The 121,896-nt window shown below is 37.5% G+C and overlaps 2 protein-coding genes and 1 pseudogene across 4 annotated transcripts; 2 read left to right on the forward strand and 1 right to left on the reverse strand.

Annotated features, from left to right (window-relative positions):
• Positions 1 to 3,870: 3,870 nt before the first annotated feature.
• LOC140520498 (peroxisomal trans-2-enoyl-CoA reductase pseudogene) lies at positions 3,871 to 4,991 on the reverse strand (annotated as a pseudogene).
• A 19,374-nt stretch (positions 4,992 to 24,365) lies between these two features.
• Positions 24,366 to 34,883, forward strand: LOC140520500 (short-chain dehydrogenase/reductase family 9C member 7-like). Its single transcript, XM_072634450.1, has 4 exons — positions 24,366 to 24,948; positions 25,968 to 26,120; positions 28,450 to 28,580; positions 34,312 to 34,883. The coding sequence occupies exons 1-4, from the start codon at positions 24,543 to 24,545 to the stop codon at positions 34,633 to 34,635; spliced, it is 1,014 nt and encodes a 337-aa protein (XP_072490551.1). The 5' UTR covers positions 24,366 to 24,542; the 3' UTR covers positions 34,636 to 34,883.
• Positions 34,884 to 52,594: 17,711 nt separating this feature from the next.
• On the forward strand, positions 52,595 to 119,819 carry ANKEF1 (ankyrin repeat and EF-hand domain containing 1). Of its 3 annotated transcripts, none has more exons than XM_072634451.1 (11): positions 52,595 to 52,864; positions 76,793 to 77,113; positions 78,332 to 78,707; positions 80,311 to 80,510; positions 81,751 to 81,900; positions 82,611 to 82,734; positions 97,704 to 98,526; positions 101,503 to 101,729; positions 102,988 to 103,154; positions 105,464 to 105,601; positions 119,491 to 119,819. In XM_072634451.1, exons 3-11 carry the CDS (start codon positions 78,362 to 78,364, stop codon positions 119,647 to 119,649), a joined length of 2,334 nt encoding a protein of 777 aa, XP_072490552.1. In that variant the 5' UTR covers positions 52,595 to 52,864; positions 76,793 to 77,113; positions 78,332 to 78,361; the 3' UTR covers positions 119,650 to 119,819. The 3 variants fall into 3 exon arrangements, with proteins under 3 accessions (XP_072490552.1, XP_072490553.1, XP_072490554.1); XM_072634452.1 differs by having other exon boundaries at positions 78,338 to 78,707; XM_072634453.1 differs by lacking the exon at positions 76,793 to 77,113.
• Positions 119,820 to 121,896: the final 2,077 nt, after the last annotated feature.

Here is a 121,896-nt window from a genome sequence, read left to right on the forward strand (position 1 = left end):
AATTAAGAAGGGGTGGGAATTGTAGAAGGTGGAATTTTATTTGGGACTTGAGGGAAATCAGAGAGGTTCAGTAATCAAAGAGGAGAAAGAAGAGCATTCCAGGCAGTAGGGACAGTCTGAGGAGATGCCCAGAACCAAAGGATGGAGTGTCTTGTTCATGGAACAGCCAGGAAGTCAGTGTCACTAGATCAAAATTATGTGTTGAGGAATAAGGTATAAAAAGACTGGAAAGGCAGAAGGGAGTAAAGTTATAAAGGTTTTGAATTCTGAACAGATCATTTTGTATTTGATCTCATAGGTAATAGGAAGCCACTGGAGTTTCCTGGGAGTAGGAGTTGGAAGAGGGGTGGAAAGAGGAGTATGACATGATCAGACTGCACTTTAGAAAAAATCACTTGAGAGGCTGAATAGAGAATGGATGGAGTGGAGAAAGACTTGAAGCAGGTAGACCCACCAACAAGCTATTGCAATAATTAAGGCATGCCTTGGTGGTGATGAAGACCCATACAAGAGTGGTAACAATGTCAGAGAAAGGTAGGGAGTGTTTTGGAGAAATGCTACAAGAGTGAAATTGGTAAACTTGGCAACAGCTTGGATATCAGGGGTGAGAGATAGTGAATAAATCCAGTATGACTCCTAGGTTGCAATCCTGAAAGTCCAGGAGGATGGTGCTGCTCTCTACAGTAATAGGGGAAGTAGCAGTGGGGTGAGAAGGTTCAGGGAGAAAGACAATGAATTGTATTTGGACATAGTGAATTTAAGATGTCTAGTGGATATTCAATTTGAAATGTCTGAAAGGCACTTGAAGATGTGAGATTGGAGGTCAGGAGAGAGACTGAGGCAGGAAAAGTAGATTTGAGGATTAACAGCATAGAGATGGTAATTAAATCTATGGGATCTGATGGTATCACCAAGTGAGGTAGGATAGAGGAAGAAGAAAAGATGGCCCAGATAGAACCATAAGATACACCTATGGTTAGAGCATATGATCGGGAGGAGAATACAGTAAAGGAGACAGAGAAGGAGCATTCCTATAGGTAGAAAGAAAACCAGGAGAGAGTGTTATCCCAAAAACCTATAGCGAAGAAAGCATCATGGAGGAGAGACGAATCAACAGTGCCAGAAGCTTCAGAGATATCAAGGAGAATGAGGATTGAGAAAAGGCCACTGAATTTGTCAACTAAGAGATGACTGGTAACTTTGGAGAGAGCAGATTCTGTAAAAATAAGATAAGGTCAAATTCCAAAGTTTAACAGAAACTGGAGGCACTTATTGCAGATGCCTTTTTGAGAAGTTTAACTACAAAAGGTAGAAGAGATATAAAATGATAAGGATGAAATAAGGGGTTTTTAAAAAAATTTTAAAAGTAACATTTATTGATACAAAGAAAGCAGACACTGCTGTCCCAAAAAAACTGAGTTGTGTAAATGTGCTTGTAACATCCAGTCCCATAATATTCAGACTTGATCTCTCATTTGGGGGCTATACAACAAATCTAAGAAGGAAAAGAAGACATTAATCATTTTTAACTTATTTTTTGCTTTACCCAACTACTAAAAGGGGTAATGCACTGCAAACAAATATATATTTTTTTTATCTTTCCCTATATTCCTCATTTTAATATGTAAGAAGGATCAAGGCAGGAAAGGTGATCACTTGAGGTTTACATTTTTTCTAATCTTCATCAACATTTTAAAAACAGTAAAAAGACATATAGGTCAAGGCATTTTTTTTAATTGGCCTATCATTCTGCACATAAGGACAATATAAAGCAGTATTAAAAATATAGTAAGATAAAGAAAAATCTTAACAGAATAATAGGATTATTTACATACATCACTAAACCAGGGAAGCACCAAGATCTGGGTTCACATGTTGGGGAGTTCCTTGGTTTCAGCCCACAGACTCCAAGTTGGGAAAAATCCCAGGTGGGAATCCAAAGAATATAGCAATTTTTCCAGATTATATCTAGTTTCAAACAAAAAAAAAATTGACATGGAGTAATATAACAATTGATGGTTTGGTGCTAGAGGCTACCCATGTGACTTAGCACCTGGTTGGCTCAGCACCAGGGCTCTCTGTGACTCAGCACAGGATATATTGCTACTGTGGACTGCACCAGAGTTCAAAGGAAGAAGACATCTATGCTTGATAAGGCAAAATGTCTGTTCCAAAGGGAACAGGATTGAGTATACATAGTCCTAGAAGGGTGGCCAACTCTTCCAGGAAGAGGAATCGATCAAGTAAAAGCTGATCTTTCAGTTTTGGGAATTCGGCCCCTGTTCCAAGGAGAAAGGACAACATATGTAGTCATGTAGGCCTATAAGTGTACAGAGACGATCTTTATATTTCATTAACCCTTCATTCAGCCCCAAGATCTGACATATTAATTACATAGGCTGAAGGGCAACTTGTATTTGAATAGAAAATCATATCAATGTGTTGATTTACAAATTTCTGGTTCTTTGTTAATATCTCTTTTACTTCCTTAGAAGAAATAAGTAAAGGTATATAAAGTAGAAGGTAAAGGTAAAGAAGTAGGTGCCCAAGAAAGCCCAACATCATCCACTGGCTCAGGGGAAAGATCACCCTGAAAGTGGAGAAAATCAATTCTTTTCAAGCAGCATGAAGTACAGAGAAATTAGAAACAAGGGATAAGGTTATATCACAGAGATTGGATGAGTGATCCAATAGACAGGGCTCCAACTATCTAGTGATCATAGTACATACTTTACCATTGCTAGTAATAATACAATCAGATAAAAAAATGAGTATTATTTTAGTGATCAGCATAATTCCCATATATGTAAGGCATAGCAAAATAACAATTCAGAAGGGATAACATAAAATGAACACATCATACAAGATGAGAAGGTTTGATCATTCATTATGGTTCCCACACAATAAGTATCTTCACATTTGAAGTTCTCAAATTCTAATGAAATCCACTTGGTCTTTTGTATGTATAGGGAAAACATGTTACGTCACCATTTTTCATTTTGTGAACTCAATTGTCTTTACACATTTTCTCTCTACATCAAGCTATATATGCTTTGTAATGAACAAGGAATTATCTTTTCCACCACTTTGAAGTCTGATGGCTAAGGTCTCAAGATCTACACTATTTACTATACCCAAACCTGTTCCTGCTCCACTAAGTAGAGTAACATACCATACTCTCTTTAGCCAGTAGCATGGTAGGGATTTAGGGAATGTGATATTAAGACATAGCACATGATAGTATAGATATTTTAGATGACAAAACACATAACAATTGAAAAATGATAAAACAATAAACAATACATGATCCTAGGGCTGGGGTTTGAGCACAAACACCCCATCAGCCCCCACCCCCTCAAACAAATGGGATCCAAATTCTTTTGGGGTAAAGGATGAAGGTCACAGCTTCTGAAACTGCTTCCTGCTCAGATTGGCCATAGACTTGATCCTGCTCAAGAGGTCCCATTCTAAGGGTTGGTTCTTTAGTCAGAATCCAGAACTTGGTCAATGCCAGGTCACAAGGGTGATGCGTCATGGTCTTGGACAGAGGGTGACAGCCAGCCTGGGCAATCATCTTTAAGCAGAGGGCACTACCCCAGAGGAGACAAATCTGGCAAGGTGGGTAAGCAAACAAGAGCTAGAAAAGAATAGGAGGACAATGGCCAAGAAGCAGGGTAAGTGAGGGCTGGTGTCCTTCAGACAGGGCCATCTCAAATTTAACTGAGCTATTAATTATTGAATCAAATTACATATTTTTCTTTCTTCTTAAAATACTTCCTCACACGCTCTCAGCATACTTAAGCCATCTGAAACTTGCACAAAGGTACCCAGGACAACGATCTAGGGACAGTAGGGGCTTGGATGACCCCCATTTGTCCCCAAACCTCATCTATCAAGGCATATTTTTAAAGTCATTGAAGTCACACTTTGTGCCAAGATACAATTTATCAATTTTTAAAAGCAGTAAGTAATTTTCCATAAAAATTATATATCCCATGAAAATGCTAAAATTCGTTTTTTCGTTGAAAGTAGAAAAGACTTCATTGTTTTACTTTCCTCAGTTTAAAGTTTGGATTTCTCCTCTAAGGCAGCTTTCATTCTTTTGACAGAAAGGTCCCATAGTCCATCAGGCCAGTTGTCATGGTCTGGTATGTCCGCCGCCATTCTGGAATACAAAGTTAAACCACCATCTACAACCACTGTGTGTCCCATAATATATGAAGCTGCAGGAGATAACAAGAAACATGCGACGGAAGAGATCTCCTCAGGAACACCATATCTCCTGGCTGGGCAATATTGATGGATATAGTTTATATGAGTCTCTCCAGCCTTTTCATAGTAGCTAAAGGCAGTTGGGGGATAAATGATTCCCGGACTGATACAATTGATTCTTATTCCATATTGGGCCCATTCCACTGCCAAAGTTTGCTCATATTTTCAACCCCAGCTCTTGCTGCTCTGCTGTGTGCAGTCTTAGGAAATCCTTGACTTAATATGACAATGATGTTTACAATAGACCCTCCATGTTCCTTCATCCAGGACTTGAAAACTGCTTTGCAAAGATAGAAAGTACCAGTCAGCTTGGTTTCAACCACAGCATTCCAGCCCTTTGAAGTGATGAGTTCAGCAGGAGATAAAAATTGACCTCCTCCATTGTTCACCAGGAAATTGATCTTACTATGCATAGCTAATGTACTTAACCAAATTGTTAACCTCTTCTTCTTTTCTAATATTGCATTGGTTGGGGGTAACAATGACTGAGTTGGAGGTCTGGCGGGAAGTATTCAACTCTTCTGCCGTAGATTTTAATACATGAAATTGACAGGAGGCAATAACTACATTACATTCTAGGTACAGCAGCTCGGCGGCTATAGCCTTGCCAATGCCTGTGCCACCACTGGTAACGATAGCCACTTGGTTCCGCAATAGCCCTGCAGCCAGGCAACTCTTGATCTTAGCCACTGTCTCCATCATCTGATTTGTCTTTGGCCCATAGAGAGAAAGATCCCAGGCCTGCAGGAAGACAGGCAGACAGACAGGCACACCAGTCTGACTGAAGTAAGGGTTTTTTCAGGAGTGGGGAGACATAGGAATTTTTGTATGCAGCAGGAAATGAGACAGTAGAGAGGGAAAGATTGAAAGTAAGTGAAAGAATGGGGACAAGAGAGGGGGAAATCTGTTGGAAAAAGATAGGATGGAATGGGATCACTTGATTAAGTGGAAGGGTTAGCCTAGATGAGGAGTGAAGCCACTTCATCATGTGAGACAGGGGTGAAGGAGAAGAAAGTGGCAGAATGCATCTGAGAGACAGGAGATGAGGAAGGGGGCAGACAAGGAAGGTCATGATGAATGGCCTCCATTTTTCCTGCATCTTAATTGAGAAAGTGAGGGGAGAAGGAGCCATGGAAGGTTTGGAGAGGGATGAAAAGGTTTGGAAGAAATGCTTTGGAGAACGAGATAGTGACTTTATAACAATTTTATGAGTTGTGCTACTGTCATTCCAGTTTTATACCTTGTCCAAGGTCATACAATGAGTATCTGAGGCCATATTTTAACTTAGGTCTTCCTGACTCCTGGTTCAATGCTTTATTTACTTCACTACCACTTAGGTTGATGAATTCAATTCATTTTTTATTCTTTCTTCTCTGTTATGTTCCATTGATGTGTTTTTCTATTTTAAAGCTGTATAAAATACATTTGATAATTACTGCCTTATAAATCTGAGGTCTGGAGATATTCTTCCCCTTTCATTTCTACATTCTTCATTATTTCGCTTGATATTTTTTCTTTCTCCACATCAGTTTTGCTATTATTTTCTCTGACTTCATAAACTGTTTTTTTGATCATTTGATTGATCTACCATAGGTCCTAAATTAATTTTGATAGTATTGTCATTTTTATTACAATGGCATGGTACAGATATGAGTACTAAATATCCTTCCAAATATTTGTGGTTTTTAATATAAGGAATATTTTGTTTAGTAGATAAGTTCAGAGTCTTTTGAACTAATTTATTTCTCTTCTAATTTTGAAGATTCCATTTTTTTTTTTTTGCTTATTTGAGGTTTATGTGTTGGTTTTCTATTTTTTAGTTGCATATTTAGTTTATTAATCCACTCTTTTTCTGCTTTTGTTAATGTATATTTTTAGGGACATATTTTTTTTCTTTTGAGGATCAGTTTAGACACATCTAGATCAGGGGTGGGGAACCTGTAGTATCAAGGCCACATGTGACCCTCTAAAGTCCTCAAGTTTTGCCCTTTGACTGAATCCAAAATTCACAGAATAAGTCCCCTTAATAAAAGGATTTATTCTGTAAAACTTGGACTCTGTCAAGAACCTTAAGGCCACAAGTTCCCCCCTCCCCTCCCCTTGACCTAGATGCTTTGGAGGCAGCTAGGTGGTACAATAGATAGTGTGTTAGAGTTGAAATCAGAAAAATTTTTAAGTTCAAGATACTGAGATACCAGCTGACTGACCCTGGGCAAGTCACTTATTTTTTCTTAACCTCAGTTTCCTCATCTGTAAAATGAGGATGATGATAATAGCCTCTATACAAAGAGTTAATATGAAGATCAAATGAGATAACATTTATACAGAATTTTGCAAATTTTAAAGCACCATGTAAATACTAGTTATTACTATTGTAGTAATTTGGACATGTTGTTTCCTTTTAATTTATTGTCTTTGATATCATGATTTTTTTATGTCGGAGATTAGCAAATTGTGGCCAGCAGATCAAATCTGGCCTGTAGATGCTTTTGTATGGCCACCAAGTTTAGAATTGCTTTTACATTTTAAAATAAAGTTTCATTATATTTAAAAAATGTAAAATCATTGCAACAGCAGGAAAGCAGGGGGCAGGATTTGACCCTCAGGGATTTGAGGTCATTTATTCTTTGGGTCATTCATTATTTTAGGATTTCATTATTAAAACTCCATTTAGATTTATGTCCTTTCCTTGGACTCCCATATATTCTTATAGTTCCCATACAGAAAACGTTACAAGTACTTCAGCACTAAATTCTGTAGCAATTTTCTCAGTTCTATGCTTCCATTTTAAAAATCTTTCTCTTATATTTGCCTAACTCTAAGAGTAACACATTAAGGTCTCCTACTATTGCTATGTTACTACCTACGTCATTTTGAAATTTGTTAACTTTTATGAATTTAGACGTTATTTTGTGCATAGATACTTAGCATTCATATTGCCTTATCGCTTGTGGTACCTTTAAACAAAAAGTAATTTCTTTGTTTATTGATATTGTAAATTTTTGTTTTTCCTTTATCTGATGTCAGGATTACTACTCTTGATTTCTTGATTCACGTGACACACAGTAAATATTGTTCAAGTCCCTCATTTTGATTTTGTGCTTTTTTTCTTTTTAGATATATTCCTTTTTTTCAATTTCCTACTCTTTTACTTTTCTTAGTGTCATTTTCTTTTTTAAAAAATTTTAAATGATTTATTTAGTTTTAGTTTAGAACATTCAGTTCCACAAGTCTCTGACTTTTAAATTTTCTCTCTCTCCCTTTCCTCCCTCCTCCCCAAGATGGCATGCAATCTGACATGAGCTCTACATATACGTTCACATTAAACATATTATCATATTACTCATCTTATAAAGAAGAATTATAGCCAATTGAATGAATCACAAGAAAGAAGGAACAAAACAGAACAAAACAAAAAAGAGAGAGAGCAAATAGTGTGCTTTGATCTGCATTTAGACTCCTAAATTCTTTTTCTGGATGTGCATAGCATTTTCCATCGTGAACCTTTTGGAGTTGTCTTAGAACCTTCCATTGCTGAGAAAAGCCAAGTCTATTTAGATAAGTTTCTTGTAAATAACAGATTTGGGGATTATTTTTATATCCATTCTGCCACTCTCATTCTACTGGATTTAATCCACTCATAATTAAAGAAATAGGAGGTAAGTTTATTATTTCCCCATTTGTTTCTTCAGTATGTTAAAAAAAAAAAAGGTATTCCTTTTGTCTTTTAAGTCAACATTCTGTCCCTATAATTAGTTTTGCATGAGCCACTGAAGTACAACTTCATTCCCATAGTAAATTTTTCCTCCCATGCTCATCACTTCTTTTTGTCAACTTTCCCCTAGTTTGACTGTTTTATTTAAATTTATTTTTTTCTTTCTAGTATATATTTGGTTATCTTTTTTCTTCCATCATTTGTCTCTTCTTTTTACTCTCCCAGTAATCTGGTTAGTTCAAGACATTTTCTTCAACTTCTTATGCTTACTAGGTTTTGTTTGGTTTTTTGGTTTCTGTATCTTCTTTTTAAATGTTTATTTATTTTTAGATTTCAACATTCATTTCCACAAAATTTTGATATCCAATTGTTCTCCTCATCTCTCCCTTCCCCCCACCCCCTAATACCTTGCATTCTGCTTGCCCCTTCCCTCAATATGCCCTTCCTTCTATCACACCCCTCCCTTCCCTTATCCCCATCTTCTCTCTTTTCTTGTAGGGCAAGATAGATTTCTATACCCCATTACATGTATTTCTTATTTCCCAGTTATATGCAAAAACAATTCTCAACATTCATTCTTAATGCTTTGAACTCCAACTTCTCTCTCTTCCTCCCTCCCTACTCATCCCCACTGAGAAGGCAAGAATGCACTATAGGCTATATATGTGTAGTTTTCCAAAAGACTTCCATAATAATCATGTTGTATATGAGTAACTATATTTCCCTCCATCCTATCTTGCCCCCCACTTACTCTACTCTCTCTTTTGACCTTGTCCCTCCCTAAAAGTGTTTACTTCTAATTACTTCCTTCTGCCATATGCCCTCCCTTCTATTATCCCCCTCACCCCACTTGTCCCCTTCTCCCCTGCTTTCCTGTAGTGTAAGATAGATTTTCATACCAAATTGAGTGAGCATGTTATTCCCTCCTTAAGCCAAATGTGAAGAGAGCAAGCTTCACTTTTCCTCTCTCACCTCCTCCCTTTTCTCCTCCACTGAAAAAACTTTTTCTTAATGAGTGATAATTTGCCCCATTCCATTTCTTCCTTTCTTCTCCCAATATATTCTTCTTTAATCCCTTAATTTTTTAAATTTTTTTTAGGTATCATCCCTTCTTATTCAACTCACCCTGTGCTTGCTCTCTGTCTCTCTACACATACACACACACACAGACACGTGTGTGTGTGTCTGTGTGTGTGTATAATCCCTCCAACTACCCAAATACTGAGAAAAGTCTCAAGAGTTACAAATATTATCTTTCCATGTAGGAATGTAAACAGTTCAACTTTAGAAAGTCCTTTATGATTTCTCTTTCCTGTTTACCTTTTAATCCTTCTCTTGATTCTTGTGTTTGAAAGTCAAATTTTCTATTCAGTTCTTATCTTTTCATCAAGAATGCTTGAAAGTCCTCTATATCAGTCCTTTATATCATTGAATGACCACTTTTGAATACCTTTGAAGTATTATACTCAGTTTTGCTCAATAGGTGATTCTTGGTTTTAATCCTAGTTTCTTTGACTTCTGGAATATCATATTCCCAGCCCTTTGATCCCTTAATGTAAAAGCTTCCAGATCCTGTGTTATTCTGATTGTATTTCCATAATACTCGAATTGTTTCTTTCTAGCTGCTTGCAATATTTTCTCTTTGACCTGGGAACTCTGAAATTTGGCTACAATATTCCTAGGAATTTTCCTTTTAGGATCTCTTTCAGGAGGGGATTGATGGATTAATGTAAATTGTAAAGGCTGAATTCTAATGTGAATTTCTTAAACATGACAATTGACCAAAGTTCCAATTTTGATTTTGTAAGAGTGATAAGAGTATAAGCTTAAGAATGGTAATCTAAAATTGTATTAAGGTCAGTTTTGTAGGAGAATGGACATCTGAAGATAAGAGGAAGAAAGTGTTAAGATGGTATCCTGAAGATGAAGGAGCATCCAGACCAGAAAACCACATCAGATGATGTTCCTTCCCAGACTGCTATATGAGATGGAGCTTCTAAAAGGACAATTAGTTGATTTGCCTTTTTTTCTGAGTTTCCATATCTGTACTTATGAACAGGGACTGCCCCCTGCTGTGGCCAGCGCAGTCCAGTAGGTCCGGGGTGGTTATGGGCTCACAGAGCGAGGATGAAAAGACAGGCAGGACACAGCAGTCTGAACAAGCTGAGTTTATTCTGGACATACTGAGCCAATAAATTAGGGGACTGGGGTGCTTAAATAGTAAAATACCATAGGGATAGCAATTGAGGTATGAAACAGAACAGATTGTGATAAGTACAAAGGGAGGCCTCAAGGCCTCTTTATTGGGATGTTATCCTGTGTAGCAAGGCCCCTGATTCCTGGAACTTCAACACCCGAATTCAAGGACGTGCACCCGAGAACAATATATCACTTAACTTCTCAAGTCAGCTATTCTCCGTTGGAGGAGGGGAACTCTTGATAAGGGGCTCTTTCAAACCCCTCAAGGTTCTCTACAGTCCCTTTGTTATTTGTCAATGCCTCACTCAACTTTGTTCCCTTTCCATATTCATATAAAGGAGAGATAGTTGAAGGAAAGAATTCATAGGGGAAAGAAAGTGAGGAGATATTGACTGGATTTATGTGTGGAAACAGAAATTTTAATAAAGAGAAAAAGGGTAGAATTTGTGGGAAACAAGGAAGTTCTGTTACCACAGTTTTGAGTGATCAGAGTTGCAACCTAGGATGGGCAGGTAAAGATCAGAAACTTCTGCACAGGTCTCATGAGTTGTTTGAGGGAAAGCCTAACAGAGAGGATAACATAAAGTCACATGGCCAGGGATGGTGAGGCATGAGATCCAAAGTTTAGAATACTATAAGCAGCTTCTATTATTCTGAACATGTTGTAGTCTTCCAAGAGCCATACTGGAAACTACCTGTTCCTTCAAATAGAAGGTCTTCTCTCCTCTGAATTCCATTTTAATAAATTTTTCTTGATACCTTAAAAAAGATTTAACAAAAGTTTGGAGCTAGAAGAAATTTTAAAAATAAACTAATTTTATAGATGAGGAAAAATAATATTCAGAGAGGTTTAAGTTGTGTCATTCAGCTAGTCAGAAGCAGGTCCAATAATAGAACTCAGAATCCAGTTAATTTCTATCCCTATTTAATTCATGGCTTTTTAATAAAGACTGGGAAGAGGGATGATGTATGGTTGTTGGACATAAGGTCAGAGAGCTAGTCATAAAACTATTTAAAATAAATTTAGACCTTATCTTATCTTACCTCTATGAAAAAAATTCAATGTGATAATATTGCATTAAGCTAAACTGAAAAAATCCAAGTCACTTCAACTATTTGACCTAATTGCTTGGCATAAAATAAAATCATACATTCACTTGCTTCACTTAGCTTTTACTGCCCCTTTCTGTATGCCTCTCTGTGGAAAGGGATAAAGATCTACAAAACTCATGCAAAGGAGGAATAAACTGTCAACATACCTACTCTAGAAATCTCCCTAATGTGAAGTAAAATAAGAATGATAAGTAAAGAACAAAGTAGTTGTTACAAACCAGCCTAACAGTCTCACAATAAAATATTAGAACTTAACTCCTAATCTGCATTCTTTCTTTCCTCTTTTATCATCTCCCTCTCTTCCTCCCCTCAATGGAATTATCTGTTAATTTTTTTTTCTAACTTAACAGAGTCACTCAAGTTCCCTGAATGGAGCTGCCCATCATTTTCATTTAATTTGGTTAAAGAGGTGACACCTGCCTCCCTTGCTATCATTTATCTTACATTATTTTCCTAGTCATGAAACCAAATATTTCCACATTGGTATAGCCAAAATTCTAGGGCAGTTGTCTCTACCTGAATTCTCCTTGGATGCTACATAGCATTCAACTGGGAGTCATGACACCTGGATTCTAAGGACCAGCTGCCATATACTAACTAGCTTTGTGATACTTCTCACTTCTCTGGATCTCAGTTTTTTCCTCTATAAAATGAAAGGGTTGGATCTGATGACTTGCCGAGCCCCTTCTAGCTCAGAAGTTACACAGAAAGGGACAGCGAATTTTAGAGCTGAAGGTCTGTAGCACCAGTGCAATATTCTCAGTACCTACAGCAGCTATGAATATGTCAGTACAGTTCTGAATTGCAAGATATAACAGACTCTCCACATGGAAGATAGAACCAAATCATTTATTCAAACACTGGAAAGCCAAATCCCAACACTAAAAAACCAAATCCATCATAGCAACACAGAAATCCATCATAGTAACCAGGAAGTCTATATGCATTATCAGGCCTTCCCACAAACAGGTTCCCTTATGCAAAATGCCCTTCTCTCACTCACAGCCAGCTGTCTGCTTCCTCTGTCCTTCCTGGCTCTGACTAGGCTGACCAACTTCCTCTCAGCTCTGCTCCTTCCTGTTCAACCCATTCAGTAAGCTCCTCCCACCACAGGCTTAATGTGACTCAAACTCATGTGACTTAGGCTTCCATGTGACTTAAGCAGGTCTATTAATGGATGGGAAAGATTTTCCCATTCCATTAAAAATACATTACTTCCATTAAAAATACATTAATAATACAAGGTCCAATACTACTACTTAGAAAAATGTCTGGGGGTACAGAAAAGTTAAGTGACTTGTCTAAAGTGACACAGCTGATATTTTAGAGGCAGACTTTGAACTCAAATGTACTAGCTTTCTCATCGTATGCCTTGCTGTTTTAAAGATATAATTCATACCCAAATAAATAAGAAAGCATAGTTCTAATCCTATATTTTGTCTATTTTCTGATTTTTCCTCTAATAGAGTAGTAAGAAACAAATTTGGGGTCACATATCAGGGAAACCCTCGTAATAGTAATGTTTTTTCCATAAATTGAATGAGATGCCTAAAGAAGTCTTCAAGTAGAGGCTATATGACTAGTTGTTAGATATGTTATTGTGAGGATGCCTCTGAGTATCAGTTAAACTTGATGTAGCTGATGTCCTTTCCAATTCCCAAATTTTACGATTTTCTGTGATTTTATTAAGAGACCTATGAATGAGAAATCTGTAGCTGGTCATTTAAAACATGATTTTCTCTTTTGTGGTTCAAAAATAATGTAATGGTTATCTACTATGAATTAATGGCCTAGAAAATTTCTCCTTTCTTTGAAAAACATTAAGCAAGGGGGCGGAGCCAAGATGGAAGAGTAGAAAGACACATGTACTCTAGTGCTTCCCTCACCGCCCACAAAATACCTGTAAAAAATGACTTTCAACAAATTCTAGAGCAGCAGAAGTCACAGAACAGAGCAAAAGAGGTTTCCAGCCAAAGGTAACCTGGAAGGCCAACAGGAGAGGTCTATCTCATGGGACGCTGAGCAGAGCACAGCCCAGTCCTGGCCACGTGGCACTGGGAGGAACAGGACCTGAACAGAACTCTGGGGCAGAGTTCCCAGCAGGGAGGGTCCCAGATACCTCAACCCACAAGCAACAAAGAAAGCTCCAAAGGTCAGTGTGGGAGGCTTTTCCCAGCAAGGCTAGAGGGGAACAGGGTTCTTGATGGCAGCAACAGCAGCAGCAGACTGCAGGCAGCTACAGTGGCTGGGAAGCAACCTGGGTCCATTGTCCAGGCAGTTCTGCTTAAAGCCTCTGGTGGTAGGGAACAGCTGATCTAAATCTCAGCCCTCAGTGACGGCACTGCCCCCACCAACAGCCCTGGGGGAAATTGAGCAGCTAAGTCCAGTCTCATCCTTGAACACAATTCTGGGGAGAGAAGGAGCAATAGGACCATATTCTTGACAAAGGATTCAGAAGTCAAGTAACTGGCTGGGAAAATGCCCAAAAAAGGGGGAAAAAAAAAGACCATAGAAGGTTACTTTCTTGGTGAACAGGTGTCTCCTCCCATCCTTTCATATGAGGAAGAATAAGGCACACTGTCAGAGGAAGTCAAGGCCCCTGCCTCCAGGGCCTCCAAAGTGAACTTAAACTGGGCTCAAGCAATAGAAGAGCTTGAAAAGTGAGTTAGTAGCTTGCTAAAGGAGAACCAAAAAAAAATAATGAGGAAAATAACACCTTTAAAAAGAGGCTAACTCAATTGGAAAAAGAGGTCCAAAAAGTCAGTGAGGAGAAGGAGGCTTTAAAAAGCAGAATTAGCCAAGTGGAGGAGAAGGTTCAAAAGCTCACTGAACAAAATAGTTCTTTAAAAGAGAGAATTCAGTTCAAGGTAGCTAATGACTATGATGTAAACCAAGCAGTCAAAAAACAAAACCAAAAGTTTGAAAAAATAGAAGATAATGTGAAATATCTCATTGGAAAAACAACTGACCTGGAAAATAGATCCAGGAGAGACAATTTAAAAATTATGGTACTACCTGAAAGCCATGATCAAAAAAAAGCCTAGACATTATCTTCCATGAAATTATCAAGGAAAACTGTCCTGATATTCTAGAACCAGAGGGCAAAATAAATATTAAAAGAATCCACAGATCATCTCCTCAAAGAGACCCAAAGACAGAAACTCCTAGGAATATTGTGGCCAAATTTCAGAGTTCTTAGATCAAGGAGAAAATACTGCAAACAGCTAGAAAGAAACAATTCAAGTATTGTAGAAATACCATCAGGATAACACAGGATCTGGCAGCTCCTACATTAAGGGATCAAAGGGCTTGAAATAGGATATTCCAGAAGTCAAAGGAAATGGGATTAAAACCAAGAATCACCCACCCAGCAAAACTGAGTATAATACTTCAAGGGAATAAATGGTGATTCAATGATATAGAGGACTTTCAAGCATTCATGATGAAAAGACCAGAACTGAAGAAAAAATTTGATTTTCAAACACAAGAATCAAGAGAAGCATGAAAAGGTAAACAGGCAAGAGAAATCATAAAAGACTTTCTAAAGCTGAACTGTTTACATTCCTACATGGAAAGAAAATTTTTGTAAGTCTTGAGATTTTTTTCAGTATTTGGGTAGGTGGAGGGATTGTACATACACACACACACACACACACACACACATATGGACAGAGAATACAGGTTGTGTTGAATCAGAAGAGATGATATCCACAAAAATAAAATAAAATAAAAATTAAGGAGTGAGGGAGGAAAATACTGGGAGAAGAAAGGGAGAAATGGAATGGGCCTGGCTATAACTCATAAAAGAGATAAGAAAAATCTTGTTCAGTGGAGGAGAAAAGCGAGGAGGACAGAGGAGAAAAGTGAAGCTTGCTCTCTTCACATATGACTTAAGGAGGGAACATAGTCACTAAATTTTGTATGAAAATCTATCTTATACTACAGAAAAGTAGGGGAGGGGGCGACAAGTGGGGTGAGGGGAATGATATAAGGGAGGGCAAATGGGAGAAGGGAGTAACTAGAAATAAACACTTTTGGGGAGGGACAAGGTCAAATGAGGGAATTAAAAAAACAAGGGGCATAGAGTAGGATAGAGGGCAATATAGTTAGTATTACACAACATGATTATTGTGGAAGTCTTTTGCAAAACAACACGTATTTATTCTGTATTGAATTGCTTGCCTTCTCAGTGGGGATGGGTAGAGAGGGAGGGAGGAAGGGAGAAAAGTTGGAATTCAAAGTATTAGAAACGAATGTTGAGAATTATTATTGCATGTAGCTGGGAAAAAAGAAACACAGGTAATGGGGTATAGACATTTATCTTGCCCTATAAGAAAAGAGAGAAGATGGGGATAAGGGAACAATGATAGGAAGGAGGGTACATTGAAGGAAGAGGCAATCAGAATGCAAGGTATTAAGGGGTGGGGGAAAGGGAGAGATGGGGAGAAAAACTGGACATGTTACAAAGTGATGTAAAAGCAATTAGTATTAAAACAATTGACTGAATTAATTATTGAGACTAAATCAGAGACATCTTTTGTGTGGGGAAAAGAATTTAAGTCTAAGTTTTCCAGAGGCAGGTAACCTTGGGTACAATTTGGCATTGATGGAAAAGTTAAGGTTTTAATGGTAAATTTGATTTTATGATTGCTATTTAATCAGGAACTAGAACATGTATAGAAAGGCATGTAAGCCATTTAAGACTTGCCTCAAAAGATGTTCCCTAGCCAAAGTGAAATTATAGTCATATCTGAAACCTGGTTATTGGAACTTGCTATTTTAAGAAGACTCTGTTCTTCTGAGTCCAACTCCAGATATGGATAGCAAGAAAGGTGGTCTGAGCCTCCGATCCATGATGCCAGTAAGCCTGTGAGATGCTGGTATGAACTGCAAAAGGTGATCTCATGGGAAGGGTGAGAGAGCGACTGTTCAGCCTGGGCTGAGGTAGCATTCTCCTGACTCAATTTCCCCACAGACTTTAAGCCTAACTGAATGCAAGGTGACAATCTACTCCTGCCTGGAATTGATATGAAGTTGGGGAGATATTGTTTCTCTGCAATATCCCTACTCTTCGTGGCAATTTCCTATAGTCAAAAGATTTGTAATTTAATACCAGATCCATTAAATTACAGATTATTGGTAGGAGAACATCCGAGGTTAAGTCTAAAATTAAGCTAGTAGGCTGAGGACTTTAGACCAACAGCAATAAGTGAGGGTCCTTTAATTCTTAGTAATAGTATGGAGACAATGAGGTCAAGGGCTTGTGAAGTTAGCATACATAGTTATTATTTGTGTCTCAGTTGGCTAATGCTAAAAAAAAATTCGTTTGTGGTCTATATTGTAAATGCTTTAAAAGAAGCATCACGTGACCAAAAGCTGGAATTGTTTTATGTGATATGAACTGTGCTAAAAATGAAAAAGAAAAACATTAAGCAAACTCATGGAGATGCCATGATTTCAGAAGACAAAAAGACACTAGTGAACTGTGGTCAGAGCTTCAAGGTCTTTCCCATGGGAAAAACACAGCTTAAGGGGATGGTTGACTTGAAGCACTGTCCAACAGTCCCTTCCATGCCCAAACTGTTAAGGAAGAAGACCATACTGGAAGAGTGACAATAGTGATGGAATTCTAGGAATGGCAGCCTCTATTGAGCAAGAGAAGAAGAATAAACCATTTCAAGACATTCACAAGGCAGTGAGGGATGGTAAAGGGAAAGAGGAAAAATCCCTAGAGCAAGAGGCAGGTTCTAGTTGTCTTCAGGCTAGATCTCACCCAGGACCAAATTTCTGGACTATTATAGAAAGGAAGCATGCGCTGCTATGTCTGTTCTTCCAAAGCCCTAGTCAGCCTCTCCACCTCCCTCCACCCCCCTTTTTTTGGCTCTCACGAAGTTGCATTCATAAAATTTGCAATTTTTAAAATTTTGTTTATTTGCTATTAACTATTTGTGAAAGGAAAACCAAGAAAGGCAATTGGATTGTTTTTTCAGATGGCATACAGTATTTATGATCCTTCTATAGAATAGTGCCCAGGAGGCCACTGCCACACCAACCTTAGACTCACTTGAAGGAGACTTCTGTGAGGATTCTGGCTCCTGAGAGAGTGCTAAACTACTAAAAGAAGGAATTAATTCTCCCAGTCTCTGCTCTCTGGCCCCACAGGGGATCCCAAGAGAAAAATCTCTTAAATGAAACTCAGGGTTGACTTACATCTATGCTCTCTCCTAAAAGAATTTACAGAGTCCTAGAAAAATTGCTATTTGTACAAAGTAGTAGATACCAAGTATAGGACAGCTGGTTATTTGCTCTACTACAAAAGAAATTCTTAGAATAAAGATTCACAAGCATGCAGTGGTGAATATTTAAACATGAAACTCTAACTCATTACTCCTAATATGCTTTTCTGGGAGATTAATAATTAAAACAAGAAACACGTTATGGGTGCTTCACTTTCAACTAGGAGCTATGTTGTTTGTACAACTTATCAAACTTCATATCATATGAACATCTGTTAGTTTTTGGTGAAAATTCCTAGAAGTGATGGTCTCCTCTGATAAGGATATAGTTATGGGAAGACCCTCCCATTGAGCAATCATCATATAGGCCTCCCAGTGACATCAAGGAAGATACAAACTTTTTCTTTTGCCAAGCTGCCCTGATTATATAAGTCATTTCTAAATACAGAAATTACAATGCCCAGGATGGAGTAGTGGACAGAGTGCTTAGGCTTGGATTTAAAAAGACCTGTCTTTAAGACTCATCTCTGGGGGTGGAGCCAAGATGGTGGAGTGATAGCAGGAACTCACCTGAGTTCTTCCACAAAGTCCTTCAGATACAAAAAAAAACCCCAAAACCACAATCTAGTACAGAAAAAGAAGAGACAGTCAATGCATCCTTTTCAGATCATGATGCAGTAAAAATTATATGTAATAAAGGGTCATGGAAAGATAGACCAAAAATTAATTGGAAACTAAATAATCTAATCCTAAAGAATGAGTGGGTCGAACAACAAATCATAGAGACAATCAATAATTTCATTCAAAAGAATGACAATAATGAGACAACCTACCAAAATTTATGGGATTCAGCAAAAGCAGTTCTCAGGGGAGATTTTATGTTTCTCAATGCTTACATGAGTAAAATAGAGAAAGAAGAGATCAATGAATTGGGCATGCAACAGAAAAAGGTAGAAAAAGAACAAATTGAAAATCCACAATGGAATACCAAATTAGCACTACTGAAAACCAAAGGAGAGATTAATAAAATTGAAATTAAGAAAACAATTGAACTAATAAACAAAACTAAGAGCTGGTTTTATGAAAAAAAAGATGACAAAATTGATAAACCTTTGGTCAATCTGATTCTAAAAGAAGAAAACAAAATTACCAATATCAAAAAAGAAAAGGGTGAACTCACCTCCAATGAAGAGGAAATTAAATCAATAATTAGAAATTACTTTGCTCAACTATATGCCCATGAATTTGACAATCTAAGTGAAATGGATGAATATTTTAAAATATGTAATTTGCCCAGATTAACAGAAGAGGAAGTAGAATGCTTAAATAACCGCATCTTAGAAAAGGAAATTGAACAAGCTTTCTATGAACTCCCGAGGGAAAAATCTTCAGAGCCAGTTGGATTCACAAGTGAATTCTATCACACATTTGAAGAACAGTTAATTCCAATACTATATAGACTATTTGGTAAAATTGGTGAAGAAAGAGTTCTACCAAATTCTTTTTATGATTCAAATATGGTGCTCATACCTAAAACAGGAAGAGCCAAAACAGAAAAAGAAAATTATAGATAAATTTTCCTAATGAATATAGATGCAAAAAGTTTTAAATAAGACATTAGCAAAAAGATTACAGCAATTTGTCAAGAGAATAATACACTTTGATCAGGTAGGATTTATACCAGGAATGCAGGGCTGGTTCAATATTAAGAAAACTATTAGCATAATTGATCATATCAACAAGAAAACTAACAGAAACCATATGATTATCTTAATAGATGTAGAAAAAGCTTTTGACAAAATACAGCACCCATTCCTATTGAAAACATTGAAGAGCATTTAAATTTGAAAGAAAAGGGAAAAATAGCTTTGGCTAAATACAAATGGCCCTTTAATGGAGAGATATAGACAGAATGGACAGAGCACACAGTTATCAGACAATGGCTTTATAACAAATTACAAAACCATCATAATGATAAGAATGTATTGTGAAAGCTGGGGTCAATGGTTTGCATTTATGGGGCAGTGGATAGAGCATGGGGCCTGGAATCAGTGAGACCTGAGCTCAGATCTGACCCCAGACACTTACTAGCTGTGTGACCCTGAGTAAATCATTTAACCCTTTTTGTTTGCCTCAGTTTCCTTATCTGTAAAATGAGCTGGAGAAGGAGATGGCAAACCACTCCAGTACCTTTACCAAGAAAATCCCAAATGGGATCACAGAGAGTTGGACACAACTGTATAATAATATGATGAAATCATTCATGTTATGTGCTCATATGAATAAACTTTAAGAGGGAACATGGCATAAGGCCTTAGGTTCCCAAAGTCCTGAGTTCAAGTGTAGCTTCTGTTGCTCACTAGATTTGTGACTCTAGGCAAGTAAGAGTCCCAGGCCACTCTCTAAGATTATATGTTGGAAAGTAGGTGTTGATGTCTTCCAGAAGATGGAATTCCCCCAAAATAGCTCCCTATGCCAGTGAGAATCTAGTTTTGTTTTTTTTTAAAGGCATTTTTATCATTAATCCTTAGGTTTTTCATAACAGAATTCTGAGGAGTGAACATACCTGTGGCTGTGGAATGTCCTAGAACCAGTTACTTCCCCTAAGGTAAAATGAGGATCGGTAGTACAAGATAGCTAGATGTGCACCTATGCTCCTCTATTTCCTCCTAGTCCGGGCAATTAGATGGGAATTCTAGATTAGAATTTAGTTCATCTGAACTAAGTAGCCTTGGACCCATAATAAGTATCTGTTGTCATTCAATCAATCAGTCTTTTCCGACTTTATGTGACCTTTGTCTATGGGGTTTTTATGGTAAATATACTGGAGCAGTTTGTCATTTCCTTCTTCCTTGTATCCCCATTTTACATAAGAATGTAAGCAAATTAAGCAAACAGGGGTTGAATGACTTGCCTGGGGCCACGTAGGTAGTAAGTGTCTGAGGCCAGATTTAAACTCAGATCTTTCTGATACCAGAACTGGTTCTCTAGGCTCTGCACCACCTAGCTTCCTACTGGATTAAATATAGAAAATGGTAAATATGCAGTGCAGAGGAACAGTTCCTAAGGAAAAAATAAATAAATTGACAGTGTTGCATATGAGGATTATTTTAGGACATGCATCTCTGCCTGAAAATGTCTCCAAACGAGGTTATCAGGCTACAAATTTTAGGATGGTATAATAGGAAATGCATTGGGCTTTAAGCAAAAAGGCTTAGGTTTTAGTCCCAGCTCTGACACTTACTCTGACAATTTAACTCTTTTTGTTCCCAATTCGTTCATCTGTAAAATGGGGAGGGGGAACCTTGAACAAGTGAACTTCAGACCTGTGACTTCACTTCTTGATAACCTCATTTTCCTCCTCTGGAAAATGAAAAGATTGGACTAGATTAGGGGTGGAGAATTTTGACCTGGAGGCCATCTGTGGGCCTCTAGGTCCTCAAGTGTGGTCCTTTAACTGAATTCAAACTTCACAGACTTGTTCTGTAAAATTTGGACTCAGTCAAAAGGCCACATCTTAGGACTAGAAGGTCTCATGTTAACCTTTAGGCTTCAGGTTCCACACCCCTGGACTAGATAACATCTAAAGTCTCTTTCCCTTCTAAATCCTATGAAGATACTATTACTCTGCGCTCACAAGGACTCCTAACCTTAAAATGCTATCGTTCATCATTGAAACTGGAAGTGGGGGGAAACTTTTAATCACAGCACACATAAGCATATGTGTGTGTGTGAGTGTGTGTGTGTGTGCATGTGTGTGTGTGAACTGGTATTAGGGGTGACCTAAAGTTTTATTGCAAAGAAAGGAAACTGGTAGATAAACTTTTAGACAAGTGTTAAAACCTTATAGGTCTCTGCTAGCACAAAATTACTAGTTGTGAGACCCTGGGCAAGTTATGTAACTTCTGTTTGCCTCAGTTTCCTCAGCTGTAGCCCTCTCCTCTCAGGGTTGCTGTGAGGCTCAAATCAGATAATATTTGTAAATTTGTCCGCATATGATGTTTTTCTTTACTTCCTCCCTTCCCTAGTACTGCAGTTAGCAGTTCATATTCTATTTCTGACACTTATTAACTTTGTGAGCAAGGGAAAGTCAGTCAGCTTTCCTGAGACTCAGGCATTTCTAAGAGTAAACTACTAGGTTCGTTGTAACTCAGGTTTTAAGCCTTAGCATCTGCACAAGCCTGTCCTGTTTAGTGAGAGAATGACTTGATGCTTCATGCCTATGACAGCTATTGAGAGGTGACACATTTTTCTTTCTTATTGCTTTTAGAAAGGATACATGTGGTACTACAGTCAACTGAGAGAGAGTGAGACAGAGACAAAGAGACAGAGCAACAGACAGAGACACAGACAGAGAGAGACAGACAGACACAAAGAGAGAGATTTTGGAAGGCAGATATATATATCTATATAGATCTCTCTCTCTCTATATATATATACATATACATATATATGCACATATATAAAGGCATATATATGTATACATACATATATAAAAATATATAGATATATGGGTAAGTTGACTCCTCAACACATCCCTGTTTTCAAAGCTATCAATAATCATATTAAAAGTGGTCTAAATCACTATTGATTAGAGAAATGCACATTAAAACAACTCTGAGGTACCACCTGACACCTACCAGATTGACTAACATGACCAAAAAAGCAAAATGATAAATGCTGGAGAGGAAAAACAGAGTCACTAAAGCAGCATTGGTGGAGTTGTGAACTCCTCCAACCCTGGAGACAATCTGGAACTAAGCCCGAAGGACTATAAAACTATCATATATCCTTTGACCCAGCAATACTACTAGCAGACCTGTATTCCCAGGAGATCAAAGAAAAAGGAAAGGAATTGATGTGTACAAAAATGTTTCTAGCAGTTCTTTCTGTGGTGACAAAGAATTGGAAATCAACGGGATGTCCATCCATTGGAGAACGGTTGAAGAAGTTGTGATTTATGATTATGATGAAATATTATCATGCTATAAGAAATAATGAGGGGGATAGTTTCCAAAAAACTTGGGACGTTTTATATGAACTGAGGCAAAGTGAAGTGAGCAGAACCAGGTAACAGTGATCTGTAATGATGATCACTGTGAAAGACAATTCCAAAAGACTAAAGATGAAAAATGCTACCCACATCCAGAGAGAGAAGGAGCATTCTAGGAGCAGATGGAAGCATACTTTTTTCACTTATTTTATTTTTCTTGCTTTTTTTGCAACATGACTAATAAGGAAATAATTTTTATATAACTTCACATGTATAATTGATATCTTATTACTTAACTCTCTCAATGGGTGGAGGATGGGCTAGAAGGAGGGAGAGAATTTTGGAACTCAAAAATTTAAAAATGAGTGCTGAAATAAAAAATATATATATATGTATATACCTCAGCAGTATATACATATTTCTCTTCATCTATCTCTTTTTCTGGATGCATGTCCCTGATTTCCAGCTTTCCTCCCTAGAAACTTCAGGGAATTTTCCCGAGTAAGAATGAGATATCTCTCTCTTGGGCAAATTGAAATATCTTACTTCCAGTGAGAGAGCTCATTCACTCTATGTATGGTCTAGTATATTGTCTAGTATTACTTCTCTTATTTCTGTTGCCTGTCTACTTGGAGAAATGAATTTACTTGCTATTAACTATTTATTAATTATATTTATAATTTATTTTTTATTACTAGCATTAGGTGGGAAGTCTTCAGAAGTAAGTTTGGGGATAGAAGCCAGGAAAGTGTCTTGAAAAGAAAAAATCATTTCCTTAGACTAGAAATATTGAAGCAAAACAGAAAAATACAATTCTCAACAGGTACCCCCTCTCTGAATAGAGCACAGAAACCAGTCCTTTCTAAGGAGTCAATCTCTTGGAGAGGGGTGGACAAGATTCCTGAGATATTTATCAAAGCTTCACTGTGAACTGCATTTAGTCAGCCCATGTGGACATTCATATTATTGCCAGAGGCAACAAATATACACACCTAACATACAGGTGATTTATCTTAGAGAAGGTATTCCTACACTAAAGAAATTATAGTTTGTTAGCATATATGTTTTACAAGTCTATTTACATTAAGAGTAATAAGGCTGTAGAAAGACAATCTGTGAGATATAATTCTCTTGAACCTAATATGAAGAAAGAACGAAACAAGTTGATTTTTTTTAAACTACCCCAGGAAGAAGCAGAGAATCTAGCATGTTTTAATACACTTGAAAAATGTCTTGATAATTAATCCGTGTGTATGTGTGTGAATATCCATTAATAGGTTAAAGAAAGATCTTATAAAACCATTCACCATTTATTTCATCTGTCACTTTTTAATGTCGTAAATATTTGTCAAAATTCCATGGTTTTTTACAAGTGGAGCTTGACTTTAAGTGTCAGTAAATGGACTGAGTTTACCTTTTTGTGAGAAGGAAGTATTATTTAGTATTATAGATTTAAATCTGGAAGAGGTCTTAGATATTACCTAGTCCAAACCCCTCATTTCTGAAAAAAGGAAAGTTGAAGTGATTTGTCCTAAGTCAGATAGGTTACAGAGTCAAAATTTGAACCTATTTCCTCTAACATCAAAACCAACATTCTTCCACACTACCTCCATTCATTTTTTAGAGTTCTCTTGCTTTTTCATTCTGTGAGCATTATTGCTGTTTTTATCCATCTCATCTCTCCCGATTCCATTTATTCTTCTCCCTTGTTTGTGCCAAGTTATGAACAATACCAGGAGAAGGTCTAGAGAAATGTGGTCAAATTATTTACTACTTGTGACTGCAGCAAGTCAGCTGATTGCACTTCGATTTATCTCCACTGTCTATTTATTTGCAACATAGCTGTTCCACTCCACAACCCAGAGCAACCACTCCAGTGTAAGGAGGGTTTAGGGAAAGAGATTTCCCGTGGCTTACTCTGGCCTTCTAGCTGGCATTGAGCATTAGTAATAAATTGTGTAAGGAAAGTGTATTTCTCTTTGTTGTAATACATCTTAAGGAGAGAAGTCAGGCTATGTTTGGAATCCCCAATTTCTTCCTCTTTGCTGTCCCTCTAGCATTAGGGCTAAAGTATGGCTGGGTTTACCTGTTCTTGGCAGCTCTCCTGGGATTACTACTGCTAGTCTGGAAAAAAACTGCATTCTTTGTCGCATCTCATCAGAAAAGACTTGATCTGACTGGCAAAGCAGTGCTCATCACTGGCTGTGATACTGGCTTTGGGCATTCACTGGCCTTGAGATTATTTCACCTTGGCTTCACCGTGTTTGCTACTTGCCTCTTTCCAGATGGGGAAGGAGCACAACGTCTGAGGCAGGAAGCAGGAACTAGCTGCCGTCTGCATGTTTTCAAACTCGATGTCACTCAGGATCAAGATGTGGCCAATGCCAAGGACTTCCTCCTGAAGAATCTGCCTGAAAAGGGTAAAGTATTTTCCTTCCTTTAGAACAGACCCCCAGCTATTCCACATCCCCAGGACACCCTGAAACTGATACCTAACCTCACAAAGTGAGTACTAGTTTTCTCACAGATGAGAAAACTGAAGCACAGAGCAATTAAGTGACAATTAAATGTTCGCTGATTGATTGAATTATTAGTTTTTGTCTAATAACATCCCCTTACTTTCAGCATTTTCACTGGTTCTCCCCTGTGCATAGAATGTTTTGCTTCCTTCAGGTTGCAGCAAAAAGCCTACCTTCTACAGGAAGCTTTTCCCAATTCCTCTTACTTCTGGTGCCTGCCATCTGCAGATTCTTTTCTATTCAGTATCATGGGGGTGGAGACAACATGACTGGTTATTTTAAAGAAAGCAGGCTAGCATATCCATGTGGGGCTAGTGATCACTTTTCTCTAACATGAATGTTAGTTATTTTATGAGATCTATCAGAGTCTTGCAGGTCTTGTTAGCAGACCTGAGTTAGCAGACTCCCTGATGCCTAAAAGGCAGCTAGGTGACTCAGCAGATCGAGTACTCAGCCTTGGGTTCAGGAAGACCTGTGTTCAAATCCGATCTCAGATACTAACAAGCTGTGTGACCCTGGGCAAATCACTTAACTCTGCTTGCTTACATTTCCTCCTTTGTAAATAAACTGGAGAAGGAAAAGGCCAACCACTCCATCATCTTTGCCAAGAGAAAAAGTGATGTTCCTGAACTTAACTCAGAGACTGAGAAATTGGCTTGAACAATTATACAAAATGGGGTCATAATATAGAATAAGGTTAATTAAAGAATAAATTCAATTATCAAATGATATAGAATAATTTTAATTTTCTCAAATCATGTGACCTCTCCTTCAAAAACAAGTAAAAACAAGGTGGAAAAGCATAACTTTTCACAAGAGGATCATAATATGGCTAATAGTGTTGTTTTGATAGACAGTGGTTCACTTCTTTAATCATTCCTGTAATAACTGATATTCTAAAACTTATTATTTGCTTCTAGGTCTCTGGGGTCTAGTAAACAATGCAGGCCTAGCATTGTGTGGAAAAATGGAATGGATACCTTTTGATGAATTAAAAAATGTTATAGATGTTAATGTCTTGGGGAGTGTCAGGACAACTTTAAAACTTCTTCCTCTTATAAAGAAGACTCAAGGTGAGTCTAACATTTTCACTATTGTCAAATAATGGATCCAAGTCAGGGCTTCGGATGATCTAGAGGTCAATTTCAAATACTTACATTCCATACTGTGGGAAAAGCAAATTGTCAATAATTTAAGCCTCCAAGATTCCATGTTTGACCTTACTCTTTCAGACCAAGAAATATAAATGATAACTCAACAGTTATTTTATCATTAAAACAAAATACTTCTTTTCACATCTTAGCCTGGATAAACTTCTGTTCGTAAAAATGTGTGACAAATGGTGTCAATGAATGTTAAGGATTAACTAGTCAATCTGGCTTCTTATCTCCTGATCACATGAATAAATGAATATTAGACTCACAAAATGTATCAGAGAGAGGGAACTTGCAGCCTGGAGGTCACGTGTGTAGCCCTTTGACTGGATCCAAACTTCACAGAAGTTTGGGGGGTTTTTGTTGTTGGTTTTTTTTGTTGTTGTTGTTGTTCTGTGAAGTTTGGATTCAGTTAAAAGGCCACCCTTGAGGATGTAGAGGGCCACATGGGGACACAAGGCAGCAGGTTCCCCACCACTGCATTATATATTCAGCAAGCATGCATAAGGAACTCTGGTTTGTACTGTATTCTAATAAAAACTGCAAAGATTATGCAATGGTTTTGTGGGAAAAGCAAGAACATTCTTAAGTTGTGTGAAGGAAAACTTTTTTTTCTAATTTGTTACTGCAGTAAACCCTTTGACACAACTATTTAGAGAATTAGATATATATCTTCTTACTTCAGGAAATAGGAAGATGAACATCTTATTTTCAGAGAATAACATTGTTCCTGGCTGTTGCTGTTTTGTTTTGTTTTGTGTCTAACTCAAAATAATCTAAATAAACAGCTGGATTCCTTACTTATCAGGAAGAAATGTGGGTCCCTACTTCTAATTAGTTCATCTCTAATACCTTGTAGTATCTACAGGGCACATGGGTGGTATAGTGGGAAAAGTGCCAAGCTTGGAGTCAAGAAACTCATCCTCCTGAGTTCAAATCTGACCCCAGACACTTCCTAGCTATGTGATCATGGGTAAGTCATTTAACCCTGACTGCCTCAGTTTCCTCATCTGTAAAATTATCTGGAGAAGGAAATGGCAAATCACTTGAGTATCTTTGCCAAGAACACCCCAAATAGGGTCACAAAGAGTTAGACAAGACTGAAATGACTGTACAAGAAGAAGTATCTATTCCCTCTGCTCCTTTACAGATGGTCTCTTTTATTTAAATCCATAATTAGACTATTTCCTATTATGTAGACTTGTAGACTTTAGACTTTATAACATTGCAGACTGCTTCAAATCCCCTTGGAAGTCAAAAGGCAAACAATAAATAAATTATATAACAGATTATGTGAAACTATCTAAATGTAATATGAAACCCAAATACAACTTATTACCATCAGCCAAGCCATGAGCAATTTGTCACCCCTGACCTTTCTAATCAAATCATTTGTGTTAATAGAACAATTAAAATATATTTTTTTCTTTATTCTGATGCTATCTCCAAATCCAATGAGCACTTTAATTAATGTGATTGGCAATAAATCTTGAAAAAAAAATGCCAGAATGGACATTTTGTTTCCCAGAATTTCTTTGATGGTAGGATTCTAATATCTTGGTCTTTAACATAACAGCACAGAAAAATTTGGATACACTTTTACAGCACCCCAACCATAGGTATCCTTCAAATTCCCTGTGCCCCATTATCCTTTGCTTTTGCTACTGCCAGGCAGTCCATAAGATGTCAGCTTGGACCTGCAAAGTATAGGAGAATACATACAGGTAGTCTCACCTACATCCTCTTCTCTAAGTAACAGAAGCCCAAATATGATGTCATGATACAGTTCTTATAAGCAATCCCTAGATAATAGATTTCCCATAGTGTAGGGCATAACTCATAAATGTCAATTGAATATATGAACAATTTTCTGCACCAAGATAAAATGAATTGGTCCTGAGTCTGAAGATAGGCTGAACATTGGGGATACAGTGATAGAAAGATAAGGAAGAATTTGTCTGTCTTAAACTCTTTAACCCTTACTATATATCTTTCTAAATTATTCTCCACTTGAATCATATATATGTATATATGTCTATATACATATATATGTATATATATATATCTTTTATTTATCTAATGAAAGATATAAATAACTTTTATTAATAATCTTATTATTCTAGATGTATCATAAGCTTCTGAAGGGCTGGTACATGTTGTATATCTCTTTTAAGTTATGCACAATGAGCAAGGTAGTGTGTAAATTTGTAGATTTGAATATAATAGATATGAGCTTTCTTTCTTTTAGGGCGTTTAGTCTTCATGTCCAGTGTAACTGCATATGCAGGATTAGGAACTGCCTCTTATTCTTTATCAAAAATTGCTTTGGAAAAATTTGGTGATATCTTAAGGATTGAACTAAAGAAATTTGGAGTGAAGGTAAGTTATCTTATGAATTTTTCTACCCATTAAAATAATCTCACAATTAAAATGACTATTCTCCAACATTCCCGAGCACCTCTACTTCAGAAATGGACAGCTTTTCTATCTACATGGGAAAATTAGTCTGGAATGTAAACTAGGGAGAAGAAGCAATTGGATGTCATGCCCTCCCCTCCCCCCAACGTTTAGGTGTCCTACACCAAAGGGTTAGGGTCAATACATATAAAACATTTCACCCTATCAATTGTGAACCCACATTGACTCATAGAACTAACACCTGTTTAACTGCATTCTTCTTCAGGTTGAATTATTGTATGGAACTATTTAGAAAGTAGGAACACAGACAAATCTTGGGTAATGGTGAAAAATCTTCCTATCAGTTTTTCCTATTCAGTGTTTTAGAAGTATCTTCTAACATGCAAAAGTAATGCATTAAGGCCTTCCTGATTGTCCCTAATAAAGAGAGTCACAAAAAAGGTGTGACTTCTATTCTTACAACACAGAATTAATCTAATCAACATGTCTTGTGTTTCAATATACCGTGTTAATGTCGGTAACTATGGTCTGCATTAATTTCTAGTTGGATATTCCTGGCATGGAAGAAATAATCTATAAAGGACATTAATGTTAAAGAAAATATATGAATACTCTGTCTTTTGGTCACAAGTCTGCCAGAAACACTTTGACTAACTTAACATCATTCTAAATCTAAGCATCTCTAATTCAGAAAAATATTCAAATTGACATAGTCCACCACTGTCCTCCAACAACTCTCACAAACCCAATACCATTTGATTTATAATCATCTTGAAAAAGAAAAAAATGGTCACAATATATTAAATTATAAATTTAGATTTAATATTCTATTTCAACAAACAGAACAATAATTACCTAATAACTGCTTAATTCCATCTTTGATCACTCACCTCATTCATACTCCTAGAATAATCAAAAGGGATCTTCCTGTGATCAATATCTTAATCTTTTTTAATTTCTATTACCAACTGAATGTCCTTCTGTTTGTCTGTCCATCTATCTATTGATCTATCACCTTCCCTCTTTGAAAAAAATTAAATGTGTGGTTCAAACTTTGCCCATCCTGACCTATCATTTTCTCCTTCACTGTAAAAGTTTTGCCTTGTGCACCCCTTTTATATGAGGTAGAACTTTCCATTCTTATTCCCTTTCCCCTTTTCCTAGGGATCTCTCTTTCTTGTTTATCCATTTTTTTCTATCACCCAATATACTTGAATCATTCCCACACCTTCTTTCTATGTAGAATCCTTCTAACTGCCCTAGTAATGATAAAGTTTTTTAGGCATCTGAGAGATATGAGATGAGGAAGAGTAGAGAAGAGGGAACTTATGGTTAATGACTTCATTTATTTTTCTTTAATATTTTAAAGGTAAGGTAAGCTTCTCAGCTGAGAAGTCCAGGTGGGAGAAGTCCTAGAAGGGTTTGAGGAAGAAAAGGCTTGGAAGAGCTTCTATGCAGAGTGCAGATAATGAGGTGATAAGGGAAATGTAGCCCAGTTAGTTTGGGTAGCAGAAATCTGATTCAAAATGATTGATTTTCTCTCCTTCTGTTCAGCTGCCAGTGTGTAGTAATTAAAAACAGTGTAAATGGTAAGAGTGATCTAAGCCTTGGCAGGGCACAACTGGTGATATGATAAGAGGACAAGGAACTAATGAGAAGAAGACAGTGTAGAGTTTGCTTATGAAAGAAGAATTTATATATAGTTCACTTGAAAACGGTATATATGAAATTTAACAAAGCATTAACAAAATTCTCTTTTTGCTTTCTTATCTATGTTTTAAAGTGTTTTATTGATGCACTTTCTCCCTCTTTTTGCATCTCCATCAAGTCAACTAATAAGTATTTAAGTGCTTAGAATGTATTATCACTGCCCTTGTTATCTCATGTTCATTTATTTAGTCTATTCTAGTTTTCAAGGAGTCCATTACTTGGTAAAAGTTTACCTCTTTTTCTATTATTCTATCAATCTTCTTCTGCAGAGATTTTGTTTCTTTTTTTTCAGCACATGCTTTACATCTTCTAGATATTCATATAGTCCTTGTGGCAATCTAGAGTCAGTCAAGTACCTGGTTGCATTTGTGTTGAAATTACATTCTCCTTTTGGGATTATCTCTAGTACAATATTTTTGGTACTAGTTTGTGTCTTCTTTGGTTTTCTTATTTCTCCATCTTTAGTTCCTGAACTGGGGCTTTGTGATAGGACCAGAATCCATCTCCTGCTATTATTTAGAATGATGGCTTTGGCCTCGTTTGGCCTTGCCTAGGGTTGTCTTGGGTGCTGCACTAATCTCTTCTCCCTGAGATTAGAGCCGACCTGAATTTTTGAGATGCAGAGTGCTGTATCTTTATGGTTCATTTTGGCATCTCAAGACGGAGTACAAGAAGCTTTGGGGCCAATGATACCTGAGACACCCAAATCTGAGCATAGGCCTACCATACTGATGGCTACTACTTCCCAGGACTTGCAAGGTCCCTACCTTGAGCTTCTGAATATGCTGGGCCTGCGTGATCACACTGGGCTTTCTCAAAGATGTCCTCTCCTCTTGATGGCTATGGACATAAAAATTTGAGGCTATGAGAATCCCTCATCCTTCTCTATTCACTTTGGGAATCTGCCAACTTGGTTGTTTTCGCTGGTATTGGCTTTGCTGTCATCTCCCTTTCCTATTGGCCATGGTTGTCAGGGTGGCTTTAAAGTTTTGTATGTTTTTACTCTTTGACCCAGAAATACCACTTCTACAGCTATATCCCAAAGAGATCATAAAAATGGGAGAAGGACCCACATGTACAAAAATATTTATAACAGTTCTTTTTGTGGTAGCCAAGAATTGGAAATGGAGGGGATACCCATCAATTGGGCAATGGCTGAACAAATTGTGATATATGAAAGTAATGGAAAACTATTGTGCTATAAGAAATGATGAGCAAGCAGACTTCAGAAAAACCGGGAAAGACTTGTAATGAACTGATGCTAAGTGAAGTGAGCAGAACCAGGAGCGCATTATACACAGTAACAGCAATAGTGAATGATAATTGATTTTGATACACTTAGACCTTCTCAGCAATGCAGTGACCTAAAACAATTCCCAAGGATTCATGAGGGAAAATGCCATCTACATCCAGAGAAAGAACTATGGAGTCAGAATGCAGAAAGATGCACTATTTTCTTTTTTGTTTTGTTTTGTTTTTCTTCTTTTGGTTTTGTTTTGTGATTTCTTGGTTTCTCATAAAGTCATTTGCCTCCTTCTTTTCCATTCTAATTTTTAAAGAACTATTTTCTTCAGTGAGCTTTTGAATCTCCTTTTCCATTTGGCTAATTCTGCTTTTGAAAGCATTCTTCTCCTCATTGGCCTTTTGAACCTCTTTTGCCAATTGAGTTAGCCTATTTTTCAAAGTGTTATTTTCTTCAGCAATTTTTTGGGTCTCCTTTAGAAAGGTGTTGACCTGCTTTTCATGCTTTTCTTGCATCTCTCTCATTTCTCTTCCCAGTTTTTCTTCCACTCCTCTTACTTGATTTTCAAAATCCTTTTTGAGCTCTTCCATGGCCTGAGACCATTGAATATTTATTTTGGATGTTTGGGATACAGAAGCCTTGACTTTTATGTCTTTCCCTGATGGTAAGGATTGTTCTTCCTCATCAGAAAGGATGGGAGAAGATATCTGTTCACCAAGAAAGTAACCTTCTATAGTCTTATTTTTTTTCCCTTTTTTGGGCATTTTCCCAACCAGTTACTTGACTTTTGGGTTCTTTGTCAAGAGAAGGGTATACTCTGGGAATCTGTAAGATCTCAGTTCCTCCAAGGTGGCACAATCAAGCATGTACTGGTCCGGGCGCAGAGAAGGATTTTTGTGCCCAGAATCCTAGCAGTTACCTTTCCACAGCCACCTAGTCTCCAGTTCTGCCAAGTCAGCACTGGGGGCTGATTTTCAGATAAGCTGGATGGGCAGGGCTGCCATTCAGTGTGAGATAAAAATCAATTCCCTCAGGGCCTCTACACAGGGCTGAGGTAATATTCAGCTCCTCAGTGCCCCCAGGGGTTTTTACGCTCCATCCATGGATGGGGGCAGCAGTATGACTGTTAGGAACTGCTGCCACCTGCCCAATGTGGTCTCTGCAGCAGGCCGCTGTCTGAGGCTGGAGCTATGGGAAGGCCCTTCTCCCTTTCTAGCCAGCTGAAAAAATCCCATCACCGACCTTTGGCGCCTGTGGGTTGAGGGATCTGTGAACCTGCTGCTGCGACTGGAGATTCTGTGACTGGAGATTCTGCCCCACCAGGGCCAAGCCTTGGGGCCAAGGTTGGGCTGGGTTCTGCTCTGGTTTGGTGCAACTGACGTTTCCTGTGGGCCTTTCAGGTCACCCTGGGCTTGAAATCTCCACTCTGTTGTTCTCCACTTCTGCTGCTCCAGAATTTGTTGAGCGTCCGTCTCTACAGATATTTTATGGGCTGTGTGGGGAGAGCCTACATTTGTGTGTCTTTCTATTCGGCCATCTTGGCTCTGCCCCCTCTTTTTTCTTTCTTATGGTTTCTCCCATTCATTATAATTCTTCTATGCAGCATGACAAATATGAAAATGTGTTTAATAGGAACGTATGTGTAGAGCCTATATCAGATTGCATGCTGTTTTGGGGAGAGAGGAGGGCAGCGGGAAGGGGAGAAAATTTAAAACTTATGGAAGTGAATGTTGAAAACTAAAAATAAATAAACTAATAAAAAATTTGTATTTTTTTTAAAGAAGATTACACATGTATTTTTTTTCTATCTTCCCAATTCCCTCACTGGAAAAAATGAAAACACAATCATTTTAACAGCTGTATGTACAGTCAAGCAAAACAAATATTCATATCGACTACGTCAAAAAATGTGTCTCATTCTGTATATCTGAGTAGTTAGGAGGACCTGAGTTCAAATCTAGTATCAGACATTTATTAGTTGTGTGACCCTAAGTGAGTCACCTAACTCTGTTTACTTCAGTTTCCTCATCTGAAAAATGAGCTAGACTTTTCCAGTATCTTTGCCAAGAAAACCTCAAATTGGATGACAAGTCAGATATGACTAAAAAACTGAACAAAATCTATCTATTTAGTCCATTCTCTGTCAGAAAGTGGATCATATACTTTATCAGTGGTCCTATGTCTTTTAAGATTATTCAATTTTATAATTTTTTTATAATATAAAATATTCTAGTTCTAGGGGGACCTTTGTACAATTACGAGTTGGAAGAAGTCACTTACTACAGTTTTTCATTGAATTTCTTCATAATTATTTCATCTGGTGTGAATTTCAAGTTTTGGATGAAGTAGATATATTGAAGTTGGGGGGGGGGGATTTTCTTCTATTAATGCAGCTATCTTGGCCAGATATTTGAAAATGTGGTCTTTAGAAAAGTCCAGTAATTATCTCTCTGGGATCATTTTCCCAATCTTTCTCATTGTTCCTATGCATTTGCTTCAGATTACATATTTGAAACCATTATCATAGTTTTAGTATATCCTTCATTTGCACATTGCTCAGTAACACATTTGGGAAAAAAATGGTATCATAAAGTAGAATCTATTGTATTGAGAAAAGCAGTAAACTTTTGTTTATTCTCAAAAGAGTCCAATCCCTTCATATAGCAGGAAAGATATGGATGAATGATTTGATGTTGAACTAACTTCACAAAATCTGAATTTCCTAATTTTATCTTTCAGGTTTCTCTCATTGAGCCAGGAAACTATTTTCCTGCCACTAATATTTTGGAACTTTGTAGTGCAGAAAAATACTGGAGTAAATTTGATGAAGAAACTAAAGCAAGCTATAGTAAAGAATACGTACAATTCTATACTAACCGTATGAATAAAAAACTAAGAGATGGAAAGCATGACTCAAAAGAAGTTATTGATGCTATACTTGATGCATTAATGAATCCACAGCCCAAAAGAAGATATTTGGTTGCTACTTTTAAGGAAAAATGTTTGGTCTATGCTTTTTGCTATTTACCATCATCCCTAGTAGATTTCATTCTTTCATATTAGTTTAAAGAGCTTTGAAGAATAAGAAATATTAAAAATACCATGGTAATTATATTCATTTATCAAAAATAGAAAAATACTAAAAATCATATTGTATGACATCTAACAGTCAAGATGCCTGAAAATATACTTTTGAATTGTTTAATTGTTACAATTTATTTAGAGCTTAGCAGTGCATTTTGTGTAAATTTTGAAATATAAACTTATGACCACCCATTTAATTAAAATAAATGAATTTTTAATGTGCTAAATAGTCATGTGATCCTCTTTTTATCCAGTCTTACATGCCAAGTAACTTCACTCAATGTATGTCATGGATTATTACTCTCCATCCACCATTCTGGTTGCTTCTCTGGACCTTGTGTGGCTTATCAATATCTCTCTTAAAACATGGTGCTCAGAACAAAGCATAGGACTTCAGATTTGGTCTGACTTGGACAGAATGCATTACCACCTGGAATATTTCTGGAAGACATGCTTTTCCTAGTGTGGCCAAAGATTGCATTAGCTTTGGAGGCCTCTATATGAATTCACATGGAGCTGGTAGTCCACCAAAATTCCTAGATCTTTTCTATAAAACTGCTAACTCTACAGCTCCCTCCCACAGCTCATGGTGGGACTTTTGAAATTGTTTTATTGAACTCGAGTACAAGATTTGATATTTTTATCTCTATTGAACTTCATGTTTTATTCAGCACAATTTTCTAGACTCTTACCATCATATGATCATAGATATAAAATTGGAAAGGACCTTAGCCCTTCTAATCCACTTTCATTAACAGATGAGGAAACTGAGCCTGAAAGAAGTTAAGCGACTTGCTCATTTTTACATGAGCTTACTAGGTGTTTTTTTCTTTTAATTTATTTTAGACTCAAGGGCCAAAACACAAAAACAGAATAGAGAAAAGAAACAAAAATATATGATAGCTTAAATATTGGAACTTAAATACAAAGTAAGGAAAAAGCATATTACATGCACAGTAGAACATGAGAGGATTCAAAAAATGCAATGATAAATTTTCATTTCAAGAAAGCCTGTATGATAAATAATATATGTTGTGTTGAGAAATGTCCATCTTTTCTTTGCTTCCTTGTGAGTTTTGTTCTCTGCTGTGCACTTTTTTTTACCTTGTTCTTTTTTTTTTCCTCCCCCTCTCCCCTAGAAGGCTATAGTAAAGTTTGGATATGTTTCTCTATAGCTATAGATATATACACACAGATATACATACATGCATAGACGTATTCTTTCCCAAACATATTCTACTCCTGATCTTTGTTTTAATGTTTGTGCAAGGATCGCTCCTCTATTCTCCCATTCCCATAAATCTAAACACCCTTCTATACCTCCCTTTTACCTATTCCCTCACCCTTCCCTCTAAAGATCCCTTGTCCTCTCCCCTCTCTGTATGCTCCCACTGTTTGATTTCTTTTGAATTTATAAGACCTTTATATTCTTTTAAATATATATTGTTCCCTCTTAAATCCATTCCCATTGAAAGTAGATTACCAGAACTACCAGCCCTCCTCCCCCATTTGATTCCTGTGTATCTTCCTCTTGCACCTCATTTGTATAAAATAATTACTCTTTTTTAGCTGTTTCTAAATGGTTTTACTTTTAAAATTAATATCATAGTCAGGTTTAACCCAATCTTTCTTATGAGCCATCCAATTATTAACAAGAATCTTCAATATACATTTTACATATATAAAAGGTAAACAGTCTGTCCTTACGAATCTCTTATAATTAGTCTATAGTATGTAACATATTTTTCTTGGTTCTTTTATGTCGAATATTCTATTAAGTTCAGGATTTTTTTTTTTAACAAAGTCTTGAAAGTCTGGGAGTTTATCAAATGTCTATTATTTTTTCATTCAGGATAATACTTAACTTTGCAGGGTATTTTATTAGTTTTTTTTTAGTTTTTTCCTCCATCTCTGTCATTTGATTTTTAAAGTCTTTTTTTAAGATCTATAAAATTCTTTTTGGACAGTTGACAATTTGATGTTACTCTTTGGAGGTTTCCTTACTTCAATATTCTCCTGTGAAGATGAACCCTGGTCATCTCTGCACCCATAATATCCTTCTGTGATTGGATTCTTTTCTCCTTAACCTGTGCATTTTTTTGTGTGTGGTAATAGCTTAATTTTTGTAATCACCTCTAGCCCTGGGGTATGGGAAATGGTGCCTCTGGCCCCAGATCTTCACTTCTCCCCTCTAGTCTGGAATTCTGCCCCCTGGCTTCTACACTCACCAGGCACTTGCTGGATGTTTCTCGCAGGGTCTGGTTGGTGTTCCCTATCAGCAGAGATTCCCTCAATCTTCCTGGGCTCACAAGCCTGACTCCCCTCACTCCCAGGGATGAAAGCTCCTGTAGCTGAGGCTAATGCAGCCTCCCAAACCAAATAACCCCAATGCTTGCGGCTTGTGGTTAAAGAGGAACCTAGTCTCCAGGTGTTTACTTTTCACTGGGACCAAACGCCTTCCTGGGATTTTTCTTCTGATCTTCTCAGATTGTCCCAGGAAGATTAAGTGCCCCTATTCTTATTTATCTCCACCCACACTTTGTTTACCCTAAGTGCTATTTTCACCCTTGTGGGGGAAAATCTTGAGAGCTCAGCATTTTCTGACCTCCACCACCTTCCCAGAATCCTCCCCAGTCTTTTTTTTTTTTTTACACAAGTGTAGACCTCAGAAGTTCTTAACATTTTTTGTACTTTGGACTCTTTTGGAAGTCTTGTGAAGCCACACTTATTTAATATTTAGAAATGCTTACTTTTATTTAGAGAAAGGGTTCTTAACCTGGGGGCTGTGAACTTGGTTTTAGTGTGGATGGGGGAGGGTGTTAGGCAGTATTTTATTTTTCCCAAGTGCATGTAAAAACAATTTTTAACATTCATTTTTTAAAATTTTGACTTCAAAGTTCTCTCCCTCCTTTCCCTCTCCCCTCCCCCTCCCTTATATGGGTTATACATGTGCAATCATGCAAAACATATTGTGAACCTTTTTTTAAGTTTATTTTTAATAGAATTGATTTCCTTTGTAATCCTAGGTATTTTATTTTATGCACTTAAAAACATTATTCTGAGAAGGAATCTGCTAGTTTCTACATTAAACTGTGTTGACCTGAAAACTTGGTTAGACAAAAGGCAACAGGCTAAATGCATACATTTTATGATTTAATTAATTAAGCAATTCCCCATAAAGATAACAGTTACATAGCGCTATGGAGCCAGGATCAGAACTGGCTGACTTAGTACAGAAATTGACCGTCTTAAGTACATTTTGCCATGAGAAAGGAGTTCTCACATTGTAAACACATTGTAATTGGGTTTTGTGATCCCAGGCTATGGGCATCTTCCTTCCGCATCATGCCTTTGTGATTCAAGGTAAGGAAAAGTCCCATCACCCAGACTGTAGACATCCTGTCCTCAACAGGCCTTTGAAATTGTTTATTCACAACCCAAGGTGTAGGCATCGTCTAAACAAAGGAGACTATTAGGTCCAGACTCTTCTTAATTCAGACTTTGGCCCTTATTAAAGTCTAAAATTTATATTAAATATTAACAACTGTCAAAGGCATACTAAACATAGTAAAGGTTAAGAATCTGAGTTAATTGTTCATGAAAATGAAGATTTAATTTCTGTTTTTCTATCCACAGGCCACCCTAGAGGTCCACTAAGTCCAGTTTAAGAACCTTTGCCATAAACCTATGATTTCTGTGGTGTGGGAAACGTCTTTATGTGGACTTTTCCCTCATGGTGCAGATAAGCTTATATCTTTAGAGACAGTGTGTATAGAAATAAAAGAGGCAGCTCAATGGCTCAGTGGATAGAGTGCTGGCCTGGAGTCAGAAGACCTGAATTCAAAACCAGCCTTAGGCATTTACTTGTTGTGTGACCTAGGGCAAGTTATTAAATCTGCTTGCCCCAGTTTCTTCAACTGTAAAATGAGGATAATGACAGCAGGATTATTGTGGTATATACTGATAATGTTTAATATAAAATTTTGGAATAACCTCTTTGTTCTCTCTGAAGCAAACTCAGAGGGTGCCTCTTCCTATGTCAGCAAAAGCCAGCCAAGGCTGACTCTACCCTCCTTAGGAGACCTTTAACCTAGGTCGTAATTTCTATTGAACTTTGTTTACCCTTTCCTATGTCAGTTATCTGTTTAGGGCAGGAAGCCTGCCACTCACTAGTGGTGGGATTTCCTTCTTTATCACTGAGACATGTGTTTACCCAGCTGGAATCCCAAGGCCTGACCAACATTACTTTGTTAATTGTCCTGTCTTACTGAATTTATGATTTGCTCAATTAGGAGAGTTCCTTTCTCATGGCAAAATGTATATAAGCCAGAAGATTTCTGCACTGGGGAGCCAGAACATTTCTGGCTCCATAATGCATTATGTAACTGTTTTTTTTATGGGGAATTGATCAATTAATTAATTAAATCATAAAATTTATGCATTCAGCCATGTTGCCTTTTCTTCAACAAGTTTTCAGGTCAACAATACACATATAATGCAATTTTTAACACATAGCCAAATATTTAATAAAAATGTAGACAAATTTAGGGGAAATGTCAAAGGAGACTCCCTTTTTGAGAACTGCAAGAAAAGACTCATTAGAATAAGAAAATGTTTGCATCAAATACCAGTAATATCTGCTGTTTTAATATCCAGGCTACATAGGGAATTGACAGCAATATAAACCTAACAGCCATTCCTCAATATTCAAGTGACCTAAGGATATTTAGAAAGAATTTTCAAAGATTTTATAAATTCCTAATATCCTTATGAAAACATGCTCCAAATAACAAAACAGTAAGAGAAATGCAAATTAAAACAACTCAAATGCCTCATTTCTGCAAACTTCAAAGATGCCTATAAAGTGGCAAAGAAGATAAAAATTTAGAAGAAAATAGCAGAAAGATCTCCGGGAGACAAAAAAAGTAATAAATAGTTGTTACAGTTTGTTAATGCCCAACTGCTCTTCTGGATTACAATTTAGAGCTACACATGAAAAGTGACTAAGCTGTGCATCCCCTTTGAACTGACATTCTGACTACTGGGCATATATGCTAAAAAGATCAAAAGACAGAAATAAAGTTCCAAGATATACAAAATATTCATAATAGCACTCTGTGCTACTAAAGTAGTAAGTACAAGGCAGGTGCCATCAAAAAATAAAAATATTGTTTATGAATGTAATAGAATATAATATTAATATATAATCAAGAAATTATGAGGAATTCAAAGAAACATGGAAAGATGCTTTTAACTGATGCAATGAAATTTTCAAAATGAACAAAACTGAAATATACGACCATAGAAATGTAAATGAAAAGATTCTTAAAAGGAAGTGAAATCCAGAGCAACTAAAAACAAATAAATGATGGTCTCAGAGATTATATGATGGTAGAAAGAAGGGAGATTTCTAGAACAAAATGTATATAGTACCAACATCCTTCACTATGTGGAATGTTTGAGTTTAATTGTTGTTCCTTATCATAGTAAGGTTCAATGTGGAGCTCTGTGGGGGAGGAGCATGGATTATTTTCCTACAGAATTTATTGTGACATAAAGACAAAAAGTATCAAATAAACATATTTAAAACAAATATAAATGAAATACAAAAGCTAGTATTATCTTCAATGACAAAACACTATGGGGTCTTCCAACAAGTAAAGGGCTAAACCATGGGTGTGCTTCTTTCCCACCATTATTTGATTTAGTTCTAGAAACATTGACTATAGCAATATGATAAGAGAGGAATCAAGATCTAAACATGGGAAGAGACAAAAATATTATCCATTCCAGATGACAAAGGATCATCTTTGAAATCCTACCTCCCCTAAAAAGAACCAAACTAATTGGGTTTAGTAAATAGAAAGGTACAAAATAAATGCAGAAAATCACCAGCATTTCCATGCAATACTAACAAAAACCAGGAATAACTTATCAAAAGGAAACTTGCATTCTAAATAACTATAATATGCATAAAATATCTGGATATTAACTTACCAAAACACTCAAGACTTATATAAACTGGAAATAATCCTTACGGTAATAGTGGAAAACCTATATAATTGGAAAAACATTCATTTGTTGTGATTAGTCTACAGAAATACAATAAAAAATTAAATAATCATACTTTCTAAATAGATTTACATATTAATTTCATGCTGATCAAAATTCAGAGTGATAATTTTGACAAAATAATAAAATTCATTTGGAGTAAAAAATAGTCTAAAATCATTTGGGAAATGTTAAAGAAAAGAAATTAGAGGAACACAACTAGCTATTCTCATTCTATATTATAAAGCATTAATCCTCAAAATTATTACTAGTTAAAATATGATAAAGTATTCTGATGTTAAAAATACAAATTGCTCAGGAAAGATATCTCTATTTGACAAGAAAAGCTGGGGAAAGATTAATGTGTTTGGAGAAAGAAAGATTAGGTCATCATCCACTGCCCCTCCTTTTACTCCCTTCTCAGTGCCTTGTAATCTGACTTCTAATTTATTTCATCACCAAAGCTGCTGTCTCCAAGGTTACCAATAGTTTCTTAATTACTCAATCTGTGTCTCTGACTTTGTCTTTCATGCCTGGAATATACTCTCTACTCTCCATTACCTCCCAGATTCAGACCAAGTGCTTCCTCCTACACAACGCCTGTTCTGATTTCCCTAGTTGCAAGCGTCCCCCTCCGGGGACATTAGTTTATGTTTACATCTATTTTATATTTAGCCGTGCTCACATTGTATCTCCCTCCCCAATGGAATTTAAATTCCTTAAGGGAAAGGATGGTTTTATTGTTGCCTTCATCTGCCAAATACCTAGCTAAGTATGAGGTATTTTGAGGTGGTTATATTATATTATATCATATATTTTATTATATCATATTATAAGTGTGAGGTGGTTAATAAATGCTTGTTGGTTGAATATGAATGATAATCTATGTAAAGTGTTTTACAAGCTTTAAAACAGTATATAAATTGTTATGATCATCATAAGTCCTATCCAGAAAGTTTAAGTCCCATTACAAGCAACTATGCAAATGTAATTGTTGTAATTTCACAGTAATAAATATTATTCTGTGCTGTGAAAAGCCCTTCATACCCTTCTGTGTCTTTCCATTCTTATATCTTATACTCCTGCCCCGATATGAAGCCTCTTTACTGTTCTTCAAAATGGACCTTCCCTCTCTCAGTTATGGGCATTTCCCATGGTCTTCTTCCATACTTGGAATTCTCTCTTTCCCCATCTGCACCTCCTGCCTTCCCTTGCTTCCTTCAAGTGTCAGCCAAAATTTCACCTTTTACAGGAAGCCTTTCTTGATCTTTAATGCTAGCACTCTCCCTCTCTTGATTATTTCCAGTTTATCTTGAATACATGCTGTCATTTTCCCCATTAGGCTGGGAACTCCTTGAGAGCAAGAGTTCTCTCTTCTGGGTCCCTAGCACTTAGCACAGTGCCTAACATATAGTAGGCACATAATACATATTTACTGACTGATTGAGTTAATACTCTTGTATTATGTACCTGGTGAAATTTCCCCAGCTGAGCTTTTGGGGAAGCATTAAATGTACCGATATTCAATAGACTTACGATCTTTGAAAATTTTTGTGTAACAGGTAACAACAATATAACATTAATCATGGTTTAGTCACACTGTCATTATACTGCATTTTATTTTAATGGGTATCTGATTAAACTAGCCAACCTATATTCCTATATAAAAGAAACAATCTATAATTTGCCATTAAGAAAATCTTATGTACTATAAATATATGAATCTAAAACTGTGAGTGAAGTCTATTAATCTTTGATCCATAGATCAACTGAATATAAGGTCATCAACTATCCAGTGTACCTCCCTCAACAAATGGTTTAGGAGCCAACAGCATTGTTTTCCTGGTATTCCTATGTACGACCTCCAGATGGTGCCAGACACCTCCACCCTGATCCCAGACTGTTCTGAGCTGGTCAGTCACTTCCTACAAATTCCTTTGACGTTCTGAAAGATAATTAAGTAAACCTGGATCTATGTAGTGGGATCAAGGATTTTGCTTAAATGGCAGAAATTCCAGTGGAAGAATCACTGCTTATGACCCTACTTCCATTAATATTTTGGCACTTCCTTGAGGCTTATCCAACCTTTAGCATGCATGGAAATTAAAAGGATGGAAAATGAAGTGTTTATCTACAACCTCATGAAAGTGCAGTGGGTGACTTATGTTATGTGGGGAGGCTCACTGCTGGCCCCTGAAGCAGAAAAGATGTAGTAGAATATCACTGTGCTTTAAGAACTGATGAACAAGAACCGGTACAATGTGAAACATGCATTGTGTAATGTACACAGAGACCTCAACAGTGTAAATAAATGGAGAACAACTACAAATCAATAAAAATTGAATGTTGGGAAATTATTAAAAAAAAAAAGTTTGATCTCCAAGAAGAGATATGAGAAGATACCTCTCCTTTTGAAGATCTCAGAGTCTATTGGTGTTAAACATCATATGTAGCATTTTTTTAAATGTGTTAATGAGTTGTGATTATTTTTTTTCTCTTCTTTCTCATTTTATTAAAAGCTGTCTGCTAAAAGGGATAGCTCTCTGGAAGCTGGAATGGGGAGGTATACAAGGGAAAATCTAGGTTATATAAAAACAAAAGCTGTCAATACACAATATTTTTAAAAAGAATACATGAGAGAAAATCATTTGCCCTAATAAACAGGAGTCAGGGCTGGAAATCTTTATAAAGCAGAGTGGCATTACCTAGGGGGCCATTAGAATCCTAGCCTGGTAGAGCTGAGAAGTAGATGAAGAATGCTAAAACATGTGATAAAGAAGTTCAAGGGATAGAGTCTCTAAAATGGCTAATACTGAAAATCTGTTAAACAGTTGCCCCTAGTGATTCATCCTAGGAAGCTGAACCTAAAAAAGTCCTTACATGGAAGAGGAACAAAGCTTCACCAGCAAAAACAAAAAGCAAAAACATGCAATTTTCAGCTTCAGAGGTATGGAGTGGAGGTGGCTTTGGAATGGAGAGATGACTGAGGAATTTCAATGAGGTAGAACTGAAGAAATGGACAGTTAAGAACAAGAACTCCCTAAAATTTAAAGGCAAAAAGGCAAATCCTTAGTAAATGGCAGTACTGGAAGCAAAGAGCTATTGGGAGGGCTATGTTCCCTCCTGTGTCTTCAGAGCACAATTTTCTTTTCTCTTCAAATGTGGTCCTTTTTTCTTCACTGTATGGAGAGTGGAATTGTTGTTGGTTGGTTAGTGAGGGAGATGAAGAATTATTTTATTACAGAGGTCTTCCCATTATGATTTCGGGAGACAGTTCAATTAAATGTGTTATATTTCACCAGTGTTGAGTTGTAGTCATAAGACTAGACAATCAGGTAAGAAATAAAATAATTCACAATCCTATTCTATTTCAAAATAAACAAACAAAAAAACCAGCTCCTACTTTTATTTATTAACTCAATGTTGTTATTTTTTGTTTCAATTTTGATTTTCTTTTTTATTTTCTGCATTTCTATTTTTTGTTTAATTGGGAATTTTTAATTTATTGGTTTTCTAGGTTTTTTAAAGTTGTATACTCAATTCAATTCATCAACCTAGTTTTTTTCCTTTTACTGATGAAAGTATTTGGGGACCTAAACTCTGCTTTTGGCTGCATTCCACAAATTTTGTTATGTTTTCTCTTTGATGTCATTCTCTTTAATGAAATTATTGTTTCTATCATTCTTCAGGATTACTTTATTCAGTTTCCAATTAATTTTAATCTTTGCTTAAAGGCCACTTTTTGAATATGATTTTTATTGCATTATAGTTGGCAAAATATGCACTTGATATTTCTGTTTTTCTGCATTTGTTTGTGAGGTTTTATGTCGTAATGGTCAATTTTTTTATGATACTGCCCTAAAGAGTTGAGAAAAACATATTATATGTAGAAGGAATAAAGTAGAAGCCTTACCAGTTAGATGAGAGGTTAAAAAAAGATGTTCATTATCACCATTACTATTCAATATTATGCTAGAATGGCAGCTATAGCAATAAGACAAGAAAAAAATGGAGAGAATAGGCATAGGCAAAGAGGAAACAAATCTATCATATTTCTGCAGATGATCTAATGGCTTACTTAGAGAACTCTGCTAAAAAAATTAATTGAAACAATGACCATTTCAACAAAGTGGCAGTATGTAAAATAAGCCCACACAAATCATCAGCTTGTCCATACGTAAACTATAAAACCCAACATAAATTGATGGAAAGAGAAATTCCATTTAAAATAACTATGGACAATATAAAATACTTGAAATTTACTTGTCAAAACACATAGGAACTATAAAAATGTAATTTCAAAACATTCTTTGCACAAATAAAGACCCATCTAAATAATTGGAGAAATAGTAATACTCATGGGTAGGCTGGATCAATACATTAAAAATGACAAAACTACCTAAATTAACTTACTTACTAAATGATATACTAATCAAACCACTAGACGATTATTTTATAGCGCTAGAAAAAATAATAAAATTCATCTAGAGGAATAAAAGGTCAAAAATATAAACAAGTGCAGTAACCTAGTAGTGTGATAAATCTAAAGATTCCAGCTGACTGTGAAAGAACTCATTATTATGCAAAAACTTCTGGGAAAACTAGAAAATAGTTTAGCAGAAATTAGACACAGACCAACTTCTCTCACAGTATATGAAGATCAACTCAAAGGGGCACATGATTTACACATAAAGGTTGATTTCATAAACAAATTAGGAATTTCATAAATAAGCTACCTGTCTGATCTATAGATAAGGGAAAATATCATGACCAAATAGGAGACATTGAGGTTGATAGAAGGTAAAATGGACTATTTTGATTTGTTGTTGTTTAGTCATTTCAGTTGTGCCCAGCCCTTTGTGATCCCATTTGGGGGTTTCTTATCAAAACTGCTGGAGTGATTTGCCATTTCCTTCTCCAGCTCATTTTGAAGAAGAGGAGATTTAGGCAAACAGGGTCACACAGCTAGTAAGCATTTGAGGAAAGATTTGATCTGAGGTCTTCCTGACTCCAGGTCTGGCACTCATTCCACTGTGCCACCTAGCTGCCCACAATTTTGGTAACGTAAAATCAAATAATTTTTGCACAAACAAAATCAATGCAGCTAACATTAGAGTCAAAGCAAGAAACTGAGAAAAATTGCCACTAGTTTCTACGACAATAGGCAGCAGTCAAATTTACAGCACTAAAAACCATTCCCAATTGATAAATAGTAAAATGGGTAGTTTTCAGCAAAATAAATGCAAGTTATCAATACATAATGTGAAAAAAAATTCTCTAAATCTTTAATAATTAGAGAAATGTGCAATAAAACAAGTCTGATATAGGGTGATATTCAGGAAACTCTTCTTTTACACAACCTTCAATCTGTCTGCCTTCTCTGTGCGTGCACACACATCCACACACAAATATACATGCTTATATAGACATATATACATCTAAGTTAGTCAACAGGCATGTATTAAACATGTTCCAGGACTGTACTAAGCAATGAGGGTACAAGTAAAGGCAAAACCTAGTCCTTATTCTCTTTTTTTCCTGGTTTTGTATTTTCTTTTCTTTTCTTTTAATAGTTTTATTTATTTATTTTTAGATTATGATATGCATTTCCACAAAATTTTGAGTTCCAATTTTTCTCCCCATCTCTCCCCTACCCCCACCCCATAATATCTTGCATTCTGATTACCCCTTCCCTCAACGTGCCCTCCCTTCTATCACACTCTACCCTTCCCTTACCCCCATCTTCTCTCTTTTCTTGTGGGGCAAGATAAATTTCTATACCCCATTACCTGTATTTCTTATTTCTCAATTATATGCAATAACAATTCTAAATGTTCATTTCTAATACTTTGAATTCCAATTTCTCTCCCTTCCTCCCTCCTTCCCCACCCATCCCCACTGAGAAGGCAAGCAATTCAGTACAGGCTATATATGTGTCATTTTGCAAAAGACTTCCATAATATTCATGTTGTGTAAGACTAAATATATTGCCCTCCAGCCTACCCTGTCCCCCCTTTTTATTCTGTTCTCTCATTTGACCTTGTCCCTTCCCAAAAGTGTTTACTTCTAGTTACTCCCTTCTCCCATTTGCCCTCCCTTCTATCATCCCCCTCACCCCACTTGTCTCCTTCTCCCCTACTTTCCTGTAGTGTAAGCTGGATTTTCATACCAAATTGAGTGAGCATGTTATTCCCTCCTTAAGCCATATATGAAGAGAGTAAGCTTCACTTTTCCCCTCTCTCCTCCTCCCTTTTATCCTCTATTAAAAAAGATTTTTCTTATCTCTTTTATGAGTGATAGTCTGCCCCACTCCATTTCTCCCTTTCTCCTCCCAATATTTTCCTCTCTCATCCCTTAATTTTATTTGTTTTTATGGATATCATCTCTTCTGATTCAACTCAACTTGTACTCTCTGTCTATATGTGTGTGTGTGCGTGTGTGTGTGTGTGTGTGTATAGTCCTTTCACCTACCCAAATACTAAGAAAAGTCTCAAGACCTACAAATATTATCTTTCCATGTAGGAATGTAGCTTTAGAAAGCCCTTTATGATTTTACTTTCCTGTTTACCTTTTCACGCTTCTCTTGATTCTTGTATTTGAAAGTCAAATTCTCTCTTCAGTTCTGGTTTTTTCATCATGAATGCTTGAAAGTCTCTGTATCATTGAATGACATTTTTTCCCTTGAAGTATTATACTCAGTTTTGCTCAGTAGGTGATTCTTGGTTTTAATCCCAGTTCCTTTGACTTCTGGAATATCCTATTCCAAGCCCTCCGATCCCTTAATGTAGAAGTTGCCAGATCCCATGTTATCCTGATTGTATTTCCACAATACTTGAATTATTTCTTTCTAGCTACTTGTAATATTTTCTCCTTGACCTGGGAACTCTGGGATTTGGCCACAATATTCCTAGGAGTTTCTCTTTCTGGATCTCTTTCAGGAGGTGATCTGTGGATTCTTTCAATATTTATTTTGCCCTCTGGTTCTAGAATATCAGGGTAGTTTTTCGTGATAATTTCATGAAAGATAATGTCTCAGCTCTTTTCTTTGATCATGGCTTTCAGGTAGTCCTATAATTTTTAAATTGTCTCTCCTGGGTCTATTTTGCGGGTCAGTTGTTTTTCTAATGAGATGTTTCACATTATCTTCTATTTTTTCAACCTTCTGGTTTTGCTTTGTGACTTCTTGGTTTATCATATAGTCATTAGCTTCCCTGAACTCCACTCTCATTTTTAAAGAGCGATGTTGTTCCGTGAGCTTTTGAACCTCCTTTTCCATTTGGCTACTTTTGCTTATTAAAACCTTCTTCTCCTCATTCGCTTTTTGGACCTCTTTTTCCAATTGAGTTAGCCTATTTTTAAAGGTGTTTCTTCAGCATTTTTTTGGGTATCCTTTAGCAAGCTGCTGACTTGCTTTTCAAGCTCTTCTATGGCCTGGGCCCATTTCATATGATTGTACATGCATAATTTATATCAGATTGCTTAGCTTCTCAGAAAGAAGGGAGGACAAAAAGGGAAGGACAGAATTTGGAACCCAAAACTTTAAAAAAATATTAAAAATGGTTTTTACATGTAATCAGGGAAAAATAAAATATTATTTAAAAATAGCTATGAGGTATCTAATTGGAAATATATAATAGGTAGTTGGGTATGTGAGCCTGGAGGTCAGGAAATCAGTTAAGGTTGGACAAATAAATATGAGAATCATCTACATAGAGATCATAATTGAACCAGTGGGATTCATTCGAGAGGAAATCGGATGGATCACCAAATGAAATAATACACAGAGAGAAGAGGATCCATGATGGAGCCTTCAGGGACATTCATGGTCAACATGTATGACCTGCATAAAGATTCAGCAAAGGAGAATGAGAAGTAGAAGTCAGTCAGGTAGGAGGAGAGCCAGGAAAGTGCAATGTCATGAAAATCTGGAGAGATGAGAGTATTGAGAAGAGGATTGATTGACAACATCAAAGGTTGTAGAGAAGTCAAGACCCTCCACTCATCTGGGTATGTGTCACACCAGCTTGGAGAAGAGATATCTAAAAATGTGTATAGCAACTTTGTGCCTACTGCAGATGCATCAGCTATAGTAAGGCTGGATAGATTACCTGCTAATTGCAAGATCTATCAAGGAGTGTCTATTTTGATAGCAAATTGATAAGTCAACCAAATTCTGGCTTCTTTTTAACTATGCATCAGTCCAATAATTGGTGGCTGAAATAGAGATGACAGTGAAAGTGAATCTACTAAAAATCATGCTCAATTGGCCTATTATTTGTCTCAGAAATCCAACTCCTCCTGGTCAAATGAGCAGTTTTCTAGTTGTGCAAATAGGCAGCTAGTCAGGATTGATATAGGTTTGTAAAGGTGTCTGGGTCCATTCTGTCTAAAAGGAACATAGATGAAAATACTATCAAGCTCAACTATCACGTCACTCTATCGCCAGTCCAAAAGACCTTGAAAACTGAATTCAGGAATTTCATAAAAACTATTTGTGAAAAGCTAAATGCCACACCCTAAAATTCACATTGCTCTTACCAGGATTGGTAAGGCTGCCTGTCATTTGTCATCATCCTATATCCAGTTTAGTTTTATGCTCCCATGAAATGCAGTCCCCTTATCAGTTACTATAGCTGATAATCTATTAAGTCAAGGGAATAGCAGTTCTGTCTGGTGATGGTTCCAGGTTCAGAAACTGAAAAGCCATACTAGTTGTCTAATAGGAGAGATGAAGGTCCAAACAAACTTCTACTGTCTTTTTTAGAGATTCCAGCAGAACTTCAGTCACTGGCCTGGTTGTTAGGTAGATTTATCCCCCTAGAGTCTGAGCTCCTAAGAGCAGGTGCAGGGCAGAATTGTATGACCTATTGGGAAGTAACTTCTTGGTCCCCAGTGTTCTCAAAACATCCCTTAAGTTTTGGTGTTCAGGAGGGATTTCTAGCTTGCAATCCAGCAAGAGGGTTATAGTGGAAGGTGGTATATGTCTCTTCCAGTCAACATTGTGGGCAACACCTTAAACTTTCTATATAATACTGAGCTATACAATGCATTCCTAGCCAGTGGACTTTCAAAACAACTGGGAAAATGGATAAGCAAGTAGTAATTAGGCCTAGTGTGTCACAAATGCCTTCTCACTTGGGTCCTCAGGGTCTCCTAGGTCACAGATCTGGACTTAAGTGTGTGCGTATCCAATGTTTCTACAGCTACTGAGGTGGTGAGGGAAGGGGGGTGTGGGTGGGTGGGTGGGTTACAGGGGAACTTCATGTTGGACAAGGACTGAGTTCATAAAGTTTCCAGGGAAGTTTTATTTCAGGGAACATATGGGCTCTTGAGAGAACTACAGAATTTGGCTAAAGGCCTGGGAAGCAGGGGTAGCCCAGTTCCAGTACTCCCCAAATTGCATGTCCTCTTCCCCCAAAACCCATCCCTTTCTGGCATTTTCACTAGCAAGCAGATCAAGCAAGAAACTATTGGAAGGACTGACACAACTTCATCTGTGATTAAAGGTGGGACTATATATGAGTTATTATTATCCCCATTTTATAGAGGAAAAACTGAAGCATACAGAGCTTAAATGACTTTCCCTAAGGTCACATAGCTAGTAAGTGTCTAAAGCTGAATTTTAACTCTGATCTATCAGAATTCTATTAAAGCACTAACTCATTAACTCTGGTTCTTTGAGCAGGTTTCTACAAAAATAACTCCCTACCAGAAACTAGTTTTTGATTTCAAACCTTCAGTTAATAATGCTTTTGCTGTCTGTGGAAATTCTTTTCAGATTTAATAGTAAAATGAATCTTTTGCCCATTTGTTTTAGCCATTGAAAAATACAACAGGAAATAAAAGGCGATATTTCTCATCCCAAGGGGGATAGTCCTAAGGATTAAGAGTGCTGCAAAAAGTCACATATATATTAGGTGGGCGTAGCAATTCTCTTGCAAAAGGACAATATTTCCACAAATACTTTATATTTATATTTGGCTGTGAAGTTTGTGAGGTACTTTATGTAGTTATCTCATTTGATCTTTACAACAACCCAGAGAGGAAAACTATTATCCTCCTGATCTTACCAGAAAACTATGGCTTAGGGAACTAAGTCACTAGTCTGAGGTTATACAGCTAATAATGTTCAAAGGGAGAATTTGAACTGCAAGTCCAGCAATTTGTCCACTGTGCTGTTTCCTCAAATAACTCACAATAATCGTTTTATGTCAATTAGGCAGGTATCACTCCATTCTCTCCTAGTGTTATTCCACTTGATTTTCCTCAAGTCTGTCACCACTCCAGTACATCCTACACATTGATGCCAAACTAATTTTCCTTAAAGGCAGATTTGACCATGTGACTCCCCTACTTAATCAACCCTAGTGACTCTAGGATAAAATCTTAACATTTTCTTTTAGTTTTTAAAGTCCTACAGTACAACCTGGCCTCAAACTCTCTTCCCAGCCTTGGTGGATATCGCTTCCCCTTCTGAATTGTGTGATACAACCAAACTGACTTTCCCTCAGGATCCTTCTCACTCAGAATACTTCATCTCCAGCCTCCCTGTCTTTGCACTTACCTTCCCCCATTTCTGGAATGTACCTCCACCTCCATCACACATAACGCACCTTTAAGATAAAACTCAGGCACCATCTTCTGCACCAAGACTTTCCTGATCACCCAACTGCTTGTGCCCTCCCTCCCAAACGACTCTGAATGAAATACTTTGCATATGTTTGTATTTATTCACTTTATTTTTATGTTTTCTTCCCAATTAAGTATGTGTGTATGTAACATCTATGTACATATGTATCTATCAAATCTTCTTGTCTCTCATTAGAATGCAAACTCGCGAGCGGAGATTGTATCATTCTTTGTACTTATATCCGCCGTCTAGCACCATGCTTGGCACGCACTAGGAGCTTCATAAATACTTTTGGTTATGGACACTCCAGAGCGAAGGTATCTGATCAACGTCAAACCCCACTAGTTCTTGAGTAGAAGCAGAATACCAGTCCTCTGCCTTGGCACTAAGCCCTTCTTGGAATTGAGTAACAGCGAGCAGGACGGTGCTCACCAGTAACCAGCCAGTGAGTGGTTTAGAGACCAGAGCACATACACCTAGCAGGGCACCGGCCTGCCCATCTGCATTGTGCAGTCTCCATGCTTGGGAGGAGGGGGTGGGACTCGACCACGGTCTCTACAGAGGGTGTATAGTGCGTATATATGTGTATATACATACATACATATAGATGTGTGTGTGTATAGTACAGAGTGAGGGGGTATGGGATTATAGGTGCAGACCTGGGAAGGACCTTACAGGTGTTTTTAGAGCCACCCTCTCCATTTAACGGAGGAGGAAACAGGGTCAGAGCGGTGCACTGAGCCGCTCAAACCCAAGCAAAGATAAACGGCAGCTGGAGACCTCGAACCCCGGACCTCTGACTACAACCGCAAGCTCCGGAGCTGGGAGTAGGGAAGGAGAACCGGGGACTGAGGCGGCATCCTTAAGCGGCGGAGCCCCGGGGCTCCGGAGAGACTGAGGCGGCATCCTTAAGCATCGGGGTCCCGGAGCCCCGGAGCCCAGAGAACACCTATACGCTCCACCCAGTACGCTCCAGTCAATCCACGCCAGACGAGGCAGGCGCACGCCCCCGTTCTCTTTCCCCGGAGTGGGCGGGGAGAGGTGGTCCCCAGGCGCAGGCGCAACTCGACCCTGCACCCCGACTTTGCGTCCCATGGAGGAGGAGGGGCGTGTGAGGAGAGAGTGAGTGGTTGGTGGCATGCGCTTGAGATTGGGCGTGCATGGCTCCGCGGCCGCGCACCCTAGGTTTGGTTGCCATGGTAGCCAGAGGCGTGGCCAAGGCGAACAATTGTCCCCTGACCCCCGTCCCCCTCCCCACCCCTTTTCCCCAAGCAGATCCCCTCCCCCCGGCACCCAGAAACCTGCTCCCTAAGGACAGAGACCTCATTTCTTATCCAGCACTCCAAACCTCCAGGCCTGCCATCGGCGGCATCTTTAGCAACCAGGCGCCCAGCCCTGCTTCCAAGAGTGAAGCTGGTGCTGGGACAAGCAGAGGGAAGGAGCGGGGGAGCAGGGCCAGCCCTGCTGGCACATGTCCCCAGAGCACTGGCTGCGCTTTCTGCTGCAGAGCTAGACAGAACTGGAGAGGTAAGTGCCACGCCGCTGTTGCGTGGCTCCTCTGGGAAACCCTGCCCTTGGGAGCCTTATCCCCCTTTCCTCCCACCTCCTTACTCACAGTGTTTTTTTGTTTCTAATCCAGATTTCGCCCTTAGAACTGGGACTTCAGGTTGGGGGAGGGACGTTTAAGGACATTGTTACATTGTGCCCTTGTGTCAATTACTAGTGAAATGAGACGGCACGAGACGTCCCTCAGCTCTCTCTGGGGGAAGGGATGGGGGGGACGTGCTAAGGGAAAAATGGTTGAGCAATGTGGAGTTATGGACCCAGTGCTTTAGGGTGACTCCTAGGGCGACCCCTTCCCAAAGAGCTTTGCCTCGTGGCCAGACAGGAGATGGAGCCCTGCTCAATGTAATGGTGCTTGAAAAGCTGATGACATTGTAGTGAGTTGTAATGGATGAGGAAGCTGAGACCCAGAGCGGTGCCCAAATAAATGTCAACTGTAGAGACTTGGAACCCCGGACCTCTTACTCCAAATGCAAAGCTTTGAAGCTTTGGAGGCAGAGGCAGGGAAGGAGAGTGATAGGATGGTAATAGCTTGTATTTCTGTGGCAAATTTCACTACCTGTCTTCCATCAAGAACGGATGTAAGGGTTCTAGTCTCTGCGGTGCGATGGTAACGTTGGGTTTTTGAAGTTTCAGCAAACTTTGCATAAGCCCTGGGGGAGAAGAGGTGTGTGTGTGTGTGTCTGTGTCTGTGTGTGTGTGTGTGTGTGTGTGTGTGTGTGTGTGTGAAAGCTGGGGGGAGAGAGAGGGTGCTATCAAGCTGGAAAGACTTTGACTATGAACCTGATGATTAACTAACTATATAATTGTCATCTAACCATCAGCCCCTTTAAGTTTGGAGAGGCTGATCACCACAAAGTTGGCTACAGGACCATGAATTTTTTGGGTCACAAAAACCTTTACTGTGATTGCTTCCATGAAATCTTTACAGTGCAGGACGTGCCTATACCAATGAAATCCTAGAAGTCTTTCTATAGCACTTCCACGTTTTGTTCACAACTCTGGAAAAGTTTTACAGATGAGAAAACTAAGACTCAGAAAGGTAAGGAAAACTTCACCATACACATATAACTGTGGCACAGTGGTCTTTCAATGGATCAAGAAGACTCATCTTCATGAGTTCAAATCTGGCCTCAGATACTTAGTTGTAGGCAAGTCACTTAACCCTATTTGCCTCAGTTTCCTCATCTGTAAAATGAGTTGGAGAAGAAAATCACAAACCACTCCAGTGTCTCTGCCAAGAAAGCCCTACATGGGGTCACCAAGAGTCTGATATGACTCAACAACAACAACAAATAGCCATAATTGACAGAACTGACTGGGATTCAGAACTAAGTTTTACCTGAATCCAAATCTGTCGCTCTTTCCACTGTACATCACTGCTGCCTTTCCTCCCTGACATATCCAAATGCTTCTATTCTATGTTAAAAGACAAGGGGGGAGGAATAGAAAGGGACCACCTTAGTCTTTCTCAAATTAAGAATTTCTTTTCAGCTCTGGTCTTTCCATCAAGAATGCTTGAAAGTCCTCAATTTCATTGAAAGCCCATTTTTTCCCCTGAAGTATTATACTCAGTTTTGCTGGGTAGGTGATTCTTGGTTTCCATGCCTTTCGATCCCTTAATGTAGAAGCTGCTAGATCTTGTGTTATCCTGATTGTACTTCCACAGTACTTGAATTGTTTCTTTCTAGCTGCTTGCAATATTTTCTCCTTGACCTGGGAACTCTGAAATTTGGCCACAATGTTGCTAGGAGTTTCTCTTTTTTTGGATCTCTTTCAGGCGGTCAACTGTGGATTCCCTGAATACTTATTTTGCCCTCTGGTTCTAGAATCTCAGGGCAGTTTTCTTTGATAATTTCATGAAAGATGATGTCTAGGCTCTTTTTTTGATCATGGCTTTCAGGTAGTCCCATAATTTTTAAATTGTCTCTCCTGGATCTATTTTCCAGGTCAGCTGTTTTTCCAATGAGATATTTCACATTATCTTCCATTTTTTCATTCTTTTGGTTTTGTTTGTGATTTCTTGGTTTCTCATAAAGTCATTAGCCTCCATCTGTTCCATTCTAATTTTGAAAGAACTGTTTTTTTCAGTGAGCTTTTGAATCTTCTTTTCCATTTGGCTAATTCTGCTTTTGAAAGCATTCTTCTCCTCATTGGCTTTTTGAACCTCTTTTGCCAATTGAGTTAGCCTATTTTTCAAGGAGTTATTTTCTTCAGCATTTTTTTTGGGTCTCCTTTAGCAGGGTGTTTAATTGTTTTTCATGCTTTGCTTGCATGTCTCTCGTTTGTCTTCCCAGTTTTTCCTCCACCTCTCCAACTTGATTTTCAAAATCCTTTTTGAGCTCTTCCATGGCCTGAGCCCATTGAGTGGGCTGGGATACAGAAGCCTTGGCTTCTGTGTCTTTCCCTGATGGTAAGCATTGTTCTTCCTCATCAGAAAGGAAGGGAGGAAATACCTGTTCACCAAGAAAGTAACCTTCTATAATCTTATTTTTTTTTCCCTTTTCTGGGCATTTTCCCAGCCAGTGACTTGCCTTCTGAATATTCTCTTCACACCCACTTTGCCTCCAGATCCTCCCAGCCAGCGCTTGGGGTCTGAGATTCAAATGCTGCTTCCCAGCCTCAGGGTTTCAGCGGGGGCGGGGCTGCTATTCAGTGTGAGATCAAGTTCAGGTGCTCAGGTGGGGGCACGGCCACCTCACGGGCTCAGTTCCCTCAGGGGTTTCTGTGGAGACCTACAACAATGGATCTAGGCTCCTGCCTGCTTGGGGAGCCCAGGTCTGCCGCTGCCTCCCGAGGGGGCCTGAGTTATGGGGGCACCCCACTTCCTTCTTGGCAAGCCAGAGAGACCCTTTCACCAACCTTTGGGGCCCGTGGGTGGAGGGACCCACGCGGATCCCATCCCTGAAGCCTGATCGGATCTGCTCCTCTCGGTGCCCTGCGGCCAAGGCTCGGCTCTGGTCCGCAGCGTGATGGACCTTTTGCGAGAGGTTTTCAGGCTCTTTGGAACAGAAATCTCGTCTGCTCCATTGTTCTGTGGTTTCTGCTGCTCCAGAATTTGTTTGGAGTTCTTTTTTACAGATATTTTATGGGCTGTGGGTTCGGAGCTAACGTATGTGTGTGTTTCTACTCTGCCATCTTGGCTCCACCCCCCTCAAATTAAGAATTTCAACAAAATTCCTAAGCAGTTTAAAATACTTCACAGTGAAAACCTGATGTATCCACCCGTCCAGCAACCTCATCAGTCCAGACAGACCATAGCTGGAATGCTTGCTCAGTGTCAGAGCTCTCCATTAAAACATAGGAAATCCCTCAGCACCTCATTATTCAGAGATTTTTTTTTCCTTTTTGACAATTCTGATAAACTTTGTTTTCCAGTTGGCAGTATATTAGAAGAAGAGAATAGGGGATAGGGAGAAGATGCTATAGGGCAAAGTATACCTTATGGATCCCTTGAATGTTTTTAAATGCATAAAGTAAAATACATAGTAATCCAAAGGAAACCAACTGTATTAAATACAGTTATCAACATATATTTTTAAAAATCAATTTCACAGACTCCAGGTGAGGAATCCCTATGCCATACAAAGATAAAAACAAAAGACTTTGCTTTCAAAGTACTTCCATTTTACCCAGGTATAAAACACATGCATAAGTAAGAATAATGTAGGGTTGGGGTTGAGGGATTGAGGGAGCAGACTTTAGGAAAATCTGAGGAATTTTTAGGAGGACTAAAAACTGGGGATAGTTGGGAAAGTTTCTCAGAAGAAGTTATACCTGATGAAGAAATTTAAACCATCTATGGTCATATGAAAAAAAATACTCTAAATCACTATTCATTAGAGAAATGCAAATTAAAACAACTCTGAGGTACTACATCACACCTATCAGATTGACCGCCCTGACAAAACAGGAAAATGATAAATGTTGGTGAAGATGTAGGAAAATTGGAATACTAATTCATTGTTGGTGAAGTTATTAACTGATCCAACCATTCGGGAGAGCAATTTGGAACTATACCCAAAGGGAAATAAAACTCTGCATACTCTTTGATCCAGCAATACCACTATTAGGTCTGTATTCCAAAGAGATCATAAAAAAGAGATCACAAAAATATTTATAGTAACTCTTTTTTGGTAGCAAAAAATTGAAAATTTAGGGGATACCCATAAATTGATGAATGACTGAATGAGGTGTGATATATGAATGTAATGGAATGCTATTATTCTATAAGAAATGGTGAGCAGGCGGATTTCAGAAAAATCTGGAAAGGCTTACATGAACTGATGCTGAGTGAAGTGAGCAAAACCAGGAGGACACTGAACGCAGAAACAGCATTGTGAGATGACTGATTTTGTTAGACATAGATCTTCCCAACAGTGCCATGATCTAACACAATTCCAAAAGACTTACGATGAAAAATGTTATCCATATCCAGAGAAGAACTGTGGAATCTGAATACAGATCCAAGCATACTGTTTTCTTTTTTTGTTTGTTTTTGTTTTTTCCTTCTAGTGGTTTTTCCCATTTGTTCTAATTCTTCTTTCACAACATGACTAATGTGGAAATATGTTTAATATGATTTTATGTGTATAGCCTGTATCATATTATATACCATCTTGGGGAGGGGGAAGAGGAGCGAGGAGAGGGAAATTTAGAACTCAGAATCGTATAAAAGTGAATGCTGAAAACTAAAACTAAGCAAATTAATTAATTAAAAAAGTTATACCTGAGTTGCACCTTGAAGGATGGTTTAGTATTCTGAAAGATGGAGATGGGCAGGGGAGGGTGTACATTCTAGGTACAAATGGAGATGAGAGATGTCATATTAAGTTTGGAGAATAGTCAGGAGAACAGTGTGGCTAGAACAGAAATCACTTGAAGAAGATGCGGAGGTAGTTTGGAGCCAGATTGTGTGGAATCTTAAAGGCTAATGAGTTTATCTTTTATCTAAGAGGAATTGTTGGCCACTGAAGGTTTTTCAACAAGGCAGTGACCTGGTCAGACCTGTGTCTGAAGAATATTATTTAGGCAGTTGTACAAAGCATGGATTTGAAAAGGTCAGAGCAGAATCATGGAGACGTTAAGAAATTGTTATAATAATCTAGGTGAGAAGTAAGGCAATATCACACTACCAACTATGACAGGTTGCCTACAGACGTAAATTAAAATGGGGATAATAAAGGAAACTCAATTTGTAGGGAGGAACAACTTTGAATCAAACATTTCTGAGAAAAATCCAAGATTTACAGAGAGAATTAACATAAATATATGATATTGCATGAGTCATATCCCAAAGAACAAGGGGTCAATGGAGACCAAAAAATTTCCAAAGAAGAATTGAAACTATAAACAACAGTGATAGGGCTGTGTTCCATATCTGAGGTTACTTTCTCAACCTATACTTGCTCTTGTAATTTGGGGGTCTCCAAAGAGTGACTATGATTCTTTCAGGATTCTAGGAATAAATAACTGTAAAACTTCTTTTAATAGTGTTCTTTCTAAGCCCCTACCAGTGCACTCATCATTAACAATCAGTCATTAGCTTCAATTGTAAGTCCTTTTCTTCCTTCATAGAGTCCTCATGAAGTTCTTTTTTAGGTTATATCTCTTTACTGGGTGGGTCATTGAACTAGACCCCAGGATCCATGTCTTTCTTGAATTTCTAGCTAGCATTTCTCTCCACTATGATGGAGCATACTTCTTGAAGTTTCCACCATCCTCAGGTCTTTCTATATCCATTGCAGGCATTTCCACATCATTGGTCACTACTACTTCCATGGCTGCTAGTACTACTACCATTCAGTTCAGACTGTTGATGAGACCTCTGAATTTCTCAACCTTGCAAAGTTGATTGGACATATCTGTCTCAGAATACTCATTCTCCTAAGATCAGAAAAGAGCAAACATAGCAACAGAGACCGCCATTTGCTCACAGCCAGCATAACTTGTTGGGAAACAGGGCAGCTTGTCTTCCTCCCACTCTTAGGGAGGCAGCTCAAAGTAATCTGCCTTCACTTGGAGCTGCAAAGGAAGTAGAGAGCAATGGTTGCCCCCTTATCTACTCTGACTGAGTTCCAGCTCAACAATCTCCAAGTCATTCATTTTTCTGACTCCATGGCCATTTACAACAGTATTTGTCATCATATAGCACAGTCTCTCATTCAAGCACAGCTGGAGAGACATTTCCTCAAGTTTCCGCATAGCTGAATTTAAAACAGGCAGGGGATATCTGTACATGCTCTAGGACTGGCCCTCACTGGCCAGGCCACTCATGGTATATTAATATTAAGGAGAAATGTCTTTAAAAGAAATCTGAGGTTTCACCTAATAGCACTCCATAATACTTCAGCTGCCCAAACCCCATCTGGGATGACCAGGGAGAAAGAGAAAAATGGACAATCCCACCATTTGGCTAAGTTAATTGCCAAGTCACAAACTGCAATCCTTTTAAGGTGAAATAGAGAATCATTATGACTCACCAGAATTTCTGCCACAGTATCCTAAGGTCAAGAGGACCTTATCAGCTGCTGTGCTGATAAGACCCCAGGCCTTGGGTGCAACCTTTTGACTGAGTTCAAGTTTTATGGAACAAATTCTTTTATTAAGGGTTTAAGGATTCAGTCAAAGGGTTGCACTTGAGGATGGCCACAAGGCCACAGTTCCCCAGCCCTGCAGATGTACCCCAAGGATGCTTGCATTTTGCTATCTAAACCTCCATTATTACATCCTTGGGACTTACAGATTTTTTCATCTGCCCTGCAACTGAATTCTCTTATATGAGTATTTTCTCCAGTTAAAATGTGAACTCCTTCAAAGCAGGGACTGTCCTATTTTTTTCTATTTGTATCCCTAGTGCTCTTAGCATAGTGCTTGGAACATAGTGATTAACTACTTTTTTATTTATTGTTGTCTTCAACAATTATCTTTGCAAGTAATTTTAAGACCTATTAGTTTGTAAGTATGTTTAGTGAGAAAACAATTTGTAGTTGAAGAATTATTTTTTCTTTTCAAAAAAATGTTGGAGAGTAGAGAGATGATAGATGTAAAAAATATGGAGGAAGAGTTGATAGGTTTTGGCAACTCATTGGAGACATGTGGGTGAAGGAGAGGAAAGAAGCTATGAACTTGAATTGTGTTGCTCCCAACAATGATAATAAACATTTGTGCATATATTCATATATATGTACATACAAATACATGCATATTCATGTATGCACATACATATATAATACAAATATAAAAGCAGGCACATATGAGGTCATTATTGTTGTTGAGGGCAAACAACTCCAGTCCATAGCTTCTTCCATCTTCTTCTCCCTCTCCATAAGCCAATCTCCACAAATAATTGCCAAGAGTTGCTAACTCTTCCTCTCCATCTCTGGTAAGCCACATAATTCATATATACACATATATATGTGCATGTAGGTTTATACACACATATAAGGGGAAGCTAGTTTATGGAAAAATATGTTGCATTTAAGCATTTAGATTTGGATATGTTAAATTTAAACCTCCAATGGGATATGTGGGCAGAGATATCCAGAAAACAATTAGAAATATGGGTCTTGGATTCAGAAGAGAGATCTGGGATAGATACACAGAGTGTCCCAAAAGACTGAGTGTTATTTTAAGCTTTAATAAGCAGGGTATTGCCATCTAACCTGCTAACGTACCCTTTACCAACTTGATGTAAGCTTTGTTGTTCATTCATTTTGGTTTTGTCCGACTCTTTGTGACCCTATTTGGGGTTTTCTTGGCAAAGATACTTCTCCAGTTCATTTTAAAGGTGAAGAAACTGAGGCAAACAGGATGAAATGACTTAATAGTTAGAGGCTGAAATTCTTCATTTATGTTTCTCTTTATTGTAAGGTGGTTTTCTCTAAGCCCCCAAAATGGTAATGATAAAATTGTTAACATCAATTCTTGCACATTTCCTCATTTGCCCTGATTTTCAATCCAATACTGAAAATTTTGCATCAAAATTTATCAAAATAAATTTATCAAAAATCTTGATTAAGCTTATATGGAGGACGGCATTCTCAGCCTTAGTTGATGTGGTTACAGAGTGGGGCTCAAAAGGTACTCATGAGATGTTAATGAGGTGTTTCCCTATAACGATGAATCTATGCCTTGAATTCTGTATGAGGTTCAAATACCAATCCTGTTGGGTTGGGAAGAGCTCCATTACTTGAGTAAACAAGTTAACCATTTCTTTGGGGGCTTTAGATTGCCAAGCCTTGATCAAATTTGAACAGTTCTGGGGGATTTTTAAGCTAGGAACCACCTCATAGAAGACCTTATTTGGAGGGAAAGTAAAGAATTCCTTCCTCTGTCCTCCCAACCTCCTTTCCCTCCTTCCTCCAAATTGTCCGTCTAACAGGAGCGGCAATTACTCAATTTAACTGTTTGAGGATTCATTGGTTTAAAAAAGTTCAGTGTATAACTGAGACGATAGAGACATACTACAGACAGACATAACCTGAAAGAAGAAGCAACCTCAAGGATTGTGACTCCTGGCAATTGAGAATCAAGCTATAAAGAGGAGCAAACCCTGGAATTTCAGTGTTAGGACTTTAAGAAGAGATTTAATTCCACTTTTTACGTGAATTCTGTATTTATTTGTGAGAAACTGTACCCCAGACTTATTGGGGGGGAATGTTTTATAACTACTTGTTATGCCTTTTCATTAAATGCCCTTGCATGTTTTTTAAACCAGTTGTGGGTACTGGCTGATTGTTAATCAGTAGAGAATTCACTGGTGGGAGTTTGTGAGCTGTGGTAGAAATAACCACTCCCAGAGTTGCTCTTAGAACCCTACATAGCATCCACTGTCTGGGGACCTGACACAAAAGTATGAGATCATGTCATCCTTGTAAATTGCTAAAGTTTATAATGCAAGTCAAGATGGATGCTCATGATATGAAATGTATCTAAATTTCACAGGAATAGCATCTGACATCATGTATGCAAAATCAAAATGAATTCATGTTCCTGTGCTTAATTTAGACAGAAAGCTTCTTCTTTCCTTGTTAGGAAAACCTTTATTTTCCCTTCACTGTGAGAGTCAGTTTGATATTTGATTTTAGATTACTTTTTTTTTTTCTGGTTCAAGACCATTCAGCAGACATTTATTAAGTGAGATTTCCCAGGTGCTGGGGATATGTAAGCCTACATAAAAACCCTGATTTTCATGTATTTGTAATTTCTTTGTGGGTAGGAAGTATAAAAGATATATCTTAGCTCATCCATGTATCAACGTATGATTTCCTCTGTCTATACTTATATAACTCATGAGCCTTCACCAGTATGCTTCACATTAATGATCAGCAAGGAAACACAGTTAGACATGACATGTACTAAGACCGCACAGTGGCACAGTAAGGTCATTAACTCTAAAACATTCTTTCCCATAAACCTGAGGAGTACTTTCTTCCACAAATACGTAATGCTGTGCAAAAAGTAGGCACATGCTCAGAATATAATGATGTGAGGCACATATATGGAGAGTACATGAAACTCAGATAGTGGACAACTCTAGGACCACAGGACCTCTCCATCCTTTCTCCACATTTGAGTCCTCACAAAGCATCACTTGGAGCTTAGTACATCTTTGCTGAGAATGTTGCTCAGATGGTCATTCAATATCTGTTTTCTTCTGTAAATAGCTCTGTCTTTCTGTAGCCAAATCACATGCTCTTTGGATTTGCTTTTGGCCTTGCGTGCTTTTGGCCATTTTGTATCTGCATCTTTCTAATATATGTGTCTCTGTTCCCAACTGGATGCAGTGTTTTCTATTGGTCAAGTAATTCCCCTTCAATGTTGCATGCTTGATAGGGAGGGAGAAAAATTCCTTCCTCCTTATCTGTTTCACAAACAGCTGCTGGCCTGCACAGCCTGGAGTGCTGAAGCTTCCTGGGACAACATGACCCATTTTTAACCCAGATATAATCATGTTACCCTTTATGATTAACTTAGAGAAAGGTGTTCATACTTTGTAAAGGGATCACTGAATTTAATACCTGTGTTAACACATTAACACCTCATCATCTCTGTTATCTATGCTTCACTTTCTGTAGCTACCTCAGCTATGGAGGGAGTATCAAGATTCACCCATCAAAATTACATGAGAGGAAAAGATCCTAATTAGAGCTGTCCAGAAGTAGAATGGTCTGCCTCAAAAAGTAGCGAATTCCCTTTCCCCATTAATCTAGCAGAGACTATGTATTGCCACCATTCTCTGGGGATTTTGTTTAGGCAATTTCTAGTCCTCCAAGTTGGACTAAATGACTTCTGAAGATCCTTCCAAGTTTCAGTAATCTGTTCATCCTTCTCATTATTACTTATTACAGATGAATGTTTTGAAAATCCAAATTTGACATCAATATATAATGAAATAAGAACAGCTATTGTTTATTTATAACTTTACTCTGGAAATCAAGTTTCTGTCAGCTGATTTTCTAGAAAGTTGAGACAATGAATATATAACATACTAAAATTAAAAGGTACTCAGCTTTCTTGTGACTTAGTCCTTGACATGAATAAAAGAAGTTGCTTAGTACTTTGCTCCAAAATAAATAACAGTACCAATTATTCCAGGCAATTTTTTTTACAAAAAAAAAGAAGCATGGAAAAGGGACAGACATTTAAAGAATTTGGGAACCTGTTAAAATTTTCTTTTGTATGTCACTGATAGAACTTAATTGTAAACCAGACGAATAGTCGCAGTTTGTCAATAACCAGCTTAATGACCACAGTGTATATGTTGCTTATCCTCTTTGCTTCAGTTTCCTTAATGGAAAAGTGAAGGATTGGATGAGATGATCCATAAGGTTACTTCTAGCTCCAGTGTTGTATGAATGTACAAAATACAGTGATTATGAAGATAAACCAAGAGATGAAGACAAGAATTAAAAAAAAGATAAAATAGACAACTTTTATTTCTTGAAACTGAAAAGCTACCATGCAGACAACATTAATGTAGCCAAGATGAGAAAGTTAAGTGGTTGAATGAGGAAAAAATATTCATATCAGAAGATAAACTGAAACAAAGATGAAAAGAATCCATCTATCCAATAAACATGTATTAAGTGCCAACTATGTGAAATTTCTGGGAGTGCAATTAGTAAAAAGAAAGACAGTCTCTGCTTTTAAGGAGCTGATAATAGAATGAAAGACAACATAAGGAGACAGGAAAGTGGGGAGTTAAGGGGCGCCCAGCATGGGAGCATCTTGTTCCATGGAGTTGAAACCAGATAGAACAACAGATGCAAAGTAGAGTGACCTGAGAGTCCAGTCTGCCCTCTATAAAGGAAGGCACTGAGCCCTGTAGCCCACCAGAGAGAGGAGAGGAGGCTGAGGAAGGTGTCAATCAAAGGTTGAGTTAGAAGCGTGATGGGGAGTTTAGAAGTAAAGGAGTCATCCTGGGAGTTCTGTGTAGTTGAAACCTGAACTGACAACTTGGAGAGATCAGAGACTGTTTCACAGAGAAGATGGTATCTGAATCAAACCTTGAAAGGAGGCAACAAACCTGAGAGGTGGTCATAAGAAAGAAGAATCTGTCTGGCATAGGAAGACCTAGTGTTAATGCATGGAGATTAGAAGTTATGGAGTGTTGTTGACAAAGTAGTCCTATACTTCAGGAAAATCATTTTGGCTGTTTAGTACAGAAGATGAATTAGAGTGGGGAGGAATAGGAAGCAGGGAGACCAACTGAAAGGTCATGGTACAAGCAGTAGATGATAAGAGTCAGAACTAGGGTGGTAGTTGTGAGCAGAGAAAAGGACACGTTACAAAAATTATGTTGTGAAGATAGAAATGACAAGGTTTGGAAACAGATTAGAGATAGGATATTGAAGAGTGAAAGATGACCCAGAAATTGAAGCCTGGACAACTAGAGATTGTTGACACCCTTGATGGTAATATAAAAGCTAGGAAAAGGGTAGGTTTGTTGGGAAAAGATCATAAGTTCTGCTTTGGATATATTGAATTTTAGGTGCTAATGATATATCTAGTTTGAGACGTCCAAAATAATGCAGGGATGAAATTCAAATCTGGGATTCATCGGCATGGAGGTGCTAATTGAACTCAGGAGCTGATAAGATTGCCAAATGAAATAGAGGGAAAAGAGAAGAGTGCCTACAACAAATCCTTGACCTACAATTAGTGGGCATATCATGGGTGAAGATTCAGCAAAAAAAAAAAAAAAAAAAAAGACAAAGATTAGTCAGAGAGTTTGAAAGAGAAATAAGAGAAATTCTTGTCATGATGATCTAGAGAGGAGAGAGTAGGAGGGAAGTAATCAACATTTTCAAATGCTTCAAAGAGATCAAGAAGGTTGCAGATTTTTTTAAAAAGACCACAGATTGAATTTTATTCTAATGGGATTCCAGAATTACATACAGTGGTTGATGTAACTCTAAATATGTTGGACCAATCAAAGCCATAAAGCTTTGAGGCTGATAGGCCCTCATTATTCTGCTAATTCAAAACAGATAACTTCAGAAATTTACTGGATAAATGTAAAACTATATCAAGTTTCAGATTTATATACAGTTCCCACTGTGGGAGGTTAATGGCCATGAGACCTCTAGGGGAATTCTCTTTATTGAGAGAAATAGGACTGCTTTGGAAAGGCATACCTGTCACTGGGGATCTGATGACTATTATTCAAAAATAGAAGTCCAAACTAAAAGCAAAAGAATGTGTTAGCCTGCTAAGGAAGACTAATCTCTCAGATAACAGCTTCAGTTGCTTAAGAGAATAGAGTTGGTTTTCAATAACCTTTCATCCCACTTAGAGTGCATAGGAGTACATAGCCAATCAACAGCTTCTGCAGCAACTTAAGATAGCTAAATAAATCATTTCATAGGAGAGGGAGGAGTAGAGAAAGAGGGGGATCAGCCAAGGGAGAAAGAGGAGTATTTGTAATGCAAGTAAGAGGATTATTCCTTGTTCAAGGTAAATGACCAAAAATACTTTTTATTTTTGAAAAATGTCCTTTTAGTCAATCCCACAAGGTCATTTATCCAAGGATAGAAAGTGGTTGTTACAACAGTGGATGAGACCATCTACTTTACTGTGTCCTTGGATAATTTATTATATTTATACCTTCCATTATTAAGACACCAGGTATCTGGAGAATTTCTACTCTATTAGAAATGCATGTGGTTCTAATTTTACCTAACAGGCTATTAGTTCATCATTGTTCTCAGTGATGCTACTTATATGGCCAGAGATTCTCTAATTCAAAACTTGTAATTATGATAGAAGCATGTATACATACATATGTATATAATATACACATACATACATATATGTGTAGATATATAAAATTTAATAATGGTTTTGGTTTATTATTTTATTAAAACTATTAATCAGACTCGGTTAGTCAGAGATTTGGTAAAGTAGCATCAATATAACGCTTGAACCAAGCCTTAAAGTGAGAGTTAGGAATTCCAAGAGATAGAGGTAAAGAGAGAATATTCCACATATAGAGAATAGACTGTGTAACATCATGGAGCTAGGAGAATCTAATGGTATATATAGAGATTAGCAGCTAGGCCAATTTGAAAGAATGTAAAGTGTGTGGAGCAGCAGTGTGTAAAGATGGAGCCAGGCTGTGAGGGCTTTTAATGCCAAACAGAGATTTTGTATTTTATCCTACAGGCGATATGGAGTCACTAAAGCTTGTGGAACAGGGGAGTGTTGTGGTCAAACCTTTGCTTTAGAAATATAAATTTGGCAACTCTGTGGAGGGTGAATTGGAGAAGGAAATGGGTGGATGTAGGATTGTGTTCCATCAAAAGGCCTAGCCCAAAAAGGCCAAGGTCTCCCCTTGCATCTTGGGCCATCTGCAGTCATCCTGATGAATATCTGGTCAGTGGATCCAGATGTCTCAGGAGGAGAAAGTGAAGCTTTCTCAGCCCTTGCATAGCCCTCCCTCACTCAAAACAAAATCAAGTGCAAATCATGTCATCGTTTCTTTGATGCCATGCCCTTCTTCAAAACGAAGGATGACCACAACCTGTGAGAGGACCAAGTTGCCTATGTAGGGACCCAGCTAACTAGATAACCCAGTGCATTGTCTCCCTTCTGTCTCCCTCTCCCCTTCCTTTGGAGTTTATTGGCTTGATGTTCCTTCCTTCCTTCCTTCCTTCCTTCTTCCTAAAACCTTAAACCCAGTGCACTCTGAATCCCATAGGTTGGACAACTAGAGGTCCCTGCCCAAGCTCCACTTAATGGCTGGCTTAAAGTGATTATCAATAGTAAGAGTTTCTCTTTCCCTCCCAGTTTGTTTTAGTTATATTTTTTTCTTTTGCCCATTGAAAGGGCCATTCCTTGACTACTTCTTAAAGAGGCCTATTCATTCAATGAGTGTTACCTCCCTCAAAATGAATACGTCAAAAGGCCTAGCCTAAAAATGTAGGCCAAGGTCTCTCATTGTATCCTGGGCCATCTCCAGTCATCCTGATGAATGGTCACTGGATCCAGATGGCTCAGGAGGAGAAAGTGAAACTTTCTCATCCCTTGCACAGCCCTCCCTCACTTAAAACAAAGTCAAGTGTAAGGGTGGATACAGGGAGGCCAATTATGAAGCTATCACAATAATACAGGTAAAAAGTGAAGAGGGACTTACCTAGGATGATGACTCCCTTATTAATGGAAAGAAGAATGAATGTGAAATATATAGAGTCAGAAATGACAAAACTTGGCCTCTGATTGAATATGCTGGATGAGGGAAACTCATTACCAAATTAAGGATTACTCCTAGGCTATAAATCTGGATTACTGGAGAAATTGTGATGTCCTTGATAGAAATAGGGAAATTCAGAGGAGCATTGGGTTTAGGAGGAAACATATTGAGTTCAGTAGTGGATATGTTGAGTTTGAGTGGTCCATTAGGATAGATTTCAATAGCCAGCAGCAGGTAGTTGGAAATACGAGACTGGAACTAAGGAGAGAGATGAGGGCTGGATATGTAGATTTGAATTTTATCTTCATAGAGATGATAATTAAAACCATGGAAGAGTCTTAGAGTACCTTTATACAAAATACATAGGACATGGATGATGCTCCTGAAAAGGAAAGGGAGATTAATATGTCAGAATGATACAAGAACCATGATAGACCAATGTCACAAAAGCCTACGAAGAAGATATTATCTTGGAAGGAGGGAGGTGGTTACCAGTGTCAAAAGCTACAGTCAGATCAAGAAGGAAAAGCCATTAAATTTAACAATAGAGACATCTTTAGTGACCTGTAAAGAGGAGTTTCATTTGAGTGGTTATTAATGGAAGCTAGGTTGCAAAGGCCTGAGAAGTGTGGGAGAGTTTAGAGAGAGGAATCAAGGAGGGTATACACCTTTTCTTTTAAAGTAGTTTGTCTGTGAAAGAGAGGAGAAATGCCTACCTATAGTTTGACAGTCTATAGGACCGAGTGAAGAGGTTTTTAATGATGAAAATGGATCTGGGCAAGTTTATATTCAGGAGGGAAGGAACCAGTGAATTAGGAGTCTGAAGACAGGGTGAGAAGAGGATCATCAAAGGGACAAACTTCCAGAGGAGATGGATCAGAAGATGGGAATAAGGTAGGGTTGGGTTATAAATTGCTTGTATTGGAGCCCATGGTTAAATTTTCAATGTGAGCATTTATATCTTGAAAATTGACAATGGGACAAATCAAGGTTTGATTTATTTTTTGGTGATTTCTAGACTTAAGAAATGGAAATGTTAATATTGAAGATCAAACCTAGAAATATGTACTACATACATTTTTCTTGCACAGAGTCAGTTGTTAAACATTTACCATCATACCACTGAATCAAGGGCACAAATAAAGAAATAATAAATTTAGAACTGGTTTTGGAAGCCTTGAGTCCTACTTTTTATAAATAGAAAACTGAGGCTCAGAGAAGTGACTTGTCTAGGTAATATAGCAAACAAGTATCTGAAGCAGGATTTATACTCAGGTCTTCATGACACTAAGTTCTGTCATCTGTCCACTGATACGCACTGCCTTGGCAAGTTCACCTGGACCAGAAGAAGTCACCCTTTCCGCCAAGATATGAGTGAAGGAGGAGAGAATGGGGATTATAATGAGAGATTTGAGACATAGAGTTGAGCAAAGGAACTTTTGTATAGTAAGAAGTTTGGCTGTCCTCAGGGTTCTACCTATGGCTCAGTGGATTACTAAAAATCTGATGGTTCAGATGAAGAATTTTTTAATAAAATTATTGTTTACAACTCCCAGGTAAAAGTTGTAAAAATAGTCTAGAAAGATAAAAGCAATAGGAAAGGATATTCAAATCAGTCAACAAGGAAGTTTTTTGGAGTCACAGGAATTCCTAGACAAAGTCCTAAGATTGTCTTTCCTCCTTGCCTGAGAGACCCACAGCTGGGTTCTGCATCAGTCCACCTGAGGCAAAGTTAACTCAAACAGCCTCATTGCTTCTTAGTTCACAGCAGCCCTGCTTACTGTTGTGGGTATGTGGAGATTAATTCAGGCCTTCCCAGTTCAGCTAGTGCCCTGGCCTACATCAGAAGTACTCTGTTGAGAGGAGAGAGGAGGGGTCGTGTTGGTTATGTGAGAAGAGAGAAGACTTGGAATAGTTGCTGTGGGGAGAGAATTAAAGCTCTTTCTTTGTCTATACACATGCATTCACACATGCCCACACATACACATTCATATGTGTCTGGGGAGAGAGGTCATCAGAACTTTTTAAAAAGTATAAAGAAATGTTTTAAAGGTTGTTGTTGGGGGCAGTTAAAGCTCTCTCTTTGGAGTTACACTGAGTTTATTCTGATATTAAAGTCTGAAGCTTGGAAAGGGTTTCCCAGCCTCCTCCAATACAAATTCATCTTTCTCCTGTCTCCTGATCTGTGACAGCTGCATCTCCAGAGTGGCATTTAACCAAGCATGGGTGAAATTAGCAGGAAAAACACTTATTTGCATTGCTGTCATCTGAAATAGACTGATGGGATGGAGGGAGGGGAGTACTATTTTGATACCAAATTAATGTAGGGTACACCCAGATTAAGTTAGGCTGTTCTTTTCAGATGTTTTGTCAACAGGTAGTTGTCTGGCTCCACATGATTTTTCCTTGTCAGCGAAATCAGAGATCCATATGCAAAATTTAGCACTCAGGGGCATCACTGGGATTTTTTAGTGCTCCCGTGGGAACTCTGAGTCCTTAAAGCAACGAATGGATTACAATGAGACATCAATAGGGTATTTTCATTTCTGACAGATATCATCTTGCTCCAAAATAGCCTGTTACTTTAAAGGAAAATGATACCCATTTCCAACAACTCAACATTGAAATTTAAAGAGTTAAACACCCTCAAGCATGGCTAGATTCATAAGCATACAAGAATTAATTTTGCATTCTTCTTTGAAACTCTGTACTTCTAAGAGAAGCAACACCATTGGCAACTGTCTTCTATTTTGCGAAGGTTGAGTAAAAGAACATGTGATGAGGGGAGGGAGGAGGGAAGAAAGGGAGGTTTGTGAAAGTCCCTCGGTTCCCACCCTGCCCATGCTGAATGGCATCCCTCCGTGATGGCAGTTCATAGAGTGAAATACAGAAAATCAATGCATTTGGGATCTCATCAGATCAGACTTCAGCAGTGTAAGATAGGCATTTCTCTGTGTGGTTAGAGGAGCTACCTGAACCTCTGGAGATGGATGAGTAGTCCAGCCTTGCTTATGATTAGACTTCTTCTTGTGTATGTGCAGCAAGCTTGCCTTTTTTCCCCAAGTGTAGACATGGGCACAGTTTCTGACCATTTATAAAGTGTGAGGCAGACAGGGTTTGTACTTTGATAGGGATTGGACTCTGAAGTGCCTTCCAAATCTGACCAAATCTATATGGTTCCATGCTCTCCAATTCTCACATGCAGATGTAGATGAATGCAATATATTTCTTTTAAATGGAAAAAAAAACTGTACCTTTCTGTTTTAGTGTGAGAAACATGGACCTACAGGAAGTTTCCAGAATCCAAATCATTTAATCATTCTTTTAAATTAAATTTTATTTCCAATAAATAAAAATTGAGTTTTTCTCCCATTACCTCATCAGGGAGAAAAAGGACAAATAGAGGGTGGGAGAGGGAAAGAAGGAGGGAGAGATACTTTGTAATATATAGTCAAGAAAAACACATTCTTTCATGGGGTGGGGGAGGTCAGATCCAAAAAAAGATATAGCTCCTTCTATAACTCTGAATTCACCCCCTCTTTGTCAAGAAATGGGTAGAACTCTTTATCACTGATTCTTTGGAATTGTGAAGGGTCATTGCATTGAATAGTTTTTAAGTTTTTCAAAGTTATTTGACTTTTTAGTGTTATTATAATATATGTGTATTTGTGTATATATGTATGTATATACATATGTGTGTATGTTGTGTGTGTATATATGTATGTATATACATATGTGTGTATGGTGTGTGTGTGTGTGTGTGTGTATAATTTCCCTCCTGGTTGTGCTTACTTCTTTCTACATCATTTCATATAGGTCTTATCAATTTTCTTTGATTTTTTCTTCATCATTATATATGGCACAATAATATTCCATTCCATTCATGTACACTAATTTCTTCAGCCATTGCCTGATAGGTGGGCAACCCTTTAGTTTTCAGTTCTTTGTCATTACAAAAAGAGCTGCAATAAATCCTTTTGCACATTTTGAGTCATTTCCCTCTTTCTTTGATCTCTTTGGGACAGAGGCTTAGTAGAAGGATAGTTAGTTCAAAGGGTATGCACAATTTGATGAATTTTGAGTAAAGCTTCCAAATTTTTTTGTAGAAACAAAACATATACCAGTTCATAGATCTGCTAAACATGTTACTGTACCTGTTTCTCACAATCCCTCCAACATCGATCATTTTCCTTTTTTCTCAGCTTTGCCAGTCTCATGGGTATGAGACAGGTCCTCAGAGTTGATTTAGTTTGTATTCCTCTAATTATTAGTGATTTGAAGCATTTCATTTTTCTTGGTCGCTCTTAAAAGTTGGATTTCTTCTTCTAAAATCTTCCTGTTTGTTTCTTTTAAACATTTGTTATTTAGGCAATTGCTCTTATTCTTATAAGTTTAGATCAGTTCTATATGTATATATACACACGCACATACATGTGTGTATAAAATCTTGCATGTGTGTATGTGTATGTGTGTAATCTTATCTATTCCCTAATCAAGAAAGCTTCCTTCAAATTATTATGGGCTACCAATTATCATATACTTTCAAAGGTCAAGAAAATGTTTCTTCAGTCTCTCTGGGTCAGCTCAGAAAATCTTAGAAGAAGCCTAGAATCTGAAGGAACCTGAGAGGTAACCCAGACCAACCCCTGTCAAAAAACCATTCAACATTTTCCTGAGCAAGTACTATCCATTCTTTGCTAGAAGACCTGTAATGACCACATTGGGGAGGGGATTGCACACTGGAGATATAGTGTGATACTATGAGAGTTTGAAGTCGAAGTGTGTGTGTGTGTGTGTGTGTGTGTGTGTGTTCTTGTATATACATACATACATACATATACACACATACATATATATGAGAGAGACTCTAGATCAGGAGTGGGGAACTTGCAGGCCACATGTGATCCTCTAGGTCCTCAAGTGTGGTCCTTTGACTAATCCAAACTTCACAGAACAAATCTCCTAAATAAAAGGACTTGTTCCATAAAACTTAGACTCAGTCAAAAGGCCACACCCAAGGATCTCCAAGGCCACAAGTAGCCTTGAGGCTGCAGGTTCTCTACCCTTCCTCTAGATCTTAGGTCTTATAAATTATGTGAACCGTAGTCAAGTCAAATCAACTCTCTTAAAGTGTTAAAAAAAAAAAGGTATATTATTATTTTTATCATATAATTTAAAGCAATGGTTTAACATGTGTCTTTTATCCACCAAGGATAATTGTAGAAGCAATGTAGCAAGGAGAGTCAATGAATCCTCCTAATCTTTAAAGCTCTCAACATAGGAGCCACCTTGGACTCCTCACTATCTCTCATCCCCCCATATCCGAGCTGTTTCCAAGGTCTGTCAATCTCACCTTTGTAACATCCCTTGAATACTCCTTCTCCCCTCTGCCACAGCCACCACTCTAGTGCAGACTCTTATCACCTCATGCCTGGACCATTACAATAGTCCTGGGGTGGGGGGTCTCCCTGCCTCAAGTCTCTCCCCACTCCAAACCATTCTCTATTCATCCACCAAAGGGGTTTTCCCAAAGCACAAATCTGATCATCACCCCAACTTAATAAACTCTATTGACTTCCTGTCACCTCCAGGATCAAATACAAAATCCTCTGTTTGGTATTTAAAGCCCTTCATAACCTAGTCCCCTCCTACTTCTCCAGTTTTCTTAGACCTTATTCCCCCACACATACTCTTTGATCCAGTGTCACTAGCCTCCTGGTTGTTCCACCAATGAGACACTTCATCTCTTGACTCTGGGCTAACCTAGTCTCCTCCTACCTCTCCAGTTTTCTTAGACCTTATTCCTTGACACATACTCTTTGATCCAGTGTCACTAACTTCCTGGTTATTACACCAATAAGACACTTCATCTCTTTACTCTGGGCAGTTTTTCTGGTTGTTCCCAATGCATGGTATTCTCTCTTTCCACTACTCCAACTACTGATTTCTCTGATTTCCTTTAAGTCCCAACTGAAATCCCAACTCCTACAGGAAGCCTTTTCCAACCCCTCTTAATTCTAGGGCTTTTCCTCTGTTAATTGCTTCCTATTTATGCTGTATAGAACTCACTTTTTATGTTTGGTTGCGTATTGTCTCCACACTAGATTGTAAGTCCTTTAGGGCAATGACTGTCTTTTGCCTCTTTTTTGCACAGTGTCTGGTACATAGTAGGTGTTTAATAAAATGCTTAATGATTAATTGAATGAAAGAGCATTTATTAAGGTCTTACTAAGGCAGGTACTGGGAAAATAAAGAAAAATGAGACAATTCCCGTTTTTGAGTAGTTTACGTTCTATTGGGGGGGGGAGTAGTATGAAGATATATAAGTATGTAGAAAAATAGAGGTATGCATAGATAGATAAATGATGGACAGATAGAATAAATATAACATAGTTGGGGGAGAGCCCAGTAACTGCAGACTGAGAAAAGATTTCGCATAGAAGTTGGCATTTGAACTGAGTTTGGAAGTAACAAGACCTTTCAGGAGGTGGAAGGGAGAAAGGAACACATTCCAAGCATGGGGGCAGCTAGTTCAAAGGCACCAAGAAAGGAGATGTAGTGTCTTGTGGGAGAAATTAGCAAGGTGAGTCTGTCTGGATGGCAGAGTCCAGGAAGGGAAGTGATGTTATAATAAGACTAGAAATAAGAATCACAGTGGCTTCCTATTTGATTTTCTTGCTTCTAGTCATTACATTGTCCAGTCTTTCCTCCATACAGCTGCTCAGTTGATATTCCTAAAACAGTGATTTAATCCTGTCCCTCTCCAGCTCAGTGGCTCCCTCTTGTAAACTCCAGCCACCTAGCTGTCCAAATTGCCAAAGCTCTGGTCAGTTAGAAAAAAAAAATGTTGAAATGGGTGAGGTGCTCTGGGAAGGATGGAGGCAGACTTTAAATCTGTGCTTGTTAATTCAGAGTTTCTTTGTCATCCGTTTCTCATCATTATCACTGTTTACTTTGCATTGTAGTGAACAGCTCCATCGCCCTGAGATATGGCAGATTCTTTCCCGTGTGTTTCTCTGGTGGTGTCTCATTTTCGCTTCCTTGCCAATTACTTCTTTTTAGCATCCTGTCTTTGACTGGTGAGGGCTGGAGCTCTCACTCTTGCCAACTTTGCCCAGTCCCTGATGCAGGATAGAACATTCATCACCACCATTGAGACTACCCATAGGTTTTGGAATTGAGGTTCATCAGGTAGTCTGTATTAGATGGCACCTAAAGTCCCTTACAGCTCTGAGATTGGATGTTTCTATGAGGAGCCACTCAGGAATTAGGATTCGGGTTACCAAATGTGGGTCAGAAAGACAAAGATTTGTATGCCAGAGTGGAATGCACAGAAAACAAGCTATTATGGTCAGAAACATGGTGGGGCTATTAGAAAGAGTTAGAACAAAGTAAGACACATATAGGTTTAGTCACAAGCTGAAACAGGGCTGACCTGGAGAAACAGATTACTAGACAAGGCTATTGTCCTTAATTCTTGAAGACCAAAATGACTTCACTATGTTAGAAGCAAGGTACAGTTAGTCCAACTGTGGCTGATCAAACCAATATGAACTCAGAAGGCTCTACCACAGGTAGGGCACAGATAGTCCATATGACCATATGGACTAGAAGTATCTGCAATTCTGCTTCATTTATAGAGTACAGTACCTTCTTTGATAAGTGCATGCTTTGCTGGGAGGTTCTTTGCAAGCATCTCTTATGTCACAAATTGATTGTAAAGTTCTTCACAAAGACCTTGAGAGTGTCCCTGTATTGCTTCTGATCACCATGTGAGCACTTTCCTTCCATGAATTCTCTGTAAAATAAGGTTAGAGAAAGAAGAGCCTGGGTTTGGAGGTGACCATATCAGTATGGTTGTATGGCTTCCTCTAGCATTGTTCTGCAAGATGTGGGTAAGTTGATAAGAGTAAATAAGGATTGGAGTTTGAAAAGGAGTGAGAAGTGTTGGACAGAGAGACAAAGGGATTCATGGGTAGAGGGCTGTATATGTTGAACTGATCAACTTATGGGGGATTTGAAGATTTTAAAGGAAGGAAAATAAGATTAAAGTAGGGCTGATGACTTGGGAAAGCAGGTAAGGGATAAAGGTTTGATAAGGACAGAAATTTTATTTAGGAGAGATGGATGTATAAGGAGTTTTTTTTTCAGAATTTTAGACCATTGCTTATAGAGATGTATGACTTAGGGATATTGATGAGATCAAGGTTTGGCCTTGACCTATGACTATCCCTATGAGGCTAAAGTAGAGTGAAGGTGTAGATTATGGAGGTTGAGGAGGCTGATGAAATAGAAAGCCAGAGTGTTTGGGCTGAAGTTACCAAGTATAAGAAAAGGATTTGGTGTAAAGATGAAGACTGTAGGGCAGACACTGAATTTCTCAAAGGAGGAAGGAGAGAGTGACCTGGAATCCAGTAGCCAGTAGCCACTAGGATACGGTACTATATCTGGAGGTGGTGAACCACAAGGAAGAGAAGTTGCTGAGTGATAGTGTGAGAGTCTAAATATGTCAGGAGGGAAGAACTTAGTCCACATGAGATAAGGTTGACCATTAGAATAGGTGGTCACTCCTTCAGGGACTTTTAAGGAGAACCAGGTTAATGGATTTCAGGAAAATGGAAGGAGAATGAGAAGTCTAATGTTAAGGATAGTTGGTTCATAATAGAACCCAAGTTGCATTGGGCCCAATGAAATAGAAGGGTAGAGTGGGATAAGGCAGATGAGGGAGGGAAGTGGTAATATAGAAAGGGAGGTTTCACCCCAACACCCTATGGCTCTGAATCATAGGGATTCTGAGTGGAAGGAAAAGCCTTGTTGCTGCTTAGCACAATGCTGGGCACATGATTAGGGCTCATTAAAGTCTTTTTGGTTGATTGATCAATAGGGCAGGAGATTCTTCTGGGTTTCTCAGGTAGCAATAGTAGTTGAGCCCTAGGTCTCAACTTAGAATTGAATCATTCCCTGCATAAGAGGCAGATGTGGTTCATATGGTAGCAGAGAGATACCTGTCTGGTTTAACCTCTGGTTCTAGTCTGGTAGTGACAGTCAAAGACTAGAGGCTAGATGGGAAGAAGCCAGAGTCTGGAGTGTTTCTGGTAATCGATATTCTCTGAATGTTTGAAGTTCCCTTCAGTCATTATTGAGTACAGTTCTGTCCCAGGTTCAATTCTGATGTTGAATTGATTGTCTCACCCTAGGTGGAGGAGATAAGGTCTCTGGTCCTGATCTTTGGCCCAGAGGGTGCTCTGCCATGGTGACTCAGACTAAAGAACTGTCAGCTTGCCCTCATTAGGGAGAAGTTTTCCACTTCCTATATCTTAGAGTACAGAAAATGGCAGGTGGTCCTAAAGAGATGAAGCCTGGAAGATGGTAATAATGCTTAGCTGCGATCACAAGACATACCTGGCAGAGAAGAGCTGGAGGAAAGACACAGCAAGCGGCAGAGACACAACATATGATGCCCAGATACAGCCCAGCATGAAGTAGATCCAAGAATAGCAACTCTGAATTTTTGGAGGGTGAGGTGCTGTTTCCCAAGTGTGCTTGGGCATCTTATATTCCCTAAATGTAACCTTCTTGTGTGTTCTTTTTGTCTATACATCCATGTGACCCTTATAGATGTCTTCTATACTCATCCTTTTGTCAATGTGTTTATTTGTGAATGAGTGTTCATTCAATGTTTATTTGTGAGTGAGATTTATGGAGGGAATTTTCCATTGCTCCTTTTTTTATTATGTTATTTCATTAAATTTTTATTTCATTATTTCATTATTTAATGAAATTAAATTATTTAATTTTATTTCATTTAAATTTTTTGTTTTTAGCTAAGTTAGGTTTATCTAGGTTCTTCTGGCTAACTGATAAAAGTAAATACATTGCTGGGGACTTGCAAGCTATGATTTGTGTGGCTTCACACCTTCAGGGTACTCAGAGCTTGGGATAACCTTTTTTGGAGTTCCATGTAAAAGAAGTAGGTGGTGCCTCAGGTGTTACGATATGTTTAAAATGACAAGATAATCCACATTTTTCTCTGTTCTCAATCCCTAAAGAAGATTCAAGAGCATAGTAATCACCTTAAATAAATTGCCTAGATGATGCAGCAAACCAGAATTATTTCATAATTAATAACTACCCCAATGGGATGATAAAAAATGTATCTTTGGGAGAATAAGTGTAAAAACAGAATCTTAATTAAATTAAGAAGCTTTTAAGAAAGTATGAGGTAAATTATTTCAAGAATAATAGGCCCCCTAGATATGTGAAGATAAATGTTTAAATTCTACAAGAATTTAATAATAAAACAAAAGCTCCTTGAAGACAGAATTTTTTTTGTCTTTTTCTCTAGCATGAAGAACAAGGTAGATGCTTAATAAATTCATTTTGTAACAAATTTGTGGTTGAGTTATGAAGGGATTGTCAAAAGGATTTCTACTTCTAGGGATGATTGAATTTGGACCAGATTGCCTTTGAAATGCTTTCTAATTCTGCGATTACCTATCACTTTTAATAAGTATGAAAATGAAGGTAAACGCCTAGGTATTATATTTTATATGTACTTCCATAATATTTTCCCATCTGAACACAAAGTATATCAATCCCAGCTTGCACAACGAAATGATAGCTGTGTCAAAATGAGAAAAAAATCAGTTCTTAGGAAAGAATAACAAAAAACATTAATTTTAGTAAACACAAGATGATTAAAACTAATGGTTTTATATTTCCATATTTTTGTCTAGAAACAGTCTTCAGGAAGAAGTTGATTAAGAATGGCGTTAGCTGATAAGAGACTTGAAAATTTGCAGATATACAAAGTTCTTCAATGTGTCCGGGAAAGAAATAAGAAGCAAATAGAGAAACTGACCAAGTTGGGGTACCCCGAACTTATTAATTTCACTGAGCCCTTTAATGGTGATAGTGCCCTCCATTTAGCCTCTATCTCGAACGATGTGGATATGGTCAGCTTTCTCCTTGATCTAGGAGCTCATCCTGATGTGCAAGACCGAATGGGCTGTACGCCAACTATGAGAGCTGCAGAGCTGGGCCATGACTTAAGTATGGAAAAATTGGCCAGAGCACAGGCTGACATGACCATAGTTGATAATGAAGGAAAAGGTAAAAATCTCAGCATCTTACCAAACACAAAAGTGTATTTACAGCTAGATGCCAAGAGGTGGAAGCATTATTTTCTCATTTTCTAAGTTGTGTCCTTGGTTTTACATTATTTTGCATTACATTACATTAAAGACCTTTCTTGGATAATTTCCATCTCTAAGCAATTTACTCAAAGCTTTTTCCAATGACCAAAGTCTTACAATATTCATTTCATATTTATTGTGTGGAAATTTAGCTTTCAGTATTTTCTTAGGGTAAAAGAAGCCAGCATTAGAAAAATTAATATGCATTAATTGGTTTTAAATATAGGAAATTGGCAGCAGTACATAGAATGGCACTCTATCCTATATTTGTAATGACGAAAATAACCTACTCATTGTCTATTTTATTTAATTTTGAGACTGACCCTATTTTACCCAGGCTTAGAAGTACATTGGCCATTCACAAGTTGGATACCAATACTGATTGCCACAAGAGCCTTAACCTGCTCTACTTTTCCACATTTTTTCATTTTCTACATTGGTTATCTCTTCCTAGGCAGCCTTGTGGTGGCCCCTGCTCTGTGGGGTAATGGTAGGTACTGGTAATGGTGGCGTTGCTCTATTGGTGCCAGACTTAGTGTGACACCTCATTGTCTTTAGTCATGTAACTCAGAATTCTTGAACTCAAGTCATCAGTCAGCCTCAGTTTCTCCAGGAGCAGGAACCACCACACCTGGCAATCTTCTTCAACCTTCAAGAAAAGAAGTCCTGTTAAGGGATGTTATTGTCCAGATTCTTATTCCTTTTTATGTTTTAACTAGTTCTAATAGAACTGCACTGAACCAGGGCTCTCCCTGAGGATGCTTCTTCTATCCATAGTAGCTCTATATCCTAGGCCAGGTTCAAATCTTCTTCAGACCTAGGGTTCAAAGGAAGATCCAGTTGGTTCTGGTACTCCGTTTCTGGTATTTAGGTTGTTCCCAAGTTTTTTGAGACTTGGGCTTCTTGTTCTGTATCATTAATAATAATCCAAGTACTGACATCTTGTTAATCATCTTACCAGCTTCCTAAGTCATTCTGGATGGAAGGTTCTCAACACCCAGTCTAGGGTTCTCTCCAGAATAAGATCAGATCAGCCCCAGGAATTTAGGATTTGGTTTTAGTGAGTTTGAATGAGTTGGCAGAATTACTCATGTCCTATAAAAAGCTAACAAAACTATTAAGGTCAGTTGCTCCTTTGTGTGAAGCCATCTTAGACACATGGAGAAATTTTGTATGGAAATCTGGATTTTATAACATGAGGCAGAGTCCTATTATGTAATGACAGTAAATGACAGGATCTAAACTGACCTTGTAGATTAAAGCTGTGGTATTCAACCTTTACTGAAAACCATCAATGTTTACAAAACTTATGTTTAGGGGATTTAATTTGGCCTGTAGCATATCTCTGTGGCCTTATCAGCATTCAAGTATACATATCAATATCTGTATCTCTACACATATACATATATATATATATATACACTACATTCACTGACTGTAAATTTTTTTTACATTTCAGAAATTGATGTATTGCAGACCCTATTACTTTTTTTCAGTTATATGATTCTGGTTTTCTACAGGAATTCTGTTTTATTGCTTATTGCCCACCAAAAGACACTATCGCTGTGTTCTGATTGCCCTGGAAAATGGGGCAGATGTCAACAATTGTACATTTGATGGAACGCCAATCTTTCTTAGAGCTTGTGAAGAAGCACATCAAATTAAAGACGTGTGTATGAGATTTTTGGAAAAAGGAGCCAATCCAAATGCAATCAATTCGGTATAGTTTACTATGATTATAAATATTCTTCTCATTACATACTATATTATACTTACATTTAACTACAGAAATAGTCTATTAAGCAGTAGGAGCTAATTTCTCATTGCTTGGAGTAGTGGTGTCAAACTAAGAAACAGAGGCTACTAATCTGTACCTGAGGATCCCTATGGACTGCCTTTTAATCTAATTTTAAAATATGATATTATCTGTTTTATCATATTTGTATTTATTTTGCTAAATATTTCCCAATCACATTTTGGTCACAGGTTCAAGCTATACTCAGTAAAGCTATGGGCTACATATTTGACGCACCTGGCGTCACCCGAAGAAAACATGCTTTCCTCATATTTTTTTATTGCCATTCAGCAATTTATTCTCTCTTGGTTTTCCAGAAATTTATTTAAGAGAGAAACAGGGTGGTACAATGGATAGAGAGCTGACCTTGGAGTCTAGAAGACCTTGGTTCAAATCCTGCATTAGATACATACTATGTAATCTTGGACAAGTCACTTAACATTATAGTACCCTAGATACTTCTTTAAGACTAGAATGTGAAGAAGAGTTGTTGATCTGATTGGTAGATCAGGTGCTCCCTTCACTAATGAAATTATAGGTCGACACTCAAAAAACTTGTTTTGGAAGAAAATGGTTAAAATTGTACATAAAAGTAAAATATGATTAAAGAAAATAGTTTTAAAAAAGGTAATAATAGGGAAACCACTACTTATATAAATTTTATTTTTATATTGCTGTTTTTCTATTATATATTAGAAAACATTTACGTAGGGTTTATTTAACTGTTTTTAATTTTCTTTCCTTACATCATAATTATTATTGCACTGGAATATTTTAAAATCCACTTATTAAATACCTAAAGGCTCTTTAGCTTTCATTTAATTATCTTCTTTTATCATTTTTTTCTACCTCAACTTGTTGATCAGCTGATTTCAACTTTGCAATACATACTTTCCTTAACATTAGTTTCTCACAGTCACTCCCTTTTTGACATCATTCATTTAAGGTCTCTGATTTTTAGGCTTAATCATTTATCCTGCCACTTAAATTGTACTTGTTAAAATTTTAGAACCTAGGGACTTAATTGTTTCTTAATCTTATATGCAAAAGGACACCAAGATTTGGTGTTTGCACAGAATGAAGCTAAAATTGAGAATTTGGTCTCTAATGGCAAAGACTTGCTTTGTATAACTGAGGTAATAGAATCTGCTTTTTTCAATGTCAGTCAACAGGTCGAACTGCATTAATGGAAGCTGCAAGAGAAGGAGTGATAGATGTGGTTCGAGGTATACTTGAAAGAGGAGGAGACGTTAATGCTTATGACAACGAAAGGCAACATGCTTCACATTTTGCTGCCAAAGGAGGCTATTTTGATGTAATAATCTTGCTTAAGTATTTCCAAAATTCCTACCATAGATTTTACATTTCCTTTCCCCTAGGACTTACATATTATTTAGAGATTTTTTAAAATTGAGCTACTTGAATAGCTTGAATGCCACTCTGACTTCCCAAAAATGATTATAAGCTGCAAAAATCAATTTCATGCAAAATTTTAAAATCCTCCATGGGATCTTGCTCTATTATATGTTTTGTAGCAATTGTTTCATTTATTTTACTTTATTGATAACTTATTTCAGTCTGCTCAACTGTAACAGATTTTGATGTTCTGTCAGTTTGGAAGCCTGGCACATGTTACAGCAGTGTTAACGCTGGCTCTTTCTTTGTTACTAAGAAAACATAATTATCATATTGCCACCTCTCTAAAATGTCTTTTATGAGTCCAGTCACTTCTCTCAATTTTAAATTTTAATTATGTAATTGTACTAGGAAATAGTAATTCATAGGTAAAATTACATTGAATAAATAAATATGACAAAATTGAAAGAATGCAAGGTTTATCCTATTTCTAAAAAGAACAACTTCAGTCAATTAGAATTCCTTTACCCGGTTCTGATATTTAACATTCTAATTCCTTGTCTTTAAGGCTCATTACTTCAATTAAAACTGTGTTTAAAATCGATCCCTACCCAGTTCTTTTTTTTTATTTTCTGTATTTCTTTAAAAAATCTTTTCATTTTCTTTTAGATATTGAGGCTTCTTTCTGCTTATAATGGAGATGTGGGGATTATTGCAATGAATGGAAATACACCACTCCATTATGCTGCTATGGGCGGTTATGCAGACTGCTGTAAATTTATATCTCAACGAGGTAAATTTTTCTCATTTAAATCTCTCCGTATTGTAGCTAAGCAAAGGATATGGGCCTACATCCTATCTTTTCTACAAATTGTATTCAGCCATTAAACCTTAATCGTGGAATCATAAAATTTTTAGAATTGGAAGAAACTTTAAATTTATAATCAGTAATCAATATACATTTATGAAGCTACTAGTATGTGTTAGGTACTGTGTTAAGCTCTGGTGATACAGAAGAAGAAAGACAGTACCCTGCCCTCATGGAGACAAAAATACAAAAAGGTAAAAAGTTGGGGTGGAGGGGAGGAGGAGAAGGTACCTAAAGTAGGGGCATGGAAAAGTCAGTCAAAGAAGTTCCATAGTAGTGTGGCCAGGTAAGAAATGAGGTGGATCGTAATCTCATGGAACATAAGGTAAGAAATGAGGTGGATCATAATTTCATGGAACATAAGTGCCATGAGGGTTATAGAGTCAACCCCTCACTTTACAGATGTGGAAACTGAGGCTCGTCAAGAGTGACTTACTTTGCAAGGGGCAGCTAGATGGTTCAGTGGATAGAGCACTGGAGTCAGGAAGGCTCACTTTCCTAAGTTCAAATCTGTCCTCAGACACTTACTACCTGTGTGACCCTGAGCAAGTCACTTAACCCTGCTTGCCTCAGTTTCCTTATCTGTGAAATAAGCTAGAGAAGGAAATGGCAAACCATTCCAGTATCTTTGCTAAGAAAACCCCAAAAGGGGTCACAAAGAGTCAGACACCACTGAAAAATGACAAATCAACAAAACAACTAACTAGCAACCTACAGGTCCTGCCTGAAAATAAGGAGAGTTTTTTCATAGACAAAATCTGTGACCTTAGTTATAATTTCTTTTTTTTTTTGAAGTAGGAAGAAGCAAGAAGAAGACTAGCTAATCTGGGTCTTTTCTCAACAATAAGGGGGAACTGGTTGTGGAAATAGAAAGGAAATCATTTTTGGGAGGGACACCATCCTAGAATGCTGATAGGTTAGGGGAGAGGAAAGGCAGACAAAGTCTGGCACGCATTCTAGATTTAAGAAAATCCAATTTCACGGGTCTAAAGGAATGGAGCCCATCTATTAAAATTCTAAATAAGCCCAGGAAGGAGCGAAGTTCTCAATAATGAAATTGTAAAGACAAAGAGGGAAATAATTCCAGTGAGGATTAAAAAAGGAAATTGTTTAGAGGGGCAGATTTGTATGCCAAAGAACTCAACTGTCAATTTGGATTTTGAAAGCTGTCTACAGAAAACAGAAATAAAGGTGTATAGAAGATGATGAATATAAAATCATGGCATTTTCTGTAGGGATTGTGTCAGTATTAAAGTTTAGAATGATCTAAGCTGATAAACGAGTGTTATAAGGAAAACAAAAATGGTTTTAAAAGTCTAGATTTTTATGGAACTAAGGTATAACAGAACAGCTCACGATGGATATGAATGTGACAATAAATATTGAATTCTTTTTTTACTTCCAAGATAGAACAAAAATAAATAATATGGAGTTGAAGCACAGGATGAGTAGGTTGATAGTAAAAAAGCATCTAGCTGCCCTAAATGAGTTCAAGTTATGACACACAGGTAAATAACAACCCCAAATAGTGAAGAAACTGGTAACTGTGTTTACTGAACTACCTTCAGTAATCCTTGAAAGAGTATGTGACAAATATAAAGCATGACATAGGACAAGAGGAAAGCAAAAATCCAGATTAAAAAAAATTAGTGGAACCTTCAGACTGTAGGCTAAAGAATTTGAATTTAATTCCTTGCAAAATTCTTTTACTTACTATTAAAGAAAAGATTAATGAACATCTAAGAAATGATTCAGTAATATCACAGAAACAGAATGGTTTCCTAAAGAACAAGTCTTTCCAGGTTAACCACATTTCCTTTTTTTGATATATTTACTAGACAAATACTTCACAGAATGCTATAGAATTATATTATTTACCTAGGTTTCATCAAAACATATGATGAATTCTCACATGGTATTCTTTTTGATAGCATATGGTCTAAGGTGGTTTTGGAATGATTGGATAGTTATACCTGAAGAGTAGCCATTAATGGTTCAATGTAAACTTGCAAGATCTGTGATACAGTATCCCAGAAGTATGTCCAGACCTTTCATTGCTTTTACCAGTGGTTGAGATAAAGGCATAGAAGGTATGCTCATCATATTTTAGGTGACACAATGCTAGGAAATATACCAAAATGTTATATGATACAATCGGGATCAAAAACAAAGAAAGAAAACAAAACAAAATTTACACTGGTTGTAACACTGGGCAAAATTCAGTATGGTGAAATATTAATAGGTACAAATAAAAAGTCTTACACTTGAGTATCAGAGATCATTCTGGCAGATATAAGTTTAAACACATGTAGCTAGGTAGTGGCTAATTTGAAAAGTATCTTGGAGTTGTAATGAACTATAAATTCAGCTTGAGTAAACATCATCAGAAAATAATCATGAAATTTAGGTTGCATAAGTAGAGACACAGTATCCAAGGCTAGGAAGAGGATAGTTCCCAATATGACCTCATTGGCATAGTGTCCAGTTCTGGGATCCGCATTTCAGAGGGGATATTGTTAGGCTGAAGAGTGTCCAGAGAAGGATGACCAAGATTCTGAAGGATCCGATCTTGAGATCATGCCACAGTTGTATCATTTGAATGAACTGGGTGTGCTCAGCCTGGAGAAAAGGAGACTTAGCTTGATGGCTACTACGTTCAAGTATCTGACCAGCTATCAGAAGGTAGTAGGATTAGATATTTTTCCGTTGGCTCCATGTAGTAGAACTAGTAGTAATTGGTGTTAGTTTTAGAGAATCAAATTTAGGTTTCCTGAAACTAAGGTCATAACAATTAGAGCTATTGAAAAGTAGAACAGGCTTGTTTAGGGACTCAAGCCAAAGCTGGATTACAATTGCTAATATGTATTAAAAGGGATTCTTTAGGTCTGGCCTGTATCACATGATACCCAAAGTCCTGTTTTATACTCTTAAGACTCTATGATATAGTATGTTCTCAATTTGTTGGATTATTTCCGTTCACAATAGAAAGATATGAACCCATTTCACTAATTCAACAGAAGTTATCAAGGGTTAAAACGCTGTTAAGAGTCAACTATGAATAAATTAGATTTCTGAGTATATAAATTCTAAGAGTTATTTTAGTTTGTTTTTAATATCAACACAACATATGGTAGAACAGTTACTAAAGTGTATGTGGGTTTTTTTTGAAGGGGGGGGGTGTGACACTGAAGAGATAAAATCCAAAATGGCAGTTCATATTTCATTATTCTTTGAAAACTTTGATAAAATTTCTGATGATCTCATTTTTTCTGTTCTTTATGTTTACAGTCACTTTTAAAGAACATTGAAAATCAAGTATAAACTTGACTTTCTTATAAAATAATTTGTATATTAAATCTAAATATTATTTTAATTGGTTCCACCAATGCAGATTGTAATCCTCCCTCAATAAATAACCTTTGAGAATTGCTGAGGTTGTTAAATTCATTATCCTTGGCCAACCTCATAATACAAACTTCACTTAGCTTATATTTACACAGCAGGTATTGTTGATCCATCATCTGGTCCACATTCAATTTTTTTTCCATCTTAATAAGACCTATCATAATGTGGTACTTTGCTGGTACAATCTTTAAGTAGGCAAAATCATGTCCGTGACAAGATGAGATATTACAACAGGCATTAAGTAGAGGTGATATATAAAGAAGAAGTATGTGGTTTATTAGTATAAAATCAGTTCAATTAGTACAAAGTGTTTAATTAGTACAAATTAGTTTAAAATTCATACAAACTAAACTCACTGGAGTTTATACTTGTCACTGTTTTTCATTTTTTATTATGAGTGCATCTATAAGATGTTGAACTTAATCAATCAATAGGTATTTATTAAGTACCTATATGTGCTAGGCAGACTGTGTTAGTCAATTAAGTAACCACTATGTAGTAGGCACTGAGGAAACAAGTACAAAACAATGAAACAATCTCTACCCTCAAGGAAATTATATTATAGTGGAAGGGACAACAAATATACACACACACACACACATACACACATATATGTGTGCATGTATGCATGTATATATATACACACGCATGTGTATATAAAATACAGTCATGCACCTACATCTATGTGTATATTTATGTATATACATATATGGCATACATATATGTGTATATATATCTTCATTTATACGGGATAAATATAAACAAAATACACATAAGGTTGTAAAATAAAAGAGAGGGAATAAGTATCCGACACAATCAAGAAAGACTTCATGTAAGCAATCAAGCATTTTTACTTTTTTGGCCAGTGTTTAACAAGTAGTCCAGAACTTGAGTAAGAGAGAAAACATTGGCCTTATAATAAAGAGGGGATTTTTTTGGTCATTTCATTTTCTATACTAAGTATCCACCATTGTTAAGCTGATATAGAAAATGTTAACCAGATGTTAGAAAATGTGCTCAGAAAAGAGAATGGGGGAATAAATCTTCCTGAATATAACTTTTACCAAATTAACATTTTTCTTCTCTTCTCATTTTCTACATTGTTATTGTCAGATATTTCTACTTTTTCTGGTATTTCCATTTTCTTAATGAAATTTTTCTTTCTGAAAGCTAAAAATTTTCCCCTAAATCAAGCTTCTCTATCACTTAACATGTTAGCTTATTTTGTGATTTGATACAAGTATTCCTAAACCTGTATCCAAATGTCCTTTTATATGTGCATAAAAATATGAAGGAAGTAAGAAGATAAGAATCTGACATTCTCTTATTCACAGACCCTGCCATCTTGATGCAGGAGGCCAAAGAGAAATATTTCACAGACTCTCAGACGGTATTTCTAAGAACCAGCAACATTTATTAAGTTTGTATGCTGTGTTAGGCACTATGCTAAGTCCTGGGGATACAAAGAAAGACAAAAGATAGTATGTATTAATAAGCTATGTAGAGAACAAATAGAAGGCAATCCACAGTTGGAAGGCTCTAGAATTAAGAGGGAGAGAAAGAAGCTTCCTGTAGAAAGAGAGCTTTTAAGCCAGAAAGAGATATAGAGGGAGAGAATTTCAGACATGGGAGTATAGCCAATGAAATGCCTGTAGTCTGGATATGGAATACCTCAAACAATAATGTTGATCATTCTAGATTTTTTTAAGGTACAATTCCAGTATCAAGCCTAAAATGCATTCCTTTTTTTAATAACCCCATAAACTACAGAAACTCCCATTATCACTTATATTTCTTCCTTTGGATCTTGGAAACCACTCTTTTATTACAGCAGCAAAGTACTTGACACAAAGTAAGCTCTGAATAAATGTTGATGGACTTATTGGTGATAGGGTATGAACCAATTTTCAAAATAGTTTTCTTTTTCTCATTTCTTAAGAGCCTCACCTTTTTCTCTGCTTATAAGTGAAGCTGTACATAGATTTTTATATATATTTTTCATACTAGGATGTTGAAAAATTGGTCATAGAATCTTCTGAAAGTTCTATATTTGATCCCATTAGACATGCAAATAAAGTATAATCTTCTCCATAATTCTTTGCACTTTTAGATCCATGACTATTGTGATTTCTTAAGGACCCGTCTTGCTTTGTAATGATTTCTCAAAGTTTTTATTTTCTGCTACTCTTTTTGAAGATAACATTACAATATAATAATCATAATGACAAAGTGCTTTCCTTCTGCCAAGCTTTCTGTAACTATGTTCTTCATCAATGAGAGTATACCCGACACATTTGGACTTCTAACACTATAGTGCCCAATGTAGAAAAAAAACGGCAGTAAAGAAGACCACAAAAGGAATATTCTTTTCTTTTTGCCTCCCTCAGAGAGCAAGCCTAGACTCTTATCTTTTCTTGTTTTTAAAACCCCTCATGGAGAACCACCCTCCTTAGTTAGATTTTATATTGTTCAAAATTGACCCCTCCTTTAATCTACTGTCCCTCTTGCCCTTCTCTCCCACCTCTTCCTTCTCTCTTTTCCCTTATGAGTGAAATGTTTTTCTGTAAAGGGTGAGATTCAAGTGTCCCTCATTTTTCCTACCCTTTCATTCAGGAAATAAAGATGGGGAGATGAAGAAAGACACTGACCAGTTTAAAAAAAACAACTACTGTGTATCTAAAAAATATACCCAAAGGAAGGGAACAAGAATTTATTAAATACCCACTATGTTCTTGGCACTGTGACAGGTGCTTTACACATATCTCATTTGATGCTCACAACTCTGGGAGGTAGGCCCTATTATTACTCCCATTTTACATTTGAGGTAACAGAGGCAAACAGAAGTTTTAAGTGATTTTCTTAGAGATGTAAGTATCTAAGACCAGATTTGACCTAGAGTCTTCCAGACTCCAGGCCTAGCTAGCGCTCTGTCCACTGTGCCACCTCGTACTTTTGTAACAAATACAAGCACTGACTCAAGATGGGAAAAATAGATTTTTCCACAAGTACTACATGAATACATAGAAGACATGATGAAGCGATAGATAAAAATGAAATAAAAGCTTTAAAGAAAAGAATTGGAAGGAAAATAAATAACTTAGAAGAGGAAGACATAAATTTTAACCATGTAATAACTCCCTTTAACCTAGAATGGACCAAACAAAAATCAGTGGGTCCATGAAATAGCAAAAAAAGTAATAGAAAAATTATTTTTTAATAGAAGAAAATGTAAGATATCTGATATAGCAAACAGATTACCAGGAAAATAGTTCAAGGAGGTATTATTTAAGAATCATTGGTCTCTTGAGAAACCATGATTTAAGCAAACAAACAAAAAGCTTTGATGATATTTTTTCCAAAACAGTAACAAATGAAAACTGTCCAGATCTATTAGAACTAAAGGGCAAAGATAGAAAGAACCACTGAGTACTTCAATGAAAAGCCTGAAAGGGAAAGCCTCAGGAATGTCATGAACAAAACCCAGAGCTCCCATGTCAAAAAAAATTACAAGAATCAAGAAAGAAATAAGTACGAAAGAAACACAATCAGGATCATATACAACCTGGAAGCTCCTACTTAAAATGAGAGGAGATTTTCAAAAACATAATTCTAAAAATCAAAAGATTAAATTTATAAGCAATAAGAGCTGATACTGAAAAGTTGCTCTTCACCCTACGGTAGCGGAAAAATGGACCTTTATTGGAATAGAGGATTGTCAGACATTCCTGGTGGGAACATCAGAGTTATGTTGGAATTCTGAAATATAAGAGAAACCAAGAAAGAAATGACAAAAGACATTACTTCAGAGAACCTGAGTAGTATGAACTGATGCAGAGTGAAATGAGAAGAAGTAGTAGAACAATTTTTACAAGTGAAACAACATTGAAAAGAACATTCTTGAAAGAAGGCAACTATTCAATAATATTAAAAGAACACAACTTTGAAAGACTTCAGAACAGCAGTCATTAAAATGACTAGCCATGTCTCCCGAAGACTATGATAATGTATATTTTCTGACTTCCTAATAAGAGGTGATGGAATCAAATAATAGAAAGAAACAGTTTTTTGGACATGGCTGGTATGATCTTGGACTACATTGAATTGTTTGATGATTAGGAATAGAGAGGTAATATTGTTCTTCAGTCATTTCAGTTGTGTCTGACTCGTTGTAACCCCATTTGGGATTTTCTTGTCAAAGATACTGGAGTGGCTTACCATTTTCTTCTCCGACTCATTTTACAGAAGAGGAAACTGAGGCAAACAGGGTTAAGTGACTTGCCCAGGGCCACACAACCATTAAGTCTCTGAGGCCAGATTTTAATTCAGGTCTTCCTGATTCCAGGTTTGGTGTTCTATCCACCACACCACCTAGTCACCCAGAATACAATAGTCGTATTGTATTCTGTCCTGGTCAGACCACAATTGAAATGTTGCCTACAGTTCTGAATAGGACATTTTAGGAAGCACATTGATAAACTGGAGAGTATTCAGAAGAGGGAGACCAGAATATTAAATGGCCTTGAGCCCATCTCAAATGAAGATTGTTTGAAGGATAAAGGAATCTTGATCCTGGAGAAGAAAGGACTGGGAGAAGAGATGGTAGACATATTCAAGAATTTTAAGGGCTGTCATGTGGAATCTTGATTAGACTTGCTCTTTTCAGTCCTAGAAAGCACAACTAGGAGCAGTAAATGGGGAGCTGCAAAGAGGCAACTTTAGTCCTGATATCAGGGAAAATTCTTAATAATTGCAACTTCCAGATATAGCATGGCTACCTTGGAAGAAATTGTATGTTTCCCGATATTGGAGATCTTTAAAGTAGATGCTACAAGTCCACTTCTTGGGGTTATTGTAGAGGGAGTTCTTTTGGGGGAAGGATATAAATTACACTGTTTTATCATTATACTCCCAACAGCAGTTGGGGCTGATAAATGCTTTTTATTTCCACTTTGCCCTTTAGTTCTAACAGATCTGGGTAGTTTTTTGTTTTCTTGAAATATAATGTCAAGGTTCTTTTTTTTATCATGACTTTCAGATACTGTGCAATCATTCTTAAATTTTTTCTCCTTGTTCTGTTTTCCAGATCAGTTGTTTTTGCTCTGAGATACTTTGCATGTTCTTTTTTTCAATGTTTGGATCTTGATTTGAAGACATTAGCTTTTCTTTGATCCATTCTATTTTCAGGGAGTTTGTTAGTCAAGCAAGACTTCTATAACTCTCCTGTCAAGCTATTAATTCCCTTTCTGTTTCTTTCCTCCGTAGTTCTTATTTCTTTTCCAGTTTTTTCCTCTAGTGTTCTCATTTCACTTAAATATGAAATCATTTTAAATGTGTTTTTTAAAACTCTTGTTTCATCTTTTTCAGTAATTCTAGTGGGCTTTGTACCCAAACTTCTTCCTCTTTGAAACTTTGTAGATATTTTTAGATTCATTCTCTTCTTATGGGTTTGTCTTAAGCCTCCTGGTCATCATAATAGCTCCAGGTGTTGCGAGTTCTTTTTAATTTGCTTATTCTTCCAAGCTACTTCCTGATGTTGAATTTCCTGTTAGACCAGAGTTCTGCCTGTTTTTGAAGGGAGCATGTTGTCCTCTTGAGTTGTGCTATTGCTTATTTGAAGTCCTAAATATTTTGTTCCAGAATCTCTGGGTCAGCTCAGGCTGGGGACCTCTAAGCTTTTAAAGTCCCAGAGAGATCTGATGCTGGCCTGCTATTCTGAGCTCTGAAATTTCCTGACCTGGTTTTGTGACTGAACAACACACTTGTGGGCTTTGTTCCATTTTGAGTTTCAGTAGACTGCTGATTGATTCAGTCACTATTAGCTAGCCAGAAAGTACTTCTGGTTCTGAGTGACAAAACTGAAGGCTTCCCTTTGGTCTAGGATTCTTGTCTTGGATATTTCACTGTAGGCTTTAAACTGAGCTTGTGGCTAAAACTGAGGCCATGCTCCGCTTCTGGAGTCAGAGTTAAGGGACTGCTGCTTGCTTCTGATCTTAGAATCTCTGATCACACCTTATTCCAGATCACTACCCCTAGGTGCAGTTCCCCTCCCAGTCTGTGTAATGGAACTAGGTAGTAAAGGTCAGAATTATCAGGTGACTCCTCTTCCTGGAACAGTCATAAGGCCAAACCCCTCCGTGTTGGTCTGAAACCTTTTTTTGGAAACTAGGTGGTGCAGTAAATAGAGTACTGGACCTAGAGTCAAAAAGACCTGAGTTCAAATATGGTCTCAGACACTTAGCAACAAGTGTGACCCTGGGTGAGTGTAGCAGTAAGCACCCTGACACATCCAGGATGGCCTGCTAGCATAGGCTTTTACATCTGCTTTTCTAAAAGGAAAGCAACTTTTGAGAGGTCAACAATCTTCTTTAATTACATTCAACAACAGAGAAAAATACAAGCAGAGAAATAAAAACCAACAGACAGGGCTTCTAACTGTCTGACCATAAGCAATACATACATCACAGATCAACAGACAGATTCAACTGTTTAATCATTACATGCATACAGAGTTAGTAGAGAAGTACCAGCATCTGGGTTTAAATGGGGGAGGAGGGCTCCTTACCCAGAGTCTCATCTGGCACATGAACCTTCTTCCAAAGAATAAACCCCAAAGCAAAACCTTTACTTCAGAGTATATATACACTTTTCAGAGCCAGAGGGCATCATCACAACCCTCTTAACCCTAAATATCTCATTAATTAACAAAAGGTGTGGATTTGCCTACCCTCCCCTAATCAAGCTTCCCTGAACCTTCCCTTCCATGTGAGGCCTATTATTGGGCAGGGAAGATGTTTAACTCACTACAGCAAGTCACTTAACTTCTGTTTGCCTCAGTTTCCCCACAGGAATAATAGTAAAATAGGAATAATAGTACCTCACAGGATTTTGAGGATCAAATGACATAATATTTGTAAACTGCTTAGAACAGTGCCTGACACATTTTATTGTTGTTTAGTCAATCAGTAGTGTCCAACCCTGTGATCTTATTTAGGGCTTTCTTGGCAAAGATACTGGGATGGTTTTCCATTTCTTTCTCTAGCTCATTTTACAGATGGGTAACTAAGGTAAACAGGGTTAAGTGACTTGCCCAGGAGCATACAATAATTATGTGTCAGAAGCTAGATTTGAACTCAGGTCCTCCTGACTCCAGGGTCAGCACTGTCCACTGTACCACCTAGCTGCTTGGCACATAGTAGGTACTTAATAAAATCGTTTTTTCCTTTCTTGACCTAGTGGACAGTCTCAGTCCTCTTTCAGTCTGTATGTAGTAAGAAAAATGAAAAGCCCAAGAGACAGAGTTTCTGGGTAATTAATCAATTTATTAATTAGGCTGGCTGGTAATCAATAAAGTGATGGTCAGCAGTTTCTCTTGGTAACCAATGACAAAACCATAGAGACCACTAAATGCTGAAGTACCTTTGGAAAAGGGGTACCTCTGACAGTTGAAAATCAACCTTGTTAGTGGGCTTGATCATGAGAATCAGCTGCCTCCAGTAATCTGGGCAAGGGATCCATGTCTTCCCAGACCACTCTTGGTTGGTTTTCTCCTTCATGAACTGGGTTACCCAAAACTCCAATGAAGAGGGGTACAACAATATGGGCTTAATGTTTTGGGGATGGAATTAACCTAGATTACATTCTGTTTATACTCTAAACATTAGTAAGATCTCCTAGTTGGATGGGGCTCCATCCAAGATCAAGGAGCATGTTGCAGGAGAATTTAGGCAATGTCATCTGTCAGCTTTGTCCTTCAGAGATGGGCTGAACAGCCTACAGAGGCTGGTCCCTGAATGAGGAATTAAAGAGAAAAATCCTTAATTCTAATTTAATAATTGGTAATTAATATAATAGAAAAATATCCTTCAGTAGGAAAATCTTTCTGTAATTCCTGACTAGATCCTAATCCCAGCATATGTAGATTTCTTTCTCTCTTTGTTTTCCTATGTCCAGTGTCGCTGTGGATTTTTTTTATTTCCTTATCAAGAGTTCATCTACTGCATTTTCTAGATCTTTGTGAAGGAATTGTGGGGAGAGCCCAGGTCTCTTTCATCATATTACTCTGCCATTTTGGCTTGTCAGCTGTTATTGATATATTTTATTTTTACATCACTCAGATTTCTCCCTGTATTGCTTCTCCCCCTTCACCCACAATGCCATCTCATATAGCAAAGAAACGTTTAAAATAAAAGAGTAGAAATCAGCAAAATCGATAAATACTTTTCAGGATATCCAAAAATGCATGTAATCTTCCACTCTCATGGACTTTTCACCTCTGTTAAAGGAGTAAATGGAGGTATTTCCTCTGACCACTTCTTTGGGGGCCATACTTATTCTTTGTAATTTGTAACATTTACTTTTGATGGTTTTGTGAGGATGGTTCTTTCTTTTACATTGTTGTAGTCGTGTAGGGTGTTTTCTAGTTGTTTACTTCAATCTGTATCAATTCTTGTAAGTCTATGATATTCTCTGTTTAGCATATTTGTCATTTCTTACAGCACATCAATATTCCATTACATTCATATACCGCAGTTACTTTGTCCATTCTCTAATGCATGGGCATATGCTTTGTTTCCAGTTCTTTGCAATCATAAAAAAATGTAGTTATGAATATTACATTTAGGAATTTTCTTATTGATGGATTTATTAAATTTTAGTTCCACCAGTGGAATTTCTGGGTCCAAATATATGGACATCATAATTACTTTATTTGTATAATTCCAAATTGTTTTCCAAAATGGTTGTACTAATTCACCAACACTCCACTTGTATGCCTATATTCCTATAACTCCTCCAACATGGACAATTCTTGTGTTTTTTCATCTTTGTCCATATGCAGAGTATAAGGTGAAACTTTGGAAGTTGTTTCAATTTGTATTTTTATTATTACTATTGATTTGGAACATTTTTTTCACATAGTTGTTAATAGTGTATAGTGTATATGATTATTTTGAGAACTGTTCATATCCTTTGATCCATTACCTATCAGGGAATGGTTTGTAATCATATATTTCTAATTATTTTTTTGTATGCGTTTGATAGCAAACCCTTCTCTGAGAAATTTGTCACAATGATCTTTATTCCTATTAAATTCTCTTACACTAGATGAATTAAGTTTGGGCAAAATCTTTTTAATTTCAAGTAATCAGATTTATTTATCTTTTGCAATTGCTTCTTTCCTTTGTTTGGTTAAGAATATGTCTTTTACCCATAGTTGAGAAATAAATATGATTTGCTTCTCTTCTCATTTGTAATAGAATGATGCTTAATATCCAGGTCCTAAATCCATTTTAATTTACTGTGGAATATTACATATGTCTTTCCTTTGTAGCATTGTCAATATTTAAAGGAACCAAGTTCTTGACTTTTAGCTCAGTTCCCTTTCCATCACCTTACGGCTTTTCTCTCTCACACTGGATTCATTGCCTTCAACATAAAGTAATTGTATGCTACAGTACTTTTTCAGCATCCCTTCACCAGTACACATAACATGCCATTTTGATTTAACAAATGGGTTTTCTGAAGTAATAAGGCTTAATTTCACCACCTGGTAATCAACCTGGTGAGGTACGCCACTCCACCTTACCAAGAGAGGTCCTCAGATACCAGCGATATCATCCAATATCAGGTCCATACTTCAAACTTTTCTAACTTTTATAAGGCCTGCTAAGGGGCAAATTCTTCAACAACCCATGGTCATGTCCATGCCATGATATCAGTGAGTCTTTAGTGGAATTGTTTTTCCAGAGGAGTGAAACCTAGATTCCAATACATAGACATCTTTTCTTGAACATTTTGTTTACTATCACAGACTGTTTCTCAACCCATGACTTTTCGATTTACCATCTAGGGAAAAAGCATTCTTGAGAAATGAAATGTGGGGAAAATCCCTCTTCCCCCATTCTTTTTGTGAAATGCCTTCCTTCCCTCCCTTATCCCAGCTGGTTTCTCTGGTCAAAGGCTACAAAGTTCAAAAGTTCTACTTTCTCAAGCTTTAGTCCCCACATCACCAGCTGCCTACTGGAAATTTCAAAATGGATGTCCCACTGATACCTCAAACTTAACTTGTCCAAAACAGAACTCACTAACTTTTCCCAGTGAACCCACCCCTCTTCAGAATTTACCTATTTATGTCAAGGGTATCACTTTCCATCCTCTGACCCAGGTTCACATCCTTAGTGTCATCTTCATCTCCTCACTCATCCCATGTGTCCAGTAAGTTTCTGTATCCTTTCTATCACCACAATACTTCTTGCATATCTCCCCTTCTCTCCACTTGTATAGATGTCACTCTAGTTTAGGATCCCCTTGCCATTTTCCTAGATGATTGCAATAATCTCCTAATTGATCTCTCCCCTTTTTAATCCATCTCCCACATAACTGCCTGATTTTTCTGAAAAGTAAGTCTGACCAAGGTATTCCACTACTTGATAAACTATAATAACTTCTATTATTTATAAATCTCTCTTATCATTCCAACCTTATTATACATTATTCCTCTCTATTATACATCATTCCATCTAAACTGTTCTTGACATTTTTCATATATGACATGGCAACTTCTTTCTTCAAATCTTTGTAGTGGCTTTCCCAGTGCCAAGAAAGTTCTCCTCTCTTTCCTCTATTTGTTTCCTTAAAGTATCACCTTCTACTTGAGATGTTTCCTCACCCTCCCCAATGGCTGGTGCCCTCCCCTTTCCCCAGAGCTACCTTTCACCCATTTATATCTATTTTGTGTACACCAATAGATGTTCATGTTGTGTTGCTGACTAGACTACAAGCTTCCTGAAGGCAGAGACTTCTCACTTTAATCTTTATATTCAGAGTGCCTAGCTCAGCACTTGGCACATATTAGCTATCTCATGAATGCTTGCTAATTGATTGCTGGGTGAACTACAGTGTCTAACAAAAAATGCTGTATTAAGTTAGAATTGTAGCAATTTCCTCTGATTTTCTTCACCTTATTTATGATCTTAGATACCCCATCCCAATGCTTCATCTTGGCATGGAAGTGCTTGTGTTCCCAAAGGCTATCCATGTCCTACAAAATTGGAGAGCCTTCAGGAAGTTAAGGATTTAAATGTATGTCTCTGAGGACTTCCTAGCTGAGTTCAAAGAGATACCCATCACCAGGTTGGTGGAAGGGTGGGTGATGAATGTTTATAATCACAGTAATTCAAAACGGCTATTTACTGGGGCATAGAGGGGTTCTGATCTGATGTCAGAGGAGGGATTTGCCATGCTGCTGAACTACTGATGTTTCAGTTCTACGAGAATTGAAACATGTATCATTCTATTTCCAATGAATCTTTTCCTATATAAATGTCCTCAGTATTATTGAAATGCCATTACGATTATTTAGACAGAATTATAAATAAACATGTAGTAATTGCTTGACTATTGTCACAAATTTGTTTTGTAGTGCTTGTAGAACAACAACGAAAATGCCAATATTTTGCCCAATTAGTAAAGAAATATGTGGGTTTTTTTAGGATGTGACCTAAAATGGAAGAATTTAGAGCACAAGACACCAAGAAATGTTGCTAAAGATGGTGGCTTCAAGGCAGCATCCAAAGAAATACGTAGAGCTGAGCGAATCGCCAAAAAACTAGCCAGACCTGGAGTGAAAAATCCAAACCCACCCTGGGCTGTTAGATTACATGACTGGTCTTATGAACATGAAAAAGAACTGCGGGATGCCTTTGCTTCTCTGGACCGGGGGGATGGAACGGTAACTAAAGAGGACTTCGTAATGGTGCTTGAGGATATGCAGACCTTTGCAGACAATGAACAACTACTTGGTCTTGCTCAGCAACATGAAAAGAAGCGAGGAGCAGGTGTCAACATTAATGAATTCCTTAAAGGGACCAGATATTTGCAAAAGTCCTTTGTTCTGGGATCCTATGGACCCAAGAAAAAGAAGAAGGGAAGGGGTAAGAAGGCCAAGAAAGGCAAGTTTTTCCTTCCCCTTCCAGTCTGCTATATTCCTGACAACGTGTTTCAACGCCGAAAGGAGGGAGGGCCGCCTTATTATATGATTGAAACTTACCAAAACATTACAGACTGCAGTAGATTTCATCGAGATCTTCCACCCAAACATCCCATTCAGGATGATTCTTCCTGGTATATTGATGACCCTGGAAAAATATACTGTAATATTAATTACATCACTAAAGCTGGAGATCTGGCATCCCTGAAAAAAGCATTTGAAGCAGGAATACCAGTAGATATGAAGGACAACTTTTATAAAACTCCATTAATGGCCGCATGTGAATGTGGAAACATAGATGCTGTGAAATTTCTTCTTGAAAGGGGGTATGTTACTTTGTTTGGTGAAGCTTTTTCTGGTCATCATTCTTTAGTATCAAAAGAAATTGTGATAAAGATTAGGTAATCAATAATTGCACTCTAGAATTTGACTAGTTTCCCTGAAAGCATCTTGTTTTTCAGTTCTAATTCCCTGCTGGACCTCCTCTGGGTTGTTGACTAAATTCAAGAGTACAAGAGATCCCTTCAAATCCTTTTGCTCTCTGAAGATCTAGAGCATTCTACAAAGCCAAAGGAGAATTTAGTTCTAGACTTGTGACCAATAGGTAGTCTGTGGCTCATTCTGCTGTGGAATAGTAAACTCCCAGTACTCTGGTGAAGGAAATGTTACTTCTTGGGAAGACTCATTCCTCACCCCACCTGCCCACCCTCAGCCTAAGGCTCCGTGTAACATTAAGGAGGTTGCGGTTTCCAGATCGCTCCCAACCCAGTTAGTTAACTGTAGGGACCACTAAGTGGTTTGGGGAAGCCCTTTCTGGAGATGTCTTTTTTTTTTTTTGAGACATTCCAGTCAATTCAGACAAGATGTGAACTATGTTTTTTTTCTCTCTAAAGCACATGTTTACCTTTCAAATAGGCCCTCGCTTCTATTTTCTTGAAGGAAATTACATTATCCTTGCTGACTCCCAACATGGCTTTTCAATTGCCAAGATGCTACTAAAGTAATAAGCAGGGTCCTTGGGATCCTTCTTTATCTTTCTGGGGATATAAAAGGAGTGAGGAAGAGTGTGTAGTAACATAGAGGAAAAAGAACATTGGATTTGGATTCAGAGAACCTGAGTTCTTCTGGTTCCTAGTATCATGATTTCTGTGACATTAAATTCTGAGGTTGGACTAAATGATCTTTCAGGTGGTCCTTTCCAGCTCTAAAGCTTATGACTGATATGAAGTTCAAAAGACAACACTCTCTCAGACATTCTTTGGTGTGTGGAATTAATATAGACAGGCCAGAGTGATGACAATAGTCATGTTTATCCATTCTGCACTTAGGGACATATACACAATATATATTGACTAATTGTTATGTTTTCAGCCAAGTGATTTTGGGAACTGAAAGTATATTAAGTCCCCCGTACCCATTTAAAAAGAACATTGACTACCTCCCACTCCTCCTGGTTGTCCTACTGAGCTGGAAAAGCATTCGTTATAGATACGGTGATGGATTGTTAGTTGTCCAAAGACCAGACTAGGAGTTAAGTTCCCAGAGATTCATCACCAGGCTGACTCTAGAGGTTAATAACTTTGAGGTACATAGCAACTCTAAAAAAAACTATCTGCTATATTCTAGGGAAACTGTAGTCTGTGTCAGTGGAGAGATGACCTACACCCACAGAATTACAGCTCTCTGAAGTACTGAAAATAAGTACTTTTGGAAAATAAAATTTATTCTTATTTATTTATACCTGCCTCACACTTGTATTGTGAGATTCAGATAACAGAGCAGACTCTTTGGAAAAGATAATAGTCATGGGTCATTTATGAAATGGATAAAGAACTAAACGTGGAGCCAGGAAGATCTGAGTTCAAATCATCCCTCAGCCTCTATTTGTGTGACCCTCATCACTTACCCTCTTCTTAGTCTCAGTTTCCTGATCTGTAAAACTGTAATATATTACACCTACTTCACAGGGTTGTTGTGAGGATAATGCTAGTTAATTTGTGTAAAGTACTTTGAAAACTGGAAAGTCGTGAAACCTCATGAGAATGAATGTTAACTATTATTATTATTGATATAAACCCTTTATATACTCAACTTTTGTACCTCAAATGCAATTAATTGTATTTGATTAATTATCACAGAAATATTCAGATATGCTTATTAATGAGTTAATTTTTTAGTGGAAAATAGCGTCATTGCAGACCAAGTGTAATCAATATGACAGTGACCTTTATGAGAGAATGCAGATTTGAAACTAAAATAACATGTTTGGGAGCAGATATAATGAAGAATTTTTTTTAAGTAGCAGTGTGTCAGAAAAAATAAAATTGTGTTATTCCTAGCATGAATTTTCCATTTCTATATATGTCTGTCCATCTATATCTATATATCTGTGTATATACATATGTAAATGTCAAAATGCATACAGTCACATGGATACGCATACATACATTTGTATATGTACTGTATTATATGCATGTATGTATATATACACATACATGCAAGCAAACATACATACATACTTGAAGCAATTAGAGGTAAAAAAGAAACATTGACTTCAAAGTCAAAACTATTAGTTCTAGTCATGATTTGAAGAGTTACTGACTTGAAGACTAAGAACAAATCTTAATCTCTCTGACCCTTAGTTTCTTTATCGTATAATGGGGATTATAGTATTTGTTTGGCTTGCCACTTGGGGTTATTGTGAAGAAAGCACTTTGTAAATTAGAAACTATTATATAAGCACAGCTGTTGCTATTTTGTCACGTAGCAATCTTGAGAATAAAGACAAAGGCAAAGAAAATAAAAAATTAAAAGTAGCTTGTAGTATAGGATATTTAAAAAATCATAATGTAAATTAAAAGTCCATCAAAATTTGGGGCAGGTTATTTCACTTTAATCACAACTTTCCTAGTTTGAAGAAGTTTCACAAAAATTGGATGAAATAATGCTATTACTGTTCAGTCATTTTAGTCATGTCTGACTCTCCTTGACCCCATTTGGAGTTTTCTTGGCAAAGAATACTGGAGTGGTTTGCCATTTCCTTCTCTAACTCATTTTACAAATGAGGAACTGAGGCAAATAGGTTAAATTACTTGCCCATGGTCACGCAACTAGTAAGTGTCTGACGCTGGATTTGTATCCAGGTCTTCCTGACCCCAAGCCCAGTGACATCCACAGTACCACCTTGCTGCTGACCCAGATGAAATAATGCTATCTTGAATGTCCATCTTAAATTTAGCTTTAAAGAAAAATAACTTGAAATTAACCCAGTGCCATTAACTAATGCAATTTTTTTTTAATAGGGCCAATGTTAATGAAACAGATAATTTCCTGTGGACTCCACTCCATCATGCTTGCCATGCAGGTCAACAGGATATTGTTGAACTCCTTGTTAAAAATGGAGCCATAATAGATGCACCTTCAATCAACAACTCAACACCTTTAATGAGAGCTGTTGAAAGCTGTAGACTGGACACTGTACGATACTTAATTGAATTAGGTGCTAAATTTCAGGCTACAAACAGAAAAGGTATGTTGGAGGAATGAATTTGGAATTAGAGTTGGGTGTAGCCAATAGCCTTCAAGACATCTAACATTTTATGGCTGTACAGCTGTACTTCTGCAGCTTCTTGGCTGTGGTTACAAACATGATCACATTAAATCTCTAGCCAGCTTATAATCTACAAGAAGTAGAGACTAAAGTTTTAATGGACTCCTATTTCCACCTAAACGATGATAAGGGATTGACTTGAGTAGGAGCCATTGTTGGCTCTAAGAATCCAAGGGAAGGCCACTTGAGGTATTCCACAGGACAAATGAATATAAATAAAATTTAGGATCAGTTCTCTTAGAGTTTCTTGGAAACAAACATTACACGAAAAATATAAAATCCTATTATTTCAGATCTTTATATATGTAGAGATATATATAGATATATATATCTCACATATCTATATATAGATATATATCTATATATATGTGAGTGCATTAATAACTTCCCAAGCACAGAGAGAATAAAAAAATTTACTCTCGTTTAGGAGATGAATTGTTCCCTAATTACTGATAGTCTTTGTAACCTCTGTTAAGCTCTATAAAACTATCACAGATGAGCCAGTGCAATGTTGGGTCAGCAGCTGGGTGAATTGCATAGTCAACTGCATACCTTCAGTCACCTCCACTTCCAAACACACACACACACACACACACACACACACACACACACACACACATCCTACCCCAAATTCTGTACTTATGTAGTACAGATGTAGTACCATCCGTGTTAGGGAAGTCATCATGAAATACTGGAAAGGGCATTGGATTTGGAGTCAGATGACATAGGTTTAGATTCTGCCTCTTCCTAGACCTTGAGTAAGTGATTTGACCTCTATTCCCCTTACTTGGTTTCTTCATCTGTGTTATGAAGGGGATTGGATTACATTACCTCTCAGGTGGGATCCAACTTCAACATCTGATTATTTAAGAGAGGACAGTCACCATAGTTAAAAAGATACAGAGTACATAATTCATCAGTATTTATGGGCTCCATTTTGGAGATACCTCATCAAAGAAAAGTCACAGAAAGTCAATAAAGGGGGAGGGATGGAGGAATAGAGCTAGTTGTTTTAATGATGTCAATAAGTGGCATTTTAAATGTATCTTAATCTTAGCAAACTCAAATAGGAATGGAGTGTAGTAGAAAGACTAGATCCTGAATAAAGAGGTGTGATCGTTCAGATCACCACACATACACACACACCCGCTCTTAAATGCTGTCATTTTTTGAATAGGACATAATGCTTTGGATATTGCCAAAGCCTATGCCGACTACAAAATAATTGACTATATCCAAGAAAAGATGGACCGTTTGCCAAAAGCAGTAGAAGGAAAAGGAAAGGGCAAACAAAAGCCACCTCCTAAACCTGCAACTCCTGTTGGTGAAGTTCACAAAGAGGAGGTAAGACAAAGACATGTACAAGTTAAATGACTTGTCACCCTAGAAGAATTCGTACAGTTTTAAAAATATTCTTTATACCATGCTCATGAAATAATACATGTTATGAAAATTTATAATTGTATTGAAAGTAGAACAAATAAAAATATGTCTGGCTTAAGAATGAAACATTTCGGGACAACTAGGTGATGCAGTAGAGCAAAAGTTCTGGGCCTGGAATTAGGAGGACTTGAGTTCAAATGTGACCTCAGACACTTACTAGCTGTGTGACCCTGGGCAAGTCATTTAACCCCAATTGTCTTGCCAAAAAAAAATAATGAAGCATTACTGGAAATCCTCAGGGCAAAAAAAAACTGTACCTATAGCTAGATCTTTATACATAAAATGGAGAAAATAATACTCTCATTCACCATTCTCTTAAGATTGAGAAAACTTTTTTTGTAAAAACATTAAATGTGAAAAACTATTAATATCCATCCATTCTGCCCTCTAACAAAGTAAAAGTTAACTGGTGAAAGACTTTTTAATATGGTAGAATTAACTAGTGTATTTTTTTTCAAATTTTTTTTTCAAATTCACTTTGAATTGCAAAATTTTCTAACTAAATATCAATATGGTTGAAAGAAAAAGGAAGGCACAAAAAAGATTATATTCTTTTAGTCCTATAATGATTCAATACTTCTCTAAGATATATTGATACTATTCCACTGACCCTGGACTCTTGGGTCAAGAGGCATGCCACTCTAGTACACAGCAACTCTCAACATTAAATTACCACACTAAGGGTTGGGTCATTAGTTAATGGGTGATTGTCAACCTGGAGTGATGCCTCTACTGGAGTGCAATGTGAATCTATTGATCTGTTCGTGTGCTGTTTAACATAATAATCCAGGGCATCAGGAGTCAAAAGGATCTGAGGCAGACTTGAGTAATGGGATGAATCTACTAAGATTAAATTTAATAGAAAAGAAATGTAAAGTCCCAGGCTTGGTTTAAAAACAATCAGCTTCACAAATACAAATAGGTCACATTTCATGTGAAGAAGACTTGGGGTTTAGTGAACTTAATATGAGTCAATAGTATGGTATGATAACCAAGATCATGTAAGCAGTCTTCATCAAGAGAAGCTTAGAGTTTTAAACATGGTTGGGTATAATCATGCTGTTCCTTGCTTTAGTCAAATGACATCTGGAACATTATTATTATGAACCACATCTGAAAAGTCATATTAAGTTCTTAATGCCAGTTTTGGCAAAAGGAAGGGAGGGGCTACAAGGAAGAGAGGGGCCACTAAGGTGATGAGGGGACTACAGAAACCGTCTCTCGTAAGGACTTCCAAGTGGAGGACGTGACCTGTGAATGTCAAGTATAAAAGTAGTGACTTCAGAGGAGTGATTAAAGGAAGTCACAGAGAAGGAGGTTTCAGTCTAATGTAATTTCTTTTTAAATCCTTACAGTTAGAAATTGGAATTTGGTACAAAATTGGAATGAGTCCCTTCAGGATGTATTATTGTGTGTTCCTTTTATGGAAGGTTTTCAAGCAAAGACTGCATTACCCCTTGCTCTGGTGTTCCCAAGAAAAAAGGGTGGGCTTGGATTTGATGGCTGCTAAGGTCCCTTCTACCTGAGATGCTGTGCTTTGGTGACAGTTTAGTGTCATGCTTTCCTTGGTGATCTGAACAGCAGAATGTTTTATATTCCCTTCCTCCCCTGCAGTGCTCTTAATCTACTGCGAATGGGTCAAGTTTACTACCTGTCTAGTTCTGAATCATCAGAAAAGTTCATGCTGCAAACCAGTGAAAAGGTGAAGATAGGCATTTCTCCTGTGATTAGCAGAAGTACAGCGTCTATAGGGTGGTAGGAAATAGGAATGTTTCCCTGGAAGTCCAGACTGCCTCAGCTTGAAAGGGAATGTGGGGGAAATCCTAGTATGAGACTGACAGCTACAGTGATACAGATACATAGTAGGTGACAGGTTCATGTCATATGCTAATGCAATTTTCAGTGGACAGCCAACCTCCCAACCAATGAGAAAGCACCTGGTCACAAAAGACTAGAGTGAAGCCTTTATGTAATATGACTCTTGCTGCAGCAAGTTAAAGACGTCAGCTTTTCCCAAATTTGTGCAAAACCACTGAATGGGAGCCATTTCAGCTTGGATTGGAATTTTCCTTACTAAGAGTGGAATAAAATGGTATATAAATTTATTTCTGGCTTTAGAATAGACCCTAGCATATTACAAAAGATAAGAAGCTACAAAACATACAAGAATACTTTCCTATAACTAATAACTTCTTTGGATTAAATTTCAGGAGTCACTTCCACCAGTTTATAATATCCCACCCGTAAAGGAGGTAAAAGCACCCGTTAAGGATAATGTTGTTCATCTCAATTCCCTGATTACCAGTGGATTTACAAAGAAAGTTAACATCACATATGTACCGCGGAAAGTAAGTTCTTTGGCAGAAGTTAAATTTTATTTTATAATTTCACATTATAATCTTAAAATTACATGTATTGATTAACATAACCCTCATTGGTTTAATTTCTAAGCTGCTAAAATGCTTAAAGGTATCACTAGCCATTTTAACACAGATCTACTAATCTTTTCCCTCAGATCATTTTTTCTTTGTAAATTTTGAGAGTTAACATACTTGCTCTTGGGAAGAACATAATCCAGAGGAACATGAAGATCCAGAATCTCTGCAGCTAATCAATATTTAAATTGTAACTGTCAGGCTCTCTGTAAAAGCACCCCCCAAAATTCTGATGGCTAACTGGATTTTCCACTTTTCTTCCAAACACTTCCACTAATTTGCTGTGTCGGCTAATTTCTTGATGCCAAAGCTTCCATATCCATAAATGTTCTTAATACATTTAATAATAATATTTCAAAATTAATAATGTTGAAATATTTTTTAAAATCATATTTTAAGTTACAAAGGAATTGTAGTTTGTTGTTAAAATGAAAGAGAGGATAGAATGAGAGACAGGAACTTATTTATAATAATATTCTTTGAAGTACTGACCTTTATTTTACTAAATGATGAGTGCTCAATACTAGCAATATTTTCAGCCATATATTTCTCTGTATAAGCTTTTAAGGTTTCTTTAGAGGTTATCATGGAGCAGCTAGGTGGTGCAGTGGATAGAGTACCAGTGCAGGAGTGAGGAGGACCTGAGTTCAAATCTCACCTCAGACACTTGACACTCACTAGCTGTGTGAGCTTGGGCAAGTCACTTAACCCCAGTTGCCTCATCCTGGGTCATCTCTAGTCATCCTGATGAATATCTGGTCACTGGGTTCAGATGACACTGGAGGAGAAGTGAGGCTGGTGACCTGCACAGCCCTCCTTCACTCAAAAAAAGTCAAGTGCAAGTCATGTCATTATTTCTCTGATGGCATGGTCTTCTACGGCAATGAAGGACGAACACACACACACAGAGGTTATCATAGATATTTGAAACTATTTTTGTTTTATGCAATTAATTAGTATAGTCTATTCATCCATCTTTTGTTGATTCCCTAGTATGCTCTCCACACCTTAAAGGTTTGGCACTTTCCCTTAAGTCCCTCATCCCATCCACCATCTCACTCTTAGCAGGTGACCTCACTCTTACTTTACTGAAAAGTCCAGAAGAAGTATAGGAGCCAGAAGAGAAAGGTACTTTGAGAGGGAACTTCAAGACATAAGAGAAATTTAGTGACTTTTCCAAGATTATACAAGTACTAAGTACCAGGATTTAAATGCAGGTCTATGGATTCTAAATGTAGCACTTTCTGAGGGACAGTGCAGGTTCCATATTGAGACCGAAGTAATCCTGTAGGCATCTTTATCTACTCTTACCTTCATTTCAACACATCTTAGTCTTCTCTTAACCCTCAGAGAAAGAGATGTCTTTTGTTCCTTTGGAAGCTAATCTTTTGCTGTCTAATAATTTGTTCAAGAATTCAATCAACAAGCATTTATTGAAGTTTCTTTCTGCCTGGCACTGCTTAGGTACTGTGGATACAAAGACATAAATTAAATAATCCTTTCCCTTAAGGATATGTATTCATTTTTGCTAATTCCTATAGAATGCATAGGAATTAGCAAGATGAATACATATATACAAAAGTATATAGAAAATACATGCAAGGTGATTCCTTGAGGACAGTCCCAAACCACTCTAGCGGATCAGGAAAGGTTGCAAAATTGAAGATATTTGGTTTGAGCTTTCAAGAAAACTTAGTTCGTTATTGTCCTTCGTTCTTGAAGAGGACCATATTGACATCAGTATGTTTAAGTCAAGTTATATTGTACTCAACTGTGGCTAAGGAGACCAGTTGGAACTCAAAATGCTCTGCCACAGATTGGGCACAATAGTCCATAAGAATATATAAGGTGGATTCTCTAATTTTGTGCATCTCACGCTTCTTTTGAGCTACTTTGATTCTACTCTGCTCCTAGAGCACAGCATCTTCTTTGATGCAGGTACACCATGCTGGGAGGTCCTTTACTAGTGTCTCCCTTGTCACACAATCAATTCCAAAGTTCTTCTGAGAGAAAGTGAATTTAGTATTCTAAGAGGCAAAGGTAACCAAGAAGGTCAATTCCAAGATGGGAAGACAGCTTATGCAAAGGCACAGAAATGGGAGAGTTTGTCATCCTATTTAATTTACCCTTTCTTTTCTAGTACTTTCAATCTCATCTTTTTCCAGTAACATCTTATATTCTGCCTTTAGATGCATATAGTTTCCTCCATTTGAGAGAAACAAACAAGCAAACATTTTAATTGTCCCACCCTACAGAATCCTCATACAATAGTATATAAAATATTAGCATGTACAATATATAAAATAGTTTTCTTTTTCTATTTGCTTTCAATCTAAATTCTTTTTTTGATTGTTTAAAATGTTCTTTAACATTATTAGTAAAATTAACACATTTTATATGTGTATGTATATACATATATCTGCATAATTATTTTTCATGCTTTAAGAACTGAGAATTCACTAGCCCTAAGATTGTCACCAAACACAGTTACATTATTTGCTCAATACAAATTATTATATTATCTATAATGTGCATTTGATTTGGGACCATTATAAAATAAAGATAGATTTTTTTCTCATTAGTGTAAAACATGTTTTTCATTAAGTTCATGATTTATGGGAGAGTTTGTTGAGTTTCTTTTTGCTGCTTCCCCCCTTTCTTTTTTTAAAATTTATTATTAGTTTTCAACATTCATTTCCATAAGATTTTGAGTTCCAATTTTCTTCCCATCTTTCCCTTCCTCTCCACCCTGAAATGGCCTGCATTCTGATTACCCTACCCATCCCCTAGTCTGCCCTCCCTTTTATCATCCCCCCTCTTATCATCCCCTTCCCCTTTACCTTCTTGAAGGGCAAGATAGATTTCTGAACCCCACTGACTATTGTTTTCCAGTTGCATATAAAAACAAATTTTTAACATTTATTTTTAATGCTTTGATTTCCAAGTTCTCTCTCTTCTTCCCTCCCCACCCACCCTCACTGAGAAGACCAGAAATTCAATATAAGTTGTACATGTGTAGTTATGCAAAACACTTCCATAATAGTCATGTTGTGAAAGACTAACTATATTTCCTTCCATCCTATCTTGCCCCCAATTATTCTATTTTCTCCTTTGAGCCTGGTTCTTTTCAAAAGTGTTTGCTTCTGACTACCCCTTTTCCCAATCTTCTCCCTTTCATCGTTCTCCACCTTATCCCCTTCTCTTCTACTTTCCTGTAGGGTAAGATACCAAATTGAGTGTGTATGTTAGTCCCTCCATAAATCAAATCCAGTGAGAGCTAGGTTCACTTGTTCCTTCTCACTTCCCCCCTCTTACCCACCATTGTGAAACCTTTTTCTAGCCTCTTTTATGTAAGATAATTTACCCCCATTCTATCTCTCCCTTTCTCCTACTCCCAATATATTGCTCTTTCATCCCTTAATTTTTTTCTTAGATATCATTCTTTCATATTCAACTCACCCTGTGCCTATCTATCTATTTATCTATGTGTCTATCTATCTATCATCTCCTTCCTCCAACTACTCCAATACTGAGAAAGGTCTCATGAGTTACGAGTATCATCTTTCCAAGTAGGAATCTAAACAGTTCAAGTTTAATAAGTGTCTTATGATTTTTCTTTTCTGTTTACTTTTTCATGCTTCTTTTGATTCTTGTCTTTGAAAGTCAGATTTTCTATTCAGCTCTCATCTTTTCATCAAAAATGCTTGAAAATTCTCTATTTCGTTGAATATCCATTTTTTCCCCTGAAGTATTATACTTAGTTTTGCTGTGTAGGTGATTGTTGTTTCTTAATCCTGGCTCTTCTGACCTCAGGAACATCATATTCTAAACCCTTTGATCCCTTACTGTAGAAGCGTCTAGATCTTGTGTTATTCTGATTTGTATTTCCATAATACTCGATTTTTTTTTCTTTCTGGCTGCTTGCAATCTTTTCCTTTGACCTGGAAACTCTGAAGTTTGACTACAATATTCCTAGGAGTTTTCCTTTTAGGATCTCTTTCTAGAGGTGATTGGTGGATTCTTTCAATTTCTATTTTACCCTCTGGTTCTAGAATATCAGAGCAGTTTTCCTTAATATTTTTTTTTCATTTTTAACACAGTTCATGTCACATAAAACAATTCCTATTTTTGGTCAGGTGATATTTCTTTTAAAGCATTTACAATATAGACCACAAACAAATTTTTTTTAACATTAACCACCTGAGTCACAAATAATAACTATGTGTGCTAACTTCACAAGCCCTTGACCTCATTGTCTCCACGCTATTACTAAGAATTAAAGGACCCTAACTTGTTGTTGTTGTTCTAAAGTCCTAAGTCCAATAGTTTAATTTTAGACTTAACCTTGGATGTTCCCCTACCAACAATCTATAATTTAATAGATCTGGTATTAAGCTTACAAACCTTTTGATTATAGGAAATTGCCACTAAGAGTAGGGACATTGCAGGGAAACAATATCTCCCCAACTTCATGTCAATTCCAGGCAAGATTAGATGGTCAACGTGCATTCAGTCAGGCTTAAAGTCTGCCAGGTGTCAGTGGGGAAACTGAGTCAGGAGAATCCTACCTCAGCCCAGGCTGAACAGTCGCTCTCCCACCCTTCCCATGAGATCACCTTTTGGAGTTCATATCAGCATCTCACAGACTTGCTGGCATCTTTGATTGGATGCTCAGACCACCTTTCTTGCTATCCATACCTGGAGTTAGACTTAGAAGAAGAGTCACTTAATAGTCCCATATGATCTTAAAATAGCAAGTTCCAATAAACTGGTTTCAGATATATAATTTCACATTGGCTAAGAATGTTTTTTGAGACAAGTCTTAAGTGGCTTACATGCCTTTCTATACATGTTCTAGTTCCTGATTAAATAACAATCATAAAATCAAATTTACCATTAAAACCTTAACTTTTCCATCAATGCCAAATTGTTCCTGAGGTTACCTGCCTCCAGGAAACCTAGATGAAAATTCTTTTCCCCAAATTAAAGATGCCTCTGATTTAGTCTCAGTAATTAATTTAGTCAATTGTTTCAATACTAATTGCTTTTATATCACTTTGTAACATGTCCAGTTTTTCTCCTTATCTCTCCCCTCCCCCCATCCCCTAATACCTTGCATTCTGATTGCCTCTTCCCTCAATGTACCTTCCCTTCTATCACACCCCACCCTTCCCTTATCCTCATCTTCTCTCTTTTCTTGTAGGGCAAGATAAATTTCTATACCCCATTACCTGTGTTTCTTATTTCCCAGTTATATGCAATTATAATTCTCAACATTCCTTTCTAATACTTTGAATTCCAACTTCTCTCCCTCTCTCCTTCCCTACCCATTCCCATTGAGAAGTCAAGCAATTCAATGCAGACTAAATATGTGTCATTTTGCAAAAGACTTCCATAATAATCATGTTGTGTAATACTATGTTGCCCTCTATTCTACTCTGTCCCCCCTTGTTTTTTTATTCCCTCATTTGACCTTGTCCCTTCCCAAAAGTGTTTATTTCCAGTTACTCCTTTTTCCCATTTACCCTCCCTTCTATCATTCCCCTCACCCTACTTGTCACCTCCTCCCCTACTTTCCTGTAGTGTAAGATAAATTTTCATACCAAATTTAGTGAGCATGTTATTCCCTCCTTAAGCCATATGTAGAGAGAGTAGCTTCACTTTTCCCCTCTTGTGTTCTCTCTTTTCTCCTCGATTGAATAAGATTTTTCTTATCTCTTTTATGAGTTATAGTCTGCCCCATTCCATTTCTCCCTTTTTCCTCTCAGCGTTCTCCTCCCTCACCCCTTAATTTTTATTTTATTATTTTGTGGATATCATCTCTCCTGATTCAATACAACCTGTACTCTGTCTATATGTGTGTGTGTATGTACAATCCCTCCACCTACCCAAATACTGAGAAAAGTCTCAAGAGTTACAAATATTTTCTTTCCATGTAAGAATGTAAACAGTTCAGCTTTAGAAAGTCTTTTATGATTTCTCTTTTCTGTTTACCTTTTCATGCTTCTCTTGATTCTTGTGTTTGAAAGTCAAATTTTTTTTTCAGTTCTGGTCTTTTCATCATGAATGCTTGAAAGTCCTCTATATCATTGAATGACCACTTTTTCCCTTGAAGTATTATACTCAGTTTTAATCCCAGTTCCTTTGACATCTGGAATATCCTATTCCATGCTTTTCAGTCCCTTAATGTTGAAGCTGTCAGATGCTATGTTATCCTAATTGTATTTCCACAGTACTTGAATTGTTTCTTTCTAGCTGCTTGCAATATTTTCTCCTTGACCTGGGAACTCTGAAATTTGGCCACAATATTCCTAGGAGTTTCTCTTTTTAGATCTCTTTCAGGAGGTGATAGGTAGATTCTTTCAATGTTTATTTTGCCCTCTGGTTCTAGAATATCAGGACAGTTTTCCTTGATAATTTCATGGAAGATAATGTCTAGGGTCTCTTTTTGATCATGGCTTTCAGGTAGTCTCACAATTTTTAAATTGTTTCTCTTGGATCTATTTTCCAGGTCAGTTGTTTTTCCAGTGAGATGTTTCACATTATCTTCTATTTTTTCAGACTTTTGGTTTTATTTGCTAACTGCTTGATTTATGTCATAGTCATTCATTTCCCTGAACTCAGTTCTCTCTTTCAAGAACTATTTTGTTCAGTGAGCTTTTGAACCTTCTCCTCCATTTGGCTAATTCTGCTTTTTAAAGCCTCCTTCCCCTTATTGGCTTTTTGGACCTCTTTTTCCAATTGAGTTAGCTTCTTTTTAAAGGTGTTATTTTCCTCAGCATTTTTTTGGTTCTCCTTTAGCAAGCTGCTAACTCACTTATTGCCTGAGCCCTGTTTAAATTCAGTTTGGAGGCCCTGAAGGCAGGGGCCTTGAATTCCTGTGTCAGTGTGCCTTGTTCTTTCTCATCTGAAAGGATGGGAGGAGACAGCTGTTCACCAAGAAAGTAACCTTCTATGGTCTTATTTTTTTTTTCCCCTTTTTTGGGCATTTTCCCAGCCAGTTACTTGACTTCTGAATTCTTTGTCAAAAGGATGGTCCTATTGCCCCTCCTCTCTCTCTAGTACCCTGTTCAAGGCTGAGATTCGACTCACCTGCTCTATTCCCCCCAGGGCTTTGGGTGGGGGCAGGGCTGTTACTGAGGGCTGAGGTTTAGATCAGCTGCTCCCTACCACTAGAGGCTTTAAGCTGAGCTGCCTGGACAGTGGACCCTGGTTGCTTCCTGGCCAATGTAGCTGACTGCAGTCTGCTGCTGCTGTTGCTGCTGTCAGCTGGGGCTATTGCTGGAGGAACCCCTTTCCCCTCTTGCCCAGCTGGGAAATCCCTCCCACACTGACCTTTGGAGCCTCCTTTGTCACTTGTGGGTTGAGATATCTGGGACCCTCCCTGCTGGGAACTCTGCCCCAGAGTTCTGTTCAGGTCCTATTCCTCCCAGGGCTGGGCTCAGCTCTCCTCAGCATTCTGTGAGATAGACCTTTCCTGTAGGCCTTCCAGGTTACCTTTGTCTGGAATCCTCTTTCACTCTGTTGTTCTGTGGCTTCTGCTGCTCTAGAATTTGTTGACAGTCATTTTTTACAGGTATTTTGTAGGCTGTAGGGGAAGCACTAGAGTATATGTGTCTTTCTACTCCGCCATCTTGGTTCTGCCCCCTCTCCTTAATAATTTCTTGAAAGATAATGTTTAGACTCTTTTCTTTTGATCATGGCTTTCAGATAGTGCAATAATTTTTAAATTCTCTCTCTTGGATCTATTTTCCAGGTTAGTGGTTTTTCAAATGAGATACTTCACATTGTCTTCTATTTTTTTCATTCTTTTGGTTCTGTTTTATAATTTCTTGATTTCTCATAAATCTTATTTTTTTAGGACCATAGGACCATCCTCTTGACAAAGGATTCAGAAGTCAAGTAACTGGCTGGGAAAATGCCCAAAAAAGGGAAAAAAAACAAGACCATAGAAGGTTACTTTCTTGGTAACAGAATAGAACAGGTGGGAAAGGGGTTCCTCCTCCATTAGCTTCCATCTGCTCTATTCTAATTTTCAAGGAATTATTTTCTTTAGTGAGCTTTTGGACCTTCTTTTCCATTTGGTCAGTTTTGCTTTTTATGGCATTCTTCTCATTGGCTTTTTGGATTTCTCTTGCCATTTAGGTTAGTCTATTTTTAAAGTGTTATTTTCTTCAGTATTTTGGGGGTCTCCTTCAGCAAGCTGTTGACTCAATTTTCATGATTTTCTTGCATCACTCTCTTTTCTCTTCTCAGTTTTTCATCTCCTTCCCTTACTTGATTTTCAAAATCTTTTTTGAGTTCTTCCTTTACCTGTGACCAATTTGTATTTTTCTTGAAGGCTTTTGATGTAGGAGTTTTGACTTTGTTATCTTCTATTTATGTGTTTTTATCTTCTTTGTTACCAAAGTAAGATTCTATAATCTGAGTTCCTTTATGACATTTACTCATATTCCCAGCCAAATAGTTGGCCCTCTTACTCTGTCAAGTTAAGACTATGCTTCCAGTGGGGCTAGGTGTTGGGGGTATTGTCCCAGGCTTCAGGGATTTTGTATTAGCTACTCGATTCCCCCAACATCTGTGGGCCCAGAGCTCCATAAGCAACCTCTGTCACTGCTGCTGCCTCTGTCACCATTGGCCTCTGCTGCCACCCCCCACCCTCACACTTTGGGACTGCATCTAGACTCCTTTTTCACCCAGGTCCCACAGAGTTTTCCCACTGACCTTTTTGGTGTGTGTGGGTTGAGAAGTCTAGAAAGTGCCACAACTGCCAATGATTGAGTTCCCTAAGGCCTGTTCTGGCCAGTTTGTGCTGGTATAAACTATGCCAGACTGAGTTCCACTCCCTGCCCAGTGTGATAGACTCTTCCTGTCAACTTTACACATTGTCTTGGGTTGAGGGTTTATTTCACTCTGTCATTTTGTGGAAGGAAGTCTCTTCTTTTCCTCTGTCATCTTGGCTCTGCCCCCTCTGTGTAAATTCTGAAGTCCCTTACAGCTCTAATCTTTTGTGACTATGCTTCATGAACCAAGTGATCTGTTCCTGTTGCTTTATTTTCTTCATCACTCATTCCTTTCCTATGATACTCTTTTCAAATTTTGCTTCTATACCAAACACCCCTCTGAAAAACTCATAAATATTAACTCACGGACTCCTTCTTAATAAATCCAGAATTCTTTTCTTAATTTTCATTTTTCTTAATCTCATTTGACATTTGGCATTTTGACCACCCTTCTTAAAATTCTTCTTTCTCCTCTTTTCCTCTCTAACCACTCCATCTCCACATTTACTGGTTGCTTTTTCTACTTCCATTGCCCTTTGGGCTTCTTCCAAGGGCATCTGTAGCTTCTTTACATTTTTTCACTTTATATTTCTTTCCTTTGGAGAGCTCACCTATTCTCAGTACTTGATTCATCACCTCTATACTCAAATTTGCCTCTCTTGGCTTGACTCTGTCCCTGAATTCTTTTTTTTTTTTTTTTTTTTTTTTTTTTTTTATTATTAAATTTATTTATTTAACTTTTAACATTCATTTTCACAAAATTTTGGGTTACAAATTTTCTCCCCTTTTATCCCCTCCCCCCCCAAACACCAAGCATTCTAATTGCCCCTATGACCAATCTGCTCTCTCTTCTATCATCCCTCTCTGCCCTTGTCTCCATCTTCTCTTTTGTCCTGTAGGGGCAGATAGCTTTCTATACCCCTTTACCTGTTTTTCTTATTTCCTAGTGGCAAGAACATTACTCGACAGTTGATCCTAACACTTTGAGTTCCAACTTCTCTTCCTCCCTCCCTCCCCACCCCTTCCCTTTGGAAGGCAAGCAATTCAATATAGGCCATATCTGTGTAGTTTTGCAAATGACTTCCATAATAGTTGTGTTGTATAGGACTAACTATATTTCCCTCCATCCTATCCTGTCCCCCATTACTTCTATTCTCTTTTGATCCTATCCCTCCCCATGAGTGTCGACCTCAAATTGCACTCTCCTCCTCATGCCCTGCCTTCTATCATCCCCCCCACCCTGCTTGTCCCCTTATCCCCCACTTTCCTGTATTGTGAGATAGGTTTTCCTACCAAAATGAGTGTGCACTTTATTCTTTTCTTTAGTGGAATGTGATGAGAATAGACTTCATGTTTTTCTCTCACCTCCCCTCTTTATCCCTCCACTAATGAGTCTTTTGATTGCCTCTTTTATGAGAGATAATTTGCCCCATTCAATTTCTCCCTTTCTCTTCCCAATATATTTCTCTCTCACTGCTTGATTTCATTTTGTTTTAAAGATATGATCCCAACCTATTCAATTCACTCTGTGCACTCTGTCTCTATGTATGTGAGCGTGTGTGCATGTGTAATCCCACCCAGTACCCAGATACTGAAATGTTTCAAGAGTTACAAATATTGTCTTTCCATGTAGGAATGTAAACAGTTCAGCTTTAGTAAGTCCCTTATGACTTCACTTTGCTGTTCACCTTTTCATGGTTCTCTTCATTCTTGTGTTTGAAAGTCAAATTTTCTTTTCAGCTCTGGTCTTTTCATCAAGAATACTTGAAAATCCTCTATTTCATTGAAAGACCATTTTTTCCCCTGAAGTATTATAGTCAGTTTTGCTGGGTAGGTGATTCTTGGTTTTAGTCCTAGTTCCTTTGACTTCTGGAATATACTGTTCCATGCCCTTCGATCCCTTAATGTAGAGGCTGCTAGATCTTGTGTTATCCTGATTGTATTTCCACAATACTTGAATTGTTTCTTTCTAGCTGCCTGCAGTATTTTCTCCTTGACCTGGGAACTCTGGAATTTGGCCACAATGTTCCTAGGAGTTTCTCTTTTTGGATCTCTTTCAGGCGGTGTTCTGTGGATTCCTTGAATATTTATTTTGCCCTCTGGTTCTAGAATCTCAGGGCAGTTTTCCTTGATAATTTCATGAAGGATGATGTCTAGGCTCTTCTTTTGATCATGGCTTTCAGGTAGTCCCATAATTTTTAAATTGTCTCTCCTGGATCTATTTTCCAGGTCTGTTGTTTTTCCAATGAGATATTTCACATTATCTTCCATTTTTCCATTCTTCTCTCTTTGTTCTGTGATTTCTTGGTTTTGCATAAAGTCATTAGCCTCCATCTGTGCCATTCTAATTTTGAAAGAACTATTTTCTTCAGTGAGCTTTTGAATCTCCTTTTCCATTTGGCTAATTCTGCTTTTGAAAGCATTCTTCTCCTCATTGGCTTTTTGAACCTCTTTTGCCAATTGAGTTAGGCTAGTTTTTAAGGTGTTAATTTCTTCAACATTTTTTTGGGTCTCCCTTAGCAGGGAGCTGATCTGCTGTTCATGCTTTGACTTCATGTCTCTCATTTCTCTTCCCAGCTTTTCCTCCACCTCTCTAACTTGATTTTCAAAATTCTTTTTGAGCTCTTCCATGGCCTGAGCCCATTGGGTGGGCTGGGACACAGAAGCCTTGATTTCTGTGTCTTTGCCTGATGGTAAGCATTGTTCTTCCTCATCAGAAAGGAAGGGAGGAAATGCCTGTTCGCCAAGAAAGTAACCTTCTATAGTCTTATTTCTTTTCCCTTTTCTGGGCATTTTCCCAGCCAGTGACTTGACCTCTGAATATTTTCCTCACACCCACCTCACCTCCTGATCCTCCCAGCCCGTGTTTGTGGTCTGAGATTCAAATGCTGCTTCCAGCCTCAGGGCTTTTGGCGGGGGCAGGGCTGCTATTCAGTATGAGATTATGATCTGGTGCTGAGATCGGGGCAGGGCCACCTCTCAGGCTCAGTTCCCTGAGGGGGTTTATGCGCAGACCTTCCGCAATAGATTCAGGCTCCCGCCGGCTTGGGGAGCCCCTGTCTGCAGCCGCCTCTCAGCTTCTACCTCCCGGGGGGGGGGGCCTGAATTATGGGGGCACCCCACTCCCCTCTCGACCCACCAAAGAGACTCTCTCACCCACCCCTGTCACCTGTGGGTGGAGGGACTTGTGCGGCCGCTGGAGATCCCGTCCCTGAAGCCTGCTCGGATCTGTTTCTCTCGGTGCCGCAGCCGTGGCCGCAGCAGGTCTGGGCTGGGCTTTGTGTCTGCAGCGCGAGGGACCTTTTGCGAGAGGTTTGCAGATCCCTCTGTGGGTGGAGGGACCCGCGTGGCCGCTGGAGATCCTGTCTGTGAAGCCTGCTCGGATCTTTTCCTCTCGGTGCCGCGGCCGCGGCAGGGCTGCACTCAGCTCCCAGTCCCGGCTCCCAGTCCCGGCGCCCAGTCCGCAGCGCGAAGGACCCCCCGGCGAGAGGTTTGCTGGTCTCTCTGGAACAGAAATCTCCCTCGCTCCAATGTTCCGTGGCCTCTGGGTGCGGAATTCGCCGTGAGTTACTTCCCTGTAGCCATTCTATGGGTTGTGGGTTCAGAGCTATGTGTATGTGCGTCTTTCTACTCCGCCATCTTGGCTCCGCCCCCTGTCCCTGAATTCTAATTAGCTATTTTCCTACAGCTTATTCTGATGTTGTGCTGTCAGCTCAAATAAAATACATTTGTTACCCTAAGATTGAACTCACAGTCTACTCCAAATCAGCCCTTTTTCTAAATTTTTATTAGCAGTTCTTTAAATCCTTTGTTTTTAAGGATATCATTAAATTCCTTTCTTCCTTCTGTAATGAATAAGCAACACTAAGTCCTAAAATTCAGTCTTCCTCTTTAAATCTCATATTCCCACTCCAGAGATTCTGGTATAATATTTTGTTTCTTCATCCCTGAAATACTCAAACTAGCCCAACTTGACTGAAAATGATGGCAAATTTATTTAGGATAAGAGAGGTCTTTCCAATATCCATCACATTAGTGCTTTGAGTCCAAAACTTCCTTCATCTGTGCATAAGGTTTGCTTTGTCTGCATTGTGAATAATCTGTGGAATTTAATCCTGGTGCCACAAAGGAAGAAGAGAATGAATTCCTTATCTCCTCTTTTTCCTTTCCTTTTCTTTCTGTTCCAGTCTAAATCTTAGACATCTGAACCAGGGACCATTTTACCAAGGGGAGCTAGTAAGAGAGTATTTGGAAGGAGAGGCAATATGGTGTGGCAGTGGGAAGGACACTATCTGACCTTTGGCTTCTATCCTCCTCTGACCAGCTGTTTCCTTATTTGTATAATGCAGATAATAATACCCATTGTGCTTATCTCACAATGCTGATGTGACGATTGGAAAGGATAGTCTACATAAAGTTCTTTGCCATTAGTTGTAAAGCTCTGTATTAGTTGTCAGATGTCCTATGTTATAGCTCTCTTGTCCTCACCTCTTTTGGAAGTCCAAGAACAAGTTGTTATCCTGATATTATGCTGATAATATCCTGACATCTTCCTTTCATATTTCACATTTTGTGGTGGACTGTTGCATAGGTGGTTAAAATGTTTGCTTTTCAGAAGTGAAATGAGAACGTTAGGATGTGCCCTTATCTGTAGATTCACTGATGTCCTCATCAGTACAACTCCAGGAGGACAGCTCATTATATTCCCACACAGTGTTGGTTTCTTCTGTTAGGTCTCTCTACTTTAAATTATTATTGTTGGTTTGTGATTCATTTAAGTTTAGATGTGTAAATTAATGATGCCTAGAGTGTGTGGCCTAATAAATGCTTGTTGGATGATGCTGCAAGTGTCCATTATCACAAAAATGCTAATAGAGAATTAAAAAAAAAAGATAAAAGTCATTTGAAAGTAATATGAATGTTTTAATCTTCCTCATTTGATTATATCCAAAAATTGTTCTGACCTCAGTGTTATTTCCTTTTAGGCTTGCTGTAATGATTCTTTACTTTTCTTTACAGCTCTGGAGCCCTGAAGCTACAACTGCAGAATTAGTCAAGAAAAGAGAAATGCGGCGTGAGCGTTTCACTTATGAGGTGGACTTTGAAGACTTCATGATGCCATTTCAGAAGAACTTCACTGAAAAAGCTCAAGCTATTGAAGCCTCTATGGCTTCCTAAAGTACTTCTAGTCTGTTTTTGGTAAATGCCTTAAGTAGCCATGATGGGAATTTAGAGAAGTTAGATGCTGTTGCAGAGCCAAATCATGTCACTTGAATTTTAATCTTCAGATTACTAATGAGAGCCAGTATTCCCCTTAACAGCCATAAATCTTCTGTACTATAGAAAAACCATGCTATTTTTTTAATGAATCATTTTTAATGCTAGTTAGATTTTTTTCATATAATTTTAATCAGTGGTTTTATGTGTAAAATATACTTATCCATTATGATAATGATTATGATAATAAATATTTGTTATGCACCTACTATGTGCCAGGCACTGTGCTCAGTGCTGAGGATATAAAAAGAGATAAAAGACAGCCCTTACCCTCCAGGAGCTTATAATCTAATGAAGGAGACAACATACAAGCAAATACATACAAAGTAATCTATACACAGGATAAATGGGAAATAATTAACAAAAGGAATGTACTAGAATTAAAAGCATTTAGAGAAGACTTTCTTTAGAAGGTATGATTTGGGGAAGGGAGACTTAAAGGAAACCAGGGATTAAACACAAAACATGATTGTTCAAAAGTTTTCATATTTATGTTTAGATATTCTAAATAATCCAATCTTAAAGAATGAGTAGATCAAATAACATATTATATAAATAATCAATAATTTCATCAAAGTGAAGGACAGTAAGGAGACAGCATACCAAAATCTATGGGATGCACCCAAAGCAATACTTAGGGGAAAATTTATATCTCTGAATGCTCATATGAATAAATTAGAGAAAGAGCAGATCAATGAATTGGACGTGCAGTAAAACACTAGGAAAAGAACAAATTAAAAATACCATTCCTACAAAAAAAAGCATAGGAGTAAAGGAATCATTCCTTAAGCCGATAGGTGTTATTTATCTAATATCACCAAGCATTATCTGTAATGGTGATAATCTAGAAACCTTCCTGATAAGATTGGGGTGAAACGAGGATGCGCATTATCACCATTGTTATTTAATATTGTACTAGAAACGTTAGCTTCAGCAATAAGAGAAGAAAAAGAAATTGAAGGCATTCAACTAGGCAATGGGAAAAAAAACTTATCACTCTTTGTAGATAATATGATAGTATACTTAGAGAATCCTACAGAATCAACTAAAAAGCTAGCTGAAATAGTTAACAAACTTTAGCAGTCACTGGATATAAAATAAACCATCAACATTTCTGTATATTACCAACAAAGCCCAGCAGCAAGAGAAATTCCATTTGAAAAAACTGTAGAGAGTATAAAATATTTAGGGGTCTACTTCCCAAGACAAATCCAGGAATTATATGAACACAATTTCAAAGTACTTTTCACACAAATAAAATCAGATCTAAACAACTGAAAAATATCAATTGCTCATGGATATGGATGATATAGGTGGAATAGATAGATACACAAGACATAGTAGTAAATGGTAATCTATCATTTGATAAACCCAGTTACTCCAGTTTATGGGATAAGACTTAGCATTTGATAAAAACTGCTAAAAAATAGTATGGCAAAAACTAAGCATAGATCAACATCACATACCATATACTAAGACAAAGTCAAAATGCGTTTATGATTTAGATATAAAAGGTGATACCATAAGCAAATTAGGAAAGCAGGAAATAGTTTACCTGTCATATCTATGGAGAAGGGAAGAATTTAAGACCAAACAAGAGATAGAGAACATTATGAAATGTAAAATGGATAATTTTGATTACATTGAATTTAAAAGGGCTTGTACAAACAAAATCAATGCAACCAAGATTATAAGGAAAGCAGAAAGATGGGAAACAATTTTTACAGCAAGTATTTCTGATAAAAGCCTCATTTCTCAAATATATAGAAAATTCAGTCAAATTTCTAAGACTATGTCATTCCTCAATTGATAAATGGTCAAAGGATATGAACAGGCAGTTTTCAGATGATAAAATCTGTAGTCACATGAAAAAATGCTCTAAGTCACTATTGATCAGAGAAATGCAAAGTAAAACAGTTCTGAGGTACCACCTCCCACTGAGCAGGTTGGTTAATATGACAGAAAAGGAAAATGATAAATGCTGTACAAGATGTGGGAAAGTTGGAACATTAATGCATTATTGGTGGAGTTGTTAATTGATCCAGCCATTCTGGAGAGCAATTTGGATCTATGCCCAAAGGGCAATCAAATTGTATCCAACAATACCACTATGGGGTCTATCCCAAAGAGATCACAAAAAGAGGAAAA

Source organism: Notamacropus eugenii, chromosome 1, assembly GCF_028372415.1.
Source record: "Notamacropus eugenii isolate mMacEug1 chromosome 1, mMacEug1.pri_v2, whole genome shotgun sequence".
NCBI classification, from domain to species: Eukaryota; Metazoa; Chordata; class Mammalia; order Diprotodontia; family Macropodidae; genus Notamacropus; species Notamacropus eugenii.

What these genes read in the sequence shown, in the direction of transcription:
- LOC140520500 (XM_072634450.1), top strand. Translation starts at nt 24,543, where the DNA reads ATGTTTGGAATCCCCAATTTCTTCCTCTTTGCTGTCCCTCTAGCATTA. An exon ending in GAAGAATCTGCCTGAAAAGG is followed by an intron (nt 24,949 to 25,967) that starts GTAAAGTATTTT and finishes ATTTGCTTCTAG; the next exon opens with GTCTCTGGGGTCTAGTAAAC. An exon ending in TCTTATAAAGAAGACTCAAG is followed by an intron (nt 26,121 to 28,449) that starts GTGAGTCTAACA and finishes TCTTTCTTTTAG; the next exon opens with GGCGTTTAGTCTTCATGTCC.
- ANKEF1 (XM_072634451.1), top strand. Translation starts at nt 78,362, where the DNA reads ATGGCGTTAGCTGATAAGAGACTTGAAAATTTGCAGATATACAAAGTT. An exon ending in TAAATTTATATCTCAACGAG is followed by an intron (nt 82,735 to 97,703) that starts GTAAATTTTTCT and finishes GGGTTTTTTTAG; the next exon opens with GATGTGACCTAAAATGGAAG. An exon ending in AAATTTCTTCTTGAAAGGGG is followed by an intron (nt 98,527 to 101,502) that starts GTATGTTACTTT and finishes TTTTTTTAATAG; the next exon opens with GGCCAATGTTAATGAAACAG.